The 144,179-nt window shown below is 43.1% G+C and overlaps 1 protein-coding gene across 2 annotated transcripts; it reads right to left on the reverse strand.

Moving 5' to 3' along the window:
- Positions 1 to 2,506: 2,506 nt before the first annotated feature.
- Positions 2,507 to 83,761, reverse strand: FAM107B (family with sequence similarity 107 member B). Of its 2 annotated transcripts, none has more exons than XM_077264631.1 (4): positions 83,559 to 83,761; positions 15,551 to 15,734; positions 14,291 to 14,441; positions 2,507 to 8,250 (listed from the first exon to the last, which is right to left on the reverse strand). In XM_077264631.1, the coding sequence occupies exons 2-4, from the start codon at positions 15,676 to 15,678 to the stop codon at positions 8,137 to 8,139; spliced, it is 393 nt and encodes a 130-aa protein (XP_077120746.1). In that variant the 5' UTR covers positions 15,679 to 15,734; positions 83,559 to 83,761; the 3' UTR covers positions 2,507 to 8,136. The 2 variants fall into 2 exon arrangements, with proteins under 2 accessions (XP_077120746.1, XP_077120745.1); XM_077264630.1 differs by lacking the exon at positions 83,559 to 83,761 and adding an exon at positions 16,360 to 16,438.
- Between the last annotated feature and the right edge of the window lie 60,418 nt (positions 83,762 to 144,179).

Raw genomic sequence — 144,179 nt, forward strand, 5'->3', positions numbered from 1 at the left:
AAAAGGTCGTTAATAAAAAGAGGTTAAAAAGAATCGGTCCTAGCACAGATCCCGGTGGTACCCCATTGCTGACTATATCCCATTGCTGCAGGCTCCCTCTTATAATGCCCTCAAAATTTTGCATACTACTGATGTCAGGCTTACCGGATGGTAGTTGCCTAAATATCGGTACCACAGTCTAAGAAAATAAGATACAATCAATTACGGAGCTCAATTAGCACAGTATCTGTGGATGAATGCCATTTGGGCCAGGGGTTTTGTCAATGTTTAATTTTCTCAGATACAGGCGTACTTCTTGTGTTAACCTAGTTATATCAGGTGGTGATCTTTGATTTTTGCCTTCTTGAATGATCCCTGGAACAATTAGTTCATTGGAGAACACAGAAGAAAAGTGGCTGTTTAATATCTCAGCCTTTTCTTTGCCCTCTATTATTATCTTGTCATTATTGTCTTTTAAGGGGTCTACACCATCTTTTTCTTTTTGGCATTAATGCATGTTAAAAATGTTTTGGGGAATTAATTTAATGTTGCTAGCGTTTTGTTAATCTGTGGATAACTTTGCCAGCTTGAATTATTTTTTACATTTCTTACTTAGATTATTATTATTATTTATTTATATAGCACCATTAATTCCATGGTGCTGTACATGAGAAGGTGTTACATCAAAATACAAATATCACTTACAGTAAACAAAACTAACAACGACAAACTGGTACAGAGGGAAGAGGACCCTGCCCTTGCGGGCTTACATTCTACAGGATTCTTAGATCTTTATACTCCTAAAATGCTATTTCTGTATTCTCAGCCTTCAAGATTTTGAATGACCTTTGTTTTAGTCTTATTAAACTTTGTACCGTCTTTTTAATCCATAAGGGTTTCTTTTTATTCCTGGACATTTTATTGCCAGATGGTATAAGTTTTCTATAGGATTCTAGTAGTACACCTTAAACACGCCCCATTTATGGTCAGTATCCCCGGTTACCATGACATGGTCCCAGTCTATACGATTAAGCTCTTCGCTTAATTTGTTGAAATCCGCTTTCCTAAAGTTCCAGGATTTTGCATTTCCCCTTTTGAATGTTTGAATAAAAATTACTTTGGAACTTACCATATTATGGTCACTACATCCCAAATGCTCCCTGACCTATAGATCTGAAATTGTATCTGGTTCATTTGACAGGACCCAATCTAGCAGAGTATCTCCCCTGGTCGGTTCATCTATCAGCTGAGAGAAGTTATTGTCCTGAATTGTGGATAAGAACTTACAGCTTTTAGCACAACCAGAAAATTCTATGTCCCATTGAATGTCTGGATAGTAGTGATGAGCGAATATACTCGTTACTTGAGATTTCCCGAGCAAGCTCGGGTGTCCTCCGAGTATTTTTTAGTGCTCGGATAGTTTTTATTGCCGCAGCTGAATGATTTACATCTGTTAGCCAGCGTAAGTACTTGTGGGGGTTGTCTGGTTACTAGGGAATCCCCACATGTACTTATGCTGGCTAACAGATGTAAATCATTCAGCTGCGGTGATGAAAACTAAATCTCCGAGCACTAAAAAATACTCGGAGGACACTCGAGCGTGCTCGAGAAATTTGAAGTAACGAGTATATTCGCTCATCACTACTGGATAGATAAAATCGTCCATAATAAGGACCCCATTAGTATTTGCTGCCTTTTTAAATCTGTTGCAGCATTTCCTCCTCTACCTGTTCAGCTATATTAGGTGGCTTGTAGCAAACTCCAAATTAGAAGCTTTCCATTATTGCCATCCCCGTGTACATTTACCAATACTGACTCTACATTGTCGCAGCTCCCCCCATGTCGTCACTGAGCACTGGTCTTAAGTTGGATTTAATAAAAATATACACTCCTCCGCCTTTTTTGTCCTTTCTAAATGTAACTCCCCATATTTGTCATCCAGTCAAAATGCAATAAGAGGTGATCAAAGCATATCTAACCCAAAATGGAATCAGTAAAAACATCAGCTTAAGGAGAAAAAAAAAATAAGCCCTCACAGCGCCCTATATCCCAAAAAATGAAAACATTATGGGTCTTCGAGAATGGCAACACAGACTTTTTTTAAACAAACTTCTGATTTTTTTTTTTTTAAGTGGTGAAAAAAAACAAAGGGAAAAAAGCCTATACATTTAGCATCTGCATAATCATACTGACCTGAATAATCATATTGCCAGGTCAGTTTTACCATACAGTGAACATGGTAAATGAAAAAACAAAAACAGAAAACAATTGTGGAATTGCACTTTTTTTTGCTATTTCAACGCACACAGAATTTTTCCCCGTTTTCCAGTACACTATGTGGTAGAGTGAATGGTGCCATTCAAAAGTACAACTCGTAACACAAAAAATAAACAATGTCCAAATAATTATGGACCTAACTGCATATGGAAGATTCTCACCTTGAGCCCTTATAGAAAAAAAAAGACAGCAATGAATTAAAATACACATACTTAGGACTAGAAAATAATGATTAGTGAGACAAAAGATGCATAGCACAGCATGTAACTTTATTAAGCATAGATTTGGTTCTGAGATTTACAACCCTCATTTCATAACAATAAATCAATTATTTTACAGCAAATACAAAATAGTATAATGAAAAACAAAATAGGCTCCCTTTATATAAACTAGAACAAGATTCTTAAAATGCAATGAAAAATAGATTGCTATTCAAAGGAAAAGGCATATAAATATTGGAAAATACAAAGAAAAACAAAATAAAAAAAGTACAATCAGCTTCATGTCTGTGAATAAAAAATATAGTTTAAAAACTGACCGGCCACTGTGGAAGTTCCACTTTGGGTGTAGATTTTCCAAAATGGAATGTAACATAATATACATTAGTGATGATTAATTACGCTATTATACAAGAAACATGGGTTGAGAAAAAAGTAGCTAGCTAGTTACCCTGAGACAGAAAACATTTTATTTAAAAGAAATTTTTATAAAAACTAAAATCTTGGAATTTAAAACTATAAACAAATTTATGGAGACAGAATGTGTAAGACAAGGTCCTCAGCCAGTATTGTGGCACTTTTATGTTATAAATATGGTTTATTGATTGACTCCATGATGAGAGCCTTAGATAAATGGCAGACAATAAAGGCCCGATTCATCAAGACCAGAATTGTGCACACTGGTCAGATGTGAACTGGCTGATTGGGCATGCTGGAGTCACCCGACACTCCTGATGCATGAATGCTTCTTCAATAATCTGGAGAGCCTAATCAGTGTCATGCGCCTCCATGCACTATGCCAGGGATCTCACTCCAGTTAGGTACTAGTGTGAGATTTCTGGTGTAGGGAATGCCACAGCTAATCAGGAATTAGACAAGCAGTGTCTCCATCCCACCCTAGCCGTGACCATTTTTTGTTGAAGCTGGAATGAAAAGATCAAAAGTAGTAAAGTTTAGGTGCAACGCAGTTGGCACCTAAATTTTGTGACTTTCCAAAGCTTTTATGCCAGAATTATAGCGTTGAAGCCTTGATGAATCGGGCCCCGAGTGTCTGACAACACCCAGGAAGCATCACAGGTCAAATTCTTGTGTCATGCTCTGACCCCACAGTCCGTGAATGAGGCATAACATAGAATCCATTTTGATCAAGGCTTTCCTTTAGTTTAAACCCCTAATCACAATAAATCTGGTTCTCCGCCCCTATTTCTCTCCACAGAAATCTTATTAATATAGCAGTAAAGACAGCAAAGGCTTTATGGTAATAAAACCAAGCATTCCTATTAATCAGCCAAAGGCCAGGTTCACAAACGTATTTCACGGTCTGTGTATGGACAGCAATGCATGGACTGACGAAGGTCTCCTAACCATAACAGCCTCAGACACATGAGGCTCTAAGTTCTACTTGGAAGATCCGCCGGCAGACCAGGAATTATGATCAATACGGACTGTGGCGTTTGTGTGAACCCGAACTTAGGCTGGTTTTACAAACCCCACATTCACGGTCAGAGTATGGACAGCGATCTTCAGACCAACTGTGGGTCTCCTCATCTTAATTCATATACCCCTTTGAGACTTCCAAGTTTAAGACAGGAGTCCCATGGCGGTCTGGTCTTTGTGGTCCACTCAAAACCGTGAACGTCAGATGTGTGATATTGGCCTTAATGTCCTACAGGATAAGTCAGCTGAACCCAACAATTTCAGTGGGACTGGAAGGTCATCAAGTGTATTTAGGAACCTCCAGTCTCTTCCACTGATGATTGTGTTCAGCAACATGTTGAATTACAACCCCCAATCCTTTTGTTTTCCTAGGAGTCTGGCGGTGCCCCACTCTGCCTTCCCTAATGCAAATACACACATCCTCCACAGAGCAAAGTGTGGAAATGGCTATTCGCTTAGGGAGCTCAATATACTCCACACTGTCGTAAGTTAAATACAATTCTGCTACTCCTGGGTGTAGGGATCTTAGGTGCGTAGACTATGGGTTACATATTGAACTTATTACTCAGTATGATGTAGATATTTAGGTGCCAAATTTTATGATTAAATTCTATAACTACGAGGGAGATTTAGAGCCCTGTAACAGGTATAAAGACACATTAAAACATTTACCAACACAGAAATATGAACATACAAATAGTATGTTAAAAAGTGGACATTTATTTTATGGCATGATACTGAAAGTGTATAAAGGGAACCTGCATTATTGAATATACAGTCTAATCTGTGGGCTGCATGGCATGAGCAGATTAATATATGGGATTGTTAGGAATGGATTCACTATAACGTGTAATTTACTCATTAAAATCACTGCTCATTGAACTTGGCAATCAATTGGGGCCCTGGTCAGTGATCAAAATCCTTAAAATACACAAGTGTGTATACAGAGACAGTTGTCACCAATTAGGACCGCCCACTTGACAGCAAAGCTTAAATTGGATAGAAACAACAATATATTACAAGATATTTAATTTTTTTTAATCAACAACCAATATATCAATCTGCTCAGCTTCTCATGCTCCATAACCTGTACTCTGTAGTCACCATGTTTAATGTAATTGGCTCCGTTTAAGGAATTTACGGAACAGCATTTAAGTAATAACAGAATCTGCAGTAACACCTCCAAGGAAGCAGGAGAAACAAAAATGGCAAGACTAGATATAAATGTCCATAATAATTCACAGCTTAAATAAAATAAGTCTTAAAAATAAAAATCTAAATCTCTAAAGCCAAGAATCTCAGTACACAAGAAGGTGATATGCTGGACCTTATAGGTTTATAATGCAGGTTACATTCACAACTGTTTGACCAAACCAAGCTAACCTAAAAATTACTGCATGGTATAACAAGAACATTAATAAACTGAAGTGAACCATTATCAGGAAAAGTAGACACAACCGCAACACTACCGCTCTTACCAAGGGTAGACCTCTGCAAATATACAAGAGACCAATGAACAGGAGCCAATGTAAGAGCCAGAGAATAAAATAGGATTAAAAAGAAATGGACAGAATAGAAAACCAATTCCTCTGACCACACTCCAAATATGCAAATGGCACAGCAAGTTACAAGAAAAGTGAAAAACTGACTGTCTCGGCAAAAAAAGGGGACAATACACTCCAAATATGTATGGCACAAGGAGAAGTATGTAAAGTTGGCTGCCCACTGAGAAAAAAAATATTTTACATACACATTACCAGCAGCATAACCAACCTTGTTCAAGTTTGCAAGGATTAAGTAAACGGGTGCAGAACAGAGCGACACAAAACAGGAGAAAAATCCGACCCCTAAATATGGTTCGTACAAAATAACAAAAGAGGTGAATAAATGGTACGAAAGAAAGAAGGATAAAGGAAAACAGATACAAGCCAGAGATCTGATAGCTCACAGTGCACGGCGTTAGGTTTACAGCAAATTTGTGGGATACAAAAAAGACTTTGAAGCTCTTTTTTTACCCAAGTCAGCCTAGACTGGGCCTCAGGCGGTCAGTCCATTTAGATTATTAACAAGGCATAAATGATTGTCTGTCCAAGAACATGAACACGTGCCCAGAATGCATAGAGGTGGGATACAGTAGACAATTGCTTCTAGATAGTTTATGAAAATGTCACGACGCCAAAAACATGTGATCTTCTAAATGCATATCACAGACTAGGTAGAAGGCGGATACACCAGTACTAACAAAAGCACCCAGCCTGGCTTCAAAAGGGAAGATTGAAGAAAATTGTGTTCCTATATAAACTCCTGGAAAAAAAAAAATTCTATGACTAAGGCCTCATTCAGCCATCCATGTTGCACGCATGTGTTCTGTGTTTCTCACAGCTACAGCACATACTCAATATGGTCATCAGGGCTGTTCACATATCCATGTTTTTTTTCACCAACTGTGTCCGTGCAAAACTCGGAGGCATGTTTTTTTTTTTTTACATGGATGGGTGAAAAGTTGCAATAAAAATTCTACAGCTCCATGAAAAACACAGACAGCATATGGATGGAATCAGTGTGCCATCCGTGTTCAACATTGCGAAGGATTGGAGAAGATTTGTCATTCATGTGAAAAATACAGATCCCATTTTTGGGGAGTACATGAAAAACACTGACTCCTGAATGAGGCCTTAACCTGTGTCCAGATCAGAGCGCAAGTTTGTTTCCATCAGAAGTGCGGGCTTCTAGGTTATTCTACCATCCCACCAAACAAACCCATCACATAGATCATGAATTCTTAAGAAAATGGAGACCCTGATAACCAACATGATTTCCTTGTCTTAAAAGGGAACCTGTCACAGGTTCAGTCACTGCTCTGTGTTTAGAGAGTGGCGGCTGTAACCACACCGTCGGCCCTGACTGACAGCCGGCCCTGACTGACAGCCGGCCCTGACTGACAGCCGGCCCTGACTGACAGCCGGCCCTGACTGACAGCCGGCCCTGACTGACAGCCGGCCCTGACTGACAGCCGGCCCTGACTGACAGCCGGCCCTGACTGACAGCCGGCCCTGACTGACAGCCGGCCCGTACGCTGAGCAAGCTGTCAGTCAGTGCTGGGGATGGAGTAACAATCTATACACAGAACAGTGACTGAAACCGCACAGGCGCCACTCCAGTGACAGGATAGGGAACAGTGCTGGGGGGGAATTAAGTTGCGGCAGCGGGAAGCTTCAGAATGCTTTACCTGCAGACTAACCCCACATCTGTAGGTTAATAGAATTTTTCACATGACAGGTTAACTTTAATAGAGGTGTGATAATTTGTGTATACCAATTTGTTTCTTCACATTGTCTCAATCTAACAACTACATTACAACTTCACGACCTACTTAGTGTGAGCACATCTCCTTCAGTGTAGATTTAGGCATCTCTATAAGTAGACTATCAAAGGCAAAGAAACAGCCGTGATGCTGAAGTAGGCGCCGTTTGGGAAAGGGTGGCTGGGGAATCAAACAGCTCTGCAGTTACAACCAAGGGGGCAAGTAAAAAGCTACTGCCGAAAAATAGATTAAATACAAAACTAGGAAAACACAAATAAAAAAAGAAATCATTACACCCTTTATTTCTTCAAGGGAATGATCAGAAGGTAAAAAACACACCACTCTATACACTGTAACATTAGTCGCACCCATTAACTTCCACACCTTCTGTATGAAACCAGTGTAGCAGATCTACCTAGATATCATGAATACTTAAGGATATGGGTCGGAAAAGCGCAGAATTTTTATCTGCATTTTTTTTTTTTTTTTTTTTTTAAACCTTACACCAGACTGTTTTTCTGGTCTTTTCCTTTGCATAAAAAAATATTTTAGTTCAAGACATTAAGACGAGACGTTACCCTGCAAAATCTAGCTTAAAAACAAAACATTGGTGATGCAAAGAGCGCAAAGAAACTTAGACCCATGTAATGCAGCTCTTTGCTTTCCCAAACCATTAACAGAATTTTTTTTTTTAATAAAAAGGTCACTTTGTCAGCTGACAGCTCTGTATCCACGATCTAAAATTAACAGTCTTCATCAGCCAATTGGAAGGGGTTTCTGCCATGTTAGGTCCCAAAAGCTTCAAGGATGAATGTTCAATTTAAAAGTATCTATTAAGGCAAGTCTCCAACTAAAGATCCATCTTTAGTCCAGTAAAATGCATTTACACAGTGAATTAGAAGGCCCTCCATGTCCTCGTGTCTAAGAACTGTTGGCGGTAGATATTTCCTGATTCATTTTACGAAGGTTGCCTTTGACTTTGAGGAACTCTGGCTTGTTTTCCTGTTCTTCAGTCTTATGCTTTTCCATTTCCATCTGTAAGGAGAATGACAAAATAGGAAATGTTATGATCCAAGTGAGGCTATTCTGCATGGGCCAATAGTAGACTATATCCACTACTCAGTCAAGATGGAAGGTGTAAGAAAATTAATTGCAGCTTTACACTTTATGTGATTATGTACCTGTTATTTCAGGTAACTTTTCAGTAGAAGCTGTTCTGTGTCTGGGAGACATAACAATTTTTTGCCATTTTATATCTTTTAGAACACATTTTTCATCATTTTTCGATCCTGCAGCGCCCCTTTCTAAACTAGTGGGTGAAGACTAGTTGATATGATGTCTTCTATGCACAGAAACTGAGATTACTGCACTTTGTGCTTTGTTTAGCACATGGTCCCAAAGACTAGCAGCATGGATGACTTTCTATAGCAGCAATGGGCTGTGTAGATGTGAATCCAGCTCTGGAAAAAAATTAAATCACTAACTTTAACACAGTGTGTGTCTTGTGTGCCTCTGCTTGGTTTCTCACTCTGCTGGTCACTTCTCTTCTCTCTAATAGGAAGTGTAACCTGACTCCTCACTGTACTGCCAGTTCATCTTGCTGTAACCAAGATGGATTTAAAAAGGCATTGTCCACTTTAGGGTATTTTTTACATTTATTTACTTATACACTTGTATTTGTGGCTAAAAATCATATTTGCAATTGGGTTTCAATAAAAAAATTTTGCACCGTTTCGGTTTTACAGTCTGTTTCCCTGCACATTTAACTTTGATGTGGTCAGTGGTCACAAATCAGTAGAGAGAACTGTCATAATGGGCTGATTGATGGATTCTCAATCATATTCTGTAGCAAGCAGTAGACAGGACAGTACAACACATAGGCAGCTTCCCGACATGCGCCGTACTAGTACTGCGCTGCCGGCACTGCATTAGTGCCAGCCGCAGTACTAGTACGGCGCATCGATCACCGCGGTCTTGCGCTGAGCGGCGCAGTGATCGGGTGCGGGTGTCAGCTGTATATGACAGCTGACACCCCGGAGCAATGCCCTCGATCGGCGCTATCGCCGATCGCGGGCATTTAACCCCTCTGATGCCGCTATCAATAGTGACAGCGGCATAGAGGGGGATCGCGCAGGGACGGGGGCTCCCTGCGCTCTCCCACCGGAGCTACGCGATGAGATCGCGCTGCTCCGGTGACCTGGAAGGAGTCCCCGGATCCAAGATGGCCGCGGGACTCCTTCCGGGTCATGAGATGACCCTGCTTGCCGGCGTCTGCTGAGAATCCTAATAGCAGGCGCCGGCAAGCCTCTGCAATGTGCCTGTCAGATCGGAAAAAAAAATTTCCACGTGTAAAAAAAAAAAAAAAAAAAAATTCCCATAAATACATTTCTTTATCTAAAAAAAAAAAAATAAAAAAAAAATCACACAATAAAAGTACACATATTTAGTATCGCCGCGTCCGTAACGACCCCACCTATAAAACTATATCACTAGTTAACCCCTTCAGTGAACACCGTAAAAAAAAAAAAAACGAGGCAAAAAACAACGCTTTATTCTCATACCGCCAAACAAAAAGTGGAATAACACGCGATCAAAAAGACGGATATAAATAACCATGGTACCGCTGAAAACGTCATCTTGTCCCGCAAAAAAAAAGCCGCCATACAGCATCATCAGCAGAAAAATAAAAAAGTTATAGCTCTCAGAATAAAGCGATGCAAAAACAATTATTTTTTTATATAAAATAGTTTTTATTGTGTAAAAGCGCCAAAACATAAAAAAAATACATAAATGAGGTATCGCTGTAATCGTACTGACCCGAAGAATAAAACTGCTTTATCCTTTTTACCAAACGCGGAACGGTATAAACGCCCCCCCTAAAAGAATTTCAGGAATTGCTGATTTTTGTTCATTCCGCCTCCAAAAAATCGTAATAAAAAGCGATCAAAAAATGTCATGTACCCGAAAATGGTACCAATAAAAACGTCAACTCGTCCCGCAAAAAACAAGATCTCACATGACTCTGTGGACCAAAATATGGAAAAATTATAGCTCTCAAAATGTGGTGATGCAAAAACTATTTTTTGCAATAAAAAGCGTCTTTTAGTGTGTGATGGCTAAAAATCCGCTAAAAAACGCTATAAAAGTAAATCAAATCCCCCTTCATCACCCCCTTAGTTAGGGAAAAATAATACAATTTAAAAAAATATATTTATTTCCATTTTCCCGTTAGGCTACTTTCACACTAGCGTCGGTACGGGGCCGTCGCGCTGCGTCGGCCCGACATACCGACGCATACTGTGCAAGCGCCGCACAACGGGGGCAGCGGATGCTGTTTTTCCACGCATCCGCTGCCCCATTGTGAGGTGCAGGGAGGTGGGGGCGGAGTTCCAGCCGCGCATGCGCGGTCGGAAATGGTGGACCGTCGGCACAAAAAAGTTACATGTAACGTTTTTTGCTGCCGGCGGTCCACCACAACACGACGCAACAGTCGCACGACGCTTGCGACGTGTGTCAATATGTCGCTAATGTTAGTCTATGGGGAAAAAACGCATCCTGCAGATGACTTTGCAGGATGCGTTTTTTCGCCAAAATGACGCATTGCGACGTATGCAAAAAAACGCTAGTGTGAGAGTAGCGCTAGGGTTAGGACTAGGGTTAGGGCTAGGATTGGGGTTAGGGCTAGGGTTAGGGCTAGGGTTAGGGCTGGGGTTAGGGTTGGGGTTAGGGTTTCAGTTAGAATTGGGGAGTTTTCACTGTTTAGGCACATCAGGGGCTCTCCAAACGCGACATGGCGTCCGATCTCAACGCGTTTGTTTGCGTTAAAAACGCATGCGTTTTTATAGAAAAAAACAGAACACACACTGAAAAGTCACCCACCACCATCAAGGTGATAAAGGGATCCAAACCCTAACCCTACCCCTAAACTCACCCCTAACCGTTTAATTAACATTTTCTGACAGTCATAGTGCCTCGTATTTCAGTGCCACGATATTTCAGTGCCACGTCTTTCAGTGCCCCGATATTTCAGTGCCACGTCTTTCAGTGCCCCGATATTTCAGTGCCACGTCTTTCAGTGCCCCGATATTTCAGTGCCACGTCTTTCAGTGCCCCGATATTTCAGTGCAATACGTGGCACTGAAATATCGTGGCATTCACGTGAAATACGTGGCACTGAAATATCGTGGCATTTACGTGAAATACGTGGCACTTATATACGTGGCACTTATATACGTGGCACTTATATACGTGGCACTTATATACGTGGCACTTATATACGTGGCACTTATATACGTGGCCACTGAAATATCGTGGCACTTATATACGTATATATGTATATACGTATATAAACGTATTTCAGTGCCACGCATTTCAGGTTAGGGTTAGGGGTAGGGTTAGGGTTTTTTGTTTTTTTCTCGTTTTCTTGTGTTTTTCTATAAAAACGCATGCGTCTAAAAAACGCATGCGTTTTACCGCGTTTACATGCGTTTTTTAAAAAACGCATGCAGATAAAAACGCAAGTGTGAAACCAGCCTTACCCTTGGGAAAATAAAAACGTGGGGGCTAAAATATAATTTTCGTGGAAAAAATATATTTTTTATTTTCGCGGCTCTGCGTTATAAACTGTAGTGAAACACTTGGGGGTTCAAAGTTCTCACAATACATCTAGATAAGTTCCGTGGGGGGTCTAGTTTCCAATATGGGGTCACTTGTGGGGGGTTTCTACTGTTTAGGTACATCAGGGGCTCTGCAAATGCAACATGAAACCTGCAGACCAATCCATCTAAGTCTGCATTTCAAACGGCGCTCCTTCCCTTCCGAGCTCTGCCGTGCGCCCAAACAGTGGTTCCCCCCAATGTATGGGGTATCAGCGTACTCAGGACAAATTGGACAATAACTTTTGTGGTCCAATTTCTCCTGTTACCCTTGGGGAAAAAAAATTGCGGGCTAAAACATCATTTAGTGGAAAGAAAAAATGATTTTTTAATTTTCATAGCGCTACATTCTAAACTTTAGTGAAACAATTGGGGGTTAAAAGTGCTCACCACACATCTAGATAAGTTCCTTAGGGGGTCTTCTTTCCAAAATGGTGTCACTTGTGGGGGTTTCCACTGATTAGGCACATCAGGGGCTCTCCAAACACGACATGGGTTCCGATTTCAATTCCAGCCAATTTTGCATTGAAAAGTCAAATGGCGCTCCCTCCCTTCCGAGCTCTGCCATGCGCCCAAACAGTGGTTTATCCCCATATATGAAGTATCAGCGTACTCAGGACAAATTGCACAACAACTTTTGGGGTCCAATTTATCCTGCTACCCTTGGGAAAATAAAAAATTTGGGGCAAAAAGATCATTTTTTGTGAAAATTAATATTAATTTTTTTTACGGCTCTACATTATAAACTTCTGTGAAGCACTTGGAGGTTCAAAGTGCTCACCACACATCTAGATTAGTTCCTTAGAGGGTCTACTTTCCAAAATGGTGTCACTTGTGGGGGTTTCCACTGTTTAGGCACGTCAGGGGCCCTCCAAACACGGCATGGGTTCCGATCTCAATTCCAGCCAATTTTGCATTGAAAAGTCAAATGGCGCTCCTTCCCTTCCGAGCTCTGCCATGTGCCCAATCAATGGTTTACCCCAACATGTGGGGTATCGGCGTACTCGGGACAAATTGTACAACGACTTTTGTGGTCCAATTTCTCCTGTTACCCTTGGTAAAATAAAACAAATTGGATCTGAAGTAAAAATTTTGTGAAAAAAAAGTTAAATGTTAAATTTTTTTTAAACATTCCAAAAATTCCTGTGAAGCACCTGAAGGGTTAATAAACTTTTTGAATGTGGTTTTGAGTACCTTGAGGGGTGCAGTTTTTAGAATGGTGTCACTTTTGGGCATTTTCTGTCATATAGACCCCTCAAAGTCACTTCAAGTGTGAGGTGGTCCGTAAAAAAAATGGTTTTGCAAATTTTGTTGCAAAAATGAGAAATCGCTTTTCAACTTTTAACCCTTATAACTCCCTAACAAAAAAAATTATGTTTCCAAAATTGTGCTGATGTAAAGCAGACATGTGTGAAATGTTGTTTATTAACTATATTATGTGATATAACTCTCTAATTTAAGGGCATAAAAACGAAAAATTTGAAAATTGTGAAATTTTCATAATTTGACAAATTTCTGTTTTTTTCACAAATAAATGCAAGTCATATCGAAGAAATTTTACCACTATCATAAAGTACAATATGTCACGAGAAAACAATCTCAGAATCACCAGGATCCGTTGAAGCGTTTCAGAGTTATGACCTCATAAAGTGACAGTGGTCAGAATTGTAAAAATTGGCCGTGTCAGTTAGGTGAAAACAGGCTTCGGGGTGAAGGGGTTAAGGCACGTGGTGCAAAATATGTAATAAAACAATTGCATAATTATGTTTAATTCAAAATACAAACATTTAAGTAAAAAAAAAAAAATCCTGAGAAGTTAGACAACTTATTTAAGCCGTTTGAGAGCATGATCAACTCAGTAGTAGGAGGGAGGGGAATAAACGGCTCACAATGGGGAAGGATGCAGGTTTCTGTAATAAAATACATTATATATTTCACTGGTACAACTTATTTCAAAGTAATCATCAATGCACATGCTGGAATTCCATGAATATGGGTCACGTTGAGCAACCACATTGTACATTCCCAGGACAAGTAAATATTTCAGGAAAACCTTGTAGGAAATTTCACATAAACATTTAGGATGTCATTTATGTTATGGATACATGGGAGTCCAACAGCTAAAATACCACTGCTGCTTACAAAAGTGGAGGTCCCATGGCACCCTTTGTGAATAGAGCAGTTCTGCACATGTGGAAACCACTTTGACAGATCAATAAAAGTGAATGGAGTGGTGGCCAAGCATGGTCCTGGTCTTGTAATATGTGAAGGTCATAATTCAAGCTTCCATTGAACTTGTAGGTAAAGGTGTGTTCCCATAAACTGCAATTAAGTATGACAATTTGCTGAAAGCACTGCTAAACAACAACATCAAGTTTCTTTAGCCTCAGATTACCAAGTTATATAAATGTAAGTTTCACCTCTTCTAGTTTCTGATGCCTCTTCTCCAGTTCTAGCTCAAAGTCTGACTTCTTTTGGTCAGCTTCTGCTTTTTGCTGTTTGATAACTTGATCCCTTTTCCTTTTTTCCATCACTTTCTGCAGCTCAGGTTTGTTCTGAGGCGAGAGACCTCTTGAAATAAATATTGCATTAATTAGTACCAAAATAAATCCAACAGAGATGATGAAATCGTAACCTAAAGGACCTGCTGTACCTTGAAATAGCCGAGGAAAGCAAAATGGAGCCCATTAACAATGAACGCTGGACAGATGTTAAGATGTGTAGGGCATCTCATTAAATGGGTTGTCCAGGCTTCTAATACTGATGATCCATGCTTGAGATAGGTCATCAATATCAGATTAGAGGGGTTTAATAACCCAACTAAATGGTTATAAATATTGAACGCTATTGAACATAGCACTGCTCAATGTATAGAAGCCACTGCCGATCACTGCACATCAGCTCCTATTCAGGTTAGGTCTGAGCAAATAACATCTAAATCAGAGGTGTAGGGTGCTGGAAACCACCAATCTGATATCAATGAACTATCTTATTGCTAGGTCTTCACTACTAAATGCCCAAATACAAGTCAAGTAACAGTCAAAGAGAATCCAAGAAGATCAGCATAAGAAAATGTAAAATATCCATTTATTTGTTCCTCATTAAAAAAAAATCCAGAGAGCATTACAAAATGGCTAAAACGTTGGTCACGTTTCACGCAAAGCACACGCTCTTAATCTATTGGCTACTTTGTAACATATGACTAAGAGCGCAAGCTGCACTCGCAACTTGTGAGCAACATTTTAGACATTTTGTGATGCTAGTTGGATTTTTAAAGAACAAAAAATGATATTTTATATTTTCCTATACTGGACTTCTTGGATTTTGACGGTTGGTTATCCACCTAACCCACAGGTATGTTCTGAGCAAGACAGGGGGAGAATATATTAATGGCACAATTAATAATATGCATTATTATTATATACAAAGTGTGATCCTCAGTGGCATGATGGCCATGGATATGGTTCAGTTCGCAGTCTGACTGTTGCTTTGGAGAAAATGACTACAAAGCATTGGGATAACATTATAGTAGCTGGATCTTATGTTAAACATATCACCCGTGTAGTTTAGCCTTTCTTTCAATCTGATTTTAGTAGGATTGCAATACAACTAGATTTTGTATTGTTTTTCTATGTAACATAACCATAAACAATATGGCTTAACCATATTCTAATCATTACCTTTTTTGGTTCAATAGTAATTCTCGGTGAAGATCTTGGTGGTTTCTGGACCCCTTAACAGGATTTACTAATTTATGGGGCTTTATTAGTTCTGGATTATCGGATTCAATGTAGTCCGGTTCAGCCATAATGTTCTTCCCGATTGGATAAGTATCCCCAAACTCCGAATCCGTCAGACAGTGGCCTACAACAACATATGTCCCGAAAATCAGTTATTCTTGGAAAACAATAGACATTACAGAGGAAATATTACTATTTTATTATTTAACAGTATGATCCTCGTCTACAGAGCCACTTTCTGAAGAACGGCTATGTCAGGTGACGAGTTGAGTCCAACTTTATGTTTTTTCATGGATGCACCACATAGCCCAGTCTCTAAGCTCCATTTATAGAAATCATTAATATAACTGCCATCAATAAATCTACACCCTAACCAAACAATAGAAGGTGATTAATTCTCTATAAAAAACAAACAAAAAAACGAACAACAAGCAGGAGACAGCTTTAGTTTAATACAACGGTTTTACATCAGACTATTGCACTCTTAGGCATATGAAGTTTACAGCAATGAGCCATAGAGATCCACATACAATAAGGATTAGATGTGTATGTATAAAACTCTGCACCTAAATAATACGCCGTCATGTGCACATACCCCAAGTGATTTTCTCTAGGACTGCCATATAGTCCCTATAATCCCCCTTTAATTAAAGTTTTACCAGTGCACCGCTGGGAAAATGTTACAGGAGCCGCCTGGTGCCAAAATATATCATTCCAGCATTCTGCATGCCATACTGGTAACTACATACCTGCCTCGTGTGTATACCACAGCAGCACAGGCATTTCTGTAAAAGGTGGAGAGCCGCCAAGCTGAAGCACGCTGGAATGTGGATGCTTGCTCTGCTGCTTGGGGCGCTTTTATATAACAGGATGCTGGTTACTTATTAAACAGCCAAGATACAGGTCACCTTTTAAGGAAAACAACTTTACCTTGTCAGAGTTATTATTGCATCATCAAAAGAGTCACTGGGTTACGTAGGCAGTTATGATTGCAGGTATTGGAATAACCCAGGAGATACAGGAGCTGGGGATATTGCTGGATTTGCATACATGGATTACCATATCCAAATAAGTTAGAAGGAAAAACACATTTAATAACCCTGCATTTTCATCTAGATATGGTTTGGTACAAAGGGAGCCTAAAGGAAATATTTAGAGAGCAGCCACGAGCCACAATAATGCACAGACTGCTTAAGAAACAGTTTCCAGGGGTCCTCATCAGGCTCGGACTGGCCCACAGGGTAACAGGGTAATCCCCCGGTGGGCCGCTGTGTAGATCTGGGCCCCCCAACCCCACTGTATGGGCAGTATTTGGCATAATTCACTTGATTTGCTCTGTACAGAAAAAAGCAGCATCTCATCATTCATTATCCACGCTACCCAGTTTATTATTATATAGAGATATAGGGAAATTTGGGAACGAATGTAGTATAATATTTGCATGCAAGTGAAAAGTGGGCCCCCCTAAAGTCAATGTTATTGGTGGGCCCCTGCCACCCCAGTCCAACACTGGTCCTCATAATAAACTGCCATAAAGCCTGTGTATCCCCAGGACCAGAGATTGTGCAGTTGGACTCCTAGATGAGACTCATTAGCATACAAAACACAGACTTTCATATGTAGCAGGGAACTACAGGGTGTGAAAATTTGAGACGTGAAATCTAGTTGGGTGCTATGGGCCTCCTCTTCTCCTGAGCTCTATTTTTGATACGTCTCCCCCATTTGGTCATGACAACAGAGGCTTTATCTTTAAAGAGACTTTCCAGAACTCTTTAGATTCCCTTTTTTTTTTTTTAGGATGGGTTATCAACATCCCATTGATATGGGTCTGACACGCAGCACCCCCACTAATCAATTCTTAAAAAAGTGTTTTGATATTAAGGAACTATCCTTAAGATGGGTCAACAGTATCAGACTGGCAGGTCCAGCTCCTGTCAACTCATCCATCGAACAGGTGTTAGCAGGTTAAATGTTGCCTAGAAGTAAACCGTGTAAGGAACCACTTTGTATTATGAGTAGTTGTTTTAAGGCAATGCAGATCAGCTGCCATCAACTATAAAGGGAGCTGCAGCACCCACTATCACCATACAGGGCTGTGGTGCTCTGCTCTGTAGAATATTCAATTTTGGCCGCTGCAAAAACCTACTAATACCTAAATTGGTGGGAATGACAGCAGTTGGACTGGCAATCTGATATTGATGTATTGATGAACTATCCTCAGTATAGGTCAATAATATCAAAGTCTTAGACAACCCTTTTAACACGTTCACCACTGAGGTCATTCGTGTCCCCCAATCAGCGACTATCTGCTGAAGACATTACTGAGACGGTAAGGGGAAACTCCATAGGATGCAAATATTGTTCATGTAATACTGTATAATTTTGATTCAATGGGGAACGTATATATCAGTAGGCAGCGCTGAAAGGATAAAACTCAGCTACTGACAACACACTGGCCACTGCCTACTTATTTAAGGGTCGATTTAAAGCTTAGGGTTGCAGCTTCAAACCCAAGTAATACACATATGCAGCTTGCTACTCTAAATGATCTAAAATCTTCCAATACTGCATTATACCAGATTGCTGAACATCTCTGCATGCTGTGGCGTTAGACTGTCCACATTATTCAGGTATTCGTACACTACACAACTTCTACACACAAAACTTTTTATTAGGAACACACCACAACACTCTTGGTCTGGCAGTAAAAAGTCTCATCTGAAGGACCTTCACTACACACCTACTGATGAACCATCATTTACTTCATAGGACTTCTAAATATCCATACAAATGTGAGGAATGCTCATATACAGGCACTCGTATTCCTACAGGAATTGATGAATAGTTGGATTTTTACTTTCTGGAAACAAAGGACAATCCAGACAGGAGACGAGCGCATTGTGATGAATCAGTTATATGGAATGTCCATCGGTAATAGTAACTTCAGAACATTCTTCTGCAAACAGGGAGCCAGAAAGGAAGTTACATAATGACTAGGGCTGGGGAAAAGCACCGACATTACTAACGTCAAATCAATTAGGATTGTGATGACAGTAAGTGTGCAAACCTAAGGAAATTAAATTAACCAAATAAATAAACTAAAGAAATGGGATAAAAAAAAAAAAAAAAAAAAAGAAGAGGAAACGCCTTAGGTTATAGGATGAACTCAATAATATTGTACAAAAAGATACAAGTTTAAGTATTTCAGAGTAATATTCAGGTTAGATTCATGTGTTAGAAATTATTTTGATACTAGATGGTGGCCCGATTCTAACGCATCGGGTATTCTAGAATATGTATGTATATAGCAGCCACATAGTATATAGCACAGGCCACGTAGTATATAGGAGCCATGTAGTATATAGCAGAAAAATAGTACGTGGCCTTTGCTATATAGTATGTGGCTGCTATATACATACATATCGTAGAATACCCAATGCGTTAATACAGGCCACTCAATATATAACACAGCCCAAACAGGCACTGCTCCTGATAGCCAGTTTCCTACTCCACACTGATGAGGGGCAAAAACCCCGAAACAGCTGTCTGTGGATGGATACCATGCTTGGCATAGGTGGTTTTCCTTTATTGGATGTTTTCCTTTATTGGAGGCTGCCCTTCCCTTGGTTGTTCCTTCCCGGGGAAAGGCCTGGCTATTCACTGCCTGCGTTGAGAAACACGTGATGATGTCTCCGCAGCTCCTCTACTTGCATTTGCATATTTGGGGGCAGTGTTCTGGATCACTGCGTTGAGAAACACGTGATGGTGTCTCCGCAGTGTTGGATGTTTTGGTCTCCACGAGGTCAATCATCCGTGCCTTTATAGTCTTTCTACTAGGCACTGCTCCTGATAGCCAGTTTCCTACTCCACACTGATGAGGAGCAAAAACCCCGAAACAGCTGTCTGTGGATGGATACCATGCTTGGCATAGGTGGTTTTCCTTTATTGGATGTTTTCCTTTATTGGAGGCTGCCCTTCCCTTGGTTGTTCCTTCCCGGGGAAAGGCCTGGCTATTCACTACCTGCGTTGAGAAACACGTGATGATGTCTCCGCAGCTCCTCTACTTGCATTTGCATATTTGGGGGCAGTGTTCTGGATCACTGCGTTGAGAAACACGTGATGGTGTCTCCGCAGTGTTGGATGTTTTGGTCTCCACGAGGTCAATCATCCGTGCCTTTATAGTCTTTCTACTAGGCACTGCTCCTGATAGCCAGTTTCCTACTCCACACTGATGAGGGGCAAAAACCCCGAAACAGCTGTCTGTGGATGGATACCATGCTTGGCATAGGTGGTTTTCCTTTATTGGATGTTTTCCTTTATTGGATGCTGCCCTTCCCTTGGTTGTTCCTTCCCGGGGAAAGGCCTGGCTATTCACTGCCTGCATTGAGAAACACGTGATGGTGTCTCCGCAGCTCCTCTACTTGCATTTGCATATTTGGGGGCAGTGTTCTGGATCACTGCGTTGAGAAACACGTGATGGTGTCTCCGCAGTGTTGGATGTTTTGGTCTCCACGAGGTCAATCATCCGTGCCTTTATAGACAAACAGTATATAACACAGCCCACATACTATATAACACAGGCCACGCAGTATATAGCAGCCACGTAGTATATAGCACAGGCCACATAGTATGTAACGCAGCCAACGCAGTATCTCACACTGCCCACGTAGTATATAGCAGCCATGTAGTATATAGTACTGCCCACGTAGTATATAGCAGCCATGTAGTATATAGTACTGCCCACGTAGTATATAGCAGCCATGTAGTATATAGTACTGCCCACGTAGTATATAGCAGCCATGTAGTATATAGTACTGCCCACATAGTATATAGCAGCCATGTAGTATATAGTACTGCCTACGTAGTATATAGCAGCCATGTAGTATATAGTACTGCCCACATAGTATATAGCAGCCATGTAGTAGATAGTACTGCCCACATAGTATATAGCAGCCATGTAGTACTGTATATAGTACTGCCCACGTAGTATATAGCAGCCATGTAGTATATAGTACTGCCCACATAGTATATAGCAGCCATGTAGTATATAGTACTGCCCACGTAGTATATAGCAGCCATGTAGTATATAGTACTGCCCACATAGTATATAGCAGCCATGTAGTAGATAGTACTGCCCACATAGTATATAGCAGCCATGTAGTATATAGTACTGCCCACATAGTATATAGCAGCCATGTAGTATATAGTACTGCCCACGTAGTATATAGCAGCCATGTAGTATATAGTACTGCCCACATAGTATATAGCAGCCATGTAGTATATAGTACTGCCTACGTAGTATATAGCAGCCATGTAGTATATAGTACTGCCCACATAGTATATAGCAGCCATGTAGTAGATAGTACTGCCCACGTAGTATATAGCAGCCATGTAGTACTGTATATAGTACTGCCCACGTAGTATATAGCAGCCATGTAGTATATAGTACTGCCCACATAGTATATAGCAGCCATGTAGTATATAGTACTGCCCACATAGTATATAGCAGCCATGTAGTAGATAGTACTGCCCACGTAGTATATAGCAGCCATGTAGTACTGTATATAGTACTGCCCACGTAGTATATAGCAGCCATGTAGTATATAGTACTGCCCACATAGTATATAGCAGCCATGTAGTAGATAGTACTGCCCATGTAGTATATAGCAGCCATGTAGTATATAGTACTGCCCACATAGTATATAGCAGCCATGTAGTAGATAGTACTGCCCACATAGTATATAGCAGCCATGTAGTAGATAGTACTGCCCACGTAGTATATAGCAGCCATGTAGTACTGTATATAGTACTGCCCACGTAGTATATAGCAGCCATGTAGTACTGTATATAGTACTGCCCACGTAGTATATAGCAGCCATGTAGTACTGTATATAGTACTGCCCACGTAGTATATAGCAGCCATGTAGTACTGTATATAGTACTGCCCACGTAGTATATAGCAGCCATGTAGTACTGTATATAGTACTGCCCACGTAGTATATAGCAGCCATGTAGTACTGTATATAGTACTGCCCACGTAGTATATAGCAGCCATGTAGTACTGTATATAGTACTGCCCACGTAGTATATAGCAGCCATGTAGTACTGTATATAGTACTGCCCACGTAGTATATAGCAGCCATGTAGTATATAGTACTGCCCACGTAGTATATAGCAGCCATGTAGTACTGTATATAGTACTGCCCACGTAGTATATAGCAGCCATGTAGTACTGTATATAGTACTGCCCACGTAGTATATAGCAGCCATGTAGTACTGTATATAGTACTGCCCACGTAGTATATAGCAGCCATGTAGTATATAGTACTGCCCACATAGTATATAGCAGCCATGTAGTAGATAGTACTGCCCATGTAGTATATAGCAGCCATGTAGTATATAGTACTGCCCACATAGTATATAGCAGCCATGTAGTAGATAGTACTGCCCACATAGTATATAGCAGCCATGTAGTAGATAGTACTGCCCACGTAGTATATAGCAGCCATGTAGTACTGTATATAGTACTGCCCACGTAGTATATAGCAGCCATGTAGTACTGTATATAGTACTGCCCACGTAGTATATAGCAGCCATGTAGTACTGTATATAGTACTGCCCACGTAGTATATAGCAGCCATGTAGTACTGTATATAGTACTGCCCACGTAGTATATAGCAGCCATGTAGTACTGTATATAGTACTGCCCACGTAGTATATAGCAGCCATGTAGTGTATAACGCAGCCCACGTAGTATTTAGCAGTGTGGGCACCACTTCCCTGTTAAAAAATAAAAAGAATTAAAATAAAAAATATAGTTACATACTCACCAACGGCGCTCTGGCGATGTGCGCGTGGCTGCTGCCATCTTCCGTTCCCAGGATGCATTGCGAAATTACCCAGAAGACTTAGCGGTCTCGCGAGACCACTAAGTCTTCTGGGTAATTTCGCAATGCATCTCTGGGACCGGAAGCTGGCGGAAGGCGCGAGCGCATCATCGGACTATGGAGGGTGAGTATAGCAGGTTTTTTTTTTTTAAATTATTAGTTTTAACATTAGATTTGTTTTACTATTGATGCCGCATAGGCAGCATCAATAGTAAAAAGTTGGGGACACACAGGGTTAATAGCAGCGGTAACGTTACCTGCGGCATAGCGCGGTCCGTTACCGCTGGGATTAACCCTGTGTGAGCAGTGAGGGGAGTATGGAGCGGGCGCCGGGCAGTGACTGCAGGGAGTATGGAGTGGGCGCCGGGCAGTGACTGCGGGGAGTATGGAGCGGGCGCCGGGCAGTGACTGCAGGGGAGTAGGGAGGGACTAATCGGACTGTGGCTGTCGCTGATTGGTCGCGGCAGCCATGACAGGTAGCTGGCGCAACCAATCAGCGACGCGGGATTTCCGTGACGGAAGTTGCCGACAGAAAGACAGACAGAAAGACGGAAGTACCCCTTGACAATTACCCCCTAGACAATTATATATATATATAGATTCCTATAATGGAACAGAAAATTCTTGGAAGAAATAACGAACACAAAAGACACCTGATGGACCCCCTTTGAAAATAATATGGTTCATCAATTTCCACATCAATGTTGTGCATCACTTTACTGGAAAAAAAAGTGCAACATTAATCTTCATCTTAGGCTATTTTCACAAGTTACATTTTTGCTGTTTTTCAATGCAAATTTAAAGCTTTTTTTTTTTTTTTAAATGGTACCAGGAAAAAAAGCTAAGATTTCAGAACTCTCATGCACTCGCCAATTTTTTTCTGCTTTTTTTTTTTTTTTTAACTACATGTCACTTGCAGAGTTTCTTCACCTATATAAAGCAGAGCGTAGGGGCAAAAAATGTTGCTTTCAGCTTTTGCAACAATTTAGTGAAAAAAAAAACATACTAGGTACAGCAGGATGTGAAACCCATTAATTTTTGTCATTTTCTCAAGACACCTACACCCCCAAAGCTTTTTTTGGTTTTGCGTTTTCGTTTTTCACTCCCCTTCCCAGAGCCATAACTTTTATTTTTCCATCGATATGGCCATGTGAGAGCTTATTTTTTGCGGGACGAGTTGTACTTTTCGACGACACCATTGATTTTACCATGTCCTGTACTAGAAAATGGGAAAATGTACTAGGTTCACTAAATGCTAAAACTGACCTGATTCTCCAGGTCATTACGAGTTCATAGACACCAAACATGTCTAGGTTCTTTTTTATCTATGTGGTGAAAAAAAATGCCAAACTTTGTAAAAAAAAAATAAATAAATAAATAAATTTGCGCCATTTTCCGATACCCATAGCATCTCCATTTTTTGTGATCTCAGGTTTGGAGAGGGCTTATTTTTTTGCATGCCGAGCTGGCATTTTTAATGATACCATTTTGGTGCAGATTAGTGATGAGCGAATATACACGTTGCTTGGGTTTTCCCGAGCGCGCTTGGGTGGTCTCCGAGTATTTGTTAGTGTTCGGAGATTAAGTTTTCATTAATTAATTTAGGGCTACTAGACAGCTTGAGTACATGTGGGGATTCCCTAGCAACCAGGCAACCCCCACATGTACTCACTGGCTAATAGCTGTAAATAATTCAACTGCGGCGATGAAAACAATCTCCAAACACTAACAAATACTCGGAGATCACCCGAGCAATGAGTATACTCGCTCATCACTAGTGCAGATACGTTCTTTTGATCGACAGTTATTGCATTTTAATGCAATGTCGCGGCGACCAAAAAAAAACCAGTTCTGGCATTTTGACTTTTTTCTCGCTACGCCATTTAGCGATCAGGTTAATCCTTTTTTATATTGATTGTTTCGGCGATTCTGAATGCGGCGATTCCAAATATGTGCATGTTTGATTTTTTTTTAAGGTTTTATTTTGAATGGGACGAAAGAGGGGTGATTTGAACTTTTATATTTCTTAAAAAAAAAAAATTTTTCTGGCATGCTTCAATAGTCTCCATGGGAGACTCGAAGCTGCCATAACCCGATCGACTCTGTTTCATAGAGGTGATGATCAGATCGCCACTACATAGCAGGTTTACTCACTTGCTATGAGCACCGATCATTGGGTGGCGCTCACAGCAAGCTGGCACTGACAGCCAGAGGTCTCCAGGAGACCTCCGGTTGTCATGCCAACACACCGGTGACTCGCGATCACGTGACGAGTCACCGGTGGGTGGATTTCCAGTGTGACTGCTGGAAGCGCTTGTTAAATGCTGCTGTCAGCGGCATTTAATGGGTTAATAGCTGCGGGGGAATCGCGATTCCACCGGCGGCTATTTTGGGCACATGTCAGCTATTCAAAACAGCTGATATGTGCCGAGAAAGCTGTGAGCTCATCGCCATAGCCCACATGAAAGAGAGGGAGTTAGACATCGGCATAAATGTACGCCTGATGTCGGAAAGGGGTTAAAGCAAAATGCCTTGGTGTCCTCACATGAGCCTTGGTGTTCGTATTCGTACAGTATAAAATTAGTGATGTGTGTAAAAGTAAAAAAATTCCCTACCAACTCAATGCCCTTACATTGTGAGAAAGTAAACAATGCCTTAATGTATTTACATTAGGTTACTTGCGGTTTTTCATTGCGTTTTGGTTAACATGTTTTTATCATGTTTTTGACGCTATGTATTTTGTCTCTATTTGTTGGTGTCATTCTTTTAATATGGCTGCTTTGTTTTAATATTTCCTGGTATTTGGCTTTGACAAAACATTATTGATACACTTAGGTGTGGATTACAAGCGTTTCTGATGAGTCTACGTATTGTGTTTTTTACCTGCAGATTTTCCGCATCTAATATAAGACTATGGTAAGAATCCACACAGACAATTCAGAGTACGCGCAAGAGAAATTGACATGTTGTGGATTTGAAACACGTATCACAGGCGAGTTTACACTGAAAAAAATATAAAAATAAAAGCACAGTGGGCATGAGATTACTAGAAATCCCATCCACCTTGCTGGAACAATAAGATTCTGTGCTTTTGATGCAGCTAAAAAAAATATACATTGTCAAAAAAGAACTAAAAGCTCATTGTGGGAATGTAGCCTAATTGATCTACTGACACAGGTGCACATAAGGCCAAAACCGCTAAGAATTCAGTAGAGTATATGAATTGCTTCCAAGATGTACCCACTAAGGAAAATAGTGTACATAATAAACAATTTTTTTTTTTAGCATAAAACATTCAGCGAGGTTCAGGTTTCTGTTCAGTTTGTAATCCTTGTAGTCCATGTTTATGAAATGCACAGTGAAGTAAATAATTATTTGACCCCTTGCTGATTCTGTTAGTTTTCTCACTGATAAAGACATGAACAGCCTATAATTTTAAGGGTAGGTTAATTTTAACATTGAGAGATAGAATATCAAAAATAAAATCCAGAAAAATCACATTGTATAAATTATATACATTAGCATTTTGCAGTGAGAAGTATTTGATCCCTCTGGCAAACAAGACTCAATACTTGGTGGCAAAACCCTTGTTGGCAAGCACAGCAGTCAGACGTTTTTTGTAGTTGATCATGAGGTTTGTGCATGTCAGGAGGAATTTTGGTCCACTCCTCTTTGCAGATCAGCTCTAAATCATTAAGATTATGAGGCTATTGCTTGGCAACTCGGAGCTTCAACTGCCTCCATAAGTTTTTTACGGGATTAAGGTCTGGAGACTGTCAAGGCCACTCCATGACCTTAATGTGCTTCTTTTAGAGCTGCTCCTTTGTTGCCTTGGCTGTATGTTTTGGGTCATTGTCTTGCTGGAAGACCCAGCCACAACCCAATGTCCTGGTGAGGTGAAATAGTCCTGTGCCCTTAGCAAAGAAACACCCCAAAACATAATGTTTCCACCTCCATGCTTGACAGCAGGGACGGTGATTTTTGGGTCATAGGCAGCAATTCTCTTCCTCCAAACATGGCGAGTTGAGTTTATGCCAAAGACCTCAATTTTTGTCTCATCTGACCAAAGAACCTTCTCCCAATCACTCACAGAATCATACAGGTGTTCACTGGAAAACTTCAGATGGGCCTGTGCATGTGCCTTCTTGAGCAAAGAGACCCTGCGGGCACTGCAGGATTTTAAACCTTTACGGCGTAATGTTATCAATGTTTTCTTGGTGACATTGGTCCCAGATGCCTTGAGATCATTAATAAGTTCCCCCCCATGTAGTTTTAGGCTGATCTCTCACATTCCTCATGATCAAGCATACCCCACGAGGTGAGATTTTGAATGGTGCCCCAAATCGGTCGATTGACAGCCATTTTGTATTTCTTCCATTTTCTTACTATTGCACCAACAGTTGTCTACTTTTCACCCAGCATCTTACTTATTGTTTTGTAGCCCATTCCAGCTTTGTGCAGGTCTATGATCTTATTCTCTGAAATCCTTATAAAGCTCTTTGGTCTTGCCCATGTTGTAGAGGTTAGAGTCTGACTGATTGAGTCTGTGGACAGGAGTCTTTTATAAAGGTGACTATGTAAGACAGGTGTCTTTAATGCAGGTAACAAGTTGATTAGGAGCGTCTAACTGGTCTGTAGGAGCCAGAACTCTTAATGGTTGGTAGGGGATCAAATACCTCACTGCAAAATGCTAATAAATGTATATAATTTATACAATGTGATTTTCTGGATTTTATTTTTGATATTTTTTATCTCTCAATGTTAAAATTAACCTACCCTTAAAATTACAGACTGTTCATGTCTTTGTCATTGGGCAAACTTACAAAATCAGCAAGGGATCAAATACTTATTTCCCTCACTGTACATATATAAGCAAGGGAATAAAACCAATAATTACGCAGTCAACAACCAGATGATAGAAATTATACAAATCGTGAAGTTATTCTACTTCCGCAGATCATAGCATTTTGTGATCACAGAATACCACTGCGCTTTCTCACTGCTAATATCCATCCATAGGGCAAGAACTACATAAATTCTTGTTTTGCCTTTTTTTTTTTTTTCTTTTTTTAATGGCCAATTTACACATTACATTTTCTACTCAAAATTATTGGCATACATAAATGCCAGCCATTATAGAGCATGAAGAGAAATGTGGAACTGTGCTAGTCATTTATTTATTGGTATGTCACATCTAGTAACTCCATATCTCCCCACATGTACACGACTATCTAACGGATAGAAATGAAACAATACAGAAAAGTAAAAAAAAAAACCTGCTTGATCCTTATATATAAAACACCAATCTGGATTTGAGACATTTAAAAGCATTTTTTTTTTTTTTTTAATTAAGACCAGCAGTATTACAGGAAAAGGAAACTAGTGTACAGATCATCGAGATACTACCAAACAGATCAGTGTCCCAACTGAAGGAAGGAAATTGTAACCACAAGGTTTCAGATATGTTGCAAACAGCATAACAACCTTCCTACTGACGGCTCCATTTCACAGACACAGAACATGCAAAAGGCCAGAGTGGATCTCTGATGGGGGGGGATACGACTATTTCTTCTAATCCCCACACTTTCCAAGTACTGGATATTGTTTCGTACGCACAGTAATGAGAAAAAGAATGAGTCCTGTTTCAGTTCTAGGTTTTTACTAAACAAGAAAAAATAAATTTTCATTGGGACCCTGCAATCTTCAATAGGTGCTCTGGGTTTGCAGTGTGGATAGGATGCCGGCTGAGTATGCACACTGACACTCCTTTCAATGTATCTGGGGCTGGCAGGAAATGCCGAGCGCTGTACTCGAGCACATGTCGTTGTTACATCACACCGATGTGGCTGTGTGATTATCCCCATAAAGAAAAAAAAAAAACATATGGTTTTGTAATAGAAGAGAATTCAATTGGCAATATTCTGAGAAGATGGCGTTCTGGCTAATACAGCCTCATATTAGATTGCATTATGTGTGACTATATGTAACGTATAGGTCTAAAGTAAAATAAGAGCCAAATGTGCAGAAGGGAAAGAAAAAAAAATTACTGTCTGTATGTCATAGTGCAGTTGTAAAGTATACAGATAGTAAAAGATACAAGATCCGCCACAACGACCCCATCAGGTGGAGAGGACGCGATTTGTAGCATACACAGGATAATAAGGGTTATTATGATATGTGATAAATAGTCCCTATCCTGCATTGTTTGGATCTCTTGGATCCCCTGACTCCTACTGTTCCAGCTGCTCCTTACATCACACACCCGGTTCAGCCATGCGCTCCTTACATCACACACCCAGTCCAGCCATGCGCTCCTTACATCACACGCCCAGTCCAGCCAGGCGCTCCTTACATCACACGCCCAGTCCAGCCATGCGCTCCTTACATCACACACCCAGTCCAGCCATGCGCTCCTTACATCACACGCCCAGTCCAGCCATGCGCTCCTTACATCACACACCCAGTCCAGCCATGCGCTCCTTACATCACACGCCCGGTCCAGCCATGCGCTCCTTACATCACACGCCCGGTCCAGCCATGCGCTCCTTACATCACACCCCCAGTCCAGCCATGCGCTCCTTACATCACACCCCCAGTTCAGCCATGCGCTCCTTACATCACACACCCGGTCCAGCCATGCGCTCCTTACATCACACGCCCAGTCCAGCCATGCGCTCCTTACATCACACACCCGGTCCAGCCATGCGCTCCTTACATCACACACCCGGTCCAGCCATGCTCTCCTTACATCACACACCCGGTCCAGCCATGCGCTCCTTACATCACACACCCGGTCCAGCCATGCGCTCCTTACATCACACACCCGGTCCAGCCATGCGCTCCTTACATCACACACCCGGTCCAGCCATGCGCTCCTTACATCACACACCCGGTCCAGCCATGCGCTCCTTACATCACACACCCGGTCCAGCCATGCGCTCCTTACATCACACCCCCAGTCCAGCCATGCGCTCCTTACATCACACACCCAGTTCAGCCATGCGCTCCTTACATCACACACCCCCAGTCCAGCCATGCGCTCCTTACATCACACGCCCAGTCCAGCCATGCGCTCCTTACATCACACACCCGGTCCAGCCATGCGCTCCTTACATCACACACCCAGTTCAGCCATGCGCTCCTTACATCACACACCCCCAGTCCAGCCATGCGCTCCTTACATCACACACCCAGTCCAGCCATGCGCTCCTTACATCACACACCCGGTCCAGCCATGCGCTCCTTACATCACACACCCGGTCCAGCCATGCGCTCCTTACATCACACACCCCCAGTCCAGCCATGCGCTCCTTACATCACACACCCAGTCCAGCCATGCGCTCCTTACATCACACACCCCCAGTCCAGCCATGCGCTCCTTACATCACACACCCCCAGTTCAGCCATGCGCTCCTTACATCACACACCCCCAGTTCAGCCATGCGCTCCTTACATCACACACCCCCAGTTCAGCCATGCGCTCCTTACATCACACACCCAGTTCAGCCATGCGCTCCTTACATCACACACCCCCAGTCCAGCCATGCGCTCCTTACATCACACACCCGGTCCAGCCATGCGCTCCTTACATCACACACCCAGTTCAGCCATGCGCTCCTTACATCACACACCCCCAGTCCAGCCATGCGCTCCTTACATCACACACCCAGTCCAGCCATGCGCTCCTTACATCACACACCCGGTCCAGCCATGCGCTCCTTACATCACACACCCGGTCCAGCCATGCGCTCCTTACATCACACACCCCCAGTCCAGCCATGCGCTCCTTACATCACACACCCAGTCCAGCCATGCGCTCCTTACATCACACACCCCCAGTCCAGCCATGCGCTCCTTACATCACACACCCCCAGTTCAGCCATGCGCTCCTTACATCACACACCCCCAGTTCAGCCATGCGCTCCTTACATCACACACCCCCAGTTCAGCCATGCGCTCCTTACATCACACACCCAGTTCAGCCATGCGCTCCTTACATCACACACCCCCAGTCCAGCCATGCGCTCCTTACATCACACACCCGGTCCAGCCATGCGCTCCTTACATCACACACCCAGTTCAGCCATGCGCTCCTTACATCACACACCCCCAGTCCAGCCATGCGCTCCTTACATCACACACCCAGTTCAGCCATGCGCTCCTTACATCACACACCCAGTCCAGCCATGCGCTCCATACATCACACACAAGTCCAGCCATGCGCTCCATACATCACACACCCGGTCCAGCCATGCGCTCCTTACATCACACACCCAGTCCAGCCATGCGCTCCATACATCACACACCCGGTCCAGCCATGCGCTCCTTACATCACACACCCAGTCCAGCCATGCGCTCCATACATCACACACCCAGTCCAGCCATGCGCTCCTTACATCACACACCCGGTCCAGCCATGCGCTCCTTACATCACACACCCGGTCCAGCCATGCGCTCCTTACATCACACACCCGGTCCAGCCATGCGCTCCTTACATCACACACCCGGTCCAGCCATGCGCTCCTTACATCACACACAGCCCAGCCATGCGCTCCTTACATCACACACCCAGTTCAGCCATGTGCTTCTTACATCACACACCCAGTCCAGCCATGCGCTCCATACATCACACACAAGTCCAGCCATGCGCTCCTTACATCACACGCCAAGTCCAGCCATGCGCTCCTTACATCACACACCCAGTCCAGCCATGCCCTCCATACGTCACACACCAAGTCCAGCCATCCGCTCGTTACATCACACACCCAGTCCAACCATGCGCTCCTGCAGTCTGACATTCTGCAGTGGATCACTTAGGCCTCTTTCACACTTCCGTCTTTCAGCTCCTGTCACAATCCGTTGATTTTTGAGAATGCAGCATTTTCTCATACACGTGTATTAGCGACGGATTGTGACGGATGGCCATCCGTTTCATCAGTTGTGCACTGGATCCTGCACAAAAAAATGGTCTGTCGGGCAGAGAAAACATTCAGAGGAACTTTTTTCTGCTAGTCGGAAAATCGGTCAGCGACGCATCCTGCGCTGCCCGTCGCTGGCTACAATGGAACCCCCCTATGGACGCAGGATGCGTCGCCGACTGTGAAAAGCAGGAATCCAGTGACAGGTCCCGTCTTTTCAAACTGAGCATGCGTGGAAGAATTTCCCGTTAGGGAAATTCTCTCTCGCTCTCTTTCTCTTTTTACTATTGATGATGCCTATGCAGCATCAATAGTATCAAGATATGTTATAAAAAATAATAAAAAAAAAAAAAAATCACAGTATTCTCACCTTACGACGTCCCGCGCAGCGATGCTCCCGGCAGCTAGCGTTCCTAGTAATACAGACACCGGTAGGTGAGAATACTGCGATTTTTTTAATTTTTTTTAACCTGGTTTGTGTTGTGTATGCGTTTTCATAGCGGAAAACCGCTGCGAAGACGACTACACAACAGGTGCACATAGCCTCTATGGGTCCGTCAGAAAGATGGGCCCACTGTACACGTCACATACGTTTTGACACACGTCCGTCGCTACGTCTCGGCGACGCAGCAGGACGGGAGCGTCCCGATGGAAATGTGAAAGAGGCCTTACCCAGCATCATCTGGCTCTGTTTCCTCAAGATGTAGCTGCATAGGATGGAAACAAAGATAATGTGGCCATATGTAAACCACTCTTTAGTCAAGAGATCATAAACCTACGTGCTGAAAGCAGTATTTCAGCCAAAAACATAACCATGTTTGTTAGAAGGGGTTGCCTGGGTTACTTTAACATATCAGTGTGTAACAAAGGTTAACTGTGCCCCACCCAAATTTCTAGTATACAGCAGTCATTGCTTGTGGTAATGAGACAAACTCCCTTTACTCTTGTTAAGCGATTCTTCTTAAGCTAGGGTCACACCAGAGTGTTTTCTTTCATCCGAGAGATAGGGCCAATTATGCCTTCTCCATTATATCAGTCTGTGACAAATCGGACATGTGCATGACTCCATAAAATACCATTGATCCGAGTGCAATCAAATGTTTTGTCAGATCGCACGGTCATGTGCGCTAGTCCTCAACATGGATTTTAACATTCCTACACCTCAAATGTAAATGGTTTTCACCCACACTTGCCAAATGTCACTTCTGGTCAGCTGGCAGTTCTCTGTGAGAGCCGCCTCTGGGATGTTCTTCTGAATGTTATAGAACAGGAATGACAGAGCTACATGGCATCACACACAAGAAACCTTCTGGATGTTTCAGGAGGCTTCATCAGCCCTGTGGAGATTTATCAAACCTTCTTTTCTGGGAATCTCCCAGATGATCAGGAAGCATTGGCAATTATAGCATTAACAAGTCCATGTTTCTGGGAATCCGTTATGATCTCAGCAATGTGAACTTCTAACACTCCAGTCTCTGAGATTATTAGTTTGTATTTTCTACATGCCAAAAGAGGGAAAAAACACAAATGGAAATTATGACAGCTGGCAGGCTGAATGGAGATGAAACCCATTTTGCACGAGAAATAATAACTGGCATGTTAGTAACAATGAGGATATGTGCTCCAAAAAGACTTAGCAATAAGACTACGTTTTTAAGAAGTTTTTAAACTTGGAGGAGGATATGGATTTTCTGCTCTAAAAAGTCCTCGGAAACTCTGAGCACATGGACTAAGGCTAATATTAAACATCTGCCAAAAATGGTCCCAGCACATGCTGCTATGTCCGGATTAGCTACAGGTTTCCTAACCCAAACTTGCCAGATTAAGGGTATGTGCACACTAGGGTGACCACAAAAAATCGATGTTGGAATTTTGTCCGTCTGGACCCCACAAAACGATTCCCCTTTCCGGATATTGAGATAGCCAAAATTTGAGCTCGATCAAACGACGTTAACCCGTGCCGCTCATCGCTCAAAGTTTGAAAAAATCTGAATTTTTGCCCAAAAAGCTGACATATGAAGCCATAACTCCAGAATGGTAAATAATAAAAACACGCTTAATATCTCAAAAGAAAGCTAATGTTGTTCTTCAAAATTTATATTTTATACATAATTGTTATTTTAAGTCAAACTGAGTTAAAACATCTTTTAGCCCCAAGAACGTGACCTGGTACCACTAGGAGCATACTTCGTATATTTTGTTATTAAGTGATACATTTTTTTTTTTTTGGTATATTTTTGAGTTTAAAGTAGAAATATAATAAAAAAACAAGTAATACTGATAAGTCTAATGACTTTTTTTATTTTAAAATATAAAAATGAGGTATTTAATACATTCAAAACAGACACAGAAAAGTTACAGACGTAGTACCTACATGAGTTGATAATTTTACATAGTTATCTAATCTAATCTGACTGCGCTCCTCATAAAAACAAGCACATGCTGCTTACAATTTTCCAAGTGTGTGTTATTGTTTTTATAGCTATTATAGTATTATTTTAAAAGATATTTGAAAATATTTTATTGAAATTTAAGTTAATATATATTTTTTTCGTTTTTGTAGTTAACTGTTATTTACCTATTGGACTCTGAAATGGCATTCACATCAGGTGTACAAAGCCGGAACAAGGATAAATTATTTCTTGTGGGCTATCCCATTCACCAGATCACCGGTTGTAAACTACCCTCAAATCGTCAAGTCTTAAGTGCTTTATTTTATAATAAATTATTATATTAATATATATATATATATATATATATATATATATATATATATATATATATTTTAATTTATAATATAATACCTTGACCCTCTTGAGTACAAAGTCTCGAAAACTTTATTACATGCTAGAAGGCAAACATTCAGAGAACAATATACTAAAAACATGTTAGATAAAGTAAACATTCCTGAAAAAGAGCCCGTGGTTGTCCATTGGGACGGTAAACTTTTACCGGGTGTTTTAAAAAATGAGCAATGTGAGCGAATAGCTATTGCTATTTCATATGGCGAAAAGGAACAGCTGCTGGGAGTTCCTGTAACAGCAAGCAGCTCTGGAGAGGAGCAAGCCGTAGCCGTATATGAATGCCTACAGGAATGGGGTCTTCCCAACACCGTCAAGGCGATGTGCTTCAACACTGCAGCATCGAACACGGGAAGACTCAAAGGAGCATGCGTCCTATTGGAGCAAATGTTAGGAAGAGAATTGCTACACCTAGCTTGCCGTCACCATATCTTGGAAATTGTGTTAAGAGGCGTATTCGACACAAAAATGGGATCAACCACTGGACCTCATGCAGACATTTTCAAAAGATTCCTCACTGCGTGGCCCAAGATAGACAAAGGAAAATACGACACAGGTATCAGTGACAAGCTAATACAAAAGCAGCTAACTACAGAAGTAATTGCAAATGTTACTGCTGAATTCGAGACCAAATTAACTGAGAGCCACCCCAGAGATGACTACAAGGAGCTGTTGCAGTTGGTTCTCGTATTTGTTGGATCACTAGACGGCAATGTTGTGGGTTTTAGAACTCCAGGAGCCATTCATCATGCTAGGTGGATGGCAAAGGCTATTTACTGCTTACAAATGTTCATTTTTCGTCGTCAATTTAAGATGTCTAAAGAAGAAGAAAGTTCTGTGCGTGCCATTTCTGTTTTCCTAGTTAAAATTTATTGTAAAGCTTGGTTCAATGCTCCAAAAGCTCATCTTGCGCCAAAGCAAGATTTAGGTATTTTGCATAGTCTGTTAGACTATAAAGAATGTGACAACGACATTGCAGAAATAGCCCTGACCAAATTTTCGAACCATTTGTGGTATTTGAATGCAGAGTTGGTGGGATTATCGTTTTTTGATCCCAACATTACAGACGATTAAAAGTTGTTAATGGCTAATAAATTGCTCAGTAGCACAGATGAACCATCAGAGCACGCTAGGGTTGTAAATCCAAAAGTTAAGAAAGAAAAAGTAAAAGAGGTCGTTGATGGAGGATTGTTAAATTTACTTACCAAAGAAACATTTACATTCTTTGACTGATTTAATATAAAAACGGATTTCCTAAGACAAAATCCAAACACCTGGCCTCAAAATAATGACTTCCAAGAAGGATTGAAAATTGTCAAAACATTAAAAGTAGTTAATGATATGGCTGAGCGTGGTGTTAAATTAATAACCGACTTTAACGACCTTCTGACAAAAAATGAAGAACAAAAGCAATATGTCCTGCAAGTTGTAAGCAAATGCCGAGCATTATATTCTGAAGTTTCAAAAACTACTTTAACAAAACCTCTAGAATAGATTAGATAACTATGTAAAATTATCAACTCATGTAGGTACTACGTCTGTATCTTTTCTGTCTGTTTTGTATGTATTAAATACCTCATTTTTATATTTTAAAATAAAAAGTCATTAGACTTATCAGTATTACTTGTTTTTTATTTTATTTCTACTTTAAACTCAAAAATATACCAAAAAAAAAAAAAAATGTATCACTTAATAACAAAATATACGAAGTATGCTCCTAGTGGTACCAGGTCACGTTCTTGGGGCTAAAAGATGTTTTAACTCAGTTTGACTTAAAATAACAATTATGTATAAAATATAAATTTTGAAGAACAACATTAGCTTTCTTTTGAGATATTAAGCATGTTTTTATTATTTACCATTCTGGAGTTATGGCTTCATATGTCAGCTTTTTGGGCAAAAATTCGGATTTTTTCAAACTTTGAGCGACGAGCGGCACGGGTTAACGTCGTTTGATCGAGCTCAAATTTTGGCTATCTCAATATCCGGAAAGGGGAATCGTTTTGTGGGGTCCAGACGGACAAAATTCCCACATTTTTTCAAACCCATATAAGATCCGGTCACCCTAGTGCACACGTTGCAGATTTGCCTGTGGAATTTTCTGTGCAGATTCTGCATCTCTTGGCAGAAAATGCAGGTAAAACTCCACGCAGATTTGATGCGTATTTGATGTGGATTTTCACGTGTTTTTTTTTCATGCGGATTTGAGTGTGTTTTGTAAGCTAAATAAAGATCTATTATTTAACAAAAAAAAGAATTGGGATGTCATTTCTTGACTTAAACACAGTATGTTTAATTAAAAAAAAAAAAAAAATGTTGTGGGCTCCCGCACAATGTTCTGCACCAGAGAGTGAAAGCCAGTGACTGGGGGCTGATGTTTATAGCCTGGGAAAGGGTTAATACCCATGGATCTTCCCAGGCTATGAATATCAGTCAGCAGCTGTATGTTTAGCCTTTACTACACAGCCGCCCCAGAAATGTTGCATCTGTAAGATGCACCAATTCCGGCACTTAGCCTCTCTTCCCACTGCCCTGTAGCGGTGGCATATGAGGTAATAGTTTGGGGTTGATGACACCTTTGAAGTGTAAGGTGACATCAAGCTGGCTTAGTGATGGAGAGGCGTCAATAAGATACCTATCCATTACTAATCCTATAGTTGTGAAAGGAGTAACTAAAGACACAGCCAGAATAAAGTATTTTAATGAAATAAAAACACTACAGTTTTGCCATCTTTATTGTTCTGCCAATCCATGCAATGCCCTCGATCTCCTGAAGAAAAAAAAAGCAAAAATAATAAACCAACACAAATACTCCCTGGTCCGACGCAGTCCATTTAATAACAAGTGTCCCATGACGATCTCTCCTATAGAGCTGTCACATCAGGAGATATGACCGCTCTATAGGCGTCCCGCGATACACTGACAGGAGACAATGGCTCCAGCAGTGCATCACTGAAGAGGTTACCTGAGTTCAGGCTCTCACTTTATGGCAACGCTGCGCGAGAATTTTCCCACATAGCGGTGCTGCAAGTGACAGTATGAACTATAGGTGGGAGTGATACAGTGAGAGGAGGTAATCCTCTGCACTGTATCACCGCAGACCCTGGGGAGCGGTCGCATCTGCCGATGTAACAGCTCTCCATGGGAGATCGTCGTGGGACACTCGCTATTACATGGATTACATCGGATCAGCGAGTATACTGTTTTTTATTTTCATTTTTTTCCACGTGGTCGAGGGCTTCGGGGACTAGGTGATTGTTGTTTGTTTTTTTTTTCACTTGAACACAGTAGTAGGATGATGGAACTACTACTGTCCCACCATCCGGCTAGCTGTCACTGTAGCAGGCATAGCAGGATGGGACTAGTAGTTACATCGGATGATGCCTGACACACACACACACACACACACACACATCTTCTCTACTCACAGTCTCCACCCACACACAGTCTCTGCCCACACACTCTTCCCCCTCCCGAACTGCAGCGTTTCTTGCAGGTGCATCCGCAGCAAAACCACAGATCTTTTTTAAACCTGCAGTTTTGCTGTGGATTGGCCTGACACAATGGAAGTCAATGGGTGCAGAAACGCTGCAGATCCGCAAAAATAATTGACATGCTGCGGAAAATAAAACACTGCGAATCCGCACTTTTTTTCCGCAGCATGTGCACACCAAATGTCAATTTCACATTGACTAACATTGCTTGTGCACTACACTGTGGATTTGATGCAATTCCGGGAGTCCAAAAACACTGTGGATCCGCATCAAAATCCACAAAGTGCGCACATAGCCTTAGGTTTCCTAACGTTGGATGTGTAAAACCAGCCTAAAGGCCCCCACACATATAAACTTCAGCAGACCCCACTGATCGCAACAGGTCCGGCTTAGTTTGATATGTATAAGGGTCCCTGAAAGTTCATTGTCAGAGGGAGATAAGCATCTGGCACGTCTGATTTCAGACTGCAGATCCCTTTGATCTCTTAATACACCGCCAGAGATACATAGCAGCAGCTCTCAGAGAACACAGGAGCAATTGGCAGCGCAAGGGCTCCCATGTAAGGTAGAGCTGGGTAAGCTAACGGTACTAGCAAACAGATGATCCATTCTTCAGCCAACAGCTATCTAAAGTGTATGGGTGGCTTTAGTTTATAACTGTTCAAACCAAGTACAGGCTCTTGGTGCATCACGGCAGAGCCAAAACATTTAACTACCCTTCTAACCTGATGTGTTCCATCCATCCTCTCCATTCTCTGGAATTTCAGAAAAATATACTTCAACCCTTCCCATCTTTTGACGTAAGTTTACTTCATGATCGGATAGGGGCTCACGATCTATGACTAAAACTTACGTCATGGCGATCGTGTGGGCACAGGAGCAGTGCCCTCACGAATGCCACCTGGAGCTCAGTGTAGATGATAAAGACCTGGATGACCCTTACCAGAGAGTTCCCGCACCGCCCCGTGCTATTTAACCCTCTAAATGCCACGATCGATATCGACCACTACATTTAGGAAGCTAGGAGAGGGAGGGGGGTCTCTCTCACCCTTCCGATCAGCGCCCCCCTGTGACATCGCAAAGGCCTGATCGTTGCCATGACGACCTCCAGGTCAGTCAGCTACTGCATGCTTGTTAACCCATGTTGAGAGCATGGTCTAAGAGGCTTCTATCAGGGCAGCACTAACAGGTATAATACACTGCAATACATTATATCAGAGATCAGAGTAACAAACGTTAGAGGGATTTTTCCAGCTCCAAGATCCTATCACAAAATGTAGTAGGTGAAATAATATTAGCAAATACTTATAATTAGAAATGAAGCATAGTTTTTTTATTCGCCATTAGTGATGAGCGAGCTTGCTCGAATATAGCGTTATCCGAGTATTGTGGGTAATATGTTAGAGTCCCCGCTGCTGCAGAGCCCCGTCATGCGCACAAACAGTAGTTTTCTACCACATATGGGGTATCAATGTACTTAGGAGAATCTGCACAACAAACTATATGGTTCATTTTCTGCTGTTACCCCATTTCAAAATGCTAAATTTGGGGCCAAATTAACATTTTTGTGGGAAAAAGTAAAATTTTTCACTTTCTTCCTTCCACACTTCTTTAATTCCATTGAAGCACCTAAAAGCTTAATAAACTTCTTGAATATGGCTTAGGGGTCTCGTTTTTAAAATGGTGTCTCTTTTGGGTATTTTCTGTCACATAGGTCCCTCAAAGTCACTTCAAATGGGAAAATTGGTTTTGTAAATTTTGTTGGGAAAATGGGAAATTGCTGATAAAACTTTAAACTCTAACATCCCACAACAACAGCAACAAAAAAAAAAAAAAAGTTAAAAAAATGATGCTGATGTAAAGTAGGTATTTGGTAAATGTTAGTTATAGCACACAAAATAGTTATTAAATATCTGGTTTAAGGGTATAAAAATTCAAAAGTTTAAAAAATGTTAAATGTGTCAAACTTTTGATATTTTTATAAATAATAGCAAATTATATTTATTATTAAGTACATGTCATGAAAAAAAAAATCTCAGAATCACTGGGATCCATTGAAGCGTTCCAGAGGTATTACCGTATTTTTCTGACCATAAGACGCACTTTTTTCCCTCCAAATTTGGGAGAAAAGTGTGGGTGCGTCTTATGGTAGGGATGTAACGTGGGGAGGGGGCAGCAGCGAGTGGGATTGCACTGGGAGGCAGGAGGCAGAAAAATGTCCCTGCTGGGCTTCAGGAATCAGTGCTGGGGAAATCACATGGTCCCGATCATTAAAGTGCAGTGAATATTCATTAGCTGCTTCCCCGCCCACCTGTAAGCTGAGCGGTGAGCCGGGAGCAGCAAATGAATACTCCTTCACAGGGACACACATGGTTTCCCCAGCGCTGGATTCCTGCAGCAGCTGGGGAGATCTGTGTGTCTGGTGGAGAAGGCAGCAGCAGCAAGGGCCGGAGGGGACAAGATCGCTGCATACCTGCCTGCCGGGGATGTAATGGATGCTGAGTGCTCCAGCACAAGGACCTGTGTGATGTCATGAAGAGGGCGGGCTGGAGCATCACATGGCAGCACAGAGCCCTCCCTGTTGTGAATTCTGCTTTTGGGTTCCCTCCGGTGGTGGTAGGTGGTAAAGCAGTTGTCCCTGAGCTGCAGTCCTGGTCAGGTGTTTCTGCTGATTGCAGTTCTGACTGGGGTATTTAGGTGTGCAGGATCCATTAGTCCTTGCCAGTTGACAATTGTTGTTGGGAGGTGTTGGACCTCTGCCTGGTTCCTCCTTCCTTTCTGCCAAATCAGCAAAGATAAGTGTCTGTTTTTTTTTCTGTGGCACACATGCTGTGTGCTTCATGATTCAGTGCTATTCTTTTGTGTTTTCTTGTCCAGCTTAGATTGTGTCAGTATTTTCGCAGTCTTGTTGGATTCTCTGGGGTTGCAGATATTCATTACACGTCTTTAGTTAGATTGTGGAATTTTTTGTATTATCTGCTGTGGATATTTTTTGAAGGGTTTTAATACTGACTGCCTAGTATTCTGTCCTATCCTTTCCTATTTAGCTAGAGTGGCCTCTTTTGCTAAATCTTGTTTTCTGCCTGCGTGTGTCTTTTCTTCTCCTACTCACAGTCAATATTCGTGGGGGCTGCCTATCCTTTGGGGTTCTGCTCTGAGGCAAGGTAGTATTCCTATTTCCATCTATAGGGGTATTTAGTCCTCCGGCTGTGTCGAGGTGTCTAGGGTTTGTTAGGCACACCCCACGGCTACTTCTAGTTGCGGTGTTAGTTCAGGATCTGCGGTCAGTATAGTTTCCACCTACTCCAGAGAAAGTTTAATACGGCTCCAAGGTCACCTGTCATGGTTCCCAATGGCAAGGGAACGTAAGAAACATATAAATAACGAACGAGCTCTCGGGTGATGGAAACTCGAGTTGACCGTGAGCTAAATCTACCACACAACTAATAGTAGCCAGGGAGCATACCTACGGCTTCCTAAATGCCACGCGCCAGCCGGAGGACTAACTACGCCTGGTAGAGGAAGAAACAGACCTGGCTTACCTCTAGGGAAATACCCCAAAAGATGATAGCAGCCCCCCACATGTAATAACGGTGAAATAAGAGGAAAAGACATACACAGTATGAAAGTAGATTTAGCAAAGAGAGGTCCACTTACTAGATAGCAGAAGGATACAAAAGAGGACTTCACGGTCAACTGAAAACCCTTTCAAAAAACCATCCTGAAATTACTTTAAGACTCCTGTGTCAACTCATGACACAGGAGTGGCAATTTCAGCCCGCAAGAGCTTCCAGCTACAGAGAATTACAAAAACTGCAAACTGGACAAAAGATACAAAACAAAAGGACAAAGTCCACTTAGCTGATCAGCAGACTAGTAGCAGGAACATGCAACCGAAGGCTCTGGTTACAATGATGACCGGCAAGGAAATGACTGGAGAGCAAGGCTAAATAGGAAACTCCCAAACGCTGATGGAAGCAGGTGAACAGAAGCAGCAAAGTGCAAACAAGTCACCAGTACCACCAGCAACCACCAGGGGAGCCCAAAAAGCGGATACACAACAGTACCCTCCCCTTAAGGAGGGGGCACCGAACCCTCACAAGAACCGCCAGGGCGATCTGGATGAGCCCTATGAAAGGCACGAACCAAATCCGAGGCATGAACATCAGAGGCAGTTACCCAAGAATTATCTTCCTGACCATAGCCCTTCCATTTAGCCAGATATTGAAGTCTCCGTCTGGAAATACGGGAGTCCAAGATCTTTTCTACCACGTACTCCAATTCACCCTCCACCAGCACAGGAGCAGGAGGTTCAGTAGAAGGAACCACCGGTACCTCATATCTCCACAACAGCGACCGATGGAACACATTATGGATAGCGAAAGATGCCATAGTGAGAGACTTGTAGATCATCTAAGGTGGCACTAGGAAAAGCCCTCTGGGGATGGAGGTGGACTAGTTTAGTCTACAGCCGGCTCTTTAAAGTAGATTTTCTCTGAAAAACCAGAACATTTCAGAGAAAGCCATATCTGCCTGAAATTGAGCAGCCAGGATCTGACTGATGCAGTCCGTGGTTTGGGCAGAATGTATCAGGTGACAGGTTCCCTTTATCCGGTCCATTGTATTTCTGCTAACATACTACATTTCTAATCACCTCCCGTAAATATCTTAACTTTAGTTGAAATATAAATTCAGCCCATGTTCTGTAATGAATACAACATTCATGCATTATATACACATCCATAGATTGTTTTATGCTGGGACAATCTGAAAGATCAGAGCCTGATCCCTGGCTGTTCCTTAGTTTTTCCCTCTGCCCTCCGCTCCCATTGTAGAAAGTGTCTGTGCATACCATTGTTTATATCCATGATCCATGTATATTCATGGGAGAATGAGAATGTATGTGTGGTCAATCCCAAGGCACCCATTATTAAACCCTATGCACACAAAAACAGTTTGTCCTGAAAATAGACCAAGTCAATATTTACTCTTCATGGAGAATGTGATTTTTTTTCCTGAGAGCAAAACAAGCAGCAGTACTTCATGGTTCACAGCTGATGTGCCATTTCCCGATGATCATGAACTTTCCACCATAGCATTTTGTGTCCTGTACAAGAAATACTAATCCTGGATAGATAAAGCTAACAAGAAAAACTATCAAATAATGTAATATAGTTACTTACTTATAGTTAAGTAACATGTGCCAACTATCTGTTGGGGCTCTGGCACATCATTTCTCTTAATGTGTGCAGTTTCTGATGGCTCATTGACCTGCGACAATCGGCCTTTTCATATGTCCTATGTTTGCAGCAGGGGCGTAACTATAGAGGTCGCAGCGGTCGCAGCTGCAACCGGGCACGGACTGCTTAGGGGCCCGTCCGTCCAGCAATAGTGAAGGAGAAGGACCCAACCATTACAGCAGGGAGGCGTCACCGCAGGTCCTCCAGTTACATGGGGGAAGATGGATTTAATGCGGTCACGTGATCCAGCCTGGTGGCTGGAGAGAGGCGTGTCCACAGGTCCTTCAGCCACACCAAAGGGAAAGACTGGTCGAAGGGAGCTGGTGCTGCTTGAGTGAGTGGCTGAGTGCCTAAACCTAAAAAGCTGCAATCTGTTGCTGCGTCCTCCTTCTCCTGCTGCCGAAGGGTCCCTTAAGCCTCACATCTCCATTTGTCCTCCTGTCATTAGCAGCCGCTCGTGTGACCTGTCTGCCCTGTTCTCAAGTCTCCCCTGTCCCCTTTCTCACCGTGTGTTCCCCATCTACCCTGTCCTCATAAACCATGTGCCCCCTTCTTCCTTGCTCCCAAGGCTCCCCCCGTTTTCCCCTGTCCCCTTGCTGCTCCGTCTCCCCGTGTGTCCCTATCTACTCTGCCCTAGGAGTCCCCTTATTTCCTCTTGTGCCTGTCTCCCTTGCCCCCTTGTGCCCTTCTCCCCTTCCTTCTAGTCCCCATGTGTCCCCTTGTGCCTGTTGCCCTTGTCCCCTTGTGCTTGTGTCCCTTATCCCTGTGTGTTCCATTGTGTCAGTCTCCCTTGCCCACTAGTCCCCTTGTGTCAATCTCCCTTGCCCACTAGTCTCTGTGTGTCCTCTATTCAGTCTCCCTGGCCTACTGGTCCCCCTGTGTCCCCTTGTGTCAGTCTCCCTTGCCCACTAGTCCCCTTGTGCCCTTCTCCCGCCTCCTAGCCCGCATGTGTCCCCTTGTGCCTGTCTTCCTTGCTCCCTAGCCCCCCTGTGTCACCATTGTGCCTGTCTCCCCTAGCCCCCTTGTGTCCTTCTCCCCTGTTCCATAGTCACCATTTGCCCGTGTCTTTCTCACTGCACCTGTATGGAGGGGCTGCATTATACTATGAGGGGGGCTGCATTATATTCTATGGGGGTTACATTATATTGTGGGGTGGCTGCATTATACTCTGTGGGGTGGCTGCATTATACTATATGTGGGCTGCATTATACTGTATTGAGGACTATGGGGAATACATTATACTATATGAAGAACTATGGGGTGCATTATACTATGAGAAGTGAATTGTACGACATGGATGATGATGGCGGTGCATTATACTATATGGAGCACTATGAGGAGTGTATTATACTATATAGAGGACTGAGCAGTGTATTTTAATATATGGAGGACTATGAGCAGTGTATTATACTATATGAAGGACTGAGGAGTGTATTATACTATATGGAGGACTGAGCAGTGTATTACACTATATGGAGCACTATGAGGAGTGTATTTTAATATATGGAGGACTATGAGGAGTGTATAATACTATATGGAGGACTATGGAGAGTATTATACTATATGGATGACTATGAACTGTGCATTATATTATAAGGAGCACTATGGGGGTGCATTATAATTCTTATATGGATCCCCATGACTTCTATGTAAGCCCCTGATGAGTACAATGGTTTATTTTCTTTTGTAAATTACATAACATTGGCAGTACGGGGGACAGATATATACCAGGATGGGGCACCGGATAGTTACGCCACTGAGATCACACTATACAACTTTGCAATAAAGCTATAGTGTGCGAAATGAATAGGGAAAATCTGAATTTGGGTGGAAAGCATTTTTTGCATAGTTGGGGGGGGGGGGGGGGCATTTGAAAGTTTGCATCGGGGCCCATAACTTTCTAGTTACGCCACTGGTCTGCAGTCCAGCTGTCTGCATTTACATAGGTTTGTCCACTACTAGGACAACTCCTTTGAATACTAAATGTTCGTCCCTGATAACATAATAAATCTATACTCACCTCCCATGACGTCTCCATTCCCACGCTGTCGGCACTCGCTTTCCCTGGGGCTGTGACTAGTGATGAGCAAGTGTACTCGTTGCTCGGGTGTCCTCCAAGTATTTTTTAGTGTTCGGACATTTAGTTTTCATTGTGGCAGCTCAATGATTTACATCTGTTAGCCAGCATAAGTACATGTGGGGGTTGCCTGGTTGCTAGGGAATCCCCACATGTAATCAAGCTGGCTAAGAGATGTAAATCATTCAGCTGCGGCAATAAAAACTAAATCTCCGAGCACTAAAAAATACTCGGAGGACACCCGAGCGTGCTCGGAAAAACCCGAGCAATGAGTACACTCGCTCATCACTAGGTGTGATGTGTTGTGACATGTGACACCGATGCCCAATCAGTGCTGACGTCACCGTCTCCACCTTCAGACAACTGAACATGAAGATTAAGTCCAGGATCAGCTGCAGCCCTGGCTTCCTCTCCATGTTCAGTTCGTACGACGGCGGAGACAGTAAGAGGAAACCAGGGCTGCAGCTGATCCCAGACTTCCTCTTCATGCTCAGTTCTTCCGAAGGAGGAGACAGTACTGATTGGGTGCTAGGCATCAAGTGTCATTCCACGGAACCACAGCGAGTGCCAAGACCACTAGAACGGTGCCATAATGGGAGGAGAGTATAGGCTTTATCATTTTAAATTGGGGCCAAACAATTACTTTAAGAAAGGGTTGTCCTAGTAGCAGACAAGCCCTTTAATCAGAGCGGTAGACCAAATTACCAAATTTGACAATAAAAGCCAATGGCCCCATGAAAATAAAACTAGTAGCATATGCAGGTCATCCATGTGCTGTCCAGATTTTACTGTTCAAGGCCGGGTTTACACAAGAGTACTTCACAGACCATACATATAGACAAATGTCAAGAGTGACTGCGGATCTCCCGATCCAAACTTCTTGTACAAACTGGGCATTGCAGTCCGTACATAGACCGGGCTTACACAAGTGTATTTCACGGTCCAATGGGTAGGAGAAACGGAGAAAGTTTTTTGCTCATAAGAGAAACCCAGACGCAACAATCATACAAAAAACTGATTATTCGAATTGGCTTTATATGGTATCCTGCTTTAGCTGTATCACAATGTAAGGTTGTCATTTAGAGGGTATTCATTTAAAACAATGGTTTAGGGTTTTTGTTTTTTCAATTTCATAAAATATTTTACTGTAACTTATAAAAAACTACATAAAAATATAGTTCAAACTGTCAATATAAGCACAGACTAAATAGAAATTCTTGCTAGACTACCAATACAGGTATACAGATTACATTTTTCAGTATACTAATTAACTTCATAAAACAGCCATTATCTAATACATACTATTGGCATCACGGTTTTACACAAGCTATATTAAATTTGGTGACCTAAGGTTATGTTCACAACGCATTTTACTCTCACATTAGTAGGTGCATATATACGGTACCTATTTGAGGTGGGCTCCAAGACAGTCGACCACATCTTGGAGCTAACCTCAAATAGGCGGATATTGTTGAAAATTAACAAATGAACCCACTGACCCAATGTGAACAAGGCCTAAAAATTGACCGCGTCTCACCATCACCAATATCGGCAAGGTGTGTAGACCACCGGCCACCAATGAAAACAAATACAATATGTATATTCTCTCAGAAGCTAGGTTAACACGACCATTTTCACCACATCCGAGACCAACGATACAATTACCGTACTCCAATCAGGGTTTGAGCAGTTTTTCTTGGATGTCAACGAGCAACCAAAAAATTGATTCAGTCAAAAGGGTTTCTAGTATTTTGGCAGCAGACTGTTATGGTTGCTGTAAAAAGTCCTAAAATCCCAACAGAAACCCAGACAGAATCACCCAATGCAGATGAGAAAAATGTTCTGACCTTGTTACATTTTTGATATTTGTTAAAACATTTTAATTTTTAATTTGATAAATGAGGTTCTTTGTGTACAAAAAGGAAACATTTAATATTGATTTAGAAATAATTACTATTCTCTAATGTATTAGTGCAGTTTCATCAAAAACATATGATGAAGGTCGCACAGGGATATTACTGGCATTGCAACCTGAACTTATCAATGTTCACAAAACATTTCTACTAACTACTTATAGGTCAAAGCCATCATATGGCAGAGGGGTATTCAGACTCCTAAATATCTGATCGTCACATACATAGGCATAAGCTAAATACATTTGGAAAGTCAGGAATTTTCCCTTTTCCAAGGTCAGAGGAAATCAATTCTGGCAAATGATATAGTAACAGCCCTCCTGCCAACAGTTCCATCAGCCTCAAATCAATTAGTCATGTCAAGAATAATTAATACATGGTGTATAAAAGGTACAAGAAGATGTAGAAAACAAGCAATAGCAGCGTCACAAATTAACCATGAGCCAACTAAAATAAGCCAAAACAAACAAACAAACCAGGTTAAAAGAAAAACTGGTTTTAATGCACTGTGATATATTGCTTTTATTGATACTTTGTGGTACATAGCTACTGCTCAATAGGCTTTGTAGTACTGATTGCCTACTGACAGGCAAAAAGTACATACAGTGCCTTGCGGAAGTATTCGGCCCCCTGGAACTTTTCAACCTTTTCCCACATATCCTGCATCAAACAAACATATCAAAAGTAAATTTTTGGTGAAGAATCAACAAGTGGAACACAATTGTGAAGTTGAACGAAATTTATTGGTTACTTTAAATTTTTGTGGAAATTCAAAAACTGAAAAGTGGGGCGTGCAATATTATTCGGCCCCTTTACTTTCAGTGCAGCAAACTCACTCCAGAAGTTCATTGTGGATCTCTGAATGATCCAATGTTGTCCTAAATGCCTAATGATGATAAATATAATCCACCTGTGTGTAATCAAGTCTCCCTATAAATGCACCTGCTCTGATAGTCTCAGGGTTCTGTTTAAAGCACAGAGAGCATCATGAAGACCAAGGAACACAACAGGCAGGTCCGTAATACTGTTGTGGAGAAGTTTAAAGCAGGATTTGGATACAAAATGATTTCCAAAACTTTAAACATCAAAGGAACACTGTGCAAGTGATCATATTGAAATGGAAGGAGTATCATACCACTGCAAATCTACCAAGACCCGGCCGTCACTCTAAACTTTCATCTCAAACAAGGAGAAGACTGATCAGAGATGCAGCCAAGAGGCCCATGATCACTCTGGATGAACTGCAGAGATCTTCAGCTGAGGTGGGACAGTCTGTCCATAGGACAACAATCAGTCGGAGACTGCACAAATCTGGCCTTTATGGAAGAGTGGCAAGAAGAAAGCAATTTCTAAAAGATATCCATAAAAAGTGTCCTTTAAAGTTTGCAACAAGCCAACTGGGAGACACACTAAACATGTGGAAGAAGGTGCTCTGGTCAGATGAAACCAAAATCGAACTTTTTGGCAACAATGCCAAAACATATGTTTGGCGTAAAGGCAACACAGCTCATCACTCTGAACACACCATCCCCACTGTCAAACATGGTGGTGACAGCATCATGGTTGGGGCCTGCATTTCTTCAGCAGGGACAGGGAGGATGGTTAAAATTGATGGGAAGATGGATGGAGCCAAATACAGGACCATTCTTGAAGAAAACCTGTTGGAGTCTGCAAAAGACCTGAGACTGGGACAGATTTGTCTTCCAACAAGATAATGATCTCAAACATAAAGCAAAATCTACAGTGGAATGGTTCACATATAAACATATCCAGGTGTTAGAATGGCCAAGTCAAAGTCCAGACCTCAATCCAATTGAGAATCTGTAGAAAGAGCTGAAAACTGCAGTTCACAAACAATCTCCATCAAACCTCACTGAGCTCGAGTTGTTTGCCAAGGAAGAATGGGCAAGAATTTCAGTCTCTCGATGTACAAAACTGATTGAGACATACCCCAAGCGACTTTCAGCTGTAATCGCAGCAAAAGGTGGCGCAACAAAGTATTAAGTTAAAGAGGCCGAATAATATTTAGTTTTTGAATTTCCACAAAAATTTAAGATAACCAATACATTTCGTTGAACTTCACAATTGTGTTCCACTTGTTGTGGATTCTTCACCAAAAATTTACATTTGGTATCTTTATGTTTGAAGCATGATATGTGGGAAAAGGTTGAAAAGTTCCAGGGGGAAGAATGCTTTCGCAAGGCACTGTAAATGCACAGAACAAATAAATACAAAATAGAGATCTGAAAATATAGATTGGAAGCCATACAGATGTTTTGTATCTATGAATTTTCAGGCTCATTTTTAATTCTATATTTTCTATCATAGGGGTCATTCACCGTTAGAAAAAAAATAAATAATAAGATTGGATGGTTTCTAATAACATCTCAACTGTAGGCCATGCGCTGTGTTTGGTATTGTAGCGTGGTGCCACTGACTTGAATAGAGATGAAACTCGAAAGCAAACCCTGCTGATTGACAAGCATGGCACGGTTTCTAGATCCCCTCCTTTATTATCAGCAGCTCCTTTAAAGGAGACTTGTCAGGGTCAGATAACACCATTAACCTTCAGATATGGAGTTAATCTGCAGGTTAGTATATAGTATAGTTAGTAAGGTGCCCGGCTGCCATATGGAAAGTGCAGCACCAGGAAGAAAATTAACTTTATTCCTGTTATGAATGAAAGCCAAAGGCTCTCTGTCGTACAGTCATGCCAGCGCAGTTAGTGTCATTACTAACTGTAAGAACACCCGGCACTCTGATATGTCAGTCAATTGTAGTAAAGGTGCGCACTTACAGTCATCGCTTAAGGTACCTTCACACTAAACGATATCGCTAGCGATCCGTGACGTTGCAGCATCCTGGCTAGCGATATCGTTTAGTCTGACACGCAGCAGAGATCAGGATCCTGCTGTGATATCGCTGGTCGTTGAACAAAGTTCAGAACTTTATTTGGTCGTCCGATCGCCGTGTATCGTCGTGTTTGACACCAAAAGCAACGATACCAGCGATGTTTTACACTGGTAACCAGGGTAAACATCGGGTTACTAAGCGCAGGGCCGCGCTTAGTAACCCGATGTTTACCCTGGTTACCAGTGTAAAATGTAAAAAAAACAAACTACATACTCACCTTCGCGTCCCCCGGCGTCCGCTTCCCACACTGACTGAGCGCCGTAAAGTGAAAGTGAAAGTACAGCACAGCGGTGACATCACCGCTCTGCTGTTAGGGCCGGCGCTCAGTCAGTGCAGGAAGCGGACGCCGGGGGACGAGAATGTAAGTATGTAGTGTTTGTTTTTTTTTACATTTTACGCTGGTAACCAGGGTAAACATCGGGTTACTAAGCGCGGCCCTGCGCTTAGTAACCCGATGTTTACCCTGGTTACCCGGGGACCTTGGCATCGTTGGTCGCTGGAGAGCGGTCTGTGTGACAGCTCTCCAGCGATCAAACAGCGACGCTGCAGCGATCGGCATCGTTGTCGCTATCGCTGCAGCGTCGCTTAATGTGAAGGTACCTTTACAGTGATTGCAGCCAGGCCTATGTGACAAAGCTTGTGGCTCCCAGGAGGAATAAAGTCAATTTCCTCCTGGGTGTCGCACTTTCAGTAAGGCGGGCACCTTTCTAAGTTCTAACGCTATTAACATGCATATTAACCCCATATCTGCAGGTTAATTGCATTATCTAAACGTGACAGGTTCCCTTTAAATAGCAACAAAAATGTTATCTTTTGCATCTTTCTTAACCCCTTAATAACCGCCAATACGTCTTTTAACTGACCTGAGATATAAGAGAATAGCCTCCCCATACAGGTGACAATCCAGCAGCTGTCAGCTGGACACTATAGGTGACAACTTGTTGCATCAGCCAAGATCAGTGTTGGCACCGTCCATATCTGTTTAACCCCTTAGATGCTGCTGTAAATAGTGACTACATCATTATAAAAGGTTGGAGTGTGGGGGCTTCCTCTTTATCCCAATTGGTGCCCTCAGATCATGATTTTATGGTCCTGATGTTTGCCATGACACTTCACGACCAATTGGCAGCTTAAGGCTATGTGCACACGATGCGGATTTAGTGCGGATCCACAGCGAATTTTTCTGCTGCAGAAACGCTGCAGATCTGCACTGTGATGTACAGTACAATGCAAATCAATGTGAAAAAAAAAAAAAACCTGTGCACATGGTGCAGAAAAATCCATGCAGAAACGCTGCAGATTTCAAAGAAGTAAGAAGAAATCCGCAGTGGTAAAAACTGCAGAAAATCCGCGCAAAAAACGCATCAAAACCGCACAAAAAACGCATCAAAACCGCACAAAAAACGCATCAAAAACGCAGGTGCGGATTCTGCCAGGAGATGCAGATTTTGTGCAGAAAATGCTGCACCCAAATCTGCAACGTGTGCACATAGCCTTAGAGTCTGACAGCTGTTGTAACCTGTTACGAAGTTACTAACATTTAGGTGTTAGGAATGAACAAGTGTATTTTTGTCATGTCACTTTGCATTAATTCCTGAAAAGCATCTGAAGGGTTAATAAACTACCTGCCAGCAGTTTTCAATATGACAGGGGGTGATGTTTTTAAAATGGCATCACTTCTGATGGTTTCCCAATATATGGGACCCCTAAAGGTACTTCAAACATGGATAGGTCCCTAAAAAAATAAATTTTGTAAATTTCCATGAAAAAATACTGCTACATTTTTAAACCTCCTAAAATGCTAACAAAATAAAAGAACATTTTACAAATTTTGCTGATGTAAAGCAGGCATGTGGGAATTGTTATTTATTAATGTTTTGCTGTGGTATGATTATCTGGATTAAAGGGATAATCAAAGTTTGAAAATTGATAATTTTTTTTAACATTTTTCTCAAAGTTCTGATATTTTTTATTTTATTTACCATTATCATAAAGTATAATGTGTCACGAAAAAAAAAAAATCTCAAAATCACTGGGATTTGTTGAAGCGTTCTAGAGTTAAAATTTGGCTCCATCACTAAGGGGTTAAAAAAAGAAAGCAAGTGCAACAAGTCAATGCAGCTAAACCACACATCCTGCTACTGTTCTAACCCCTCTCTTTCATAGTGCCATGCCAGAATGCAGGAAACATCATTAAGAGAGCGTGCACCCGCCTGAGGTGCCACCCCCTCCGCAGACATAATCTATGCTCCAATTACATAGACAGGGAGTAAATAAGTTGCACTGGAGACAGTGAGGAGATTGGAGGCCATGTTGATCTTATTTTTGAACAGGATAGAAACACAATCTGTAATAAACTTTCAAAACTTTCCATGCAATAAGCAAAAAAAGTAAAAGTTTAGTTCTAGCTCTGCATAGAAACTGTCTATGCAAATCCATGGCAAGCATGACTACAGCTCATCCTATCTGGGATTTGCAACAAAGCAAGGCTCATGGCTCATTGTGGTATCCAATGCTCTGTCTAGGAGTCACAACAGTAAGAAACACTCTTGCAGGGAGTACCGTATATACTCGAGTATAAGCCGATCCGAGCATAAGCCGAGACCCCTAATTTTGCCACAAAAAACTGGGATAAATTAATGACTCGAGTATAAGCCTAGGGTGGGAAATGCAGCAGCTACCGGTAAATGTCAAAAATACAAATAGATACCAATAAAAGTAAAATTAATTGAGACATCAGTAGGTTAAGTGTTTTTCAATATCCATATTGAATCAGGAGCCCCATATAATGCTCCATACAGTTTATGATGGGCCCCATAAGATGCTCCATATTAAAATATGCCCCATATAATGCTGCACAAATGCGGATTATGGCCCCATAAAATGCTCCATACAGACATTTGCCCTATATAATGCTCCACAAACGTTGATAATGGCCCCATAAGATGCTCCAAAGAGATATTTGCCCCATATAAAGCTGCACAAACATTGATTATGCCCCATACGATGCTCCATGAAGACATGTGCCCCATTTGCTGTTGCTGCGATAAAAAAAAAAAAAAAAAAAATCACACACTCACCTCTCGTCACTCAGGCCCCCGGCACTTGCTATATTCACCTGCTCCCTGTTCCACCGCCGCCGGCCGCCGCTGCGTCTTCCCCATCCTCCACAATGACTGTTCAGGCAGAGGGCAGCGCCCACACTAATCGCGTCATCGCGCCCTCTGACCTGAGCTTCACTGCAGAGGATGGGGAAGACGCAGTGGCGGCCGGCGGAACGGGGAGCAGGTGAATATCACGCACTGCGTTATACTCACCTGCTCCTGACGCAGTCCCTGGTTCCCCAGCGCCGGCAGCTTCTTCCTGTAGTGAGCGGTCACATGGTACCGCTTATTACAGTAATGAATATGCAGCTCCACCCCTATGGGAGTGGAGTGGGGTCCATATTCATTACTGTAATTAGCGATACCATGTGACCGCTCACTACAGGAAGAAGCTGCCGGGGAACCAGGGACTGCGCCAGGAGCAGGTGAGTATGATTACACAGCTGCTGCTCCACCTGCCCTGCCGACCCCTGGGTATGACTCGAGTATAAGCCGAGAGGGGGAATTTCAGCCTAAAAAAAATGGGGTGAAATTCTCGGCTTATACTCGAGTATATACGGTATTTATGCAGATTTTATTCAAGTGCCATATGTTTTCAAAGTGCCAAGAAAGGTAAACATGGAAGCTGGACAGGGCAGGAGAAAGGTAAGACATACAAGACATTCAATGAAACTTGTTTCCAGATCATATGCATTACAAACCATATATTCACCATATGCATTTGTATCATTTACCTTATAGCTGCTGCAATTACCCACATATAAAATCACCCTTTTATATACTCTGTCCACTTGATCCATATCAGCCCCTCTCTTTTGCTATGTACAGCTGTCATGCTCTTTTCACAATCTTAAAGCAGTACTGAGCCATTCACTCCCAACATACAACACAAGAGATGCTCTCATAAATTACTCAACCATCTGCTCACTCTCTCTATTCTCCTTCTGGTGGCAGGAGACCTCTCCTAACTAGGGCTGTGGACTTAGCAAGCCAAACCTCCGACTGCTCAATTTCCATGACACGGACTCCACCAAAATTGGCTCCGACTCGACTCCATAGCCCTAACAGGGCTGTGGAGTCGGTAAGCCAAACCTCCGACTTTCGACTCCTCAATTTCCATGACACCGACTCCACCAAAATGGGCTCCGACTCCACAGCCCTGCTCCTAATCCTGGCCCTTTTTGTCATAGCACGTTTAACCTCTCCTCCGCTACACTCAGAAACCCCACAAATCTCATTAATATTCCTTAAATTCCTTCTGCCTCTTAATTGCACCCTCAGGAACGCATGGTCAGCTTGTAACAAATTCTCCTACATCCATGACATTTTCCTTTCAAATTCCCTTAACCTTTTGTCTCTTACTGAAACCTGGATCCAGCAGTCAGACACCACAGCCACTGCTGCTCACACATATGGTGGCCTATATACCGCCAGACCCGACAACAGACCAAGTGCAGGTGTTGGTCTGCTCCTCTCATCAAAATGAACTTTTCAGGTTTTCCATCCGTTGCCCTTACTTATCTTCACTTCTTTTGAGGTCTACGCTGTCAGACTCTACCGGCCCATCTTTCTGCGAGTGGCAGTTGTGCATCGCCCTCCGGGCCCCTTCAGTCAATTCCTAGATCACTTTGCCACCTGGCTCCCACAGTTCCTATTCTGTGACATCCCCATCCTTATCACGGGGGGACTTTAACATATCCATTGGTGATTCCCTTTCCCCATCTGCCAACCACCTTTTATCTCTACCTTCCTCCTTTAGTCTTTCACAGCTAACTAACTCTCCTAAGCATGAAGACAGAACTACTCTGGACCGGATCCGAATAGTTTTTTTTTAGTACCATCTCTATGCGGATGACACCCGATTACAAACATTGTCTCCTGACATTACCCCTGCATTACTTCAAAATACCAGTGATTGTCTTTCCATTGACTAACATTATGCCCTCCCTCTATATAAAACTGAATTTGTCAAAAACTAAACTCCTTGTATTTCCTCCCTCCCTTAGCCTACATATCACCAATATTGCCATTTGTGTATGTGATTCTACCATTACTCCCCACCAACATTTCCACTGTCTTGGGGGTCACTCATGATTCAGCTCTTTCCTTCATCCCCTACAACCGTTTACTCGCTCATGAATTCAACCTTTTATTACTTTTGACTCAGCAAAAACTGTTACTATAGCGCTTATCCATTCTCGTCCGGTCTATTGCAGCTCTCTACTGATTGGTCTCCCTCTTACTAAACTCCCTTCTCCAATGCAGCAGCCAGGACCTTATTTCTTTCCAATGGCTACACCGATGCCTCAATATAAACTCATCACTCTCACCCACAAAGATTTCCACAGCTCAGCATCATCCTACATCTCCTCCCTCGTCTCAGTCTACCACCCTACCCGTGCCCTCTGTTCTGCTAATGTCCTAAAATGAACACCCTCTGTAATCCGACCCTCCCATTCCACACTCCAAGACTTCTTGCATGGTGTGCCAATTTTTTGAATGCACTACCCAAGACAATTCAATTAAGCCCCAATACCCACAGTTTTAAGCGTGCCCTAAAAACGCATTTCTTTAGACTGGCCAATCACCTCACCACTCTTGTCCAACTATCCGTTTTGCCCATACAAACCTCCTTAAAAATTAGGACCCTCTTAGCATCTGTTCACACACAGTCTCCACTCACTTATTATAGCCCTCTGTGTCAGTACTTGTACTTATAGTGGCTGGTGACTGGTTCATGCAGCGTTGTGAATCCCCTTTGTCTTATTGACGGCTGGATTGTACAATACAAGCATTTACGATTCTCCTTTCATGTCTCTCCCTATTTCCTCATAGACTGAGCTTGCGAGTAGGGCCCTCACTCCTCTTGATATCTGCTGATTTATGCGATTATTGTTATTCTGTAATGTCTTTATTGTCTGTACAAGTCCCCTCGACAATGTAAAGAGCTGCAGAATATGCTGGCGCTATAAAAATAAAAATTATTACCCATCCACAAGACTGCACTATGCCGTACACCACGTACACATATGGAAGTCATTTTAGAAATAACAGTTGTTCGTGTTACTATATAGTGGTAGAAATAAATGACATTAAATTCATTTCAGCTAAAGTTCTGAATTTTGAAGTTGCAGAAACATTACAGATGTAAATCCTTCCAGCTCTTCTGATCAATATCCTTCCTGTCTGTCACCGGGAAGCAGTTCAAGGAAAATGGAAAAAGTTAGTCATGTGCCCGAAATCTTGACAACTCCGCTAAACTCTTACTCACAAATGTTACAGGAAACACTAGTGAAGATGAATCTGCACGGAGCCATTTCAACTGTTGAACTTCTGAAGTTCAAGTGTATAAGCCAGGCTTAATCGTCCTTCCTGCAATCTATTGATGAAGTCACTGGAAAAGACGGCTGTTCAGAATATCTACGAGTTCCCACAAAGTCATTATTTATGCAGACCTCACACAATTCCCCCCAGACACTTCAATTAGTTCCAGACACTCAAAATATGGACAATAAGATGTATAATGAGCCTCAACTTCTGAGAGTTTGTTGGAGTCTTACTTGTAGCCAAATCACATAGTATAAGATAAGCTAAAAAGGGCACTCATCTTTCTTACACCTTCCAGAAGTCTGCATGGGACTAGTAATACACAGAGTACTGGTCACTTATACGTTACTTATTTCTCGCCTTTGTTCAATGTAGGTTTTATGCTGTTGCTTTGTGGAGCGCAGGGTCCAGACCCGTTAATGACATTATGCATAATTCATTAGTTGTTGTGAATGGACAAAGTAGATTCTCTTGTAACACCATTGTAGTAGCCCAAGCTCAGCCACATTAGAACACTTCACAAAAAGTGTAGCAGCACTGCAGATATTTGCAAACATTGACTATACGAAGCAGAAATTGCATTAAGTACAAATATACTTAGAAAATTGAGGAACTTGGCTCACAAATCTGCCAATTCGTGTGTGCTGACCAGCCGCAAGAAGGCATCTCTAAACCTTACATTACTTAACGGGGCTATTCAGGAAAGTATTGTGTTTTGTTTTGTTTTTTTGCTATGGGCATAAGAACTAACAAGCAAGTAGTTACTAAATTCCTGCCTATTCTGCCCAGGTCTCTGACGGAGCAGCCCAGCCACAGACCGCTCTGCGGCTTGCACGAAAGTCAAGTCGACTAAGCAGCGGCTTCTCTGTCACTCTGCTCTGTTGATGGGGCATGACTGCTGATGTCATGCTGATTGACAGCCGGCTCTCCGCTGCCCAACTGCGGGAAGACGGCTGTCAATCAGCATGACATCAGCAATCACACCTCATCAACAGCACAGCCTGGAAAAGGAAGAGCTGCTCTGTTGATGTGGAGCAGCTGGATCGCTGGCAAGAGTCGTCAGTGTCCGCTCTGAACTGGCACCGGGAAGGACAGGAAGGTAGTTGTAAACCTTGTTTTCCTATTGGTAAAATAAAAAACAAAAAACTAAAACCTGGATAAACCCTTTAACCATGTTAAATCACAGTGTTAACCAGAAAACAAAAATTGATTTTTCACCCTTCAGACGAATAAGTTGCAGTATTATGCCGCAATATTACAATTCATTTTAAACAAAAAATTACATATATCACATGTGATAACATCAATGATGGGACTTGAACCCCATGCTGAAAGGCCAGAAAAAAGGTCTTCCCACATGCCAATAGGTTTAAGCCCAATTCAGAAGCCCGCTTTCTTTCACATACTTTAGTGGGGCAGTATGTCGAAATTACCAGTTTTCATTAGTGTGTCGAACGTTTATGTGCACACCTAAGAATTTCTTGCAGAAAATTCCTGAAGAAAACCGGACATTTTCTGCAAAAAATCCACATGCGTTCACCGCGTTTTTTTGCGCTTTTTTCCCCCGGAGCTTTCCCAATGCATTATATAACGGGAAAAACGGGAAAAAAAACGCAAAATTAATGAACATGCTGCGTTTACGGCGATGCGTTTTTTTCATGGAAAAAAACGCATCATGTGCACAAAAATTGCAGAATGCATTCTAAATGATAGGATGCATATGTATGCGTTTTTATAGCGAAAAAAACGCAACGTGTGCACACAGCCTTACAGAACAGCAGCAATGACTATAATGGATACATATATGTTCTAACAATAAAATATGCGTAGAAGCCTTAGAATAGATATAATTTTGCATACTGAATACTGCTGGCACGTCAGGGAATTAGGCTTATAGGGTGCACGGACAATTATTCAATTCCATTGAACTTGCAACAGACCTGCTAACTGACTAGAAAGTAATCCATATACCTTATATAATCCAATAGTCTGTCAACCCGAATTATCATAATCTCTGTTAAAGTAACGTATTTGTATTAAATGAAATAGATTAAAATCCAGTTTCTGAAAAATAACAAGCAGGAACGGTGGGTGACAAGCAAAAGCCTTCTGCATTAACCCTTACAAAATTAAAAGCATATAGAAGTATAGCGAAGGTCCATTAACTTGACCAGGCACCTTATCACTACTCTGTACAACTCCGAAGTTGTGCAGAGTGAAAATACGACCACCTGCTCTAGGCTCAGCAAGACGTATTAAACAGAGCCGCAATATGGCCCAGCGCGGAACCCCACTGTATCACGTCCATGTTGCCTAGTAGCGTATAGGAGAAATGGCTTTGGATAAAGCAGATAAACACTTTGAGATAATGTGCATTTGTACTATTAGTTACATGAAAATGAAAATAAATTCTATCACAGCATTCACAAACCACAACCAGCCCAGTTTCAGACAAATGCTTTTCTAAGTGCACTCAACATAGATGGCCAGAAGGGTTTGTTATATTGATTGGAAAAAAAAATTGCAGTTGAAAACATTCCCGTAGCTTGTGGCGGTACTCATAGTCTAATCTCGTAATACACGCACACTTCATTAAGTGCTTATGCCAATATGATTGCATCTATGGAAGACAATTGACAAACATATATATTGCAAATACATGACGTTACACAAGATGATGCTGAAAGGCTACATATGACTCAACTGCAATAACCAAGTCTTTTTACACTAAGGACAAACCGGTTCTTACATTGCAATCCTAGGTCAAGTGCTGTCCATAAAAATAACACATCCCATGGACAGACCAATGTTATTCAATGTGGCAGTACAGTTGAACAATTAGTAGTATTGGATGTCATAAAGAGCCACCATATAGCAGACACGCAGCATCAATAGCTCATCATGGTAACCTATCCTTAACGCAATTATGTAAGGCAGAGTGCAGATGACAGCGTTCTCCACATTTGAGAAAATTGGTCCGATTATGGTGATCAGAGTCAGACTCTGAGGTTCAACGACTGACACAGACAAATCGGTTCACAGTCTGATCAAAATTTTCTCTGTCAGTGATAGTTGGACCACAATCTGATGTCATCCAAGTGCAGTCCGATGTTTTCTGTGGACCCACAGAGTTGAATGGTCGAGTGCCATCTGATTCTCAATGGCAAATTGTGCCCATTGTGAGGTTTTTCTTGGACCAACTTAATCCGAGGAAAAAGAATTGGACATGGGCACAGGCACATAGAATAACAGGGAGATTAATATTCTTAATCAGCGAGATACTGAGTTACTGAGATAGGAGATGGCAGTTGCTACTCATGAGATTCTATGAAGACAGGAGGACCTACTCGCAAAGCTCCTCCTTATCTCCCTCCTATTTAGATCGAATCTCATCAATAAGAGATGGGCGAACCTGAACAGCAAAGTTCGGCGTCTGTACCGAACACCTACTGTTCAGGCATGGACACCGAACACGGACTTCCTGGTGAAGTCCGTGTTCCCGTTCAGGTTCGGCACTCCAAACACCGGGTGTTTGTTGCGCTGTCAAGTGCATGACAGCGCGGCAAACACCGCTTCTGATCGGCGGTAAAATCATCACTGCAGTCAGGCAGCCGCAGTTCCCATGCTGTCAAATGACAGTGTAAGCCCACAGCTATGATGGAGGTATAAAGTTTACCTCCAGGTCACTGGTGTCGGCTGATGGGACTACTGCTCCTATCAGCTGACGCCTGCTGCTGCTAACAGCGAGAGCAGGGGTGGCTGATGTGGAGTATTAATTGGCCGGCACCTGCACTGTAATTAATTTAAAAAAAAAAAATGGCATGGGTTCCCCTGTATTTTTAATAACCAGAAAGACAAGACTCACAGCTGGGGGCTACAACCCTCAACTGAGAGCAAGGCTGGTTATCAAGAATAGGGGTCCCGACTCCAAAATTATTTAAATACACTTTTTTTAAAAAATGGGGTGGGGTTCCCCACCCCATTTTTGACAACCAGCCTTGCTAAAGCAGGACAACTAGGGCTGGTATTCTCAGGCTGGTAAGGGGCCATGGATATTGCCCCGCCTAAAAATAGCAGCCCAAAAAAGGCACATCTGGGCACTTTGCCCAGCTCTTCCCACTTGCTCTGTGGCGGTGGCAAGCGGGGTTCATATTTGTATGGTTGATGTAACCTTTGTATTGTCCGGTGACATCAAGCCCACGGCTTCATAATGGTGAGGTGTCTATAAGACACCCATCCATTACTAATCCTATAGTTCTATTGTAAATAAAGACACAGCCAGAATAATGTCTTTTATTTGAAATAAGACAAAACAGACTTTTCAATTTTTCTTTAAAAATAAACATAGTTCTACTCCCCTAACGCTCATTCCACTGAATCCATCGTCTCTTGTAATAAAACAAAAATAAAAAAACAACAATATCCCTCATCTCTATGTCTTTCTGTCCTATGCCGTAATCCATCTCTGGGGGATAATGGGTATTATATCTTCCGATAATTCGGTTTCCAGGAGTCCATCCTGACAGCACATTGGAGGACGTCCTTCTCCTCCTTGCAGGGACAGGAAATACAACACGAGAGGTTAAAAGGTCCCACTCCGCCCTCTTTCCCTCAGTGTTTTGACAAGTACCACACCATGGATAGATATACTTTGAAAACTTTATTAACCAAACATATTACAGCATATGAACTGGCATGCATAGGGCGGGAAATAATGGTGCTGTCAGGATGGACTCCTGGAAACAGAATTATCGGTAGGTATAATACCCATTTTCCAGGACGTCCCCCTGACAGCACATTGGAGAATACCAAAGAAAAACTCCTTTAGGGTGGGACAACTGCTTGGAGAACTTTTCTCCCATATGACGTCTGCTGGGCTGCCATTACATCTAATTTATAATGCTTACAAAATGTGTTTACCCTGGCCCAAGTTGCGGCCTTGCAAATCTGATCTAGGGACGCTCCTGCTCGCTCAGCCCATGATGCTGAAACAGCCCTAGTCGAGTGCGCTTTAAACCCTGTTGGGCAAGCTATCCCCTCTGATGAGTAGGCTTTTGAAATTATAGTCGTGATCCATCTAGCTATTGAAGCCTTGGAAGCTTTCTTACCTTTATTCTTACCCCCAAAAAGAATAAAAAGATTAGGATCTTTTCTCCAGGAGCTAGTGGCCTCTAGATAGTTTAATACCGCCCGCCTAACATCAAGGGAGTGTAAAGCCTGTTCTTTTTCATTAGCAGGGTTCTCACAAAAGGACGGTAAAATTATCTCCTGGTCTCGATTTTTAACTGAGGCTATTTTAGGGATAAAAGCCGGATCTAATTTTAGAATTATATGGTCCTCTCAAACCTGAAGGTATGGATCCTTGATAGATAAGAGCCTGAATTTCACCTACACGTTTAGCAGTCGTAATCGCTACTAAAAAGGCAGTCTTCCAGGTACGTATTGAAATGGGCTTGTCCGCCTCGAGAGTATAAGGATTTTTACATAGAGCCCTGAGGACCAGATTTAAGTCCCATGTAGGAGCTAGTTGTCTTAAGGTAGGGCGTAATCTCTGGATAGCCTTAACAAATCTAATTATCCAGGGGTGGGAGGCCAATGGATAATCCAAGAAGGTACTGAGGGCCGAAATCTGGACTTTAATTGTACTCAGCCTGAGCCCCAAGTTAAAGCCAGTCTGTAAAAAATTTAAGACTCTAGGAACATCCAAAGCCCCCGGTATCACGGCCGACCTGCCACTTTCCAAACAAAATTTCCTCCAGATCTTGTGGTAGATGGCTGTGGTCACAGGCTTCCTACTAGCCTGGATGGTTGTAATTACTTAATCCGAAAGACCTCTGGATTTCAAGATGTCCCTTTCAGGATCCATGCTGATAGATGTAATCTCTCCGGGTCCTGGTGCAAAACCGGCCCTTGATGAATGATATCCTTCCATAACGGGAGTATGATAGAGGCCATGACAGTGGAAGATCCTAACAAAGGGAACCAACTTCTCTTTGGCCAAAATGGTACAACCGTCAGCACTGTTGCCTGGTCCTCTTGAATCTTTCTGAGCACTACTGGAATAAGTGCTATTGGGGGAAACGCGTAAGACAGAGGTTCGTTCCATGTTTGGCTTGAGGTGTCGACCGCTTCCGGCTTGTCTGAAGGGTTGAGGGAATAAAATCTGGACACCTTTGAATTTTTCCTTGTGGTGAATAAATCTATCCTGGACGTTCCCCAACGGTGGCATAGTATTTGAAACATTTCTTGATTTAATTCCCATTCGGTTGGCCAAACTTTCTTTCTGCTTAGATAGTCGGCTAGGATGTTTTGGCATCCTTCCAGATGCACTGCTGTTATTGATAGGACCACGTTTTTTGCCCAGGCAAATATTCTTTGCGCTAGATTTTGAAGAGCCCTGTGTCTGGAACCTCCTTGATGTCTCAAAAAGGATACTGCCGTCACGTTGTCTGATAGGATCTTTACGTGTTTGTCCTTTAGGCATGAATAGTTTCTTCTGAGAGCTTCCCAAGCTGCGTATAGTTCTCTGTAATTTTATGACATCTGACTGATCTCTTCGGGCCACTTGCCCTGAAAGAATCTTCCTCCCAAGTGTGCTCCCCATCCCCACTGACTTGCGTCCGTGGTGATTACCACACAAGGGGATGATATCCCAAGGGACACCCATTCTTAGATTGTAGTTCTGGGTCCACCATCGTAGTGATCTTCTTACCTTCATTGATAGGAGCATCTTCCTGTCTAATGATGAACGGGAACGCTCCCATACCGAGAGTACTTGTTCTTGTAAGGGTCTTGAGTGAGCCTGAGCCCATCTGACACAAGGGATGCAAGCTGTCATCTTCCCCAAGACTTCCATGGCCATTCTTATCGTAACTGGCCTTTTTTGGAACTGTAGAATCATCTTTATTATTGAGATTCGTTTGTCCCTTGGCAAGAAGGATTGTCTGGTTGTAGAATCCAAGAGTACTCCCAGAAAGATTTTTCAGGTTTCTGGTCTTAGATGAGACTTTTTTCGGTTTACCACCCATCCTAGTTGTTCCAATACTGCTATAACCCAATCTCTGTGTTGCCGCAGAATGACCTTTGTTTGTGCTACGATAAGAAAATCGTCCAAGTACGGAATTATTGTTATTCCTTGGTTTCTTAGGAATGCCACTACTTCTGCTACCAATTTCGTGAAAATTCTTGGAGCAGATGCTAGACCGAATGGGAGGCATTGAAATTGGAAGTGGCAGGTTTGGTCCGGGAAACTCACCAAGAATCTCAGTAGCTCCTGAGATGAGGGGTGTATCGGAACCTGATAATACGCACTCTTCAGATCGAGAGTGCACATTACCGAATCCTTGTTTATAAGGTGAATGGTTGACCTGATCGATTCCATTCTGAATCTTTTGTTCCTGACGTATACATTCAGAGGTTTCAAATTTATTGTACGGGATTCTCCCGACGCTTTTGGAATTGAAAATAGAGAAGAATAGTGACCTGTGCCTAATTCCGGAGAGGGAACCCGAACTATAACCCGGGAATTGAACAGATCTTGCAGGTCTAAGAACATAGGGGAATTTGTAGCTACCACTGTTGGTGCAATACACCTCTGTGGTAAGCGGGAAATCAGCTCTATTTTGTAACCGTCTGAGATTATCTTGAGGACATAACTGTTGTCTGAGATCTGACTCCAGTGACTTAAAAAGAAGCTTAGTCTCACACCTATACCTATGGCGTCATTGTTTTCTTGGTCTATAACTTGAACCAAAAAGGGAAGATCTTCCCCTTCTGTTCTGGGCGTAAGAACCGCTAAAGGTTCCTCTGCCTGATCTCCACTGCTCCCTATACTCCGGCTGTCTGCGGGGGGGAAGGGGGGGGGGGGGGGGGGGGGAGTGGTCTTCTCCGAAAGGGCTAAAATCTCCTAGGTTTATCCTCGGGGAACCCTTTTTTACTGTCAGCTGCTGATTCTAGAATGTCATCTAAAGCCTGACCAAATATTCTAGAGCCAGTGAATGGAATGGCACACAATTTATTTTTGGATGCATTATCCCCCGACCAAGACCTAAGCCAAATGGCCCTTCGGGTTGCGTTAGGCAAAGAGCTATTTCTAGCCGCAAATCTAACGGATTCAGCCGAGGTGTCTGCCATGAAGGCCGTGGCTGACTTTATGATGGGTAGGGAAGAAATTATATCAGCCCGTGGAGTTTTATTATTTAAATGTTCTTCCAATTGTTCCATCCACAGGAACATGGATCTTGCTACTGATGTGGCTGCGATGTTAGTCTTTATTAAAGCTGCTGAGGTCTCCCAGGCTCGACGTAAAAGGATATCCGCCTTGCGGTCCATTGCATCCTTGAGGCTAGAAGAATCCTCAAAAGGTATGGATGTCTTCTTTGCCACCTTGGCTATGGGGACATCTACTTTAGGAATTTCTTCCCATGTCTTGATCTCTTCTGGATCGAATGGAAGATGATTTTTAAACTCTCTAGACATCACCAATCTACGTTCCGCATCTTTCCATTCCTGTGATATCATTCGACGAATATGGTCGCTCACCGGGAACACTGTTCGTTCCTGATATGTGAGACCTCTGAACATCTGATCTTGTCTAGATCTTCGACGTGGATCTTCCTTTATCTGCATAGTACTTCTGACTGCTTGAACCAGCTCTTCTGTGTCTTCTACAGGAAAGTAATACCTTCTTCCTTGCTCCTGCTCTTCCAATGGCAATTCTCCTTCTTCCTGGTCAAAATCTCTGAATTCCGATTCTGCTTCTGAAGAACCCTCCTGGTCTTCCTGTTCTGGATCCCTTCTTGGTCTCTTACGAGCCGGGACTGCCCATATCCCGTTGAGACATAGAGGCCAAAGAATTTTGGATCTCCTCTCGGATTAGACTCCTCATCTCCGATAACATTGTTGGTTGTTCATCTCTGACCACCTTAGTGATACAAGAACTGCAGAGCTTTCTTGTATGCTTCTGAAAGCTTCACATTACATATGGAGCACCTCTTAGATTTTGCTAACGCCTTGCCCGACTTTTTTGCCTGAGAGAGGGGAGTCTGAGTGGCCTCTTTATCCTAAAGATAAGAATAAGAACGGCTCAGTGTGCGTGCGGGCGTATGTGTGTACTCTGCACACTGCGCACTTACCCCCGTCTCCTCATTTCTGTCCTCCACATTTTCTGTTGAGAGATACCCAGTATAAATATGTGATCTAACAACCAAAATGAGGGATCTAGCAGCTTCTGCTGCACTCACCCTTAGTCTCCGGCATTTGCAGCAGCCTGGCTAGCACAGACCCCACGAAATACTGTGTCCTGCAGCTCACAATGCTCTCCAGGGATTCAAATCTGGCGCTTCCTTACACCGGAAGGAACGCTGGATGAAGATCTACGGTGTTTTTGCGCCTTTAAGGACGCTCACTTCCGCGTTCCACCAGGACTGCTGCTGGCGCCTCTTCTCCTGGCACCTGAACCGAGAGCCCCCCCCCCCCCCCCCGGGAGGAAGCAGTTCAACCCAGGAGCCCGTCCGCTCGACTGGTCTCTGGGCAGAGGGACTCCCCACCGGGAAGTTTCTGCCTGGGGCTTAATACTGCGGGGGAAGGATATTGGCCTAGCCGCACGATCCCCCGAGCCCTCCGGTCTGGTGAGTCTTCACGCTGTATAGCGCTGTTCTCCTCTCGTGTGTCCCTCCATGCAGGGACAGGAAAAACACTGAGGGAAAGGGGGCGGAGTGGGACCTTTTTTAACCTCTCGTGTTGTATTTCCTGTCCCTGCAAGGAGGAGGAGGACGTCCTCCAATGTGCTGTCAGGGGGACGTCCTGGAAAAATAGTTTTCAGCCTAGACGGTGCCAAGATGAAACCGTCCAGGCTGAGAACCACTAAGGAATGAGCTGCTGCAAGCTGACGTCATCGAGGTTACTGCCAGTCATTGAAGCTGCATTAGCAGCCAGGCCAATGAACAGCAGTGACCTTGGTGAGATCCCCGCTACCACAGTGAGAAAAAGTCTCATAGTGCAGAGGCGAATTCACCGCAGATCACCGGGAGAATTTCACTGTGGTGAATTTGAACTGCGGCATTGCATGACTTTAGGTATACATTGTTATGACCACTAGCAACTAGCTAACGGTCACTATATCAGTTGCTGTAACTATGGATACATAAGGTGATGCAAAACAGTTGGATACCTAGAATGAGTATCCCAAGTTATATAGCAAATGTTCTCAGCAATCTCGCTCAGTCTAATAGGCTTTATGTTGCTTCTCCATTTAAAGTTTGGCATCAGATCCCTGTTCCGGTGGTCATGGTGGTTGTGGGGGGGGTGTGACAAAATAAACAAGGTTAGTGATTGTCCAAATAGATGACCTGATGCATAGAAAATATGCTAAAAAGTAAGCATGTGAGTGCATTAATTATTATTACTATTCCTACTCCACCATGACAGAAGATCAGCTCTCCACCCTTCTGTCAAGAAGATCACATCTCACCACTTGCACGCTTTACCCGCTCCCATCACACCTCATCCCTAACCTCACCAAAGTCTTCATCCCAACCCTAACACAACTCTTCAAACTCTCACTTACAAACGGTGTCTTCCCCTCATCCTTAAAACATACATCAATCACACCTAGCCTAAAAAAAAAAACCTCCCTCGACCCATTCTCTGTCCAGCTATCGCCCGATATCCCTTCTCCCTTATGTCTTAAAACTACTGGAACAGCATGTCCATCTTGAACTGTCCTCCCACCTCTCCTCCCTCTTTGACCGGATACAATCTGGCTTCCAACCACATCACTCAACTGAAACTGCCCTAACTAAAGTGACCAACAACCTACTAACCGCCAAGAGCAAGCGACACTACTCTGTCCTCCTCCTCCTGGACCTGTCTTCTGCCTTCGACACTGTGGACCATTCCCTTCTGTTACAGATTCTTTCATCTCTTGACATCACAGACTCCGCCCTATCCTGGATCTCATCATATCTAACAGACTGGACATTCAGTGTCTCCCTCTCCCACACCAACTCCTCATCTCGCCCCCTGTCTGTCGGTGTTCCCCAAGGCTCAGTTCTAGGACCCCTACTCTTCTCTATCTACACCTTCGGCCTGGGACAGCTCATAGAATCCCACGGTTTACAACATCAGCTCTACGCTGATGACACGCAGATCTACCTATCTGGACCTGACCTCACTTCCTTACTGACCAAAATCCCACAATGTCTGTCCGCTATTTCATCTTTCTTTTCTGCTCGCTTTCTAAAACTGAACATGGACAAAACAGAATTAATCATCTTTCCCCCACCTCACTCTACCCGATCTATCCAATGTCAATGGCTGCTCACTTTCCCCAGTCCAGCACGCTCGGTGCCTCAGGGTGATCCTTGACTCTGCCCTCACTTTCAAGCCACATATCCAAGCCCTTGCCTCCTCCTGCCAATTCCAACTCAAAAACATTTCCCAGATCCGTGCATTCCTTGACCATGAAACAAAACAAAACAAAAAAAAAAACCACTAGTGCATGCCCTTATCTCCCACCTCGACTACTGCAACCTCCTACTCTCTGGCCTCCCCTCTTGCACTCTGGCACCACTCCAAACCATCCTAAACTCTGCTGCCCGACTAATCCACCTGTCTCCCCATTCTTCCTATTGCCCAGAGACTACAGTTCAAAACACTAACTGACATACAAAGCCATTCACAACCTGTCTCCTCCATACATCTATGACATGGTCTCCAGGTACCTACCTAGACGCAACCTTCGATCCTCTCTTGATCTCCTTCTCTACTCATCTCTCATCTCTTCCTCCCACAACCGCATACAAGACTTTTCCCGTGCTTCCCCTATACTCTGAAACTCTCTACCTCAACACATCAGGCTCTCGCCTACCATGGAAAACTTCAAAAGGAACCTGAAGACCCATCTTCTGACAGGCCTACAACCTGCAGTGATCCCCAGTCTACTGAACCGCCGCATGACCAGCTCTACCCTCTCCTAGTTTATCCTCACCCATCCCCTGTAGACTGTGAGCCCTCGCAGGCAGGGTCCTCTCTCCTCCTGTACTTGTGTGTGCCTGGTTTTACTCATGTTTATTGTACTTGTCTATATTTGCCAATTCACATGTAAGGCACCATGGAATAAATGGCGCTATAACAATGTATAATAATGATAACTATTCAGCAGTAGTTATTCGTGAATAGGGGCGTAGACTTGCACCTGAGCCAAGGTGCCCACGGCTCAGACACCAGCATTATAAATGGAACTCACATCTTTTGTGAGGTCTACGTCCATGATGCATAGAAGCATAATACATAAATCAATATGCATTTTCCATAAATGCTAGGTCATTCACCAGTATACTTAACTCCTGTACAATCATCCGATGCACATAAATTCCAAAAGCACAGGCAGAGCGAGATCAGCAGACCCTGGCCGGCGGACAGTCTTGTGCTATATTTCCCATTTTTTGTTACTATTTCTAAACAGCACGGCTATCTTATTTCATCAGATGAATCTCTCAGTATTGATTGCAAGTGATAGGCCTCATCTAGTGCTCTCCGAAAATCCCAATGTTATACAAGGTATAATCAATAGGTATCATCATGACAACTCGAGCGGAATGTCTCCATTAAAGGGAAATTCCTCATATGAAAATATGTACAAGTTTACACCGATACCCGATGGACTCCGCATGACCTGGATGATAACAGCCATGGCCAAGCACATATCCGGTATGTAGTGATCTGCTAACCTTTGCAGTTAGCTGTAATAAAGTTTGTAGTTGTCATAATAAAAAGTAAATAATATTTCAAGGAGAAAAGGAAAGTGACCTTGTATCATCTCAGCAAATAAGGTCTTCTGGACTTTGGCCGTTTAATAAAGTAGGTCACCTAAAATTCATCTAATCAATAGATATCCATGGTCATCTCGGACACAGACCGTGTCAAGTGAAGACATCTGTATGTGAGCATGTACTGTTTGCGTGGAAAGACACGCCAATTTTGCAGTACCAACATTAATTCCAGGTGGACCTGCTCTTTAATGTTTGGCAAGCCTTTTGTTTTATATAAATATCACTAGAGTTTCTATTAGCTCACATCCAAGCAAACGCCTCTAGAAACTCATGTCAAGCAAATATGTCAAGGATACCGGAAGGTCAATAAACACAGTGACAACCCCAAATTGTGCTCCCATGGTACAGATCAGAGTCATATAGTCACAAGGAGGTGACGTCTACAGACTCACTAGTGAGAAATATTAGTTTGTGTACAGCTGTGTAATTTACCACGGGTATCAGCCAGACAGCTGATGGTTCACTTCCCGCACCCAGTTACTATACAGAATATTTCCAAATATGCGCAGAATGACATGCTTGGGATCAGCGCTAAGAAGGGCGTGCGGTCAGGCTGACGGCCAGGCACGGGCAGCATTTTCCAGTTTCTAGAATGAAAGGCGAGTGTTAGAATTAAAACAGAGAAAGGGCATAAAATACAATTAACCTGAATAACTAAATAAACCTGACTGGGCACATTGGGAAAGAGGATGGAAATTTCACCTAGGAAGTTATTAAAGGAGGCACTTTCCCATACTGTGCAACAAAGTATAGGACTATGCCTGCAGCAACGAGATCGGTGTCTGGAGGGATTCCCTGCTTATTTAGAACATTGATTGAGTATGCCATACAAGTTTCTTCTGAACAGAGGTTCCAGCTCCCAATTTCCAGAAGTCAGACTTTGCAGAGTACAGTTACAAATACAGAACCTAGGAGAAGGAGAACAATAGGAGACAATAGGTATTTTAGCAAATAGAAAATACTTTATTAAATAGTATATAATTTACACGCTTAGTAGCAGAAATATACCGGTACATAGAAGCATACGAAAGGTGAATACAGTGCTCAAGGAGGTTAAAAGAGAGTGGAATACAACCCACCGGTGTGCGCTGTGAACGGAGACTACTACATGAATTGACCATATGTATGGTCCGCTGCTATGAAATGCAAATTTACCTATGATGACAATAAGACGCCATGTGGCATAAAGATAAAGAGGTACAAATTGCAGCGCTTACCAGTAGAGAGTTCCGAAGCAGGGCACACCGGATGGGGTCCACAAAAACGCCCCGACGCGCGTTTCGCCCGCAAGAAGATGGCTTTATCAAGGGGAGATAGAGCCTAAGTGTATATGGTGCCCCTTAAATACATCCGGTAAACAACCGGAGATTAATCATCTGACAGGTCTAAGCCAATGGTAGCCTTGTCTGCAGCGCATGCGTGCATCCCAAACCAAACCCGGCGCCGCAAACCGCGTCACACACCACCACAGGCGCGCCTGGAGTGAGACCAGAGCGCACGCGCGTGCGCTCTGGTCTCACTCCAGGCGCGCCTGTGGTGGTGTGTGACGCGGTTTGCGGCGCCGGGTTTGGTTTGGGATGCACGCATGCGCTGCAGACAAGGCTACCATTGGCTTAGACCTGTCAGATGATTAATCTCCGGTTGTTTACCGGATGTATTTAAGGGGCACCATATACACTTAGGCTCTATCTCCCCTTGATAAAGCCATCTTCTTGCGGGCGAAACGCGCGTCGGGGCGTTTTTGTGGACCCCATCCGGTGTGCCCCGCTTCGGAGCTCTCTACTGGTAAGCGCTGCAATTTGTACCTCTTTATCTTTATGCCACATGGCATCTTATTGTCATCATAGGTAAATTTGCATTTCATAGCAGCGGACCATACATATGGTCAATTCATGTAGTAGTCTCCGTTCACAGCGCACACCGGTGGGTTGTATTCCACTCTCTTTTAACCTCCTTGAGCACTGTATTCACCTTTCGTATGCTTCTATGTATATTTCTGCTACTAAGCGTGTAAATTATATACTATTTAATAAAGTATTTTCTATTTGCTAAAATACCTATTGTCTCCTATTGTTCTCCTTCTCCTAATGCATTTTATGGAGCTGGTTTTCTCTCTTGGTAGGGGGTTGTGCTGCACCACTTAGTGCTCTCACCCCTCCTGTATCAAATATGTTGCCTGGTTTTGTTCTCAAATACAGAACCTAGCATCATTTCTGATTTTCAGCTCTTTATTTAAGTGTAGAAAATCTCATCAATTCCATATAGTCATGTTGTGTGTCTCTAGTCTCATACTATGTCATGGGCATAATCACGTATGGTTACAAAGGGGGACTGACTGGTGAAAAAGCCATTGCAAAGAGTTAAACCTCATTGTGGGAACGCACCCTGTCGAGTTTCTGACGCTGCGTGTTTTCTCTGCATCAAAAATGCAGCGTCTTCATGTATCATCAATGTGGCTATGATTTCTAGGAGTCTCATGCCCACTGTCCTTCCGTTTATGCTGCATAAATAAGATCTGCGGTGTGTTTTTCAAATCCGCAGCATGCCAATTTCTCTTGCGGGTATGCAGAGTTTTCTGTGAAGATTTTCCCCATAGACTTACATTAGGTGTGGAAAATCCACAGGGAAAAAGACGCACATGCATTTTTATTGCATGTGCGTTGCAAAAACTTATCAAAAACACATGTAATCCGCACCCAAGTACAGCAATATGGTTGTCAAAGCAATATGGTTTTTGTTTTGACAAACAAACAGAAAAAATAACCGCACGTTAAATAAACTGACTCAAAAACGCAAGCAACTTAATTAAAATAATAGGTGCGGAAATTCTGCAACATTAAAAACGCACCAAAAGTTCATCGTGGGAACATAGCCTAAGGCCGGAGACACACTAGTGTTTAAATATGCGTTCCGATGTCGATCCAGAAAAGTCGGACGAATGTCATGAGATTTTAACGTGAGTACAATGCGATTTTATCAGTTAGCATCCGTATGACATGAGAATGCAATGCGACTTAAATTTAGCTTTTCCATAGAGTAATTCTCTGTAACTTAAAGATGAACATTTCCTTTGAAAACTTGATAGAGACATAACCCATGCTTTGTGTGTGTAGCTTACTGTATGTGCATTTTAGTAATGAATAAATTAATTTCCTAAAAACATGGCGTGGGGTCCCCCGGACTTTTAGTAACCAGCAAAGGGAAAGAAGCTGGGGCTGATGTTTATAGGGAAGGGTGTAATACCCATGGAGTGTCCCAGGCTATCAATATCAGCTCACAGCTGTATACTTAGTCTTTCCTACTTATTAAAATGGGGGACCCACCCCAAAAGAAAATGATGTAGGAGCCTCCTATAATAACCAGCACAGGCTAGGCAGCCAGCTGGGAGCTGAAATTAATAACCTATCAAGGGGTCATGGATATTGGTTGTTTTTTTTTTATTTTATTTTTTTTTTTTGTTTATTTTTTACAGGTGGCATGGGCTTCAATGGATTAGGCGACAAGGTGAGTATAACTTTGCTTTTTTATTTTTAAATTTAAAAAAGTCAGTGTATTTTAAATAAAGGACTTTATTCAAGGTATTTTTAATTTACATTATGACTATAGGGTTAGTAATGAGTGTCTTATTGACTAACCCCTGGGCTTGGTGTCACTAGCCAATACAAAGCTGACATCAACCCCAATATTATCACCCCATTTGCCAATGTACCAGGGCAAGTAGGAAGAATGAGGCTAAGCATTATCTTATGAATGCGCTTTTTTCTGGGGAGGCTGAGAGCTGATGCTTATAGTCTGGGAGATGGCCAGCTGTCTGTCTAGCCTTTGCTGGTTATTAACTATATTGGGTACCCCACATTTTTTGTTTGTTTTGAGGAGTCCCCCCTTTTTACGGATTGTTTTTCCTAGATGGATGAATTAATCAATAAATTACAATGCTGTTTATATACTTTGCAATGTTAAACACTTACAGTACACGGTTTGAATGAAGCCCAATATGTATGGGGGTGCTGGGCAACTGATTGTTGGGGGAGATCTCGATTGGGCACTTCAGATTTTGGAACCACTGATCGCTTTGTTCTTCTGGAGACAAGCCAACAAGTTTCTCATAGAGAACACAGAAGCCCTCATCCAACAGCCATTGGATGTGTACAGGGGCCCAAAATAATTACGGTATATTCATGCTTGTATCTCTATCATTAAAGAAAGGGCGTGCTCGGACCTGGACTGTTAGGAAACACGGGTTCTCAATACTAGGCAACAATCCATAGCAATGTAGGTTTCTGTATAATAGGAGAAGTTAAATTATCCCCAATATTTCCTACTTTATTCTATGTGACGGAGGGTGAACTGTCTAGGGGTCCCTCACATCTCGGACCTGCTATAAGGAATCAGGTATTTCCTGGAGCTTAAGAACAAAAGGCACATTGACACCTATTAATAACATCCACGTAGTAGTTGTATTGCTTCCTACAGCCATGTGTTTGTTTTCGGTTTTATCAGTTTGTAGAATAGGAGCAGCAGGATATTGTAATTCATTAATCTGCTTTTTGGCCTCCACTCAATGTACTGGACTGAAATTCAGTATGGCATACAAGCATTTCTATGTCACAGAATTAATCATAGATTTTACTGCTCTGGATGAACAATCCCAGCTCCTTTATAAACTGTGCTCGCATATTATAACAATCTACACCTATAATATAATACCACCACCACATTGCACAATGACATAACTGACCTCTCTGGCTCCGTTACCTATTAAAAAGCCTGACCGCACAAAAGTTAAAAATTACTTTACATGGAACTGATACAAGGTACATCTGATAAGAGGACAGATGCAATATTAAAAAGGTATTATCAATGGGGAAAACGTATAAAAACTGATGCAAAGTAAACGGAAAAGTAACCCAAAGCTCATTCTCCAAAGGGCGTCTAAAAATTATACTTGGGATCTCATAGGTTGCTATGGGCAACAACTCATTTCCTTTCCTACATAATTGTATATCGTTGATCAAATATTGCCTTTGTTATCTGCAGCAACCATAATAGAACAGCTTTCAAATAAAATGCTAACTGTGCTGTAATTGGCAGCTATTGGTCATTTTTGCTAGATCGGTTAAATCAAAATGTTACTGAAGTAACAAACATGTTAAACATCAACATATTTGCATATTATAGGTTGTGTCTGGTATTGAAGCTTGGATCCATTAAAGCGAATGGGCCATAAAATGACAGCGCACTATGGGCGGTTCCTATGGCCAACAAACAGTTCCATAATTACACAAGTTTCCGGTCATCACTTTGAACCTCGGTACTGGAAAAAAGCTATTTTTTTTAAGCTTTGATAATCAATATAAAAGGGAATCTGTCAGCAGGTTTTTGCTATGTAATATGATGACAACTTGAGGTGAGGGTTAAAACACTGAATTCAGCTATGTGTCACTTATCAGGCTGTGCGCTGTTGCTCACTTACACTGAAGGTTTCATCAACAGGACATTATCATTGCTGTGACTAGCTGGCGCATGGGCTCTTGTCCCACTCCTGTGATAAGAAGCTTACCGTCTATAGACAATGTACATACAGAGCCTGATGTGGGCGGGGTTATATTCCTCAGCTCTGCTGCATTGCTAAATCTAAAAGCTCTGATTTTATCAGAACTGCTTCACCCAGTAAACTAAGTAATACATAGTTTTAATCAGGGTCTCTGTCCCTACATCATGCTGCTCTCAGATAAGGTAGCAAAAACCTGCTGCCAAATTCCCTTTAAATGACACTTGTCAGGTGATTCACATTGCCTGAAATGCAGCCCCAGCCAGGCGATTTTTCTAAATATAAAGTTATTAACAAAAAAAAAAAAAAAAAAGTGTGCTGAACACTCCATAATTCTACCTGACAAAACCACATTTTTTAGCAAAACATGGGCTCAAGCCTCCAGAGTGTGAGAACCTAGTAAGCAAAGTGGGATCCCACATCCTCCAGCAGCCGCTCTCACAGTGACAGCACAATATCTCGCCCTTTGCGCTATCCTAGCGCTGCTGCATCACTAACTAAGAGTGACATCTGACAATAATGCGCTTTTAGTGTGAAAGCGAGAACCTGCACTGTATGGCAGTATCCCACAAAGCCAGGCCCCTTCAGGAGACATTAAGGAGAGCTCTGCGCACTTTTGTCAATAACTTATATTTAGAAAAAAATCACCAGGCTGTCTACTCTTATTAATTAAAAAAGGACTGCTCGTTTGGCGAAAGGTGCTCCTTACCAAGAAACAGATTGCTAAACACGGACAGTGACGTATAGATGCCCGCAATGATGGCGCCACCTTTCTCAGATTCCTGCTGCCCATAGCTCTGGCAGCGTGGATCACCTGACGGGTTTCCTTTACGACCTCATATGCAATGAGCCCTTAGCTGAGACATGCACGGATCAGACATCATGGCTGCAGTCCAGGAATCACATCTAGTACACAGTGCTTGTACTCTACACAATGACAGATGATAAGCTTGTATCAATATTTCTCAAGTCTCCACGAAAACGGGAATAAAATAAAGTTCATTTGGACAGCGTTTGAAGCTTATGTGAAGTTTCCACTGCAGCGCTGGCACCTTGGAGCCTGAACAAGCTCCGGCCTGGAAAGGCCATTTAGTACTTTGAAGAACAGCTGAGATTTTATGACTGAATGGAAACCTCATAACAAATTTCCATATGCTGACTGTACAAAGCATCGGCTCACAACAACTCACCAGGCACAGTCCAGCAACCTGTGACTAGGGCAGATGTGGCAATACTAGACATGCTGGAATATGTAGTCCTCTCGATTCAGAGACCACCATACATTGTGGATATGGAGGTGATGCAGATCAAAACGGAGTCAAAAATTCCAGACTCTACTGAAGTGCATTAAAATAGTGAGAACATGCGGAAAATGCGCTGATCAGCAAGTAGCACCGACGCGTTCTGGGTAAGGGTGTTCTATGCACCAGAAACGCGTCGGTGCTACTTGCTAAGCAACGCATTTGTCCTCAGGTTCTCACTATAGTAATGTACTTTTGTAGTCTGGAATTTTTTACTCCTCCTTGTGCTAATCTCCTTAACCATTTGATGTCCATGGCAGTGCCTGTGAGCTGGACTTTTCTATTTTTTGTTATCGACATACCCTGTATTAAATGTACCATATCTGTGCCTGCACTAAGCAGTATGGATATATATGCATGCAGGCCTACGTGCCAAGAAATCAATCTCATCACATAATTAGGTTATCATGCAGAAATGCCATCATTTGCAATCTCTTACCCTCTGATTTACTCACTTTGACAGTCAGAATTGATTTTTTAAGCATTAGAGATTTGCAGCAATATAAAAGACCTATTTTACTTGGAATTCATCTAGGAAAATTACATTTAGAAATAGATTTTTTTTAAATATACATGATTGAAAGGCGAGGTCTGGTTAATAAGATCCCTTAACCAGGGTGATGCCTTTTGACAGTCCTGTCCCACTTGTTACACCTTTTAACAATTCTTCAATTCAGCCAACAGTGAGGAACAAACATTTATGGAACATTAGGCTACAACTATATGAAACTTGTTGGCTGTCACTAGTGCTGAGCGAGTGTGCTGTGACCAGGCGTTATCCGAGCACACTTGGGTGCTAATACAGTGTGTCCGTAAAGTCATGGTGCACTTTTGACCAGTCACAAGATCTATTTATAGTTTACATTTTGGCGCCCTTTCTCTGGCCCAATCATATCAGACCTCTTCATGAGGAGAGATAACAAGAACCAATCAAACAACACAAACTCATTTAAGCTGTTGCTGGGCCCCCAGTCAGATTAACCCCTGATAAACTGAACTCTGATTAATACACTCCCAGGTCTGTGACATCATGCACCCACAAGCTTATGCCAGCTGTGTGGTTTTCCGTGCCAGTCGAGATGTGGACGGTACAGAGGACAGTTCAGTGTGTTCTGTGGCTCGCTAAATTCAAATCCGTGACCACAGTGCTACGTGAATATTGGCGCATTTATAACGAAGCGCCACCACATAGGAATAGGGATAAGCAGTTGAAGGAAACCGGCAGTTTGGTGGAGAAACCCCGTGATAGGCCCATTTTTTTTTTTCGTGGAGCGGTCTGTGAAAGCAAACACGTATCTTGACATGTTGGCATTGTATGCAGTGCCACAATTTCCAGAAGGTGTCATCTTTTAACAGGACAGCGCTCCTTCACACTATGCCACAATTGTTTGTGAGCTTCTGGATAGAACATTCCCCCAGCAGTGGATAACCAGGGGTTCTATCAAGCCAAGGCCACCACGATCCCTGGATCTGATGCCCTTAGACTTTTACTTTTGGGGTTATGTGAAGCAACATGTTTACATTGAACGTATTAACGACATTAATCACATAAAACAGAGAATCACAGACGTTATTCACTCTTACACCAGACGTCCTTACCCGTGTGTGGCAAGAACTTCACTATCCTTTAGATGTGTGTAGGGCAACAAATGGAGCCCACATCGAACTACACTGAATAGGTCTGAAACTGGGAGAGTCTTTTATTTGGAGCAGATTTCACATTTCTAGCATTTTTTGTTGATTTCCAGTGACCGGTCAAAAGTGCACCATGACTTTACGGACACAAAGTAGAGAGTATAGAATATAGTATTTGAGCGCACCGAAGATACTCTTGTTAGCATACGAGCGTGCTCGGATAACATCTGATCACAGCACGCTCACTCATCAATAATCATTTAAAGGGAATCTAAATCACCATGTCCTTGCCAGCTAGCATGAGAGTAGCAACAAAGATCCTGATTTCAGTGATGTGTCACTTACTGGGCTGCTTGGTGGAGTTTATACAATCACTGTTTTATCAGAAAGAGAATCACCAAAGGACTAGTAAACCTGCAGCCATATATAGTTCTCCATATTAATGAGCTCTGCATAACTTCGTCCCCATAAACGATTGAAAGCTTAGTGTGTGAGCTGTGCATAGGCAGAAAGCTGTCAATTAGCGGTGTGGAAGGAGTTATACAGAGCTCAGCATTCAGAGAGCAGGTAGTTCTGCAGTAGATAAAACTGATTTTATCAAAACTGCAGTAAGCAGTCCAGTAAGTGACACTGGAATCAGGGCCTCTGCATCATGTTGCCATCAGATGAGGTAGCAGAAACCCGGTGACAAGTGCTCTTTAAGCAGTGCACTATAATGAAAGTGGCAAACACTCTGCTATTAACATACCAAGAAAAGCGACATTTTTGTAGGGGGTTACAGTTACTGTCTTCTATGGAAGCTTTAAGTTCAGGGCTGAAGCCACTGATTTATAGAATTTTGGATGGCAAGGTTATTGAAAAAACCAACTAATATATGTCCTGTTTTAGTGTTAGTCAGAGGGGCACTAATTGGTGTTGCAGTGCAGTTAGAACTAACATTACAACTGAAGCACCGAGATGCCCAAAAAATCACTCCATGGCAGCCACAGACTAGGGCAAGGTGCCAACTATATGCAAAGGGTTTGATTACTAGTTAATACATAATCTCAGAGACTGTGGGGATTTATAGGCGCTGTGTCCTACAGAACAAAAAACGTCCCACCAAGGAGTGTATATATTCTCCATGTTTGCAGGGGCTTCCTCACAACCGCCAAAGATCGGGAATTTAGATTGTGAGCCCCTGTGGTGACAGTGATGATTAGGTCTGTAATACATGGGAAATGTGTTACAGCCACTTAAAAGCCTTCTTTCTGAAAGGGGGTCGGGTCCTGAAACCCCTACCAGTATAGAAAGTCCCAGGGCATGGAGGCTTAAGAAATTAGTGAGTCTCAGAATCCGGACCCTCATTAAAAGTCACATTAATCGAGGAGCTACACCATGTAAAAAAGTAAAAGGGAGCTATGCTTTTATAACATGAAGTTACATACATATACACAAGCAGACTACTGTATTTACATACCTGCCCTCTGGTGAGGAGGAATGCATCGCCCAACCCAGGGCAAAACCTCACATGGAATGCCAATTGTTAACTTGCTGCTAATATGACGTTATTAAGTGAAAAGGATAAAAGCAAAACTCACACCTACATCCACATTACTAAACCCAAATGGGGTGTCAATCAATATTAGTGCTGGAACGGCCAGCAGCGGAGGCCAGGACTAGCCACAAGGGCCAGGTGCACTATCCCGGGACTGGGCCGTCAAAGCTGCGACGGGGCGCTGACTTTACCATGCACTGGCTGACATGTGAAGCACAGCTCTGACCATCTTGTACCAATGCAGGTAACAGGTAGAAAGGTTTCCTAAACTCTGGTAAAACACTGAGATCCTAATGAATCTGCGCTAGGAAGGAGCGGATACACCGAGAAGCCAATTCGGCAAATCCTGCAGATTACACAGCGAGATTCGATTAGCAGCAAAGTTAATTGATACCAATTGAACGTTCCTTGATATGTGCTGGGGTCTTCATAAGAAGCATAGGATGTGACAGAATCCTCACAGCTTACCTGTCCTACCATCCTTGCAGACAAAATGTCCAGTCCTTCGTGACCCTTTTTTCCTCACCACGACATGGGTATCCTCTTCACCTTAGGCCAGGGCTTCAAGCAGGACTAGCCCTCTGAAGGCCCTACTACACACGATGCTACAGCGGCAAACCTCGTGACAACAAAACGCTAATCACTTTTGTGACAGCACGGGGTAAACCTTCTGGAAGCCAGGACCATAAGTGAAGAGGAAGCACGCGACGCAGGAAGGAGATAAGACGGAGGCGGAGGACTGGATGACAGGTTGCGAAGTCAGCATAATATGAGGGTTATGAAGGTTTTGGGGGGTTTTTTGGTGGGGGAGTTGGAGGTTAGCAGTTTGTGTGGCCACAGCTGGCCAGTGTTATATTTTTCTCATGCTGATTCGGTATCTCTCCGCATGCTGCAAGTCTATGGGTGCATATGAAACATCAGACGGCACTCTGTTGTCATCCGAGTGCAGTCCGACATCCGCAGACACAGAGAAAATGGAGACATTTCTTTCTCCGTCCCTGTAATGCGATTCTCTCATGCGAGAGAATCGGAGCACATTTAGGTCACACTTGGATCAAACTCTGAGTCATCAGCATAACTGGCCAGTTTCTCTCGCATGAGGTAATCGATGGACGTGTGACCCCGGCCTTAGTAGAACAATCTCAGGGGCAGCGGAGTTCACAGCTGACCCTCTCACTGCCATCATCTGTACTCCAAATTAGTAAATTCTATTTTCAATGTACTTGAGGACGGGCAAATAGACTGTAGAAAAGCAGAGGTTTGGAAGCAATTTACATGTTTGTTTGTTTTTAAAAGAGAAACAAAGACAACCTAATAAAGTGATTTGCAAGGTTTCATGACTTTCCATCTTTTCTTCTAATGTGTAAGGCCTCTTTCACACTTGCGTCGCTATGCGTCGGGCCGACGTACCGATGCACGTTGTGAAATTGTGTCACGACGTGGGCAGCGGATGCAGTTTTTCAACGCATCCACTTCCCAGTGTAAAGTCCAGGGAGGAGAGGGCGGAGTTCCGGCTGCGCATGTGCGGTCGGAAATGGCGGATCCGACTTACGAAAAAACATTCACTTGAAAGTTTTTTCGTGCCGAAGGTCCGCCAAAACACGGCGGATCCAGTGCACGACGGACGCGACGTATGTCCATACGTCGCGATCCGTCGGCAATACAAGTCAATGGGCAAAAAACGCATCCTGCGAGCACATTTGCAGGATCTGTTTTTTGCCCAAAACGACAGATTGCGACGGAGCAGCCACGATGCAAGTGTGAATCAGGCCTAAGGGGCATTTTTTCCATATAGGCCAGAGGTCGTCAATCATAGTCGATAAGAGAATATCTGACCCTGAAACATTGTGTCTGCAAATTGAGTTTATCCCAAGTCATACTGCAAGACTCGTTAAAGGGTCTAGTGACTTGTAAGATTGCTGCTTCCAACAGGTGGCGCTATAGAGTTTCAGTCCTCTTCCTCACTAAAGAGATAAATTTGCACGTCTCTATGGAAGGACCAATAGGAAAAACTGGTTGCATTTGACTTGGCGACAGGTCTATTTTAAAGTGTCTTCCTTCTAGAAGGCAATTGGGTTCAAAAGGTTTTAGGCAGTGATCCCATGAGGAGCTTCTAGTGAGTTTTTACTGCGCCATTTTTCACTTTCATTCCCACTGTATTTTTTCTCTAACCACAGAGTAAACTAACCTGAAGTGCGCGTTTCAAACCCGCAACGTTAATTTCTCTTGTGGGTAAGCGGAGTTTTATGTGCAGATTTTCCTTATAGAATTGTTTTAGATGCAAGAAATCCACAGATAAAAAAAAATGTCGATATATTTTCAGGGAATTTGCGCTGCGGAAATGCACTAAGATCGCAAGTAATCTGCACATGTCTGTATCAATAAGGATTTATCAAAGCCAAATACCAAGAAGTATCAAAAACAAAGCAGATTTATATAAAGCATGAGACATCAAAAAGACAAATCAGCATTTAACAAATGCAATAAAAAACATGTAAGAAAAAAATGCAAGTAACCTAATTTACATAACAGGTGCAGAAATATTCTCCAAATACTGATAGTGGGAACATAGCCATATAGAAAAAAAAAGCTGAAAGTGGAAGATACAGTAATAGACATCGACCGAAAATATCCCAAAAAGTTACACGCCGGTGACAAACAATGAAGTCATTTCAAAAGACTGCACACAATCCACTGTACAGACTGGTGCCAGTCTTGCAATGGTTACCAAACAAGCAGTGGCGCAATGAAGGAGCACTCTGCTTCCCAGCTTCCTGTTGGCAGTGCCCTTCTGCTTGCCTGACAATGTACACCACTGTGCCACTGTGGCCTGCAATATAAGGCAGCAGATGGTCAGGATCAGGAGCTAACTGTGTGCTCGAGCAATCCAGCCAGTTTCTGAGGAGCGCTTACAAGCTCTTTTAGAGTAATGCCCAAAATTGGGAATTTTGGGCCCCATTTTCTGGATCAGAAGGTGTCTAATCGGCGTGAGCCCCAACAATCATACTGTTGGGCCTTGAGTCATCAAGATGTGGCGCCTGTCAACGGGACACACGCCTGTTAATGTATTAGAAGCATCTAAAAAAAAAAAAGTAGGGTGCAGCTCGCCACGGCCAGTCATGAATCAGAAGAGAGGCAGTCGCCACGCTCCATCCTGCCCATTTTGACAGAGGAAAGTTGCAAGATTTGTGTACCCTAGCGCTGCATAAAGAATTTTGAAACTTTTCAAGTATTTCAAGCCATTTGAGGAAAACCGTGATGAATTGGGGCCTGCTGATAGATGAGAAGTGTTGATTACATGACAACCGCTTTAAGTACGGTCATGTCAGGAACTGCTATTCGGATGACAGAGAAGTCCAGGCCCAGCGGTGTAGGGGCACCCATTACATGACGGCTTATTTTTGGATGGGCCAATGTGATATCCCAGCGTCCCTCTGTGCCATTTCATGTTCAAAAACAGAGTGGTCAGTGATTAGGGGTCGTGGGTCCCCACTCAGGACTGAGTAATGCGCAGAATGAGCCACCGGTGGGTTCTGATAACCGCGGCACGCTCTATCCAAATCCATTTGTGCAATTATTTTCCATCTAACTCTTTGTGGTTTAACAGAAGGAAACAGTTTGGGGACGCTTCTTAGGAAAGTGCTATGGAATATGTTGGAGTTATGGAATTATTAATACTGCACCAATCTGAAGACTTCCGAAATGTCACCAGTATAACAATCAGACACCGGGAAGCCGCCATCCTCACACAATAGCAGCAACTGGTTGACCGGTCCTGTTTGGCTTCGCAGCCGGTTGACAGTCAGGATGTGACGGCGCATTACTTGTCTTACCAGACGTCCCCATTATTCCTACACCAGCATGGAATCAGTCTTACAGGAAATCTGATAATATTACGGTTTCGTTTGATTCATATTGCTGCTCTTTATGAAGTCACATTTCTGTGCAGCCTGATCACAAGTACTGCACATTACCATTAGCTGCTTATGGCTCATCCTCCCCTCGCCCCCTGGGATGCTGAGAGGTGATCAGATGGCACAATGGCTGGTAACACCGAGCACAAAGTTCCCATCACACAGCCCTTTACACTGTGTGCTCACCCTCTGTACAGGACACGCCACAAGGCAGCACCACATGTCCCAGGCAGCACGCTGCAGCCACTGACCCTCTCACCAGCTGCAGCCTCTGACCAGCTGCAGCCACTGACCCTCTCACCAGCTGCAGATGGAGCAGAGTTGGGGTTGTCAGTCACTGATATCACACAACCCATGCAATAACTTCAGCTCTGCTACATCTGCACTCCAGGCATAAACTCCCCGTCATCGTGACACTCCTCTCCCTCCCCAATACCTTCAGTCTCACAATGAATCAATAGTAATCCATACATGATCCCAGCCCAGGATCCCTGCACACGTACCTCCCGTCCAGCTAGCGCCCTGTCTGTGAGGGTCACCCCGCAGCTTCCCCCGGACACTCTGCAGCCCCGCTGCTGCCTCACAATAACCTCACACAGCACAGAGCCCTCCAGGGGGAGGAGAGGGAGAGGGAGAGGGAGTTCCCGGCCCCGCCCCTGCTCGGCTCCGCCCCGACGACCAGCACTCTCCAGCCCGGCGTCCTCCCGCGGCGGCTGCTTGTCATATCTGCAACCAATTTAGCTGTAATCTGTGGATGATTTCATCGTATCAGCCCCTCGTGTCTTCTCAGGCATCTCGGTAATTGTGCCCACCCCACCCTCTGTAAAGGCGCCCACTGCCCATCCCTGAACGGCACATGGTTAATAAATATAGAATTAACTAGCTGGTAGCCCAATTCTAATGCATCGGGACTTCAAGAATATGTATGTAGTTTATTTATGAAGATTTTAGAATAATACATTGAATACACAGGATTCGGCCAACAGCGACCAATTAGCAAAGCGTGGTTCAAATCCCGCTCCAATTTGCGGCCGGACTGCGCCTGTCACTGATTGTTCGCGGCCGGCCACGTAGTATATAGCACAGCCACGTAGTAAATAGCAAAGCCACGTAGTACATAGCACAGCCACGTAGTATATTGCACAGCCACGTAGTATATAGCACAGCTCACTGAGTATATAGCACAGTCCACGGAGTATATAGCACAGCCACGTAGTATATAGCACAGCCACGTAGTATATTGCACAGCCACCTAGTATATAGCACAGCTCACGGAGTATATAGCACAGCCCACGGAGTATAAAGCACAGCCACGTAGTATATAACACAGCCCACGGAGTATATAGCACACACCACAGTATATAGCACAGCCCACGGAGTGTGTAACAGCCCACATAGCATATAACACAGCCACGTAGTTTATAACAGCCCACGTAGCATATAACACAGCTCACATAGTATATAACAGCCCACGCACGCAGTATATAACACAGCCCACGTAGTGTATAACACAGCCCACGTAGTGTATAACACAGCCCTCGTAGTATATAACAGCCCATGTAGTGTATAACACAGCCACGTATAGTATAAGCACAGCCCACGTAGTATATTGCACAGCCACGTAGTATATTGCACAGCCCACGTAGTATATTGCACAGGCCACGTAATATATTGCACAGCCCACGTAGTATATTTCACAACAGCCCACGTAGTACATTGCACAGCCCACGTAGTATATAGCAATGTGGGCATCATATCCCTGTTAAAAAAAAAAAAGAATTAAAATAAAAAATAGTGATATACTCACCTTCCGTTGGCCCCCGGATCCAAGCGAGGCTTTACTGATGCTCCTCGCGCGCTCTGGTCCCAAGAGTGCTCCTCGCGACGCTCTGGTGACCGCTCCATGCATTGCGATCTCGCGAGATGCGTGCTACGTCATCATCTCGCGAGATCGCAATGCATGGATCGGTCACTGGAGTGTCGCGAGGAGCGGGAAAGGCCTGTTCTGGATCCGAGGGGGCCGACAGACGGTGAGTATATAACTATTTTTTTTTTATTATTATTATTTTTAACATTAGATCTTTTTACTATTGATGCTGCATAGGCAGCATCAATAGTAAAAAGATTGTCACACAGGGTTAATTTAATAGCAGCATTAATAGCAGCAGCGTTACACCGCGGCATAACGCGGTCCGTTAACGCTGCCATTAACCCTGTGTGAGCGCTGACTGGAGGGGAGTATGGAGTGGACACTGACTGCGGGGAGTAAGGAGTGGCCATTTTGCTGCCGAACTGTGCCCGTCGCTGATTGGTCGTGGCTGTTTTGCAATCAGCGACTTGGGATTTCCGTGACAGACAGACAGACAGAAGGACAGACAGAAAGACGGAAGTGACCCTTAGACAATTATATAGTAGATTAGGCCGGTGAAAAACATTGTCACTTTCCAAGTATATAAAGATTGGGCTAGAGCTGTCAGGTAATGAGATAGACACAGGAAACACCGGTAACTAACGCTGCCTTAAAGGGGTTATCCAGTTGGAATCCACAGGATGGGTGATCATTTTTAGATTGGACCATTGGGACCTCCACAGATCCAACACCGCTCCACTCATTCTCTATGGGACCGGCGGAGCGCTGTGTGTCTCTGGCAGTCCCAATGAATGGATCAGCGGCTGAGCATGTCTGCTGTAGCTCCATTGTAACAGGGATAAATGTGCCCTGCTCTGGCTATCTGTGGGGGTCCCTGTGGTCAGCCCTCAATTATTTAAAAGTTATTAACAATTAATAATAACAATTATCTACTATATAATCGTCTAATTCTGTCTGTAACGGAAATCCCTTGTCGCTGATTGGTCGTCACATAGTTCACTCATGTTTACTGAACAAGTTCTGTCAGTCACAGTGCCACGCAGTTCAGTCACATTTACTGAACAAGTTCTGTCAGTCAGTGCCACGTAGTTCAGTCACGTTTACTGTAGAAGTTCTGTCAGTCACAGTGCCACGTAGTTCAGTCACATTTACTGAACAAGTTCTGTCAGTCACAGTGCCATGTAGTTCAGTCACGTTTACTAAACAAGTTCTGTCAGTCACAGTGCCACGTAGTTCAGTCTCGCTTAGTGAACAAATTCTGTCAGTCACAGTGTGATGTAGTTCAGTCACGTTTACTGGACAAGTTCTGTCAGTCACAGTGCCACATAGTTCAGTCAAGTTTACTGAACAAGTTCTGTCAGTCACAGTGCCATGTAGTTCAGTCACGTTTACTGAACAAGTTCTGTCAGTCACAGTGCCACGTAGTTCAGTCACGTTTACTGAACAAGTTCTGTCAGTCACAGTGCCACGTAGTTCAGTCACGTTTATTGGACAAGTTCTTTCAGTCACAGTGCCACATAGTTCAGTCACGTTTACTGAACAAGTTCTGTCAGTCACATTGCCACGTAGTTCAGTCACGTTTACTGAACAAGTTCTGTCAGTCACAGTGCCACGTAGTTCAGTCATGTTTACTGAACACGTTCTGTTAGTCACAGTGCGACATAGTCCACTCACGTTTACTGAACACGTTCAGTCAGTCAATGTGGTGTACAAAAATATTTTGGGTTGATATTGTTAACAAATATGGTGTTATCTGAGCATGCTAGTGTCCTAATCGAGTATTTCGGCCTGCTCAAAAAAAGTGCTTGAGTCGCCACGGCTGCTTTTCTCGCAGATGTTCGACAGCTGCAACACATACAGGGATTGCCTAACAAACAGGCAATAAAACCCTAATGCAAGCATGCTCTCTCATCACTAAAAATAACAGCCGTAAAATATACCCCACTCACTTCTGATCACTAGTGGGACTGTCACCAGCTCACTCTCACCCATCCTGAAGGTGGCACACTTGAGCAGCATTCATTCCTACCATCTAACAGGTCTAGTTTGCACCAGAGATTCATATAAGGACCCTCTTTTTTGGCCCTTATACCTTCAATATCCACAAAGTGGGTACAGCCCCTGGGTTAGCATTTCGCCTACCTCATTCCTGCCCCTGCTGCCATTTGAAGTTTTCTTCATCTCTCTGAGGCTCCATAACACCTTGAACCAACATCAAACACTGCTTCTGAGCCTGCTACTGATGTGAACTTTCCATCTGCTATTTCCGGAGGTCAACGCCACGCAGTGATTACTGCTTTTTTATAACGGCGCCTACCTTCACGTACTTGGATAAATAACGGATAAAGCCCCCCCTCGATTGGGGCTCGCCTTCCGTATTGCGGTTGACTCCGGCCCTACCTGGGATGTATTTGTGCCTCTTTGATGCTGGGCCCTAATCTATTGTTCATATTAACTAAACAATTTGGGTCTAATCCTACCTGGCTTTCTCTGATGTCTAAACCTATTATAGACTATTGTAAGCTGCTACAGCTAAATCTCAGCTGTAGTATCCCCCTCTTTTTTATGTGCATACCTTGTGACCAGGACTGGCCCATAGAGGAACATGGGAATCCCCGGTGGGCCCCTGTGCACATCTGGGCCCCCAATCCCAATGTAAGGCCAGTACTTGGCATAATTCACTTGATTCACTCTGTACAGTAAAAAGCAGCATCTCATCATTCATTAACCAAACTACCCAGTTTATTATATAGAGATATAGGTAGATTTGTGAACGAGGGTCGCGTAATATTTGTAGGCTTGTGAAAAGTGGGCATCCCAAAGTCAATGTTACTGGTGGGCCCTTGACACCCCAGTCCGACACTGCTTGTGACTACATACTCCTCTCCATCTCCCATGGATAAATTTGTGAACCCTGGTAGCTCTAAATCTGTTATAACCAGAGCTCAGGTTGCCAAATCTCCTCCTAAAACACCGGACTCTAATAACGCCATATATATATATGAGGAGAAACAAGAGCAACTAGGTACAGTTAGTAAAAATATATTTTATTGAAAGTTCAAAAGTTTACCAAGTAACCATAAATCACCACAAAAAAATACAATAAGATGAAAAATACGCAGAAAGAAAACAGAAAATCCAAGGGGCGACTAATTGCAGCTGCCCGACTGCCTGAATTTACATAATCATCTAAAGTGCTTGTGCAATAATATGTCACAGTGGCAAGAAAAACCCCTCTCTCACAGAAAATGTCAGAATCACTGAATCCGAACGGAATCCTAAGGGTATGTGCACACGTCCGGATTTCTTGCAGAAATTTCCTGAAGAAAACCGGAAATTTTCTGCAAGAAATCCGCATTTTTTTTTTTGCGTTTTTTTCCCGTTTTTTTCGCGTTTTTTTTAGTATTCTGCAAGCGTAATTAGCTTGCAGAATGCTAAAGTTTTCCAAGCGATCTGTAGCATCGCTTGGAAAACTGACTGACAAGTTGGTCACACTTGTCAAACATACTGTTTGACAAGTGTGACCAACTTGTTACTATAGATGCTGCTTATGCAGCATCAATAGTAAAAGATAGAATGTTTAAAAATAATTAAAAAAATAAAAAATGGTTATACTCACCCAGACGATCTCCTCAGCGGCGTCCGTTCCTATAGATGCCGGTGTGGTTCAGGACCTGTGATGACGTCGCGGCTTGTGATTGGTCGCGTGAGTCACATGAGCGGTCACGCGACCAATCACAAGACAGTGACGTCATCACAGGTCCTGAACCACACCATCTATAGGAACCGAAGAGAGAGCATGCACCGGAGAGGCGGGAACACTTCGGGGGCCATCAGAGGGTGAGTATAGGACTATTTTTTATTTTATTTCTTTTTTTTGACCAATTATATGGTGCCCAGTGCGTGGAGGAGAGTCTCCTCTCCTCCACCCTGGGTACCAACCGCACATAATCTGCTTACTTCCCGCATGGTGTGCACAGCCCCGTGCGGGAAGTAAGCAGATCAATGCACTCCTAGGTGTGCGGAATCCCCGCAATTCCGTATTTTTAATGAACATGTTGCTTTTTTTTCCGCAATGCGATTTTTTCGCGGAAAAAATCGCAACATTTGCACAAAAAATGCGGAATACCCTGTAAATAATAGGAGGCATATGTAAGCGTTTTTTTCGCATTTTTATCACGTTTTTATAGCGAAAAAACAGGAAAAAAACGCGAAAAATCCTGAACGTGTGCACATGGCCTAAAGGGAGAGAGGACCTACCGCAGGCAGAAGCAAGAGGGCCCCAGGCCAGGTGTTAGATGACCCCGATGCGCATTTCGCGTGTTCACTACACCGCTTTATCTAATAATGCCATGTCTGAGGAATCTCAGCAAGCTATTGCCACTTCTATTGCAATAAAACTCATAGTGGCAATTGATGCCAGACTTCAGTCTTTCCATTTTTTCGCTGGAAACAATCACATCCCAGTTGATTGAACACACCAGTAAAATCTCAGTGGCAGAGAAGCGGATTTCCGATTTGGAGAATACTATAGAATCCTACGCTGCTCAAGTAAAGGACAGAGACCATGCAATAGAGCAGCTCGAGGAAAAAAGTCAATAACTTGGAGAATCAGAGTCGTCAAAACAATCTCTGGATCATTGGCGTCCCGGAGTCAGTGAAAGACCTTCATCACTTTACTTCCTCTTGGCTCTGCGGGCACTCAATTTGCCAGACCTGCCTGGCTCCATGGTAGTGGAACGAGCCCAAAGGACTGGACCTGAGCATTCTGATCCAAAAGCCCACCCATGCCCTGTTATTTTAAAGGTGCTCAACTACTAGGACAAAATGCAACTGCTCCGGGCAGTTTAGAGCCGCTTCCTCTTAAAAGTATGAGAGTCACTCCCTTCTCATGTTTGAGGGCTTCTCCACTTTGGTGGCGGCCAAGCACCATGCTTTCTCATCAGTTTGTAGACTGTTACATGACGGGCACACGTTTTGCTCTTCTACACCCTGCACGCCTCAGGGTGGGGCTTTATGGAAAGTCAGTGTTTTTTGATGATCCTGATAAAGCCTTGGAGGAAATAGAGCGTTCCTCCCAGGCATCCTGTCCGGTTAGTTGACTTTGCTTTGTGGCCATATGTTTTATTACCTTTAAGCATTGGGACCAGGGTGGTGATGTGGTCTTATTGCACAATTATTACCTTGGCTTTTTTTTTAGCATTGCACAATATTTGTTCTAATCTTGTAAATTTCCTTTCTAAGGGATGCTATTAGTCGGGATAATTTAACCTGATGTTCAGTATTGTGGTTTATATGCTGTTTTTCAGTTCGTTTGCGGATGCGGGGTGGGTTCCCCTTCCTTGGGCACACTCTGTACTCAGTCTTTTGAGTTAATTTGGGTATTAAGGTTTGTTCGCTTGAATGGACCTTTTCCCTTTTGTCCTTTTTTTACTATTTCTACTTTTTGTCCTCCATGTGGGATAGGCTAACATGGCTACCTTCGATGATATAGATTCTCATATTAATATAGACTCTCTCAAACTTTTATCCTGAAATGTAGCTGGTCTGAATTTGCCAGTAAAGTGTAGAAAGGTATTAGACCATGTTACCCGCTTATGCCCGCATATCGTCTTTTTACAAGAAACTCACTGGCTTTGCAGAGGTCACCCAACGTTCCATAATAGACATTATTTGGAGTGCTTAGAGGCTTCCTTTTCACGGAAGAAGCGTGGGGTAGCCATTTTGTTTCATAAAAACTTTGAATACTCTATACAAGATGTAGTGAGAGATAAGGCCAGGTGATATTTACTAGATAGAGTCCTTATTGAACAGCCCAACACTCCCAACCCTTCCTTTTTTGCTAGACTCGTGGAAGTTGTTCATGGCTGGAATTCCACTAATATATTACTGGGTGGAGATTTACAGTATATGCCGTATTTTCCCCTTTGTAAGACGCATTTTTATTTCCCTCAAATTGGGGGAGAAATGGGGGTACATCTTACAATCGGAATAGTGGAAAAAAATAGGGAAAAAGTGAAGGAATCTCTTCCTGTAGTACTGGCGGCGGCTGTGGAGCAGGCGGGCTGGCAGGAGGCAGGGTCACCGGTGGGGCAGTGCAGTGGGCCTGGAGCTTGGGGTGGCGGCACTATTTTCTCCGGTTTTAAGGTGGCGCCATTGCACCTCCGGTATCCGGAGTTTCCGGAATAAGCACCTGTGCCTACCGCACAGGACTTCAAGAAAATGGCTGCCAAACCAGCGCATGCGCAGATGGAGCTCTCGGTCACTGAGCTCTTGATCTTGGCATGCTCTGCAGTAGTTCTCGGCAAATACTAGCTGGCCACAGGGTGAATTCTGGGCTCCACTGCACATGGAGCCCTAAAGCAGAGGAGGAAAAGAAGCATGATTCTCCTCCTCCTCTGCAGGGATAGATATTGATTGGTGGAGGGAACTGTTGCTGAGCTGCCTCCACCAATCAGATATCTGTCCCTGCACAATGTATAGTGTGTCATGCGCAGATCACCCATAACAGCGCGTCACCACAGATCCCCCATAACAGTGTGTTATCCGCAAATCCCCATAACAATGTGTCACCACAGATTCCCCATAACAGTGTGTCATCACAGATCCCCCATACGTGTGTCATCTGCAAATCCACCATAACAGTGCATCACCACAGATCCCCCATAACAGTGCGTCATCCGCAAGTTTTTTGCACACTATTTGGCTCAAAATATTTTTTTCTCATTTTCCTCCGATAAAATCTAGGTGCGTCTTGTAATCAGGTGTGTCTTATAAAGCGAAAAATACGGTACCCTTCATGACGTCTTCCTTGATAGATCTACACCTATGTCTACATTTCATTCTCCTACTGAAGCACTCTCTGTCTTGCTAGATAGACTTGATCTAATTGATGCTTGGAGATGCTGCCACCCTACGGACATGACATTTATACTCGCATTGAGGTTATTCCCTGCCCCTCTTCTTTCCTTTGTTGATATACTCCCATCGGTTATCTCAGACCATTCTCCAGTTTTACTTGCTTTGGAACTCCCACTAGTAGAACTGTATCTTTTCGTTGGCATTTTCCCTTATATCTTTACACTTCGGATGATTTCAAACGCTATATGACTGGTTGGTGGGAGACTTTCATGGAGGATAACTTGGAATACTTGGACGATATTAACTTATTTTGGGCCACTGCTAAGATGGTGCTTAGGTGACATATCTCCTTCGTGTCTCAAAAAAAAAATTGTTGTCCTCCCTTCGGCCTCTCTTAGACCGACTTACTCAAGCATATAGGGATTTTAAGCTACATAATACTCCCTCTTTCAGAGAGGCTAAACAAAATTTAAACACCTTACTGCACATCAGGCACACAATCAATTAGCTTATCAACGTAACTGATATTTTCGGTGGGGTAATAAACCAGGTCGTCTTTTGGCATACTTGACAAAGCCATTCAAAGCGGCTAGTAGAGTCTCTAATATTACATTACCCAATGGCTCTATTACCCATAACTCAACTAAAATCTGTACGTTTTTTAGAGATTTTTACGCAGATCTTTATGGCCCATCTCTAGACTCCGAGAGGATGTATACAACTTTTTATATAAGGTTGATCTGCCAAAACTTTCTGCTTCCCAAAGGGACACTTTAAATCATCTGATTTCTCCTGGAGAGGTGGGATCAGTCATCAAGTCTTTAAAGTTGCTTAAAGCACCTGGCCCGGATGGGTTTTCGGGAGAATTTTATAAAATGCTACAACCTTTACTCACCCTGCAAAAAAGGAGAGTGAAAGAGACATGCACATATGCAGTGATCAACATGTAAAATCACAAAATTTTATTGATATCTGTTAACCACACACCACACATTATTTAAAATCATTTAAAACCACAAGAATGACAAATGTTACACCCAAGACAATAAGGGGGGAAAAAGAGACATGGGTCCGGTTCACTACCTGAAACCTCCCAATCGCAATTCCTGAACCATTACACAATATTTTCTCCAAAGAAGATGCCAGTGAACATTATCATAGTTAGTCCAATTAAATTGGGAACAAAATAAATGTCCTAATCCCAGACACCATATGATTTGTACCCAATATGACTATAGATAATGTTGAGTATACCAAGGGGCAACCTAAACCGGCCCCAGGTAGCTTAAGAGGATAAGAAATAATTAGTGCCTTAACAATAAGTACATCTAGCAGAAATAAACTAAATTAGCAGGCAAATAAATAATTCTCCTCAGCGTTCAATTGGGACACATAATGGACATGCTCACGCCATGCACTCGCAAGTGTTTGTTGGAGATATAGGATCAGGCACCGGCTCCCATGCGACCCACCCAACGCGTATCGTCACCTCAGTGACTTCATCAGGGGCAAATGGTATGGTTAACCGATCACCGTCACAATATTTATGCACTCACAGATTACCGGATTCATTACAGCTGAGAAGCAGACCACGCCGAAGCCGAATGCTGTCACACCCTCCATGTTTGATCACCGGAAGTATCTACCACCTCGCATGGGCATAAATCACCATGGAGATGAAGCGGCATCTGCCGTAATGCGCGTGCACGGCAGATACCACTACATAGCAAGACTTCCTGGAGTGGAAGCTCGTGTGTTGCTAGGACGTAAACACATCTAAGCGGCTGCGCATGCGCTGTCGATCAGCGCTCCTCAAATCATAGAGATTACTCTGCCTTACTGTAACCTTTACTCACCCCTCACCTAACTTCTCTTTTTAATCATATTATTGATTCGGGTTCTATGCCTGACCGATTCAACGAGGCTTGTTTATCTTTGTCGTTAAAACCAGGTAAGGACCTGCTTCTTCCTGCCTCGTACTGTCCGATCTCCGTCCTCAACCTCGATTTTAAATTGATTACCAAAATCATGGCTAATAGACTTCAGTCTATTCTTCCTGATATTCTTACCCCATCTCAAACGGGCTTTGTTCATGGTTGTAATATGCATTAATTAAATCTTGTACCTTGTCTCTTTAAGAAAGATGAGATGTAGAGAATTGTGGGTAGTTACAGAGAGGAGGGGGAGAAGTTACTTTCACTTTGTCATGCATGCAGAGACAAGCTTATGCAACCTGCTAAAGAGAAATAAAGATAATGAAGATTTACTAGTGTGGATTACTTACAAAGTGTGGACATTACAACTGGCGACGAGGATGGGATCGAAAATCTTCTGCTGCAGTGAGTACTAATCCCTATTTTACTGATCCACACGGCTGCACCACTGAAAAACTTCATCATGGCTGAATACTTACACAGTTTCCCACAGTTTGATATGACTGATGTCACTAATCTCTCCCATAACTGGAGAAAATGGTTGAGCAGATTTGAGAACTTTCTAGAAGCCATAGATATAAAAGAGGAGAAAAGAAAGAAAGCATTACTTTTACATTGTGCAGGCACAGGAGTCTATGATATCTACTGCACATTACCTGCATCTGAGACAGATACATACAGCGATTGCAGCAAAGCTCTCACTGATTACTTCAATCCCAAACAAAACATCAGATATGAGAGATACAAATTCAGAATTGCTAAGCAGCTTCCCGAAGAATCCATAGACACCTATGTCACACGACTGAGGGAGCTAGCACATGGATGTGCATTCACAGATATAGATGATGAAATCCTAACTCAGGTAATCGTCACCTGCTCATCTAACAAAATAAGGCGCAAAGCTCTGCAGCAAGATCTCTCTTTACATGAATTACTCAAAATAGCCCGTGCTACGGAAATAGCAGATCATCAGGCTACTACAATGGAAAATGGGGAAAAGTCACAGGTACATAATCTCGTGCATAAAAATACACAAGACAAGCAAACCCTGAAACAGAAAAAATGCTACAGATGTGGACAGGAGTTCCCTCACCGCCTGGACAGATGTCCAGCTATAGGACAGACATGCAATAAGTGTGGAAAAGGGAACCATTTGGCAGCTGTCTGCAGATCAGCACAATACAAGCCTTCTCTGCCTATGACACGGCCTGCAGATGTAAAAATGGTAAATCAGGATACAGAAGAAGCATCTGGAGCAGAAAACTATGTGTTCACCACCTCTGCCACTGGCTCTGTACAGTCCCCCTGTATCACACTCCCAATCTGCGACACCAATATCACGTTTACAATAGATACGGGAGCGTCAGTGGACATCATAGACAGCACTACCTATGAGCAATTGAAGACAAAGCCAGTTTTGCAGCAAGTACATACTAAAATCTTCCCATATGGATCTAAAATACCTCTAACTACCAGAGGGCAGTTTGATGTTGAACTGAGCTATAAAGACAATAAGCAGAAAACTACCTTTCATGCGTTACAAGGATCAGGAGGCTGTCTTCTCAGCTATCACACTGCCTTGAAGCTAGGTCTCATCCAAATTATCCATACCATAACTGATCCTGCGGACATGGATATACAAACCATGGTGAATAATTTTCCCTCCCTATTTAGTGGCTTGGGGAAACTAAAAGACTCTCAAGTACATCTTCATGTGGACAATAGTGTTCGCCCAGTGGCCCAGTCACATAGGCGCATTCCATTTCACCTGAGAAGGAAAGTAGAAAAAGAACTCCAATTCCTCATGGACGAGGACGTTATCGAAACCGTTACTGGGCCCACTCCCTGGGTCTCACCACTGGTGGTAGTTCCTAAACCAAAGGCTCCTGACCAGGTGAGATTGTGTGTTGACATGCGCCTACCCAACACTGCCATTCAGAGAGAAAGACATATCTCACCCACAATTGATGACATCATTCATGTGTTAAATGGAGCGACCGTCTTTTCAAAACTCGATCTCAATAAGGGCTATCACCAGTTAGAGCTGAGTCCAGAATCCAGATATTTGACAACATTTTCCACACATGTGGGCCTCAGAAGATATAAAAGATTGACTTTTGGGGTCTGCTCTGCAGCGGAAATTTTTCAGGATGCAATAAGGGGCGTTATTCAGAACATTCCAAATGCCTTTAATTACAGTGATGACATACTGGTGTTTGGCAAAACTCAAGCTGAACACAATCGTGCTCTATATGCCGTCTTTGAATGCCTCCTCTCTGCTGGACTCACCTTAAACAAGGAAAAATGTGAATTTGATAAAAATTCATTAGAGTTTTACGGTCATATTTTTTCGGCAAAAGGGGTACAACCTGATCCCAAGAAAGTGGAATCCATTAAATCAGCCTCAATTCCACAAGATGCCAGTGAAGTACGCTCGTTTCTTGGAATGGCCAGTTATTGTGCTAGATACATTCCAAACTTCTCAACAATTAACAGTCCATTAAGGGAACTTACAAAACAGAGTTGTGTTTTTCAATGGTCTCCAGACTGTCAAAATGCATTTGAAACAATTAAAACTGAACTTTGCTCAACAACCACCATGGCCTATTTTGATCCAGCTCTCCAAACTGAGCTAATTGTGGACGCCAGTCCCGTGGGGCTGGGTGCCATCTTAGCACAATATAAAGATAACAATCAAAATCCTCAGATTATTTCTTATGCAAGTAAAAGCTTAACAAGCACGGAACGGAAATATTCACAACCTGAAAAAGAAAGCTTGGCAGTTGTCTGGGGATGCGAACATTTTCACTTATTTCTGTATGGAGCTCCCTTCACTGTTGTCACAGATCATCAAGCACTCCTTACGATCTTTGGAAATCCCAGAGCTAAAATGCCTGCACGCATAGAACGGTGGGGTCTACGTCTACAGGACTACAACTACAAAATTGTCCACAAGCCTGGAAAATTCAGCAATCCCGCTGACTATCTGTCAAGACATCCGATGACTGATGATCTACCTGAGCATTCCGCCATTGAAGAATACATATGCTTCATTACAGCCCATGCAGTACCAAAAGCTCTTTCCATTGATCACTTTGTGAACGCCACAACAAGTGACAACAAGTGCTTTAATACAAATCATCCGAAATCGAAGGTGGCATGAAATTCAAAGAGAAAAATTTCCCGATCCTGAGATTGATCTGACAGAATTAAAACTATTCTCAAGTGTACGGTATGAACTATCTGTCACTGAGGAATGCCTCATCCTTCGAGGTACCAAATTGGTTGTACCTAAGACTCTGCGCAGCTTAGTAATACAGATAGCGCATGAAGGTCATCTGGGAATTGTTGGCACAAAGAAATTACTCAGAGAAAAAGTGTGGTTCCCAAACATGGATCAATTGGTGGAAGAGAAGGTTAAACACTGTTCCACCTGCCAAGTTATCACTCCATCATCACAGCTGGAGCCTTTACAAATGTCACCTCTACCCACTGCTGTCTGGGAGGAGGTGGCAGTCGATATATATGGACCGTTACCAAATGGCCAATACATTCTAGTAACAATTGACGAATATTCCAGATACCCTGTCATTTCTTTTATCTCTTCAACATCTGCTACTAGTGTGATACCAGAACTGGATAACATATTTTCAGCATATGGCATTCCAAGAGTGGTCAAAACGGACAATGGACCTCCATTCAATGGACACGTGTTCACACAATTTGCTGAATACTTGGGGTTCAGTCACAGAAAAATCACACCGTGCTGGCCGCAAGCAAATGGAATAGTCGAACGCTTCATGCGCACCATGGGGAAACGAATCAAGGCAGCTAGCCTGGAGCACACCCCACTGAAACAGTCATTGTACAAATTCATGCGCAATTACCGCAATACGCCACATTCTACTACCAATGCTGCTCCAGCGCATCTAATGTTTGGCAGAACTCTGCATATACGAATCCCTGACATAGTCAGTCGTCCTGTACCAAGTGACTCCTCTGTGCGCTTAGCAGACTCTTCCAACAAACAAACCATGAAACACTATGCAGACAGAAGGCGAAGGGCACAGCCAAATGCTATCAAAAGAGGTGACGTCGTTGTGGTGCGTCAGAGACCAACCAACAAGACTTCAGCTGCATATTGTCCCGCAAAATATAACGTTATTGACAAGAAAGGCAGCATGGTCACGGCTGAGAGGGATGGACACTTCATAACTCGAAACTCTTCACATTTCAAAATTATTCCTCAAAATAATGACAATGGACATTCTCTGGGGGAAGATTCGGCACTCAACAGTGGAGAGAATCACCAGGAGGCAACAAGTTCTTCATTAATGGACACCATCGCTGAGCCCAGACGTTATCCATCAAGAGAGAGAAGGGCTCCATCCAGACTTATTGAAGAAGCGTGACTTCTTTTCTTTAACAGGGCAAAATGGACATACGTTTTCTTGGACATTTTTCTTGTTGCATCATTAGTTCATGTTATTTTATTTTAGCTTTATTCGTTTAAAAAAAAAAAAAAAAAAAAAAAAAGGGGGATGTTGTAATATGCATTAATTAAATCTTGTACCTTGTCTCTTTAAGAAAGATGAGATGTAGAGAATTGTGGGTAGTTACAGAGAGGAGGGGGAGAAGTTACTTTCACTTTGTCATGCATGCAGAGACAAGCTTATGCAACCTGCTAAAGAGAAATAAAGATAATGAAGATTTACTAGTGTGGATTACTTACAAAGTGTGGACATTACAATGGTCGGCCTATCACTTATAATATTAGGACAGCATTGGCTGCCATTATAAATAGTTACCAGGCCAAAGCCAAGCAGCATATATTGGTCAGCCTTCATGCTGCTATAGCTTTTGATCAAGTGTCCTGGTCTCACCTCATTGGAACAATTAAGTATAGATTGTTTGGCTTTACTTTAACTATTGTAAGGACAATTTATACCAATCCCCAATCTTCGTTATAGCTTAATGGCATTCAGTCAACTTCTTTTTCCATTTCGGGGGTATGAGGCAGGGATGTCCCCTGACACATTTGTTATTTAATATTCGTGCACATGGAAAGAAAAATCCAGCTCCAGGAATAAAAAATATTGCTGAAGTCTAAGAGCACTGTTTGTGCTCGAAACGCGTCCAGCGACTATATGGTAGCTTCCATCCAAATGATGTAATTTATCGCTTGCCAGCAGTTCTCCAAATTTTAACATGTCTAAATAAATTTTTGATATTTTTTATTCCTGGAGTTGGATTTTTCTTTCCATGTGCATGAGATTCAACGTCAGACAGAGATGTTTTTTCCTTGCTCGGATATTATGTGGACTGCAGATGAAGGTTTCTACTGGGTGAGTTGAAAAATTTATTTTTGTTATTTAATATTGCCTTAGACCCTTTACTAAGATACCTGGAGATGATCTCTTCCATTGGGGGTTTTAAGATCGGCCACCATACACTTAAAACATTGGCATTTGCTGATGATATTTTACTCATGATTGCCAATCCTAAGAAATCTATTCCTTTTATAATGGATGCCTTTAATGAGTTTGGAGCAGTTTTGGGATTTCGCATAAATTATGATAAATCTCTGCTTTGGCGATCTTCATAGCTGCTCAGAAACAGTGGTCGTTCCCTTTCCCCTTCCAGTGGAGGAGAGATTCCTTGCATTGTCATATTATTATTATTTATTATTATAGCGCCATTTATTCCATGGCGCTTTACATGTCAGGAGGGGTATATATAATAAAAACAAGTACAATAATCTTAAACAATACAAGTCACGACTGGTACAGTAGGAGAGAGGACCCTGCCCGCGAAGGCTCCCAACCTACTGTTAGAATCTGTTTAGTTTGTTACTATCCGCCATTTTCTTGTGGAGTTCTGGCTGCTGGTATTTTTCCTCTGGTGCTGGGTTTGTGTTGGGTCAGGTGTTTGTTTCACTCTTTATTAACAAGCACCTGCCTCCCAGTTCTTGCTGGACAACAGTGTTTATCTGCTTGAGCTCTAGCTTGGTGCTTTGCTTTGTCTTCTGTGTGTGTTATTTGTGCAGTGCTGGTACCTCTGGTTCTGCTAGCCTTACTTTCTGCTTTCTATTGGTTTCTGCAGCCTTCTCTTTGTTTTCTGTTAGGAGGTGACCCGTTTTTGTACCCAGTCCTTAGTTCTTTTAGGGAACCCCTTCCCCTTATCTATAGGTCTTCGCTTGAGATTGTCCTAAGATTGTCGGTGGGTCTATTCGCAAGGAATGGGTTGCCCACTTCATCGTAGGGTTTCAGTCTAGTCATAGTGCAGGGTCAGTTTTCTACCTTCTACCTTAGTCCTGTGTTGCAGATCCGTAACACCTACAATGGTATATTTACCCTCAAATCCTCATAACATTTATAAACTATATGTTCGACCCCTCATTTCTGCGGTTATGCAGGAAATACAATCCTGAAAATCTCTTAAATTATCCTTTGCGGGCAAGGCCCATCTGCAACAAACTAAATGCCTAGGTGGCCTTAATCTCCCTAATCTACGCCTACATAGTATAGCAAATGTTTTCCACCACTCCCTAGACTGGATCTATGCCTTCACCCTCTTTACTAATACTCCAATAGATGAGGTGATGTGTAGAACGTTTAGTCTTCCTGCTATGCTTCATCTACATCAAGCTGAGGTCCCAGTGGAGGTTAGGGATAACCCCCTACTATGGTCAGTAATCTCTGGATGGTGCCATGCTAGACTAATTAGTGGACTAGATCCCCATATCTCAGTGTTTCTTCCCTTCCGAGGCAATCCCTCCTTTCTACAGGGCAGGCCACCTCCCATCTATCGTGTGCTTGAAAATAATGGTTGTCGATTGGTTGGGGACATGTTAACAGACAATCAGTGTCCTCTTACTTTGGAAGACACTATCTTTAAATACCCAATCCTGGTGGGAGATAATTTTACTATTACCCAAATTAGACACTATATAAGCTCGGAACTGTGGGATATACCGGATGACTTTAGAATACACCCTCTAAACTTAATCTCCATTAAAGCTCACGAGGGGAATTATTCTTTGAGTCTTATATACAAATCAATAAAACCTTCCATACAGTGGTCAGACTGTTCACCGGGCTCGGGGAGGTGGGTATCTCAACTAACCGACTGTCAGGTGAAAGACCTCTTGAAAGCCACATTACGTATTAACTCTGTGTTGCTGTATGATAGTTACAAAACCATGACTCTTATGATATTCCATAGAGCATATATCTCCCCAGAGATTAAATCTAACTGCCCCCGTTAGGTGATTTTCCCTGCCCTAAAGGAGGTGGGTATCTCAACTAACCGACTGTCAGGTGAAAGACCTCTTGAAAGCCACATTATGTATTAACTCTGTGTTGCTGTATGATAGTTACAAAACCATGACTTTTATGATATTCCATAGAGCATATATCTCCCCAGAGATTAAATCTAACTGTCCCCGTTAGGTGATTTTCCCTGCCCTAAATGTTTACATTCTCCAGCTGATATTTTTCATTGTCTCTGGGGCTGTCCAAAAATACAGGAGGTCTGGGATACACTCTTGCAACTAATACCTTTGGTGTATCTATCTCTCTTTCTCCGGAGTGGGCCATATTCAACATTTTCCCACAAGATCAGTTGGTGAGGCTTTCTGTTCAGCAGCGCCGTATTCTATTTGTCTGGGCGGCAGCCACCCATAAAAGTATTCTACATTTATGTGCACAGAGTACTACTCCCTCTTTGAGCTTAATTAATACAAAGGTAGACTATTTCTTCAAGATGGACTGGATAGAGTCCATGCTGAATAAAGAAAAATACACTGAACGTTTTTTCCTTACATGGTCTTCTTTTATTAATACCCAGACATTATCAACACGCCAGGTGATTCATGGTTGCTTCCAATTTACAGACTGGTACATGAGAGAGCAAATGGACGGCAGAACTCCTGTTAGGCTTGATTGATGTTATTTTATGAAGATGCAGGGTGTGCCCGGGAGGGGGTGGGAAGTTGGTTATAGTTATAATACACTGTATAATGCTTAAAGCAATGTAAACTTCTATTTGTCAGATCTTTTCTGATGCTTTTAAGCAATTTTTGTACTCTCTGTTTATATATATATATATATATAACTAGCTGAAGAGCCCGGAGTTGCCTGGGCATAGTAAATATCTGTGGTTAGTTATAGCACCTCACTTCTCTTATTTTCCCATCATGCCTCTCATTTTCTCCCTTACACCTCTCATTTTCCCCCTCACTCTTATTTCCCCCCCCACTCCTCTTATTCCCCCTCACTCCTCTCATTCCCCCCTAACACTTGTCGTTTCGACCTCACATCTGTCATTTTCCGATCACTCCACTATTTTCCCTCACTCCTCTCATTTTGCACTCACACCTTTTCATTTTCACCTCACCCCTCATTTTCACCTCACACCTCTCATTTTCCCCTCAGTATATAAATATTTGTCATCTCCCTTATATATAGTATACACCTGTATGTCATCTCCTGTATATAGTATATACCTGCATGTCATCTCCCCTGTAAATAGTATATACCTGCTGTATGTCATCTCCTCCTGTATATAGTATACACCTGTATGTCATCTCTTCTGTATATACTATATACCTGTATGTCATCTCCTGTATACAGTATATACCTGTATGTCATCTCCCCTGTATATAGTATATACCTGCTGTATGTCATCTCCTCCTCTATATACCTATATACCTATGTGTCATCTCTCTTATATAGTATATAACTGTATGTCATCTCCTCCTGTATATAGTATATACGTGTGTCATCTCCTCCTGTATATAGTATATACCTGTAAGTCATCTCCTCCTGTATATAGTATATACCTGTGTGTCATCTGCTCCTGTATATAGTATATACCTGTGTGTCATCTCCTCCTGTATATAGTGTGTACCTGTATGTCATCTCCTCCTGTATATAGTATATACCTGTGTCATCTCCTCCTGTATATAGTATATACCTGTGTGTCTTCTGCTCCTGTATATAGTATATATCTGTGTGTCATCTCCTCCTGTATATAGTATATACATGTGTCACCTCCCCTGTATATAGTATATACCTGTGTGTCATCTCCTCCTGTATATAGTATATACCTGTGTGTCATCTCCTCCTGTATATAGTATATACCTGTATGCCATCTCCTCCTGTATATAGTATATATCTGTGTGTCATCTCCCCTGTATATAGTATATACCTGTATGTCATCTCCTCCTGTATATAGTATATATCTGTGTGTGATCTCTCCTGTATATAGTATATACCTGTGTGTCATCTCCTCCTGTATATAGTATATACCTGTGTGTCATCTCCTACTGTATATAGTATATATGTGTGTGTCATCTCCTCCTGTATATAGTATATACCTGTATGCCATCTCCTCCTGTATATAGTATATACGTGTGTCATCTCCTCCTATATATAGTATATACCTGTGTGTCTTCTGCTCCTGTATATAGTATATATCTGTGTGTCATCTCCTCCTGTATATAGTATATACATGTGTCATCTCCCCTGTATATAGTATATACCTGTGTGTCATCTCCTCCTGTATATAGTATATACCTGTATGCCATCTCCTCCTGTATATAGTATATATCTGTGTGTCATCTCCCCTGTATATAGTATATACCTGTATGTCATCTCCCCTGTATATAGTATGTCATCTCCTCCTGTACATAGTATATATCTGTGTGTGATCTCTCCTGTATATAGTATATACCTGTATGTCATCTGTTCCTGTATATAGTATATACCTGTATGTCATCTCCCCTGTATATAGTATATACCTGTGTGTCATCTCCCCTGTATATAGTATATACCTGTGTGTCATCTCCTCCTGTATATAGTATATACCTGTGTGTCATCTCCCCTGTATATAGTATATATGTGTGTGTCATCTCTCCTGTATGTAGTATATATCTGTGTGTCATCTCCCTGTATATAGTATGTACCTGTATGTTATCTCCTCCTAATTAGAACAAAAGTAGGCAACATATTTATCTGGGAAATCTAAAACACTGAATCGTGCCAGAAAAACCCAAAGTCCCAAGGACAAAGAAACTCCATAAGAATGATAGAAAAAAGGAGTAAAACGGAGAAAGCAAATACTACAAATAATTTTATTTAATCATACAAAAGTTAATACATACAAGTATAATAGCAATATAAAACGGATGGTAAGAATAGAGTGAGTCCCCACCAGTATAGTCCACCACCTAAGAAATATAATTTATTTACCAGTAATAGGAAGGCAGCCGCCCATATACATAAGGTTAGCCCTGGGGGACATAAATTCATCCCCCACACCAAAAATATTGGCAACCAAACAGGTGCTTACCGACAAGATGCGGAGGTGGCGTGTACCGGGTGGGATTCAGTCCAACAGGACCCCCGACGCGCGTTTCGCTAGCGCGGGTGCTTCAGCTTTTTCAAGGGGAATATCCCAGACCCTTGCAGGACCCCTCAAATAGTTCCGGGTCTGTACCACGTGATTAATCACGTGTAAGGATTCCGCCAGTCATGGCCGTAGTTGCGGCGCATGCGCGGTCGTGGCCCTCAGCCCCAGGTCCGGAACGGCCTCAAGCATCGCGCAGACGCGGTGGGAGAGAGTCCCACCGCGTCTGCGCGAGGCAAATAGACGCCGCACGGACCGGGAACCAAGACAACCGAAGGCCGCGCATGCGCACCCGGGCCAATGTACCAGGCGTGGATCCAAGATAAATATCAGGTTGTAAGCCGCCAAATGCATTTAACATATCAGAGAAGAACCCTGACAGATGTACATATATGTAAATATATGCCTGTAGACATGAATGCCCCAGATACAACCAGGTGATTAGCATAAGCAAGATGATACAGTGTTAGAGGCGGCTTGATGATAACAACAACAAGGAAGGTACAGGGAAAGCTGCGCTGTGTCACATATGTCTGAAAGCCTATAAACAAAAGAAGCATACAATGGATATATATACACACATGTATGCCAGATGAATAAGATTCTCTATCCAAAGAATATACAAATTAGGCACATAGTTGCCATAAGTAAAAATACATTGCATGTATAATGTTCGGCAAAAATAGCCAAAAGACGAAGTTCAGAGCTGCAGCAGAAGGTGGTCCAATGAGGAGTCCAAAAGGGGTCAGGGGACATCAAATGCATATTATACAAACTAAAAAGAAAGGAAAGAGAATAATAAATAAAACACAATAAAAATGGACAACAATCCCACCAGGGGACCCACTCGGATAGAGGGCCAGGAGGATACACAGGTACATAGTTCACACAATAATGTAATCGATTCAATTAAAATAGAGAACAAGGGTCAAAGAAGATAAGGGTTAAGAGTAGCAGATGGAAGGGGGATAAGGAAGTCAACAGTTTATCCCAAAAATGAGGAAAAGCTCAATGATTCATTGAGTCCACTCGGGGTCAGAGTGTTGAGGCGCACAATCCAAGCAGCCTCTCGCTGTGCCAATACTTTTTTATAATTGCCACCTCTGGCCCCGAGATGGACACAATCGATGCCCCTGACCTGAAGAGTCCCCGCGTCACAGTTATGATATTTTTTGAAATGACGAGGGAGTGTCTTCAGGTCGGATTCGTCAATAACTGTACGTGCGGCATTAATGTCTCTGACGTGTTCCCGGACACGTATCCGGAGCTCTCTGGACGTGAGTGCTATGTAAATTCGAGAGCATCCGCATGTGGCATAATATATGACATTAGACGTACCACATGAAATGTATTGTCTAATGTCATATATCTTGGAACCGTCAGAGGATTTAAACGTCGAAATCCGCAGCATGTTGACACAGGCTACACAATGGCCACACTTAAATGAGCCAAGTCTGGGGCCCCTAGAGCCAAAGGGATTAGCCACAGGGGGAACATAATGACTCCTCACCAATAGGTTACCCAAATTGGGGGATCTCCTGGCGGTCATTGATGGAAAATTGCCCAAAACTGAGGTGAGTGCGGGTTCTGTTAACAGGACCGGCCAATGTTTTTTCAATATCTCCCGCATATGTAACCACTCATGGTTATATGTGGTTATAAACCGGACCTTATCACCATCTGTTTGCGTTTTTTGTCTCTTGATCTTTGGGTACAATAATTCCCTCTGTGGTGTTCTCCTCGCCCTTTCAAACCCCTGCCTAATAGTCCTATGGCTGTACCCATGGGACTCAAAACGTCCCCTAAGATCCTCCGCCTGTACTAGAAATTTACTGTCCGTGGAGCAGATCCGCCTCATCCTCAGGAACTGTCCGACCGGGACGGCCCTAATTGTGCTATAGTTATGAGATGAGCCAGCATGTAACAAAGCATTAACAGATGTCGACTTCCTGTAGACGTCCGTCTGTATTCGACGGGCGTTGGCAACCTCAAAGGTGACGTCCAGGAAGTCGATACGCTGGTGATGAAAATGGTATGTAAGCTTTATGTTAAACTCATTGTCATTTAGCTGGCTCATAAATTCCCCCAGCTGCTGCGCCGTCCCCCCCCACAAGAAGAGAACGTCGTCAATATAGCGCATCCAGCACAGCACATGGTCCACGGACCGCGCGCCCCCGTCACCAAAAATGGATCTCTCCCATAAACCTAGGAAGAGATTGGCATACGAGGGCGCGCAGGCCGTGCCCATGGCCGTGCCGCGCTTCTGTGGGTAGTAATTATCTTTGAAGACGAAAAAGTTGTGGGTGAGGGCAAAGCGCAGCAAGCTGAGGATTAGATCGCACATAGGGCCGCCCAGGTCGGAGGTCCCGAGGAAGTGGCGGACCGCCGACAAACCATGCTCATGGTTAATGCATGTATAAAGTGTTTGGACGTCGGCGGTCACCAAAAGGACATCAGGGTCAACAAGGACCCCGTCAACCCGTGATAGGACGTCCATTGTGTCTCTGACATACGACGGCAGGACCTCTACTAATGGTTTCAGAAAAAAATCTATGAACTTACATACTGGGTCACACAAACCGTCAATGCCTGACACAATCGGACGCCCCGGTGGGTTGACGGGATCCTTGTGGATTTTAGGTAAAAGGTAAAAAGTCGGTGTCCTTGGTGACCTAACCGTAAGTCCTTCCAACACCTTTTTGTCTATTATCCCGTCCTCTAGAGCCCTCCCAAGGATAGTCTGCAACTCGGAGGAAAAGGAGGTCATTGGATTATATGAAAGTTTAATATAGGTGGAGGTGTCCTTTAATTGGCGGAAGACCTCCCTCTCATATTTATCACATGGCCAGATGACGATGTTCCCCCCCTTGTCCGCGGGCTTAAACACCACATCTGTGTAAGACTTTAACTCATCTATAGCCACTCTTTGTTTAAACGTGAGGTTATCAAACCTCCGTCTTGAAGAAAGCTGTTTTAAGTCATCAGTGACTAGACGTGTAAATATCTCTACCGCTGGACATAATGCCAAGGGGGGGAACTTCGTCGATCTGGGCATGATGGCAGATGGGAACTTACCTTGGGGTGCGGTGGTCTGCTCCTCCAAGAGTTCCTCCAATGCCTGTAAGGCCTCCATCTCCATCCGAGTCGCAGACCCCTGAGGTGAGTAGTTTTTAGAATGCAGTTTTTTTAGCACTAGCTTCCGGGAAAATAAATGAAGATCCTTCAAAGCTACAAAGAAATCAAAGGGGTTAGTTGGAGAAAAACTCAGGCCTCTACTGAGAACCTCAATTTGATCTTTGGAAAATATACGTGTGGACAAATTTAATACCTGAAGGCTGCTGCTATTGCCAGCCCCTTGTTGCTTGCCTGATGAGTTCTTGGTTTTGGAGGCCTGTCGTGTAACAATTTTGTTAGATTGTGACTTAGGCCCAGATTGATTTCTAGAAGGCTCAGAGCAAGACATATTATCATCTGATGGAATATTGGAGGCGGCAGATCTAGATCTAGATCGGAACTATTTGAGGGGTCCTGCAAGGGTCTGGGATATTCCCCTTGAAAAAGCTGAAGCACCCGCGCTAGCGAAACGCGCGTCGGGGGTCCTGTTGGAGTGAATCCCACCCGGTACACGCCACCTCCGCATCTTGTCGGTAAGCACCTGTTTGGTTGCCAATATTTTTGGTGTGGGGGATGAATTTATGTCCCCCAGGGCTAACCTTATGTATATGGGCGGCTGCCTTCCTATTACTGGTAAATAAATTATATTTCTTAGGTGGTGGACTATACTGGTGGGGACTCACTCTAGTCTTACCATCCGTTGTATATTGCTATTATACTTGTATGTATTAACTTTTGTATGATTAAATAAAATTATTTGTAGTATTTGCTTTCTCCGTTTTACTCCTTTTTTCTATCATTCTTATGGAGTTTCTTTGTCCTTGGGACTTTGGGTTTTCCTGGCACGATTCAGTGTTTTAGATTTCCCAGATAAATATGTTGCCTACTTTTGTTCTAATTTGTGTCTCTGTGTTTATCACAGTTTTTTGCAGGCTTATAATGGATTTTCGGGCGCGAGATTCCACTTGGCGTGCCCAAATTAATGACACCTTTAAGGATGGTTTGAATGGGGGTCCGGATGGGCTGGGTAGGGATCTACAGGAGACGATTGCACAATTTAAAGAGCTATTGCGACGAAGAACAAGGGTGTGGTGGAACCACGCTTACCTGGAAAAATATCTTGAAGGGGGGTTAATACCACGTGGCTTGAGAGTTCAAGTTTTTCCGTCATTTCCCATCATGGATGATGAATTTAAAAATAAGTGGGAGGAGTTATCTACAAACTGTGCCCTGGGTTTTATTGCTTTATTGAAAGGTCTGGATCTGCAGAAACTTAGTGCAATAGAGGAAGAAATCGAAGGGGTACAACAAGTGCTGCGAAGGGACATGTCTGAAGAGGCTATTAAAAAACTTAACGATGAGGTGGATGTAGATCTACAAAAATGGGTCAACGACATACAAAATTCAAAAGCAAGAAAATTTAAGCGTGATGTCCAGGACAAACAGACCGGGAATGTGTACAGATGGCGTAGCTCTAACGATCGTGCACGCCCTCGTTTTAGGAATTACTCCACCTCCCGATCTAGATCTAGATCTGCCGCCTCCAATATTCCATCAGATGATAATATGTCTTGCTCTGAGCCTTCTAGAAATCAATCTGGGCCTAAGTCACAATCTAACAAAATTGTTACACGACAGGCCTCCAAAACCAAGAACTCATCAGGCAAGCAACAAGGGGCTGGCAATAGCAGCAGCCTTCAGGTATTAAATTTGTCCACACGTATATTTTCCAAAGATCAAATTGAGGTTCTCAGTAGAGGCCTGAGTTTTTCTCCAACTAACCCCTTTGATTTCTTTGTAGCTTTGAAGGATCTTCATTTATTTTCCCGGAAGCTAGTGCTAAAAAAACTGCATTCTAAAAACTACTCACCTCAGGGGTCTGCGACTCGGATGGAGATGGAGGCCTTACAGGCATTGGAGGAACTCTTGGAGGAGCAGACCACCGCACCCCAAGGTAAGTTCCCATCTGCCATCATGCCCAGATCGACGAAGTTCCCCCCCTTGGCATTATGTCCAGCGGTAGAGATATTTACACGTCTAGTCACTGATGACTTAAAACAGCTTTCTTCAAGACGGAGGTTTGATAACCTCACGTTTAAACAAAGAGTGGCTATAGATGAGTTAAAGTCTTACACAGATGTGGTGTTTAAGCCCGCGGACAAGGGGGGGAACATCGTCATCTGGCCATGTGATAAATATGAGAGGGAGGTCTTCTGCCAATTAAAGGACACCTCCACCTATATTAAACTTTCATATAATCCAATGACCTCCTTTTCCTCCGAGTTGCAGACTATCCTTGGGAGGGCTCTAGAGGACGGGATAATAGACAAAAAGGTGTTGGAAGGACTTACGGTTAGGTCACCAAGGACACCGACTTTTTACCTTTTACCTAAAATCCACAAGGATCCCGTCAACCCACCGGGGCGTCCGATTGTGTCAGGCATTGATGGTTTGTGTGACCCAGTATGTAAGTTCATAGATTTTTTTCTGAAACCATTAGTAGAGGTCCTGCCGTCGTATGTCAGAGACACAACGGACGTCCTATCACGGGTTGACGGGGTCCTTGTTGACCCTGATGTCCTTTTGGTGACCGCCGACGTCCAAACACTTTATACATGCATTAACCATGAGCATGGTTTGTCGGCGGTCCGCCACTTCCTCGGGACCTCCGACCTGGGCGGCCCTATGTGCGATCTAATCCTCAGCTTGCTGCGCTTTGCCCTCACCCACAACTTTTTCGTCTTCAAAGATAATTACTACCTACAGAAGCGCGGCACGGCCATGGGCGCGGCCTGCGCGCCCTCGTATGCCAATCTCTTCCTAGGTTTATGGGAGAGATCCATTTTTGGTGACGGGGGCGCGCGGTCCGTGGACCATGTGCTGTGCTGGATGCGCTATATTGACGACGTTCTCTTCTTGTGGGGGGGGACGGCGCAGCAGCTGGGGGAATTTATTAGCCAGCTAAATGACAATGAGTTTAACATAAAGCTTACATACCATTTTCATCACCAGCGTATCGACTTCCTGGACGTCACCTTTGAGGTTGACAACGCCCGTCGGATACAGACGGACGTCTACAGGAAGTCGACATCTGTTAATGCTTTGTTACATGCTGGCTCATCTCATAACTATAGCACAATTAGGGCCGTCCCGGTCGGACAGTTCCTGAGGATGAGGCGGATCTGCTCCACGGACAGTAAATTTCTAGTACAGGCGGAGGATCTTAGGGGACGTTTTGAGTCCCGTGGGTACAGCCATAGGACTATTAGGCAGGGGTTTGAAAGGGCGAGGAGAACACCACAGAGGGAATTATTGTACCCAAAGATCAAGAGACAAAAAACGCAAACAGATGGTGATAAGGTCCGGTTTATAACCACATATAACCATGAGTGGTTACATATGCGGGAGATATTGAAAAAACATTGGCCGGTCCTGTTAACAGAACCCGCACTCACCTCAGTTTTGGGCAATTTTCCATCAATGACCGCCAGGAGATCCCCCAATTTGGGTAACCTATTGGTGAGGAGTCATTATGTTCCCCCTGTGGCTAATCCCTTTGGCTCTAGGGGCCCCAGACTTGGCTCATTTAAGTGTGGCCATTGTGTAGCCTGTGTCAACATGCTGCGGATTTCGACGTTTAAATCCTCTGACGGTTCCAAGATATATGACATTAGACAATACATTTCATGTGGTACGTCTAATGTCATATATTATGCCACATGCGGATGCTCTCGAATTTACATAGGACTCACGTCCAGAGAGCTCCGGATACGTGTCCGGGAACACGTCAGAGACATTAATGCCGCACGTACAGTTATTGACGAATCCGACCTGAAGACACTCCCTCGTCATTTCAAAAAATATCATAACTGTGACGCGGGGACTCTTCAGGTCAGGGGCATCGATTGTGTCGATTGTGTCCATCTCGGGGCCAGAGGTGGCAATTATAAAAAAGTATTGGCACAGCGAGAGGCTGCTTGGATTGTGCGCCTCAACACTCTGACCCCGAGTGGACTCAATGAATCATTGAGCTTTTCCTCATTTTTGGGATAAACTGTTGACTTCCTTATCCCCCTTCCATCTGCTACTCTTAACCCTTATCTTCTTTGATCCTTGTTCTCTATTTTAATTGAATCGATTACATTATTGTGTGAACTATGTACCTGTGTATCCTCCTGGCCCTCTATCCGAGTGGGTCCCCTGGTGGGATTGTTGTCCATTTTTATTGTGTTTTATTTATTATTCTCTTTCCTTTCTTTTTAGTTTGTATAATATGCATTTGATGTCCCCTGACCCCTTTTGGACTCCTCATTGGACCACCTTCTGCTGCAGCTCTGAACTTCGTCTTTTGGCTATTTTTGCCGAACATTATACATGCAATGTATTTTTACTTATGGCAACTATGTGCCTAATTTGTATATTCTTTGGATAGAGAATCTTATTCATCTGGCATACATGTGTGTATATATATCCATTGTATGCTTCTTTTGTTTATAGGCTTTCAGACATATGTGACACAGCGCAGCTTTCCCTGTACCTTCCTTGTTGTTGTTATCATCAAGCCGCCTCTAACACTGTATCATCTTGCTTATGCTAATCACCTGGTTGTATCTGGGGCATTCATGTCTACGGGCATATATTTACATATATGTACATCTGTCAGGGTTCTTCTCTGATATGTTAAATGCATTTGGCGGCTTACAACCTGATATTTATCTTGGATCCACGCCTGGTACATTGGCCCGGGTGCGCATGCGCGGCCTTCGGTTGTCTTGGTTCCCGGTCTGTGCGGCGTCTATTTGCCTCGCGCAGACGCGGTGGGACTCTCTCCCACCGCGTCTGCGCGATGCTTGAGGCCGTTCCGGACCTGGGGCTGAGGGCCACGACCGCGCATGCGCCGCAACTACGGCCATGACTGGCGGAATCCTTACACGTGATTAATCACGTGGTACAGACCCGGAACTATTTGAGGGGTCCTGCAAGGGTCTGGGATATTCCCCTTGAAAAAGCTGAAGCACCCGCGCTAGCGAAACGCGCGTCGGGGGTCCTGTTGGACTGAATCCCACCCGGTACACGCCACCTCCGCATCTTGTCGGTAAGCACCTGTTTGGTTGCCAATATTTTTGGTGTGGGGGATGAATTTATGTCCCCCAGGGCTAACCTTATGTATATGGGCGGCTGCCTTCCTATTACTGGTAAATAAATTATATTTCTTAGGTGGTGGACTATACTGGTGGGGACTCACTCTATTCTTACCATCCGTTTTATATTGCTATTATACTTGTATGTATTAACTTTTGTATGATTAAATAAAATTATTTGTAGTATTTGCTTTCTCCGTTTTACTCCTTTTTTCTATGTTATCTCCTCCTGTATATAGTATATATCTGTGTGTCACCTCCTCCTGTATATAGTATATACCTGTGTGTCATCTGCTCCTGTATATAGTATATATGTGTGTGTCATCTCCCCTGTATATAGTATATATGTGTGTGTCATCTCCCCTGTATATTGTATGTACCTGTATGTCATCTCCTCCTGTATTAGACATCGTTCACACGTTATTTGCTCAGTATTTTTACCTCAGTATTTGTAAGCTAAATTGGCAGCCTCATAAATCCACAGCCAACAGGAAGCCCTCCCCCTGGCAATATATATTAGCTCACACATACACATAATAGACAGGTCATGTGACTGACAGCTGCCGTATTTCCTATATGGTACATTTGTTGCTCTTGTAGTTTGTCTGCTTATTAATCAGATTTTTATTTTTGAAGGATAATACCAGACTTATGTGTGTTTTAGGGCGAGTTTCATGTGTCAAGTTGTGTGTGTTGAGTTGCGTGTGGCGACATGCATGTAGCGACTTTTGTGAGATGAGTTTTGTGTGGCGACATGCGTGTAGCAAATTTTATGTGTCGAGTTGCATGTGACAGGTTAGTGTAGCAAGTTGTGTGCAGCAAGTTTTGGGCATGGCGAGTTTTGCGCGTGGCGAGTTTTATGTGTGGTGCGTTTTGAGTATGTGCAAGTTTTGTGTGAGGCAACTTTTGCATCTGTTGCAACTTTTGTGCATGTGGCAATTTTTCCGTGTGTGCAAGTTTTGCGTGTGGCGAGTTTTCCATGAGGTGAGTTTTGCACGTGTGGCGAGATTTGCGTGAGCCTAGTTTTGCATGTGGCGAGTTTTGCGCGTGGCGAGTTTTGAGCGGCGACTTTTGTGTTTCGACTTTTATGTGGCGAGGTTGGTGTATGTGTGGTGAAATGTGTGCTGAGGGTGATATATGTGTTCAAGCACGTGGTAGTGTGTGGCGCATTTTGTGTGTGTGTTCATATCCTCGTGTGTGGTGAGTATCCCATGTTGGGGCCCCACCTTAGCAACTGTACAGTATATACTCTTTGGCGCCATTGCTCTCACTCTTTAAGTCCCCCTTGTTCACATCTGGCAGCTGTCAATTTGCCTCCAACACTTTTCCTTTCACTTTTTCCCCATTATGTAGATAGGGGCAAAATTGTTTGGTGAATTGGAACGCGCGGGGTTAAAATTTCGCCTCACAACATAGCCTATGATGCTCTCGGGGGCCAGACGTGTGACTGTGCAAAATTTTGTGGCTGTAGCTGCGACGGTGCAGATGCCAATCCCAGACATACACACATACACACATGCACACACACATTCAGCTTTATATATTAGATTGTCTAAGGGTCTGTTTGTCTGTAACCGATATCCCACGTCGCTGATTGGTCGAGGCCGGCCGGGCGCGACCAATCAGCATTCATAAATAAACTACATACATATACTAGAACGAGAATAACATGAAGGACAGTCTGTGAGGGAGAGAATAACATGGAGGACAGTCTGTGAGGGAGAAAATAACATGGAGGACAGTCTGTGAGGGAGAGAATAACATGAGGACAGTCTGTGAGGGAGAGAATAACATGGAGGATAGTCTGTGAGGGAGAGAATAACATGGAGGACAGTCTGTGAGGGAGAGAACAACATGGAAGACAGTGTGTAAGGGAGAGAATAACATGGAGGACAGTCTGTGAGGGAGAAAATAACATGGAGGACAGTCTGTGTGGGAGAGAATAACATGGAGGACAGTCTGTGAGGGAGAGAATAACATGGAGGACAGTCTGTGAGGGAGAGAATAACATGGAGGACAGTCTGTGAGGGAGAGAATAACATGGAGGACAGTCTGTGAGGGAGAGAACAACATGGAAGACAGTGTGTAAGGGAGAGAATAACATGGAGGACAGTCTGTGAGGGAGAAAATAACATGGAGGACAGTCTGTGAGGGAGAGAATAACATGGAGGACAGTCTGTGAGGGAGAGAATAACATGGAGGACAGTCTGTGAGGGAGAGAATAACATGGAGGACAGTCTGTGAGGGAGAGAACAACATGGAAGACAGTGTGTAAGGGAGAAAATAAAAATTTTCCCTGTTTTTAAGTTTATCATATGGTAAAATAAATGGTGTCTTTGAAAACTATAAGCCATCCTATAGAAAACAAGCTGTCATACAGCGATAGATAACTAATAAAGTTTTAACTCTTAAAGACAGGAGAAAAACAATGGCAGTGTGTCCAATGGGTCAAAACATAAATTTAAGCACCAATGTTTATATGAATACTAGATGGTGGCCCGATTCTAACGCATCGGGTATCTACTATATAATCGTCTAAGTCTGTCTGTTTGTCTGTAACGGAAATCCCACGTCACTGATAGGTCTCGCCAGCTGCCCGCGACCAATCAGCGACAGGCTCAGTCCAGCTGCGAATTGGCACAGGATTTGAACCACGCTTCGCTGATTGGTCGTGCCCAGCTGGCCATGACCTATCAGCGACAGGCGCAGTCCGGCCAAGAATTGGCGCGGGATGTCAACCTCGCTTCGCTGATTGGTCGCGCCTGACTGTCCAAGACCAATCAACGATATTGGCGCGGGATTTAAACACTGCTTCACTGATAATGTATATATTTTACCCGGAAAATCCTGTGTATTCATTGCATTATTCTTAAATCTTCATAAATAAACTACATACATATTCTAGAATACCCGATGTGTTAGAATCGGGCCACCATCTAGTTGTTCAATAAAGACGTTTTTAAAAAAAAAGTAACAGCAGTACTCGGCCGTGGACACTAAGCAATGCACAGGACTGCCATCTTCTGCCCCACACATCGCTTTTACCCCGCCGCTGACAGAAGAGATTACAGGTGATCAGAGGCAGGCGTCACTCACCAATCTCACATTGATGATCTATCTAATAGATAGGTCCTCAGTATGTTGTGATTAGACCACCCTTTATGGCAAAGGTAGCAGGGCTTGTTTCCCATCACAGGCTATGTTTATATTGAAATAATGGCCTCTGCCATATTCCCTAGGAATAGCCCCAGACGTATGCATGAAACAGGGACAGTGGTGGATGCCGACCAGTGGCGTCTACCCCCCATACTACTGCTATTATTTATACAATATATGAAGTGCGCATTAAAGGAATGCTATCATAGTTTAGTTCATTTTCTTTTCATGGTAAAGGAGTCTACTACACTATTGTGAATTTCATTTTCTCTTGTCTTCTAATGTAGGGCCAATGGAATCTAAAAGGGCCCTCTTCGGGCTCATGTAACCATAGGGGCACATTTAATGTTTTGTCCGGGATATTCCATAATTTGGAGGAACTCTAACACGTGGAGTCCTGACTGTGTAATGTGCTCACTGTTGGGATGCCGCTGTTTCTACACTCGCACTCTCATCACATTACTGCTCCATACGGGATTTGCATACCTGCCATCATGTGATAACTGCTTTTCTCCTCCACTTCTCTCAGTGGTCTTATGTGCCATCATTTCCAACTTATTAAACCCCAGAAAAGTGGAGTAGGGGCAATGATAAATGCCCGCAGGTGCAATAGTCTGTATAATGGCCCCGACTGGCTTTATACATTTCGCTATCCTAAATACTGCCATATGTATTTATGGTATGGGAATTTTGAACAATAGTGTTTTAAGAAGGGTGAAGTGAGAGCCACCTGAGCACAACTACTGTCTCATCACCTTACAGAAAAACGTGGAGTAACTGGTCATACTGGTTATTATTTGCGATGTTATTCCGTATGTTTTCCTTAGTTACAGAAGAATAATACAAGCACTAGCATTTTAAAGGAAGTAATGTTGGCACTGATACCAGGCACCTTGTGTGATATGCCTAACTACGGTGTGAATTCCTACAGTGAGCCCTGTATTAAAGGGATTAACTCATCTTCTTCAACTGTATAAAGTCCTTGAAATTTGAAATATACCTCTTAGTGAAAATCCACTTTAATGAATAAAGGGACATTTTAATCGTATTGTTTATTGTTGGTTGCATAGGTTATAGACCACCGCCTCAGTATTCTAGGCAAGGAACACAGCGCTTACACATTCTTTGCTTTAGAGGTTGCAAGCGCTGTTCTGATAGCAGCCGATCACTGGATCCAGCCAGCTTATCTGATGCCATAGAGGCAAAGCTGTCTCTGCTTGCTTCATTAGAGAAAGCATAGTTTCGCCAATGGTCCAAATGGTCAATCATCAGGAGTACTCTTGACGACAGAAAATGGGAAAAACCTTTTAATATTGCTTAACTTCTTTTATTACAAGGTATGCATGTTATTGTCACAGAGAGAGGCCTGGGATAAAGAATTGAAGAAGGGGTTCTGAACAGTGAGTGAATACGAATCATTCCCTGATGACTACCTGTGACTGAGGCAACTCGGAAGTTGGAAGAATTGCTTGATCTAAGCTAGTGACTGTTGGTCAGTGGAGAGTTATAACAACTTGGCCTGCAGTGATTGACATCTCCAGTCTTTCTACCCTGCAACCACTTGTGGTGAGATAGTATGGCCTGGGAAAGTGATAGAAACTCTGATCTATATCACTAAGATGGAGAGACTATAAGGCCGGGGTCAAACTTGTGAGCACAATGCGTGAAACTCGCCCGAGTCTCTCGCATCAATATCGGGCACTGCTGCTGGGACTCGGGACCAGAGTGTGCGGCAGCATGCATTTCTGTGCAGCTGAACGCTCTGGTCCAAGTGCCAGCAGCAGTGCCCAGTATTGATGTGACAGACTCGTGCGAGTTTCTCGCATTGCATTCGCAAGTGTGACCCCGGCCTAACCCTTATACTTGCCAGTTTTGCTCCAAGTAAATTTGTTTGAAATCAACCCTGCTGTGTCTGTGTCTCTCATTGTGCTATCCCCACGTATAAAACCATGCCTGGAGTCAAAGAGCTATGCAAAAAAATTGACCCGCAAAACTGACCTGTTCTCTGAACTTTCTGCATTGTTTCTCCCATCCCTGAGTGGGAAACCTAGTTCACTAAGCAATGGTTCACACAGCTGTATTTCACTGCCCGCACATGGACTGAACATGGGTCTCCCAACAGAACTTACAGACTTATAGGTGTATATGAGACTGTAAATTTAGATCGAAATGTGCATTATAGTCAATGTTTGGACAGTGAAATACGGTTGTCTGAACCTGACCTAATGGCCATTATATTCTCAATTGTAAATACATACCACTCCTAAACCAAGGCAGCAGCCCTCAAGTCAAGACTATATAAAAATGGAGAGGTTCCATGGTCCCATGTATAAATTCAATTTATTCATGCAGCCCTAGAGTTTGATCACCTGCATCCTAAAGTCACTGGGCCTAAGGTTGGAAAAATATTATTGAGACTCCCCCGATGAATCCATTATATGACTTTAAGTTTGATTTAGAGAAAGGAAAATTATATTTTGTTACTGTCTGAGAGCTGTGACTTCTGAGAATGATAAAAATACAAAACTAAAATAATGTGCATACCCTAATACTTTGTTGGAGTACCCTTTGAATTTATGACAGCTTTCAGTCATTTTGGGTAGGAGTCTATCGTAATAGCACATCTAAAATTGTTAATCCGTTGCCTACTCATGGTTGCAGTATTTCTCCAAAGAAATCAGATTTTGAGGGCATCTCCTGTGTACAGCCTTCTTCAGGGCCACCCATAGATTTTCCCTCCCAGATGCTGCCAATCACAGCTCAGTACTTGGTCTAGAAGGCTCAGACATTGCAGAGCTGTGAGTGGCAACATCTGGGAGGGATGAAAGCGCACGCACCCAGAGACAACCAGGAAGGATAGCCCACTTGTACTACAAGAAGAAATGTCACAAAATTTGGTCCAAAAGCCAGAAATGTTATCATTTCTGAAAAGGAGCAACACAGGGAAAAATGGAAACAAAGCAGCAGAATTGGGAGAATTCATGGGTTTTTACAACAGGAAAGATAAATATCTTGGTACCGTGTAATCTAATACATCTAATGTGGTGTACTTAATTATTTGTACTAAATGTCCAACTAGGGGTCTGTATGTTGGGGAGACAGGGCAAAAGCTGAGAACAAGGATAAATTCTCACCGCCATACAATAAAAGAAAAAAGAATGGATCTACCTGTGTCCAAACATTTTTGTAAGCCTGACCATAGCACCATGGACCTGAATTTATTTGTATTGAAAGGTAACTTCAAATCTCAGAGAGACAGGAGAATCAGGAGTATAAACTTATGACGACCTTTGACACATTTAGTGCAGGAATGAATGTGTCGCATGGATTTATGTCTTTTTACATCAATTAAGAAATTTACACTTCAGACCATGTGGGGTCATCATAACAGAACCAGACCCCAATCAGAGGACAACAAAACATTCACTCCTAATCTAGGAACTTTCTAATATTTATGGACACAACTGTTTATCACTTATCACTCTCCCATAATGATAGTTCTGTGCTGTGTTGTGTATAAATATGTGATTCCTCAGATGTTGTATTAGTCTATGCCTGATGAAGAGACCTGTGTAGTCTCGAAAGCTTGCCATTTGTTACCATCTTTTCAGTTAGCCATTAAAAGGTATCAACCACTGAGGACTCTCAATTCTAAATATTTTTGGGTTTTTACAAGGCATTTAATTTTTCTAAGCAAGTCACATATCCTCTATAAGTAAGCATAAGCTCTTAGAGACTATATGCAGCAGTCATTTATTATGCATCATGGATATAGCTGGAGCGAGCTAGCATGAGTATCATAGCAACTAGATATTACATTTATTCTATGTGCAGTCGCAAAGTGATCATGTGACTGATCATATGATTTCTATAATGCGGATACTTTAGCGCATGGGCGTAATTTGATCAGTACAGGAAGTATGCCGATGTGCTCGTGTGATTTGTCACATGACCACTGTTTGCGTAGGCTCACCATAGACTGTAGAGCATGAGCTATCTTCTTGAGTAGCATGGCTATATCGACATGCACAGCGTATTTCTAAGAACGTCAAGGACAGCGCATTCCACATGGCTTATGTTTACATGAGGTTTTTTTTTACAATAGTGCCAGCTGCACTTCATCACTAATTAATGATCACTTCTGCATGTTAATGTTGTTTACACATTGATAATCACCATATGTACATTGTAATTCATGTTATATATAGTGGTATGGTAAATATTGTATTCTTTGCTTTATTATTTAGACAATTAAATATACCTATATATCTTTCATAATTTTATATTTTATTAGCTTTATAAGTGTCCTTCTTAAGAGCAATAACACAGGGTGTTGTATCTGATATAGAGGTGTCTTTTGTTTAAATATATATATATAATTGTCTAAGGGGTACTTCCGTCTTTCTGTCGGCAACTTCCGTCACGGATATTCATTCGCTGATTGGTCTCGCCAGCTGCCTGTCATGGCTGCCGCGACCAATCAGCGACGGCCACAGTCCGATTAGTCCCTCCCTACTCCCCTGCAGTCAGTGCCCGGCGCCCACTCCATACTCCCCGCAGTCACAGCTCACACAGGGTTAATGCCAGCGGTAACGGATCGCATTATGCCGTGGGTAACTCCCTCCGTTACCGCCGCTATTAACCCTGTGTGACCAAGTTTTTACTATTGAGGCTGCCTATGCAGCCTCAATAGTAAAAACATCTAATGTTAAAAATTATAATAAAAAAAATAACAAATCATTATATACTCACCTTCCGCCGCCTTTCCGACGCTCCGGTGACCGGTCCATGCAAGCGGCAGGTTCCGGTGCTAAGGTTGGTGTGCGACAAGGACCTGCCATGACGTCATGGTCATGTGACCGCGACGTAATCACAGGCCCTGCGCGAGAAGGACCTGCCATGACGTCACAGTCATGTGACCGCGATGTCATCACAGGCCCTGCGCACCTGCGCGAGAAGGACCTGCCGTGACGTCACGGTCATGTGACCGCGACGTCATCACACCCTCGGACCGGAAGCTGCTGCCTGAACCGAACACAGGCGACAGAACTACAAGGGGCCCCTCGGAAGAGGAATATATGTTTATTTTTTATATTTTAACCTGTGACATACGTGGCTGGGCAATATACTACATGGCTCTGTGCTGTATACTATGTCACTGGGCAATATACTACGTCACTGGGCAATATACTACGTCATGTGCTGTATACTACGTTGAAGTGCAATTGTCAGGACTCTGAACATTTTTTACCTTTTGTGCATTACTGCCCTTTTCCAAGATGGCGTCTTTGGTCTCATGTGCACTGTGTCTTCCTGCTATAAAACTCCACCCCAGCCTTCAGTCTGTGTTAGAGTATTCTGCCTTGCATCCAGATCCTGACCTCTGATTACTCCCTGACTATACACCTGCTCCTGTGAACCTGTGTGGTGATCCTGCTACTCTGCTCTGAGTTCCTGCTGCATACACAAGTTTCCAGTAATCCTCCTTCATCTGCTGTTCGTGTTTACTTCCATCTGCATTTGCTGGACATATAAGCTGTTTCTGCTTTGCAATAACCTGAGACTATTAACCAGGCCTCCCTGGTTGAGCTAAGATATGATTTGAACTGCCTAATAAGCATATCTATCTGTGCCTGGACTAAGACAAGGATTTATTCGTGTCAAGTATCCTGAAGAATAACTGTGCTTCATAGACTTTCTGCATGATTGCATTTTCCTCTGAAGTTTCCTATAGACTGCTAAGCTGCGTTTATTATTTGCACCAAGTGTTGTGGACTTGAGTTTCTCTCTGCACCTGTTTGAATCACCGTGTGATAATATAGACTTTACCACTTATAAAACTGTGTCCTGTAGTTGTCTTGTTCCACGCAAAGAGTCTCCTGAGTTATCCCCTATAATTATTACAGGATACTCTAGCCTAAAAAAAAGGAGACTGCTGGAACAATGACTGCAGAAAGCAAATTAGAGCAGGTGTTTTCCATAATTAGATCACTGCAGAAAGATGTGGAAGGTCTGCAAAGTTTGGAAGCTTTGAACACAATCAACAAGTGTTTGGAAAAACTTTGCAGGACTTGAGCAACCGCATGGCAGCCCAGGAAAACAAACTTGCTGGCATAGATTCCCAGTATGGATGGGCTTTTCAGGACATAACCACACAAATAGCTGCACAAGTGACTTTACCCTCTGGGCAACTGCCACCAGCTGGCCCACCTAAGTTGCCCCCATTCAGATTTAATGGTGATCGCGACAAATTTCATGGCTTTGTGAATCAATGTATGCTATATTTTGATGTGCATGCTGACCGTTTTCCTACTGATAGATCCAAAGTATTGTGTGTAATAATGCTACTGACCTCACGAGCGCTCGCCTGGGCGAATCCGATTATTGAGTCTCGTGACCCACGGTTAAATGACTTGGATGATTTCTTGGCCGCTATGGCATTAGTGTTTGATGACCCTAATCGCCGTGCAACCGCTGAATCTGCTTTGTTGTCTTTACGCCAGGCTAAACGTTTTGTTATTGAGTATGCCACTGAATACAGGAGATTGGCGGTAGATACCAATTGGGACAGTTATGCACAATTGCCTATTTTTAAAAGTGGTCTGTCTAGTATTGTAAAAGATGAACTAGCCCGCTCTGAGTCACCACAAAAGCTAGAGACATTTATACAGCATTGTGTGCGCATTGACATTCGCCTTACTGAGCGTAGGCAGGAGAAATTTGCTGCATATGACCGTGTTTCTAACTTTTCCCTTTCTTCCAAAGAGCCTGCAGGTAAAACCTCTCGGGAGGTGGAGGAGGTGCCCATGCAAATTGATTCCGTTCAGAGGCGCGAGATCAATGAGCGCCGGGAGCATCGCCTTTGTGAAAGTCTATGTTTCTACTGCGGCCAGTCTGACCACTTCTTGATCAATTGTCCTAAGTGACCTAGATGGCCTAACAAGGTGCTAGCAGCAATAGGGGAGTATGACAACTGTGATGATGAATCTGACATCTCTGAATGTAGCCTGCCTTTAAACGCTGTATTCCATTCACTTTCTATGACTTCACCCCCAAGGAGCTGAAGGAAAAGAACTCTCACTGTTCTCTCCCTATTAAGATCCTGTGTTCAGGACAGTGGATTTCCATTTCAGCTATGATTGACTCTGGTGCAGGTGGCAATTTCATGGATATCGCATTTGCCAAGGAACATGGAATTAAAATTCAGCAAAGAGCCTCTCCAATTACCATGGAAACAGTGGATGGGTCACCTTTAATCTCTGGGCCTGTGGATCAGGAGACCGTACCCCTTGAAAATTTGTTGGAGCCTAATCATCAGGAGCAACTTTCTTTCTTGCTAATTTCTTCTCCTCATTTTCCTGTGATTTTAGGCATTCCTTGGTTGTGTTCTCAGAACCCAATTATCAATTGGGAGACCAAGGAGATTATCTTCCCAACAAGAAGCAACTCAGCATTAACAGAAGCTGTCCCTGAGTCCACGGCTACGGAACCACATGTACAGGTATTTTCTTTACCTCCAGCTTATAAAGAGTTCTCTGACATCTGTGACAAGAAGAATGCAGATCAGCTTCCTGCACACAGGCATTATGACTGTCCCATTGAACTGCTTCCCGGGGCAGCCATTCCTTTTGGTAACGTATACCCTTTGGCGGCACCTGAGCTTCAAGCCTTAAAAGAGTATATTGATGAAAATCTGGCCAAAGGCTTCATACATCCTTCTTCCTCACCAGCAGGGGCACCTATCTTTTTTGTAAAGAAGAAGGATGGGACCCTGAGACCCTGTGTTGACTATCAAGAACTCAATAAGGTAACCGTACGAAACCGTTACCCTTTGCCTCTGATTCCCGAATTACTGGAAAGAGTCCACCATGCTAAGGTGTTCTCTAAACTGTATCTTCGTGGGGCTTATAATTTGGTGTGTATTCGTCCAGGGAATGAGTGGAAGACAGCATTCAGATGCCGGTATGGACACTTTGAATCTCTTGTGATTCCCTTCGGACTTTGTAACGCCCCTGCAACATTTCAACACCTTGCTAATGACATTTTCAGAGATTTGTTGGACCAGTTTGTAGTGATCTATTTGGACGATATACTAATCTTTTCTGACTCTCTACAGGAACATGAAGAACATGTCAAAACTGTTTTAAGACGTCTGAAAGAGAACCATCTGTATATTAAGCCGAGAAATGCGAGTTCCATCATTCTGAGATACAGTTCTTAGGTTATATCATCTCTCCCCAGGGGCTGAACATGGAATCTGGTAAGATTCAGGCTATCCTTGACTGGCCGGTACCCAAGAACGTTAAGGAGGTCCAACGTTTTATTGGTTTTGCAAATTTCTACAGACGCTTCATTCGAAATTTTTCTGATATTGTCCGTCCCATTACTTCCCTCACAGAGAAGGAAAAGCCCTTTAAGTGGTCATCACAGGCTCAAGAAGCTTTTGATCGGCTTAAGATCTGTTTCACATCAGCACCGCTGTTGATACACCCAGATCCAACACTTCCTTTCATTGTGGAGGTGGACGCTTCTGATAATGCTTTGGGGGCTATTCTCTCCCAAAGAACTGGAGAGAAGGGTCTGCTACATCCTTGTGCTTTCTTTTCCCGTAGACTAACCTCAGCAGAGAAGAATTACGACGTGGGAGACAAGGAATTGCTGGCTATTATTGCGGCTTTCAAAGAATGGAGGCATCATCTGCAAGGAGCTGCACAACAGATCATAGTGCTAACTGACCATCGCAATCTAGAGTTCCTTAGATCCGCTAGATGTCTTTCTCCTCGTCAGGCTCGTTGGAACTTATTTTTAAATCAATTTAACTTTGTTATCTCGTACCGTCCAGGTTCTCATAATGGGAAGGCTGATGCTTTATCCTGAATCCATGCTGCGGATTCCTTACCTGGAGCCCCGTCCAAGACCATTCTTTCTGATGCCAATTTCATCGGAGTTATCCACGATCAGGACTTGTGGAAGGAGTGCAGGGAGGCCTATGTAGGTGATATATTTCTGGCCAACCCACCTGTGGATATTAATCTTGTCTTTAAGGGTGGCATGTGGTTCAGAGATCGACATATCTACGTCCCAGAGGTCATCCGTCTGCAGATCCTCAAGTTGGTACATGACTCCACGTTGGCTGGTCACAGGGGGGTACAGAAGACACAAGAGTTCCTGAGCCGATTCTTCTGGTGGCCAACTTGCCTGAAGGATACCAAGGACTATGTTGTCTCTTGCCAGGTATATGCCTGTTACAAGACTCCTCATGTGGCACCTACGGGTCTTCTACAACCTTTACCTGTTCCGTCCCGCCCTTGGGGGTCTATATCAATGGACTTTATTGTGGAGCTGCCTACATCGGGGGGCATGAATACAATCATGGTGGTAGTTGATCGCCTGACTAAAGCTGCTCATTTTGTTCCGTGCACCGGCCTCCCCTCAGCTAAAGATACAGTGAACTTGGTTATACAGAATGTCTTTTGGTTGCACGGGGTTCTGGATGAGATCATCTCTGACCGTGGAGTACAGTTCACTTCAAGATTCTGGAAGGGGTTTTGCTCTGCACTCAATATTAATGTCTGTCTCTCTTCTGCTTACCATCCCCAGACAAATGGTCAGACTGAGCGTACCAACCAGATTTTGGAACAATATCTAAGATGTTATGTCAGCTGTTGTGAATTCTGCTTTTGGGCTCCCTCCGGTGGTTGTAGGTGGTAATGCAGTTGCCCCTGAGTTGCAGTCCTGGTCAGGTGTTTCTGCTGATTGCAGTTCTGACTGGGGTATTTAGGCGTGCAGGATTCATTAGTCCTTGCCAGTTGTCAATTGTTGTTGGGAGGTGTAGGACCTCTGCCTGATTCCTCCTGCCTTTCTGCCAAATCAGCAAAGATAAGTGTCTGTTTTTTTTTTCCTGTGGCACACATGTTGTGTGCTTCACAATTCAGTGCTATTTTTTGTGTTTTCTTGTCCAGCTTAGATTGTGTCAGTATTTTCTCAGTCTTGCTGGATTCTCTGGAGTGGCAGATATACATTCCATGTCTTTAGTTAGATTGTGGAACTTTTTGTATTATCTGCTGTGGATATTTTTGGAAGGGTTTTAATACTGACCGCCTAGTAATCTGTCCTATCCTTTCCTATTTAGCTAGAGTGGCCTCTTTTGCTAAATCCTGTTTTCTACCTGCATGTGTCTATTCATCTCCTACTCACAGTCATTATTCGTGGGGGGCTGCCTATCCTTTGGGGGTCTGCTCTGAGGCAAGGTAGCATTCCTATTTCCATCTATAGGGGTATTTAGTCCTCCGGCTGTGTCGAGGTGTCTAGGGTATGTTAGGCACACCCCACGGCTACTTCTAGTTGCGGTGTTAGTTCAGGATTTGCGGTCAGTACAGGTTCCACCGACTCCAGAGAAAGTTTCATGCGGCTCCAAGGTCACCAGATCATAACAGTCAGCCATCTCCAGGATGATTGGTTGGAGTTGTTGCCATTAGCCGAATTTTCATATAATAATTCTCAGAGCACCTCCACTAAATTTACACCTTTCTTTGCCAATCTGGGTTATCATCCGTGTATTTTACCTAGGTCTCCAATTAATTCTCCGGTTCCGGCAGTGGAGGAAAGGCTGACTGCGATGAGATAGAATCTGGAGGTTCTGAAGGAATCCCTGACCACAGCTCAAGAACGTTATAAGAGATCGGCTGATAGATTCCGTAAACCTGCACCCATGTTCAAGGTAGGAGATTCCGTGTGGTTAGCAACTAAGAATCTGAAGTTAAACGTTCCTTCACAAAAACTTGGACAGAAATTAATTGGCCCTTTCAAGATCAACGGTATTGTGAGATCTGTGGCCTGCCGGCTGAAGCTGCCTGGGACAATGAAGGTACACCCAGGTTTTCATGTATCTTTACCAAAGCCTGTATCTCCTAATACCTTCCAGGGACGTGTTGTGCCACCTCCGCAGCCTGTGGTGATTGATGGGCAAGAACAATTCGTGGTGGAGGAAATTATTGATTCCAGGATTCGCAGGAATCAGCTCCAATATCTGATAAGATAGCAGGGATATCCCCCTGAGGAAGACTCTTGGGAACCTGTGGAAAACATCAATGCCCAACAGAAGATTTCTCATTTTCATCAGAGATTCCCTGAGAAACCAGGTCCAGGATCGTCCTGAGGCCGCTTCTAAGGAGGGAGTAATGTCAGGACTCTGAACATGTTTTTAACTTTTGTGCATTACTGCCCTTTTCCAAGATGGCGTCTTTGGTCTCATGTGCACTGTGTCTTCTTGCTATAAAACTCCACCCCAGCCTTCAGTCTCTGCTAGAGTATTCTGCCTTTCATCCAGCTCCTGACCTCTGATTACTCCCTGGCTATACACCTGCTCCTGTGAACCTGTGTGGTGATCCTGCTACTCTGCTCTGAGTTCCTGCTGCATACACAAGTTTCCAGTAATCCTCCTTCATCTGCTGTTCGTGTTTACTTCCATCTGCATTTGCTGGACATGTAAGCTGTTTCTGCTTTGCAATAACCTGAGACTATTAACCAGACCTCCCTGGATGAGCTAAGATATGATTTGAACTGCCTAATAAGCATATCTATCTGTGCCTGGACTAAGACAAGGATTTATTCGTGTCAAGTATCCTGAAGAATAACTGTACTTCATAGACTTTCTGCTTAATTGCATTTTGCTCTGAAGTTTCCTATAGACTGCTAAGCTGCGTTTATTATTTGCACCAAGTGTTGTGGACTTGAGTTTCTCTCTGCACCTGTTTGAATCACCGTGTGATAATATAGACTTTACCACTTATAAAACTGTGTCCTGTAGTTGTCTTGTTCCACGCAAAGAGTCTCCTGAGTTATCCCCTATAATTATTACAGCAATATACTACATGGCTCTGTGCTGTATACTACGTCACTGGGCTATATACTACGTCACTGGGCAATATACTACGTAACTGGGCAATATACTACGTAACTGGGCAATATACTACGTCACTGGGCAATATACTACGTAACTGGGCAATATACTACGTGGCTGGGCAATATACTACGTGGCTGTACAATATACTACGTAACTGGGGGCAATATACTACGTGGCTGGGTAATATACTACATCACTGGGCAATATACTAAGTAAATGGGCAATTGTTGTGAATTTGGATTCTGGGCTCCCCCGGTGGCCGCTTGTGGAATTGGACTTGTCATCCTCTTTCCTGTTTCACCTGATTCCATCAGTAGTGGGTGTCGCTATTTAAGCTCATTTCTCTGGTGGTTTCTTGCCGGTCAACAATGTTATCTGATGCCTCTCAGTGCTTGTTCCTGCTTCTAGACAACCACTAGATAAGTTGGACTTTTGTCCATGTTTTGTTTTTGCCTATTTGTTCCAGTTCACAGCTGAAGTTTTGTTACTGTGTCTGGAAAGCTCTCGTTGATCAGGGATTGCTACTCTGGCGTTATGAGTTAATGCCAGAGTTTAAGGTAATCTCTGGATGGTGTTTTGTTAGTGTTTTTCTGCTGACCATGAAAGTATACTATCTGTCTTCTGCTATCTAGTAAGCGGACCTCAAATTTGCTAAGACTATTTTCCTGCTGCGTTTGTTGTTTCATCTGAACTCACCGTCATTATATGTGGGGGGCTACTGTCTTCTTTGGAATATTTCTCTAGAGGTGAGCCAGGTCTTATATTTCCCTCTGCTAGCTATTTAGGTCTTAGGCCAGAGCTGGGCATCTAGCGATAAATAGGAAATGCTACCTGGCTATTTCTAGTTGCGCGGCAGGCTTAGTTCATGGTCAGTATAGTTCCATCTTCCGAGAGCTTGTCCTTCTATAGGCTTGCTATGATCTCTGCCTGCAGAGATCATGACAGTTTGACCGGCCAATAAAGTGTTAAAGACCCAGGTTGAGAAAGGAGAGTTATAAGAAGTCTGCTGGAATTTTTTTTTTTTTTTTTTTTTTTTTTTTTTTCTCCAGTCTGCCTTGCTGCAGTCTTTTCTCTCTCTCTCCTCCTAATCTCTGTATGCTCTGTGTGCACCTGACAATAATGGATCTCCAGAGTGTAACTGCGGGTTTGAATAATCTCATCACGAAAGTACAAAATTTACAAGATTTTGTGGTACATGCTCCGGTATCTGAGCCGAGAATTTCTTTGCCGGAGTTCTTCACAGGGAATAGTGCTAGCTTCCAGAATTTCCGAAATAATTGTAAGCTTTATTTGTCCCTGAAGTCTCGTTCAGCTGGAGACCCTGCTCAGCAGGTTAGGATTGTGATTTCCTTGCTCAGGGGTGACCCTCAAGATTGGGCCTTCTCATTGCCAGCAGGGGATCCTGCGTTACGCGATGTGGATGCGTTTTTTCTGGCCTTGGGCTTGCTTTATGAGGAACCTCATTTGGAACTTCAGGCAGAAAAAACTTTGATGGCACTATCTCAGGGGCAAGACGAAGCTGAAGTTTTCTGCCAAAAATTCCGTAAATGGTCTGTGCTTACTCAGTGGAATGAGTGCGCCTTGGCGGCAACTTTCAGAGAAGGTCTCTCTGATGCCGTTAAGGATGTTATGGTGGGGTTCCCTTTGCCTGCAGGTCTGAATGAGTCCATGACAATGGCTATTCAGATTGATAGGCGTCTGCGGGAGCGCAAACCGGTGCACCATCTGGCGGTGTCTATGGAAAAGACGCCAGAAAGTATGCAGTGTGATAGAATTCTGTCCAGGAGCGAGCGACAGAATTTTAGACGGAAGAATGGATTGTGTTTCTATTGTGGGGATTCTACTCATGTTATATCGGCATGCTCTAGGCGTACAAAGAAGCTTGATAAATCTGTTTCCATTGGCACCATTCAGTCTAAGTTTATTTTGTCTGTAACCCTGATTTGCTCTTTGTCATCCATTGCCACGGACGCCTATGTTGACTCTGGCGCCGCTCTGAGTCTTATGGATTGGTCCTTTGCCAATCGTTGTGGTTTTGATTTAGAGCCTTTGGAGACTCTTATTCCTCTGAAGGGGATTGACTCCACCCCATTGGCTAATAATAAACCACAATACTGGACACAAGTAACCATGCGTATCAATCCGGATCACCAGGAGATTATTCGTTTCCTGGTGCTGTATAATTTACATGACGATTTGGTACTGGGATTGCCATGGTTGCAGTCTCACAACCCAGTCTTGGACTGGAGAGCAATGTCTGTGTTGAGCTGGGGATGTAAGGGTATTCATGGGGACGTACCTTTGGTTTCTATTTCGTCGTCCATTCCCTCTGAAGTCCCTGAGTTCCTCTCTGATTATCAAGACGTCTTTGACGAACCCAAGCTTGGGTCGTTACCTCCGCACCGTGAGTGCGATTGTGCCATAGATTTGATACCGGGTTGTAAATATCCAAAGGGTCGTTTGTTTAATTTGTCTGTGCCGGAACATGCTGCTATGCGGGAATATATAAAGGAGTCTTTGGAAAAGGGACATATTCGTCCATCTTCTTCTCCCTTGGGAGCTGGGTTTTTCTTTGTCTCAAAAAAAGACGGCTCTTTGAGACCATGTATTGATTATCGGCTTCTGAATAAGATCACTGTTAAGTATCAATACCCATTGCCATTGCTTACTGATTTGTTTGCTCGTATAGAGGGTGCTAAGTGGTTCTCTAAAATTGATCTTCGTGGGGCGTATAATTTGGTGCGGATCAGGCAGGGGGATGAGTGGAAGACCGCATTTAATACGCCCGAGGGCCACTTTGAGTATTTGGTCATGCCTTTTGGTCTTTCTAATGCCCCTTCAGTTTTCCAGTCTTTTATGCATGATATTTTCCGCGATTTTCTGGATAAATTTATGATAATATATCTGGATGATATTCTGATTTTTTCTGATGACTGGGACTCTCATGTCCAGCAGGTCAGGAGAGTTTTTCAGGTTCTGCGGTCTAATTCTTTATGTGTGAAGGGGTCTAAGTGCGTTTTTGGGGTCCAGAAAATTTCCTTTTTGGGGTATATTTTTTCTCCCTCTTCCATTGAGATGGATCCCGTCAAGGTGCAAGCTATTTGTGACTGGACTCAGCCCTCCTCTCTTAAGGGTCTTCAGAGATTTTTGGGCTTTGCCAACTTTTACCGCCGATTTATTGCTGGTTTTTCGGATGTCGTTAAACCACTGACTGATTTGACCAGACAAGGCGCTGATGTTGCTAATTGGTCCCCTCATGCTGTAGAGGCCTTTCAGGAGCTTAAGCGCCGTTTTGCCTCTGCCCCTGTGTTGCGTCAGCCTGATGTGAATCTGCCTTTTCAGGTTGAGGTTGACGCTTCGGAGATCGGAGCTGGGGCAGTGTTGTCGCAGAAAGGTTCCGACTGCTCCGTCATTAGGCCTTGTGCCTTCTTTTCTCGCAAATTTTCGCCCGCAGAGCGGAATTATGATGTTGGGAATCGGGAGCTTTTGGCCATGAAGTGGGCGTTTGAGGAGTGGCGCCATTGGCTCGAGGGGGCTAGGCATCAGGTGGTGGTATTGACTGACCACAAAAATTTGATTTATCTTGAGACTGCCAGACGCCTGAATCCTAGACAGGCGCGCTGGTCTTTATTTTTTTCTCGCTTTAATTTTGTGGTGTCATACCTACCGGGTTCTAAGAATGTTAAGGCAGATGCCCTTTCTAGGAGTTTTGACCCGGACTCTCCTGGTAATTCTGAACCCACAGGTATCCTTAGGGAGGGAGTAATTTTGTCGGCCGTTTCTCCTGATCTGCGGCGGTCCTTGCAAGAGTTTCAGGCGGATAGACCGGATCGTTGTCCGCCTGATAGACTGTTTGTTCCGGATGATTGGACCAGCAGAGTCATCTCTGAGGTACATTCTTCTGCATTGGCAGGTCATCCCGGAATTTTTGGTACCAGGGATTTGGTGGCAAGATCCTTCTGGTGGCCTTCTCTGTCACGAGATGTGCGAGTCTTTGTGCAGTCATGTGACGTTTGTGCTCGGGCCAAGTCTTGTAGTTCTCGGGCTAGCGGACTGCTGTTGCCCTTGCCTATTCCTAAGAGGCCTTGGACACACATCTCGATGGATTTTATTTCAGATCTGCCTGTTTCCCAGAAGATGTCTGTCATCTGGGTGGTCTGTGACCGTTTCTCTAAAATGGTCCATTTGGTTCCTCTGCCCAAGTTGCCTTCTTCTTCTGAGTTGGTTCCTCTGTTTTTTCAGAATGTTGTCCGATTGCACGGTATTCCTGAGAATATTGTTTCTGACAGAGGTACCCAATTTGTGTCTAGATTTTGGCGGGCATTCTGTGCTAGGATGGGCATAGATTTGTCTTTTTCATCTGCTTTTCACCCTCAGACTAATGGCCAGACCGAGCGGACTAATCAGACCCTTGAGACATATCTGAGGTGTTTTGTCTCTGCTGACCAGGATGATTGGGTTGCTTTTTTGCCATTGGCAGAGTTCGCCCTCAATAATCGGGCCAGTTCTTCCACCTTGGTGTCCCCGTTTTTCTGTAATTCGGGGTTTCACCCTCGATTTTCCTCCGGTCAGGTGGAATCCTCGGATTGTCCTGGAGTGGATGCGGTGGTGGAGAGATTGCATCACATCTGGGGGCAGGTTATGGACAATTTGAAGTTGTCCCAGGAGAAGACTCAGCGTTTTGCCAACCGTCATCGTCGTGTTGGTTCTCGGCTTTGTGTTGGAGATTTAGTGTGGTTGTCTTCTCGTTTTGTCCCTATGAGGGTCTCTTCTCCTAAGTTTAAACCTCGGTTCATCGGCCCTTATAGAATATTGGAGATTCTTAATCCTGTTTCTTTCCGTTTGGACCTCCCTGCGTCCTTTTCCATTCATAACGTTTTTCATCGGTCGTTATTGCGCAGGTATGAGGTACCTGTTGTACCTTCAGTTGAGCCTCCTGCTCCGGTGTTGGTTGAGGGTGAGTTGGAGTACGTTGTGGAGAAAATTTTGGACTCTCGTGTTTCCAGACGGAAACTCCAGTATCTGGTCAACTGGAAGGGTTACGGCCAGGAGGATAATTCTTGGGTCAATGCATCTGATGTTCATGCTTCTGATCTTGTTCGTGCCTTCCATAGGGCTCATCCTGGTCGCCCTGGTGGATCTGGTGAGGGTTCGGTGCCCCCTCCTTGAGGGGGGGGTACTGTTGTGAATTTGGATTCTGGGCTCCCCCGGTGGCCGCTTGTGGAATTGGACTTGTCATCCTCTTTCCTGTTTCACCTGATTCCATCAGTAGTGGGTGTCGCTATTTAAGCTCATTTCTCTGGTGGTTTCTTGCCGGTCAACAATGTTATCTGATGCCTCTCAGTGCTTGTTCCTGCTTCTAGACAACCACTAGATAAGTTGGACTTTTGTCCATGTTTTGTTTTTGCCTATTTGTTCCAGTTCACAGCTGAAGTTTTGTTACTGTGTCTGGAAAGCTCTCGTTGATCAGGGATTGCTACTCTGGCGTTATGAGTTAATGCCAGAGTTTAAGGTAATCTCTGGATGGTGTTTTGTTAGTGTTTTTCTGCTGACCATGAAAGTATACTATCTGTCTTCTGCTATCTAGTAAGCGGACCTCAAATTTGCTAAGACTATTTTCCTGCTGCGTTTGTTGTTTCATCTGAACTCACCGTCATTATATGTGGGGGGCTACTGTCTTCTTTGGAATATTTCTCTAGAGGTGAGCCAGGTCTTATATTTCCCTCTGCTAGCTATTTAGGTCTTAGGCCAGAGCTGGGCATCTAGCGATAAATAGGAAATGCTACCTGGCTATTTCTAGTTGCGCGGCAGGCTTAGTTCATGGTCAGTATAGTTCCATCTTCCGAGAGCTTGTCCTTCTATAGGCTTGCTATGATCTCTGCCTGCAGAGATCATGACAGGCAATATGCTACGTGGCTCTGTGCTGTATACTACGTCGCTGTGCAATATACTACATGGCTCTGTGCTGTATACTACGTAACTGGGCAATATACTACGTGGCTCTGTGCTGTATACTACGTAACTGGGCAATATACTACGTCACTGGGCAATATACTATGTAACTGGGCAATATACTACGTGGCTGTGCAATATACTACGTAACTGGGCAATATACTATGTGGCTGTGCAATATACTACGTGGACATGCATATTCTAGAATACCCGATGTGTTAGAATCGGGCCACCATCTAGTAGTTAGATAATTGGACAGAGCCAGTTTCAAAGACAGCAGAATCCATAATTTATGAGTTTGTTATTCTCAATTGAAATACTTTCTTTCCCCAATGAAAACATCTTCTTCCTTAGGTAATGTAAAGCCATGCCTGGTTTCATATCTTTGTAGTTGTAATAAAAACTTGTGCCTGGGCATCTGAGATCAGACAAGCCCATACACCAACAGACACCGGTTGTGCGCTCTTGTCTCTGATCGATCAACTCTCTGGTTTGATCAAAACTGGCAAACGTGTGAAACCTCTGGAATTTCTCCTAAAGTTTTCCATACAGGTTTCCACATTATTATAAGATACTGTGCAAAAGCTTGTTCAGGTGTAATTTTTTCTCATGCAGAAAAAACCTGCATTTTACAGTAGCAGCATTTCTAAAAACTCATTCACTATAGTGTGTTTTTTTCTCAATCTGCACATGTAAAAAATAAAGCAAATAATAAATAAAGTGGATAGAATTTGTAGTAATCTCATGCCCTCTGTGCTTTTTTTTTTATGAGTGTAAACTGACCTGTGATGCATGTTTAAAATGCGCAACAAGTTGATTTCTCCGGCGGCTATTCTAAGTGTTAGGGCTCGCTCCCAGTTGCGATTAAATCGGACAAATGCAATCTGATTGCATTCATACCAATTTAGTTCTATGCTTCTGTTCTCAACGGCGTTTATTTTTTTCCAGCGCCGATCGGACATTGGATGCTGCAATTGCATGTGGAATTCAGATTGCACACACCCATAAAAGTCTATGGGTGCGAGTGAAACATCACACTGCACTCGGATATCACCCAAGTACAGTGCGATTCCCGCTGATGCCGGAAGCAGAGGAGATGGAGAATTTATTTTCTCCATCTCCTCCACACCTGTGCTGCCATCCTGTCATGCGAGAGCAGGAGCTGAGGGTCATTAGCATATCGCATCCCATGCTCTCATATCAGATGTGATACGCTGGTGTGACCCCGGCCTTATGGTCACAATTCACCCCATAGACTTGCAGTAGATGCTGAAAATATGCAAGTAACACACATATAGATTTTCAGTGCATTTCTGCTCTGGAAACTCTCTAAAAATGCATGTAATTGACACATGACTGTATCAATAAAGTTTTGTCAAAGTCAAATAACAGGAAGTAGCAAAAACAAAGCAGCTTTATTTAGAACAAGATAGAAAAAAGACTAAAACAGCAGCGTCAAAAATGCGATAAAAACGCATGTAGATAAAAAATGCAAGTACCGTACCCTAATTTACCTAATAGGTGCAGAAATGCTTCAGAAAATTTGCAACATCAAAAACTCATAGAGGGAATGTAGCCTTATAATAAGTTTAAAATATAATTGCCATATCTTTTCACTATGACTCTATTTAGACATTGTTTTTCCCTCTGGTATCAGTTGTCTTCACTATAATAAAGTGTTTTAGGCTATGTTCACATGTTGCGTTTTAGATGTTTTTTTTCCCCAAAGCAAAACCTGCTCACTTGGCAGTAAGAAACTTTAATCAGAAAACAGATTTTGCCTTTTTTTATTGTTGTTTTTTTTTTTTTGCTGTGTTTTTATCATAGTATATTTGTGTCTTGTGCATGCTGATGAAGATTAGTGCATAAAAAAATCTGATTCTACTTCATCAGGTTATGGCACCAAAAACTGATACCTGCGTTTTTGCAGCTTTTTGCACCAAAAAACATTGAAAAAATGTTTAAAGAACTGATGTGCTGCATTTGGCAAAAATCAAGGTATTGTACAAAATACTAAGGACAAAACAAAACAAGCTGTGTGTATGAAATTTCTGAAATCTCATAGACTTTTCTGTTACTGTGAAATGCAGCTGAAAATTTACATAAACCTGCGGCAAAGACAGCAGGATGCTAGGACGTCCCTCTCTTTCCCAGCCTCTCAATCTATCTCCTGTTTCAGTGCTATTCTCCCAAGGTCATCTGGATTTCCTGCAGGGCTGGACTGGCCATCTGGCAATTCTGGCAAATGCCAGAAGGGCCTGTCTGGTTGTGGGCTGCCTTGTCTGCTATGTTGTTAAAAGAATCGGTGTTCTCAAGACACCCATCCTGTTAATACTGTTAAGAGTTGTGACACAGCACAAAACCGCAGACTCTGTCATTTACCACAGCAGGCCGCGGGTATCATTAGAAATATTGGTCTTGTAGTAACTGTTGCTTTCCTTCACGCAGGGTAATATTAGTAATATATCCCATCTGGTGCTTGGGGATGGGGATGGTGCGGGCCTGCGTGATTTCAAATGCCAGGGCTGAATTTAAGCCCCAGCCTGTACCTGGTTTCCTGGGATCACAGGGCTTTCCCTCCCTGCCCTTGTCTTCACCTGCTGGAGACTCATCTACCAGGATTTCAAGCACCGAAGGTTTTGACAGCCATTTGGATGCTGGACTTCTGGCCAGCGGGATCACAGCTCACACGCGGCCTGGTGAATATCACTCTTTGTCTTGTCCATTGTCCCCTATTCTTATCTTGAGAGGTAAAGTGAGCAGTCAAGGTACAGGGGCTGTAGTCCCAGTTCCGGGTGCAGGGAGTGTGGCCCCCCTTACCACCCCATTTCATGTCACTGCAAGATGTAACAGGGGTTCAGGATTCAGCGAATAGTGGTTTACAAGGGGGCACTGGGAAATCTTTATATGGTCGGTGTAAGTGGTTGACACACACAGGATTCAGCAAAATAAACAAAGCCTTACTGGCATAATGCTAAAACAAACAAAAACACAGTCCTTATGAGTCCATTCACTACAGGGTTCACCAGCAGTTATTCCACCCAGTCCTTTACCTCCTCCGGGGAGCTATGTGGGAGTTCCTGCTCTCCCAATACACAACACCCCTCTGACTCTCATGGCCAGGTGTTTAACACTAGACCTCACACAGGTCCTGGCAGGATGCCGCATGTGGAGATATGGTGGACCTCCACCCACCCGCTCTATGAAGGTCCACTAAAACCAGCCCATAACATAGGTTCCTATTAACCCTCTCAGCACTTGGCGTGCTTTAGGAAAAACACTGGTTTTACATCACTGACCGCAGTATGCGCAGTGACACATATCTCCCTTCACATACTATGCCAGTGACTCTATCACAGTGGTAATACAGTTCCTGATGGTGTTAGGGATATTTTATCTAACATTAAATACTTTTTGGCGAGGTTGGAAGGTCTTGGTCGACCTCCAGCACAATTGTCGGCATTGTTCACATCCGGTGTTGGCACCGCTAGTGATGTTAATAGTAGTTTAGGTGGGGCGATCCAGGTGTTGGCACCCATGTTGGTGTCGGTTCAGACCAAAACCGATAAAGGTAATAGGATTCATTTGGATGATAAGGAGCAAGGCGAAGTATATGTTAGCTTTGAAGGCCCCTTAGAAAGAAAGTGTGGGAAAAGATTTGGATTTTGCATCTTGAGAAGTTTAATCATGACAAAAAGAAAAGTGATGATAAGTAATAAAGAGGAGGAACAGAAGCTTAGATGGCGGTTGATCCCACAGACTTTTACTAACTGGATGCAAGCATCTGTGATTTTGGCAAATGTTATAGGTGAGAAAGCACCTGAGAATTGTTCCTCTTTTTTTATTGCTTTGATTTTATAGGTGAGGCATATAAAGTATAAGGAGGGGCAAGCCTGACTGAGATATGACGAACAGGTTTGTCAGTGAGAAGCAATGAGACCAGATATTAGATGGGATCAAAACGATATTGGTCTGTGGTTGAGAGCAATGGCCCTGTCTTTGTACAGGCATCCTTTTCAAAGTCGGCCCGTGTCCCCTAGCCAATCATGAAGTTTGGGAGTGGGTAGTCAATCGGGAAAATCGGGATGGCAGAAGCCGGGATTGTGTTGGCAGTTTAATGAGAGCCAATGTAAATTTGGATCCACCTGTAAATTTAAGCATATCTGCTCCTACTGAGGCAGGTCTTCCAAAGGAAAGCTACTCCCTTTAATTCCCAAGGGACCAACTCCAATGAAACTGCCTGAGATGCTTCCTGGATAGAGTGATGGCTGATTTTTTATCAGGTTTTGATGTCAGTTTTCAGATTCTGCCGCCTACATTTGAGATCCCATGTAATGCGAATAATTTGTGGTCTGCTTATCATCATTCTGCAGTGGTTTTGGATAAACTGGGAAATGAAGTAGACCTTGGCTGGATGGCTGGTCCTTTGGATTGTTTACCACTAACTGATTTGAAAGTTTCGCTGTTAGGGATTGTACCCAAAAAAGAGTCCAATAAGTTTTGTTTAATTCACCACCTTTCTTACCCCTGGGGCCGGTTAGTTGATTATGGTATTGCACCTGAGTTGTATTCGGTAGTTTATACATCTTTTGAGGCAGCTCGGTGGTCAAAATATTTAGCAAGGGGTCGCTGATGGCGAAGACGGATATCAAATCTGCTTTCAGATTCATCCTGATAGTGTTCGGTAATTTGATTGTTTTTAGGATGGGGCTTATTTCATAGACTGGTGTTTACCTATGGGTTGTTCCCTCTCTTGTTCATAGTTTGAGGCTGTTAGAAGTTTTTTGGAGTGGGTGGTCCATGATGTGTCCGGCGGGGCACCTATCATTCATTATTTGGATGATTTTTTGTGTTTTGGTACCAGGGATTCCACATTGTGTGTCAAGGAATGGGTTGCGAAGCTTTTCTGAGTTCCGTTGGCCCCTGGAAAAACTGAGTGTCCAGCCTTTTGTATTTGTTTTTTGGGTATAGTCATTAAATCTAAAAAAAGTTTCAGCCCTCAAGGCGGAAGTTACTAAGGCTTTACCTTTAAAAAACTCACCCTGAATGAAATTCAATCTCTCCTTGGTAAGCTTAATTTTTCTTGCAGAATGATGCCTATGGTGGAGTGTTTTTTCTCATAGGTCAGCTAGTTCAACTGTAGAGGTTAAAGCCCCTCGCCACTATGTTCAATTATCAAGTGAACATAAGAAAGATTTGGCAAGTTTTTTGTCGGAGTGTTATAATGGTCGTTTCTTGTTGATGAATGAGGTTGTTGACAGTTTTGATTTGGATTTGTTTAGAGACACAGCTGGCAGTTCAGGATTTGGTACCCTTTATCAAGTGCAATGGTGTGCTAGTGGATTGCCTGATATATGGCGATCAGCAGGCCTGGTGAGAAATGTGGCTCTTCTTGAGATTTTTACAATACTGGTAGCGGTAACATTGTCGAGGCAGTATTTTCGGAATAAAGGTATTTGTTTGAATTGTGATAATATGGGCATTGTGATAATATGGGCATTGTGATAGCAATTAATAATGAAACTGCATCCTCTCCAACGGTGATTCGAGTGTTGCAGCGACTGGTGTTGGAGTGTTTAATGTTGAATGCTTGTGTTACAGCGTCACATGTGCCTGGTGTTCAGAATTCGGTTACTGATTCCCTCTCTTGTTTGCAGTGGGGTCATTTCCGGTTGCTGTCTCTGGACGCGGAAGATAAAGGGTTGGATTGTCCTCCTCATTAATGGACCCTGGTGTTCAGGCAGCCCAATTGGTGATTAGGGCGTCTTTTTCTGCTGGCATGTGGACAGCATACCAGTCCGTGTGGGAGTTGTAAGAGAAACGGATAGGATCAATTGGTCAGGTTTTGTTTGAGGATCATCAGGTAGGACTGTTGTTGCTATGGTTAAGCAAGGGAGTATTACAAAACTGGTCTCTGTCAAATCGTTTAATTTTGGGATTGACCTTTGGTTTTAAATTGCAGAGTTATAGGGATTTACCAAAACATTTTTGGTAAAACAAGCCAGTAGGGGTTTTCTTATGGGCAGTGCGCAGAGAGATAGCAATTACCTGGTTTCTTTAGATTTGTTGGAATGCTTGGGGTGAAAGCTAAGAGCAGTTTGTAGCTCGGAATTTGAAGTTAGGCTGTTGCAGCTGGCTTTCTCTTTGGCATTCTTTGGGGCTTCATGAGTCATTGAATTAGTTTCTTCCACTAAAAAAAAAATTGGGGGACTCTTGGCAAGAGGTGTGGTAACTACAAGAAGAGGTTTGGAATTTTGGATCTGAAAATTAAAGACAGTATAAGATGGGTGGGAATAAGCAGGTGTGTTTAAGGGCTGTCCAGGATTCAGTTATGTGCCCTCTATGGACTTCTGAATGTTTTAGAAAGCTTTGTAATAGCATAGATGGCCCGTTGATACGCCATGAGGATGGTGCATTTTTGTCAAGATATCAGTTAACTGAGATTTTTAAGCTATGTTTAGGTCTGGATCCCTTTAGTTTTGCTCCTCATTCTTTCCATGTGTGTGTGTGGTTTGAAACCTGAGATTGTTCGAATAGGCAGATGGGAATCTTGGATTTTTGCCGTATGTTAATCCTAAGGCACTAGTTGAAGTTGGTTAACTAAAGTACTAGATTTAAGTATTTTACAGATGCTAATGCTAGTGTTTTTGTACGAGTACCCCCCTTTTGATATGGCCATTCCTACGTAAATTGGAGCGCAGCCTGGGCGGATGTGAAAAGAGATGGGAGGCAGCTCTGTTTTCTAAGAGAAAAAGTTGTTATCAGGTGGCTCGGTTTTAGGGGTATTATGTGGAACAGGGTTTTAAAAGAAGTTCATCATTTTGTTCATTTAGATCATCCTCCAGATATATTGCTGTTACATGTCATGGGGGGGGACGATTTGGTTGTTCACCCATGTAGGGATTTAATCAGGCATATGAAGCACGATATTCTAAAGTTTTGAACATCCTTTTCCAAGATGATAATGGTTTGCTCTGAGATTGTTCCCCGCATAAAGTGGTAAAATGCTCGGTATGTGGAGCAGTTAAACAAAGCTCGAATAAAGATGAACAGGGTGCTTTTGAGTTTTGTTTCCCAAAATGGGGGTGTGGCAGTGCACTGTTTTGACTTGGAGAGTGGTAGTGACAATTTTTGGTTGGTTGGCGGATGGAGTACATTTGATTGCCCTGGGTATTGATTTATGGTCTTTGGCGTTACAAGCATAGCTGTGGAGTCAGAGTCGTGGAGTCGGAGCCCATTTTGGTGGAATGGGAGTCAAAGTTAGTGTCATGGAAATTGTGGAGTCGGAGCCCATTTTGGTGGAGTCGGAATTGGAGTCGGAGTCGGTGTCATGGAAATTGTAGAGTCGAGGTTTAGCTTACCAACTCCACAGCCCTGGTTACAAGAGGGCACCGAGTGAGCAATATTTTTGAAGGATAAGGTGGTTTTGCCAATGCAAGTCAGAGGGTGCAAGAAAAGAAAATTGAACGGCTCACCGACCATACGTGTGCAGTCCGATTTTTATGCACATATCTCAAATGAAACCTGATATTTCATCAGCAAAGTACTGTAAATTCACAGCCTGAACTGTCGGAATAGAATATACAGGTGCTTCTCACAAAATTGGAATATGATCAAGCAGTTTATTTATTTCAGTTCTTCAATACAAAAAGTGAAACTCATGTATTATATAGTCATTACAAAAAGAGTGATCAATTTCAAGTGTTAATTTCTGTTAATGTTGATGATTATGGCTTACAGCCAATGAAAACCCAAAAGTTATTATATCAGTAAATTAGAATAATTAACAAAAACACCTGAAAAGGCTTCCTAAGCCTTTAAAAAGGTCCCTTAGTCTGTTTCAGTAGGCTCCACAATCATGGGGAAGACGACTTGACAGATGTCCAGAACGCAGTCATTGACACACTCCACAAGGAGGGTAAACCACAAAAGGTCATTGCTAAAGAAGCTGGCTGTTCTCAGAGTGCTGTATCCAAGCATATTAATGCAAAGTTGAGTGGAAGGAAAAAGTGTGGTAGAAAAAGATGCTCAAGCAACCAGGATAACCAAAGCTTTGAAAGAATTGTTAAGAAAAGGCCATTCAAAAATTTGGGGGAGATTCACAAGGAGAGGACTGTTGCTGGAGTCATTGCTTCAAGAACCACCACACACAGACGTATCCAGGACATGGGCTACAAGTGTTCCATTCCTTGTGTCAAGCTACTAATGAACAATAGACAACGCCAGAAGCGTCTTACCTGGGCCAATGAGAAAAAGAACTGGACTGTAGCTCAGTGGTCCAAGATGTTATTTCCAGATGAAAGTAAATTTAGCATTTCATTTGGAAATCAAGGTCCCCATGTCTGGAGGAAGAGTGGAGAGGCCACAATCCAAGCTGCTTGAGGTCTAGTGTGAAGTTTCTCTACAATCATCTGCTGGTGTAGATTTACTCTATTTTATCAAGACCAAAGTCAGTGCAGCCGTCTACCAGGAAATTTTAGAGCACTTCATACTTCTCTCTGCCGACAAACTTTTTGGAGAGGGAAATTTAATTCTCCAGCAGGACTTGGCACTTGCCCACACTGCCAAAAGTACCAATACCTGGTTTAAAACAACAGTATCACTGTGCTTGATTGGCCAGCAAACTTGCCTGACCTTGACCCCACAGAGAATTTATGGGGTATTGTCAAGAGGAAGATGAGAGACACCAGACCCAACAATGCAGAAGGCTGCTATCAAAGCAACCTGGGCTTCCATAACACCTCAGCAGTTCCACAGGCTGATCGCCACCATGCCACGCATAATTGATGCAGTGTTTGATGCAAAAGGAGCCCCAACCAAGTAATGAGTGCATTTACTGAACATACATTTCAGTAGGCCAACATTTCGGATTTTAAAATAATTTTTCAAGCTGGTGTTATAAAGTATTCTAATTTACTAAGATAATGACTTTTGGGTTTTCATTGGCTGTAAGCCATAATCATCAACATTAACAGAAATAAACACTTGAAATAGATCACTCTGTTTGTAATGACTCTATATAATATATGAGTTACACTTTTTGTATTGAAGAACTGATATAAATTAACTTTTTGATGATATTCTAATTTTGTGAGAAGCACCTGTGTGTATATATAGAATAGATAGGATAGATGTCCTATAGATATTTAATGTCACAAGCTCCCTAAATATAATAAGTGCCTTTATATTATACAGAAATTACACAGAGTTGTGAAATTATACATAGCTCAGCATTCAGTGAATTGGTAGATCTGTAGCAGATAAAACAAGGGTTTAATCAAAACTGCCAAAGCCAGTAAACTAAGTTACAGATCACTGGAATCAGGGTATCTGCCGCCACATTATGCTGCTCTCAGAAGAGGTATCAAAACTTTGGTAACAGATTCCCTTTAAAGTTATCCAGTGGTAACTATTAACGTTGTAGCTATTTCATTAATTTGGCTGGTTATACTCTTTATGCATTTATGTAGTGTAAAAACATTTTCTCTCTGTTTACTAGGTTTTTCTTATTCAGTAATCCAACTCTTGGAAAATATGTTGTGTCATAGGATTGCAATACAGTTGTGACATTCACCCTGTGTACACAGCAAATATTGTAAAAGAATTTTCCAAGGACATGTTGTTGCCGAGTCTGTGTATACAAAGTTATGATGTAAAATACTGTATTTGCAGCACTACAACCTCTCGAATTTTAATGTTTACTCAGTTTTAGTATAAAATAGAATAATAGAATGTTAGAGTTGGAAGGGACCTCCAAGGCCATCATGTCCAACCCCCTGCTCAATGCAGGATTCACTAAACCATCTCAGACAGATGTCTGTCCAGCCTCAGTTTGAAGACTTCCATTGAAGGAGAACTCACCACTTCTCGTGGCAGCCTGTTCCACTTATTGATCACCCTCACTGTCAAAAAGTTTTTTCTAATAACTAATCTGTATCTTCTCCCTTTCAGTTTAATTCCATTGCTTTTCGTGTTTCCATGTGCAAATGTGAATAAGAGTGATCCCTCTACACTGACATCACTTCAGATATTTGTAGACAGCTATTAAGTCTCCTTTTAGCCTTCTTTTTTGCAAACTAAACATTCCTAGATCCTTTAACAATTCCTCATAGGACTTACTTTGCAGTCCACTCACTGTTATGGTAGCTCTTCTCTGAACTTGCTCCAGTTTGTTAATGTCTTTTTTAAAATGTGGTGCCCAAAACTGTACACAGTATTCCAGATGTGGTCTGACCAAGGAGGAGTAGAGGGGGATAATTAAGTCACATGATCTAGACTCTATTTTTCTCTTAATACATACTAAAACTTTGAGTGCATTTTTTGCTGCTACATCACACTGTTGATTTATGTGCAGTCTGTGATGTATTATTATACCCAAGTCTTTTTCACATGTGCTGTTGCTTAGTTCTATTCCTCCCATTATGTAGACGTAACTTTTGTTTTTGTTGCACAGATGTAGAGTCTTGCATTTTTCCCTGTTAAATACCATTCTATTAGTCGTTGCCAATTGTTCAAGCTTATCTAGATCCTTCTGAATTCTTTCTCTGTCTTCTCTAGTATTAGGGTACCGTTACACTAAACGACTTACCAACGATCACGACCAGCGATGCGATCGTTGGTAAGTCGTTGTGTGGTCGCTGGGGAGCTGTCACACAGACAGCTCTCTCCAGCGACCAACGATCAGGGGAACGACTTCGGCATCGTTGAAACTGTCTTCAACGATGCCGAAGTCCCCCTGCAGCACCCGGGTAACCGGACATCAGAATGTGAGTATGTAGTGT

Source organism: Ranitomeya variabilis, chromosome 5 (assembly GCF_051348905.1).
Source record: "Ranitomeya variabilis isolate aRanVar5 chromosome 5, aRanVar5.hap1, whole genome shotgun sequence".
Lineage (NCBI taxonomy): Eukaryota > Metazoa > Chordata > Amphibia > Anura > Dendrobatidae > Ranitomeya > Ranitomeya variabilis.

Excerpts from the sequence above, each read along its gene's own strand:
- FAM107B (XM_077264630.1), bottom strand. The coding sequence starts at position 16,393 with ATGCCTGTGCTGCTGTGGTATACACACGAGGCAG. Across the intron at positions 15,735-16,359 it reads GTGGTATACACACGAGGCAG|GCCACTGTCTGACGGATTCG; the intron begins GTATGTAGTTAC and ends ATGTTGTTGTAG. Across the intron at positions 14,442-15,550 it reads TTACTATTGAACCAAAAAAG|AGGTCTCTCGCCTCAGAACA; the intron begins GTAATGATTAGA and ends ATTTATTTCAAG.